General features: G+C 39.5%; 2 pseudogenes; one reads left to right on the forward strand and one right to left on the reverse strand.

Annotated features, from left to right (window-relative positions):
• Positions 1-30,124: 30,124 nt before the first annotated feature.
• LOC102920135 (small ribosomal subunit protein uS3 pseudogene) lies at positions 30,125-30,611 on the reverse strand (annotated as a pseudogene).
• Positions 30,612-46,221: 15,610 nt separating this feature from the next.
• LOC102925818 (small ribosomal subunit protein uS2 pseudogene) lies at positions 46,222-85,813 on the forward strand (annotated as a pseudogene).
• Positions 85,814-144,179: the final 58,366 nt, after the last annotated feature.

A 144,179-nucleotide genomic window follows, 5' to 3' on the forward strand; every position in this document is an offset into this window, starting at 1 on the left:
GAGTGTGCAGCTTCCATTTCTGTTGGTTTCTCACATTATCAGGAAAAAAAAGAAAACTTACTCTCTGAAATCTTGACTCTGAAATCAGCCATAATTGCTCACACAGACAGACACCTGATAGAAAGAACACGCTCATCACCTGTAAAACATTGAATCCTTGAGCCAGTCAATGGTAAAACACATGTTTTTCCAAATTTACTTTTCAATATCATTTCTGTGCATAGTAAACTTTTATGTCCATTTCAATCATGGTTTCGTATTTACTGACTTTAAAATTTTTGGAATTTTCTTTAATTGCAAAGGGTGATGTATAAGATTGCACAAAATCTCTAACTTCCAGATTGTTCCCAACTCCAGGTAAATTTTAATCATTTTCTCTATAATTGAAACAGTTAATGACCTTGGGGCCTGGAAAATGATATATAGTTTAGAATCAATGAGACACAAAAATTCTAGTAGTAAAATAATAAAATATTAACAATATTTATTATTGATACATAAATATCATTGCTTAAATTATTATTAGTTAATTGAAAATATTTAAGTTGCTTCAATATGAAAAACTTGTATTACATTTTAAATCTATTGATGACTGGAGTATGGTATAAAACAATTGAACAACTAATAAATGACATAAATAATCCATCCAACTCTGCTAATTGACCATTGAGGAAGCACAGATAATTGAAATAACATTTTAACAGGAAGTTGGAAGACATTTAATGGATTTACAAAGGAAGTTGACATTCATTCTCTGCAGAGCATGACACATGTTCATGGCATACAATATGATTGGCTGTGTGATCATGGCAGTGTCTTCAGGAAGATAGATAAGCCTGATGGACTGGAACTAACTATACTTGATCAGGATTGGGTGATCAGCCAATAGCAGGAGGGATTGGTGGATGCAGAAATAAAAAAGCACAGTGGTCCGTACTAGAGAAAGGTGTGAGGTCAAGAATGAAGAGCAGAGACTGGGGTCATAAGGTTGGTAGACAAGACATAGCAGCCATTGGAAACTTGAGGTTTCTTTAAATAAACTAATTAAGAATTTGATCATCACTTTAAAAGTAAAGTCACATGTGTAGTTGAAAGGATGTATTCTATTAATTATATACTACAATTTCATAATCTGAAAATAAAAGAGACAATGGTCAAACAGAGTTATTTCTGGAGACAAGGGTGTCAAAGTTGACCACTGGTGACAACATCATAGTTTTGACTCTTGTCTGCTGAATATAAAATTCAAATCAATCACTTTACTAATCTATCATTTGTTTTCTATATATGAGTAAAACATCTTAAAATAAAATCAAATATATTTCTGTTCTTAGAGTGACTACCATCTGGTGAATTCCTGTAGCGTGTATTTTGGTGTAAAGATCTCACAATTCTGTTTTGTTATCAAATATTTTAAGGATTTTTTTCCCAATCAAATCCAAAGCCAAGTCCCATTTTCTGATTCTATATGAAGGAACTCAGGGCAAGTGCCCACTTCCTACTCACAGTAACAGAAGGCTGAACAAACTGAAAATCAACTCTTCTTCAATCTGGTACACACACACACACACACACACACACACACACACACACACACAGACCAAAGGGAAAGGGGATTCCCTCAAATTAAAGAGACACAAATTACCAGCACAGGAACACACAAGAGGAATCACTGATGGACACCAGCATTGAGCCAGGGAACTTAACTGTGCTGAATGACCAGTGGGGACAAATTTGGGGTTCACATACCTGTGTGTGTGGTTCCCACTTGGCCACACCCCAGATATCTGAGAATATGAATCTTCTAATTCTAGCTGAGGGGGAAATTAGCATATTTTTTAAAAATGTCAAAGAATTGTATTATTTTAAAAGTCACTTCTTCGGATGATATGTTATTTTTTTTTAGTCTAACACATTGCAGTTAGACTGTTGGGGAAACAGGAAGAAGGAGAGGAAGACACTGCAGCCACCGCCAGGACAAGCAGCATGTAAAGATGCCGGTAAGCCACCAGCCACGTGGCAAGGTATAGATTTATAGAAATGGGTTAATCTAAGATATAAGAACAGTTAACAAGAAGCCTGCCATGGCCATACAGTTTATAAGTAATATAAGCATTTGAGTGATTATTTTATACATGGATTGTGGAACTGCGGGGCTTGGTGGAACCTGGAGAGAAGCCCTCCAGCAACAGTCACTCCTTCGAATGGTATGTTATTTTTCTTAGTCTAACACATTGCAGTTTCACCAAAGCTTAACAAAGTTATGAAAAACTATCCATCCAGTTGCACCTTTCTCTGATTTTCACCTGGGGAAAAGAAATAACAGATGTATAGTTGAAGTCAACAGCATTGCTCACTGAGAAACCTTGCTGTGATTAAAATGCTACGCAAGGTTTCTCTGCCCCACCCCTAGGTAAGGCTTCCCTGCCCCGCCCCTAGGCAAGGCTTCCCTGCCCCGCCCCTAGGCAAGGCTTCCCTGCCCCGCCCCTAGGCAAGGCTTCCCTGCCCCGCCCCTAGGCAAGGCTTCCCTGCCCCGCCCCTAGGCAAGGCTTCCCTGCCCTGCCTGGCCTTTCCTCTCTGTCACTCATGGGATAGTTCATTTTTCCTAGAATATCATGACTGGATTTCAACAAAGAACACAAGCAAATCTAAAGGTAGAAACACGCAGTGGGGAAAAGCAGCAACAGTAAGTGTGTCAATGATGTTGGGATTCAATCGGCATGTAAAAACTTTAACACAGGATTAACATATTTATTAGGGTCCTAAAGAAAAGGGGAGAGAATATGACAATCCCAATCATTTCAGTTATGAGAAAATATCAGTCAGGAAAAATGGTAGACATCAAAAATAGCACAAAAACAGGACAGATTTGATGGTTCCTTTGGCTTGAGGCCTCGGTTAATCAAAGAACTGCTGAGGGGAGGGGTCACAGAGCACTAAAGAGATTAATTCTCTAAGTAGATTAGGAATACTTAGTGTGTCTACACCTAGCAAAAGAACCCGAGACTGGATGAGGCAATAGAGATCTAAAAGATATAGTAGCCCATTCTGCCTACAGATGTGGAAGGTCATCTGGTTCTGTATAGAAGGGGCTCAGGGCAAGTACCCTTTTCCTTTGTAGTACGGTTGTACAGTTGTTGAGTCTGCTTCATTTCAGTGTGTGATTTTATTTTATTAGCATCTTTTTTAAAAATGATACAGTATAAAATAAATTGTATAAAATTGAAATAATAAGTTAATTTTCTCCACTACACATGGAAATTGTCTCTCTCTCTCTCCCTCTCTCTCTCTCTCTCTCTCTCTCTCTCTCTCTCTCTCTCTCTCTCTCTCTCTCTCTCTCTCTCTCTCTCGAAGGTGAGTAGCATGCAGGAAAGCCATAAGGAAAGAGTTCAGATCTATGGCACCATCCTAGCCACCTGCATCCTTATCACCTCTACAGCACTGTCCTAGGCCACCTGTAACCTGCACCTTATCAACTCTACAGCACTGTCCTAGGCCACCTGTAGCTGGAGTCCTTATTGGCCTCACTCCATTTCTGTGACCAAGTCCCTGGCAAGAAGTAATTTGGCAAGGAAGGATTTTCTTTGGTTCAGTTTTCTGAGGGGCATGGATCCATAACCCAGAATGAACCCCATGTGGACTGTGGATTTGGGGTGACATAGGTATGTCATCAACATGACACTGAGGACCACAGTGCAGGCTACCATGTTAGGCAGTCTGGACCACATAGGATCTTATTGTCATTTCTGCTCAATTCTGTTATGAACTTACAATTTCCCTTAAAACAAACTCTACTTCTAAATGAGATTATGCAATAACAAACACAAATATGTAGCTATTTAAAACACATGATATATAGCTAACCCACTGACAAATTTCTTGTTTAATCAGACATTTCCATATGTTTGATGGTACTAGCCATTTATTAAAAACCTATTTTCATATATAGAATTTCTTACAGTGTGATTCCCAGACAACATCTGTGCTAAAGGAAGCACCTAGGGATCCACAGTTATTTCAAGGAGCTGAGAGCCTGGGCTCCTTTTAACCCAACACACACACACACACACACACACACACACACACACACACACACACACACACACACACTGTAATTACCACCCTCCTGCTGTGCAGCAAACAGCTGGTTGATCTCTGTCTCTGGCCATATTCTGATTTCCACAGTGCTGCCTCTGGACATGCTGGCCTTATGCAACTCCAAGACCTCCATGTGACTGCAAGCTGACATCTACTTATTTTGATTTGACTTCCTGGCTCCTGCTTGCAAACTCCCTGGCACCTAAACTGCTTTTCATTTGGCCTCTGCTTCCCGTCCATTCATCCTTTTGGGATTTTCCTGATGACTTCGGCTGTGCACTTGGATTTAATTTTCTTGTCGCCACAGACCCATCAGACATGGAGCATCGTCCTCATCTCCCTCTGCACCTGTGATATTTGCACTTCTTTCCTCCTGAGCTTGGGTCTATGCCTGCCAGACATTCCCAACTTTGAGGACCTTCCAGGTGGGCTCCTGGTCTTGGTTCTCATGGGTCTGCCCCAGATGGCTTTTTGGAAGTTTTCCATGTGTACCAGATATGAAGGAAGGCCTGCCCTTCCTGTCATGGGGTATTGTGAGTTGGAGGTAATTCCTTCAGACCCACAGCACCTGCCTTGGGTGCAGGGAAGCTGTATTTTCAATTGGCTCTCTTTCAGTGAGGCTGCTAACCAACTGCCTATGAATCCCTTCCTGTATCCTATTCATGTGCTGCCCCTCTACCAAGTGGGCAGACCTTCCATCTTACTGAAGACTTTGTACAGCCACCTCTTCTCCTTGGGACACTAATTCATGCAGTCAGAATGCTGACAGCATCTCAGCCACCTGGAAGAGTGTTTGGCTGTCCCAGAGCAGGCACTCAACAGCATAGGATGTACAAAAGGAGAGAAAGGATGAACAGATGCTGGCGGCTGAGGCCTGGCTGAGCTGCATCAGGGTGGCTGTGGTACTCATGGCAGTGTCTAGGGTGGAAAGTCATCAGCGTGTCCCATTCTGATCTGAAATCGTGCCTTGGGAATTGTTGCTCTGGGAAGTACAGTCACTCTCCTTCCTACTAGTTCCTGATAAGATCATGACACTTGCTCATTCTCAACTCCATTTCATCTGAAAAAAAAAAAATCCATTCATTCCCACCTATATTTAAGTTCTGCATCTATTACTGCAAATGAGCTTTTGTTGTTGTTTCTTTTTTCGAGACAGGGTTTCTCTGTGTAGCTTTACACCTTTCCTGGAACTCACACTGTAGCCCAGGCTGGCCTCAAACTCAGAGAGATCCGGCTGGCTCTGCCTCCTTTGTGCTGGCATTAAAGGCTTGTGCCACCATCGCCTGCAAAAGAGTTTTATCCTCAGTGAAATGTAGAAGTTTGGACTCCGAGGTGTGAGGAGAGCTAATCCTCCACACCTCCTTCAATGTCTCTTGCAGAGGATAGCACCCACATTAGGAAACATTGATCTGTGGAACGCACAGGGGTAGGTCAGTAGACTTCCACGTTCTTTCTGTGCAAAAGCTAAGGCATACAGCTCTTGAGGGGACAAATACGTGCTTTAGGACATTTTCTTCTGGCACATAGTTAAGAAATAAGAAAATCAAACATTTCAATTGCAGTTGAATTTTTTTCTACTAGAAGTTTAAGAAATTGTACTTTCTTCATATTTTAGTTCTCAATATATTTGCTTGATTTAATTTACAAGAAGCCTCAAGCTGTCATGTGTACACACACATACACACATGCTTATATTCACACACATATGTACTCAGTTAACAGAAACAGCTGTATAGACCTAAATGTCAGCTTTCTGGAGCATAAATTGGACCAAACATTATGAAGAGCAAGAGAAACACACACACACACACACACACACACACACACACACACACACACACACACTACTTATATATTATGTAATATATATATTAAATTGAAAACATTTTGGCATCTGCTATCTTTTCATGATTTAAAAATCCAACTCCCATAAAAATAGATGTTTGATATCTCATTTATTTGGAAGCATATTTTATTTATTTATTTAAGATATAATTTAAATACAGGGAGAAAAACTGTTGCCTGACTGAAACCATCATATACCAAAGTGTGTGTGTGTGTGAGTGTGTGTGTGTGTGTGTGTGTGTGTGTGTGTGTGTGTGTGTAGGGGGAGTCTCAGCACATAAAATGGCTGTTTGTTTTTCTCACTGTCTTTCACGTTTTATACTGAAACTGTATTTTCCCTTTGAAACCAGGAACATATAATGTTCAACAGAGCCGTGAGACTGGGACCCTAGCTTCCCCCTTCTCGTGTTCTGTTTTGAGGTTGGGATCGCCATAAATATTAGAATCATCTGGATCCCATTAAATGTAATGGAGACACAGTTTGGGAAAATAACCTACTTTTTGCCTATTAGTAAATAATATACATTCTTCTTTACACAAATCACTAAAATACTGAAACACTCAATTTAAAAAAAAAAAAAGAAAGAAAGACAAAGCGTTTAAAAACATGCCCAGTCTGGTATGTAAAGTTTTACTTTCATATTTTAATATGCTGCTTATTTTCATTGTTTTGTTGTAACAGCTATGAGTACCTTCGGACATGAAATACTTTAAACATCCATAATTAAAACCTAGTGGGAAAAAGACAATAAAACTTCAAACTAGTTTAGAGCTTCGCTGTGACGCTTCACTGCCAAAGCAAGCAGAGAAGGCTTTCACACCATGGCGAGCTCTGCAGGTGACTAATTCCCAAGGCCCAGGGCTGAAGCAAAGAACATTCCAGGCTTTTGGGCACCAGTGAACAGGGATTTTCAGTTGTGAGGGCTGATGAGGCCTGGGAAGCACAGATTAGGAAACGAGACAATTCTGAAAGCCAGCTTCAAGCAAGTCATGGTAGAAAGGATGGAGGTTGGTTCTGCAGATTCCACAGGGCTGTTCCTTGGCCCCGCTCCCTTCAAAGCAACTGTAGAGCTGGAGGCTCACAGTGTCCCTGGCTCTGTGTCTCTCATGCTGCTGTTTGATGTGGAACACTTCTAACTTTCTCCTTCAGCTTCTGCCTCTGCTTTCAGGGGGTAATAAAGAGCTCAGCACCAATTCAGGGGAAAATGTGTGACTCAGGAATCTGGGAAACTGAGAAAGGAAGTCCAGGGAGGTGTTGAGCCTGCGGGAGACAGAGGTCTACACTCCACTAGGGAAGAAAATGTGGAATTTCCCTGGGTGTTGCCAACACTGCCATTTCAAGTGCTAAAGTATCAAAAGCGACTTGAAGTAGAGGACACCGTGGGAGCCAGGGCAGACAGAACCCAAGATGCACAAGGTGTTTACTGTAGTCTGCCTTCCCTCAAATTCTCAAAATAAGCCTTGAAGTGGGCAATGTTGCAATATCATGTACTACTCTGTGTAGAACAACTAAAATATAGAACTTAAAATATAATATCGTCCAAGTATAGCTTGATCAAGGTGTTGTTTCATTTATGAAAACAAAGTGGATAAAAAGGCACTATCATGGGTCCTTCTTAAGGACAAAATCCACAGAATAATTTAAGGCTTCAAAGCCAATGCTGCTTAGAATGACAACCTAGAAGTAGACAAAGATGAGTTCTCATAAAGAGGCCAACTTTCCCTAGACATCTTATGGTTTTAAGACGTCAGAAATGTAGGTGCCATTGACAAATAATGGTGTTACAGCTGCAGGCAGCCTGCACATGTTGGAATTTCTACAGTTGTCCTCATGCTCGCAGATTCCACAGTCACGTGGACATTTGGAAAGTGAAAGTGTCCGAGTGTGGTGCATGTCATTCTCCAGGTAAATGATACAGACCAAACTTCAGGATTCTAGCAAAGCAGAGATCCAGTCACACTGGTGACTGGACCATGCCAGACAACAAGTAAGCATTACTCAGAGTCCCCCAGATGTCCTTCAGTCAAAACAGGAGTACTAGCTTGTCTCTGCTCTGCATTCTGGAACCTTCTCTAGCCACAGCCCCTATGGTCCCACAAAGGCTACAAATGTTCACACATAAAAAGAAAAATAAAACGTATATGTTCTCGTTCTTCTGCTAAACTACTGAAGTGCAATAAGGACGCACTGTTGTAGTATCATTAGGTATTTTTAAGACAGCACCAGGTAAAAGCAGTATGGCTAATGCTACCTTTCCCCCTGAATCCTCTACTTGTAAAATCATCTTTATTGCACTGTGCAGTAACTTCATAGGAATACAGAAGTCTTGTCTTAATCACCAGAAAGAGATTCATTATGTTACACCATTAGAAGACTCTGTTTCTGTTTTAGCTGTTGTTTTAATCTGTGTTGACAACCATAGCATGTACCACATGTCACATAATCATGCAATAACACATGTGACATTTTCACAGCTTAGACAATCAGAGCATGGACATGTTCTCCTCCCTGGAAATCTGTGGGCACATCCTGTCTTATAGACGTTATAGAGAAATTAGTTGCTACCATTTACATTTCTAGGTGCACGTTATAGGAAGATTATACCCTTTTTGTTTGTTTGTGGTTAGTTTTTTGGGGGGTTTGTTTGTTTGTTTGTTTGTTTGTTTGTTTAGACAGGGTCTCTCTACATAGTTCTGGCTGTCCTGGAACTCACTGTGTAGACCTGGCTGGCCTTGAACTCACAGAGATCTACCTGCCTCTGCCTCCTGAGGATTACACCATGTTATATACAGCCATGTTGGGTCCCAATTTTCACATAAAATACACAGTGGGGAGAAACTGATTAGTCCTGGTGCCATACTTAGGACAGTAAAACTCAAACACATCCCAAAGAATCTCTCATTACATTTGCAATCAGGTTTAGTTGTGTTATCCTAAGAAATGCCGTGAGAGTCATGGGGTATCTGCCCAACTTTCTCTACCCTTTATACAAAGAAAACAATAATGTACATGTCTTTGATCACTGTGATGTCTGTGCCCCATTCGGCTTGAAATACTGTTGGGTGGTGAAGTGGCCTCTCCCTTGTGAGCCGTTAACAGGATGCATCCTCATAGTTGTCATGGTAGTGTGGCGCAACAGTGCAGTCTCCCTCTTTGGAGAGCTTCAAGAGCGACACACTGGCCTGGCCTCCAGACCTGATAGGCTGCAGATCTATGAGGCAGGTGACATAACATGAACAAATAGGAGAAATGTTGAATTTAGAAGTTCTGAATTTCATTAAAAAGTCTTATGTTAATTCATGATTACAAGAGAAAATATTTGAGTTATTCACTTTCAGCTGACTGAATTTCTGGCAAACTTAAAAAAAAGGAATGGCTACATTGTTCTTTTTTCAAGTTTAGTTTTGATTACTACACTCGGTTATTCATGTGTGCACATGTGTTCCCATATGTGTGCATGGGTGCTGGTCAAGGCTGATGTGTGCAGGTCAAAGGACAACTTGCAGTGACTCCTTCAATCGTGCTGGTAGGGGATGGGGTTCAGGTTGTCAGGCTTGGCCGTGCATCCTAACCTACTGAGCCATCTCCCAGCTCTGGGACACCATTGTTCCAGGGCCACTCATATTGGTGAGGACATCAACAACGGCCCTGAGTGTGAGGTCCAACCCCAAATCCTCATCAAGTGGTAAAATTCTGAAAATTCCCAAAGAAGCACCAATTTGACTCTAACAAGATTTTCTTTAAGGGTAATAGAAAATGTCTATCTAAACTGATGTTTTCTTGCCTCTAACACACACACACACACACACACACACACACACACGCACACGCATGCACAATCTACTTGCCTTCCCCTCATTACTCCCTTCTCTACACCTCTTATTTAATTCAGATCACTCCACATTGCTGCCATGTCACTAATCCATAGCATACCCAGCCTTGCTTTCTAAAAGTATTTGAAAACTTTGGATTCAATTTTGGCTTGAGATTAATTTGGGATAATTACATAAGTTGTTGACAAATAAACATTCAAGACATTTTTATGACGGATAATCTTGGCAAACCACAGTGGCTTTTAAACTTTGCTTTAAATTAAAATTCTCACAGTTTATTATGTGACTTCGTGCCAGGATAAGGCTATAAAGCAGTCTCTTGTTCAGAAGAATGTTTCCATTTAAAATTTACATTTACAAGGCCAATACAGGGATAGAGCTTATTTTGTACACAGACAATGTACCGAACAGCAGAGCTTAGCTTTATTAGAAAACGAACTTAGAATAGTTAGAATTTGTTTCTGCTGGTTAAAGCAATTTTTTTGCAATGGAATTTTGGAGGTAAAATCAGAAATACTGATGGCGTCTTATAGTGACTAGGTACAAAGTTTAAAATCAATAAATTATGAAGTAGCATGTTCTTTATCTACTTTGTATTTTTATTACCTATGATTAATTTAAATACTATTTCTGGAATATTCTCTTATGCTCTGTTTGGTTTTAGAATATAATTTGTTGAAGATATTTAAAATGTCTGATACTGAAATCATGTAGAATGTGATTCCATTGAAGAGATGCTTGCTCACTATAGGAAAGACTACAACCAATAACATGGTACACCTTCTTTGTAGGGGTTCTAAATCACATGCCAGTTCCCTGAGGACATAAATTATAATTCTCTCCTTGCAGAGTTTCAAAACTTTAAATTATGTGGCAATTATTGATAATTTTGAAATGTTTAAATTTTTCCTAATGAGTACTATCTATTGAATATGCATGTTATTTATCTTTGGTCTGAATGTCTGAACTCTTCGGTATCACGTATGACCCATAAGTCTCTCAGAAGATGTATCTGTGCTAGTCATAAAAGAATCAAAAGGAAAAAAATAATAACTGCACTGGCCAAGATGAGAACATTTAAATTGATTTCTAAAAACATTTTTGTTACATGTATTTATCTATTGTGTGTGTGGTGTCTGGGCGTGCACATGTCATGGTGAGCTCTTACCATGTGGCCCTGCAATTAATCTCCAAGTGCCAGGCCTGGTTTCAAGTGCCTTTACCACTGAGCCATCTCACCAGCCCAAATGGTGTCTATGAAACAAATAGAACTCTGATTTTCAATCATTGAGCCACGAGTGTAAAGGACACATTCTAGGGAGAGGATCGCTGAGGAGGTTGGCCATGGCCACTGTACTGTGGTGCCGTCACTTACTGGAGACAGCTTGATGGCTGTGTCATGTCCACAGCTACTCAACCCTTTCAGTTGTATCTTTATTTTGTTGTTTGTTTAGGCAGTGCCTTGTTTTATTTCCCTGGCCTGCCTGAACTCACTATGTGTAACACGCTAGTCTTGACCATCTGGCAACTTCCTGCTTCCACCCCTTGAATACTAGGATTACAGGTCCGTGCCATCATGCCAGACTTATACCTTTCTTTAAAATATATCCACATCTACTAGTGCAGAAAAGTCTATATAGACACAAGACCTTTTCCCTTCTCTCCCTTCCAACCCCACAGAGCGATCTCAACTCTAGCTCTCTGTAGTAAGCTTGTAGGTGAGGTCTTACTCTCCCACACATGTGCTAACATCCCAATGATGAGCATTAGTCTTTTCTTTAAAGGTCTCATCTCTTCAATATCTCTACTTTCATGCTACCATTTCTGTGAATTCAAACTTGCCCATGCTCCTTTCCTGGAAAAATGGCACATTTTTTTTTAGCAATTGACCACTTACTGCTACTATGAGCCTAGGCTAGAGCCCTGGGTCATAACTGTTCTCCTTCCAAGCTGCCTCCAGCAAACAATTTCATTGCTTTGGAAGTAATTCAGCTTTACTTAGATCTTCCAGATATGGGCAGAATGTATCTAGATTGTTGGTTAAAATATAATATTGCTGACCTCTAGGTCAGTTCCTGACAGCTTCTTTAATACTGTGTCAAACTTTACAAACACAGCCATCACTGATTTCTCGAGATATGCCTGTCTCCCAGGCACACCGGAATAGCCCAGTGTATTCTGCTTCTTTACTTCTAAGTTCCAAACTCTTGACATTAAAGCTGACTAAGCCTACCTAGTGATGACTGTTTGTGAGAATGACAAAGGAAATAGTTGTCATAACATTTAAATATATCTTTTCAGTAGAAGAATATTTAACTTTTTAAATAATAGAGTTTGCTATAAGGACAACTTAAAAGGGATAATATCTAGTCTATGATGAACCAGTCTATGAGAGGAAAAGGAGGAAGAGGGGCAGAGGAGGTTCAAATGAAAGAGATCATCACAAAAGAAGAGCTAGTGAGGCTCTTCAGGACGCAACTGGGTGTGGCTGAAGGCTGAATCTAAGGGGGGTTTACTCAGACTGATGTTAACTTCTTCCTAGACATCCTGGCATCATGTGTGAAATTTTAAGAGTATGAAAATCTTGTCTTAATATGTCCTTAACATATTCTGTACAGGAGGCACAAGTGTTAGAGAGGCTGATGTGCAAATCTCGAGATCCATTTGAAACAGAGTGGCACCACAGTGGCCACACCAGCTTTGAGCTGGGAAAGGAGTGCCCCGAAAGGATATGTCTGTTGGGTACCACAGTCTTACAGCTACATCTAATTGGAAATATTGGGGTATTATGATCACAGTACATTACAGTAGACAACCAGAAGTACAACATGGATAAAAGAATGACTTGAGACACACACAACCCAGTGTGAATGGTGTCAGGAAGCTCAGGTGTGTGTGTGGAACATGAGTGTGTTAAGAGGTTTCTTGATATTGAATGAGTCAGCCAGAGAAATAATCTAAATCTGTGAAACCCAATCCCACTGAAACTCTGTTCTTCCATGGGTTACAAAAGGCCATTGCCAACAGCTTCTCCTAATTAACCATATTTAATAGAATATAAAATAAAACATTTTTTTGGTCACAGAAATAGAAGGCATTTGGGGTTTTTATTCCCATTGAATTTCCTCACACTAACACAGTTTACTCACATGTATATCATGCGTCAAAATACATGCTGTGAAACATGTGATGGTGATGATAATGCAGATTAGAAATTGATCCAAAGTCTCTTCATATATAAATGACATACCGCCTCTTTCATAAATCAGAGACTACACGGGAATTCTAAAAACACTTCTACCTCCTTACACAGTCTCTTTGTTCTCACTCATCATCACCAACAGTACCAGGATTGAAGGTTCAAGTTTAGATTTGTTTTTCAGAATTTTTGGCTTTAGTTGATTTTTCAGAAAAATCTTGATCTTCAGGGGTAGAAAATATTGGTAGAGTACTTCTTACCATCACAGGTCAACATGTACCCTGCCCAAGAACAACACACACACACACACACACACACACACACACACACACACACACACACACACACTGACACTGCTATCCACATACCCTGGGTCTATTGTAGAGTGTGTTCCATATTCTTTTTTTTGTGTTTGGCACAGGCCATGGAAGTTTCAGACTACAGAAGAGCCAAAGACATGCCGGTAACACCTTTGCCTTCTGACTCTTTGGAAATTGCATTTTCCTTGTGGCAATGCATAAAATCTAAGAGACTGTGACATTTTTAAAAGTAGGCTTAATGCATGCTTCCATGAAAGCAGCATTTAATAGTGAGCTTTGTATTAATTCCTTGGTTTAACTTGTGAAGATGAATTTTCGTGCTATGTGACCATGAAATGCAACCATGGAAACTTCTTCAGTCTTGGTGCCTGTGACTTGAAATGTCTTGAGATAATTGTGCCAACCTCTCAAAAATCCTTGGGAGGATTCAATGAAGTCATGTCTAGAATGAGATTAACAGGGTGCCTGGCTCAAATAAGTGCTCAATAAATTATGCATAGTATTAGTATTATAAATGAATAGAGAAATAAAATTTAATTTCAAAATAAAGATACATACGCACCATCAAAAGGCAGTAATTTGGGTAGAGATGATGTTTCCTCAATATTGCATCAGGAGGAACACCGAGTCTAGGCTACCCTTCTCTGCTGCCTTTTCCTCTTTTCAGTCTATCTTTTAGGGGTTCAGATGTATCTTTAGCTTTCTCATGATTCACTCAGTTACTCAATTATTTCTTCTTCTGAGTGAGCAAACCAAATCCTCTTAAAGTTGCTCCTTTCCACGTAAGTGTATCTCAACTATATTTAGCTTCCTGGAATCAGTCTAGTTCAGTATAGATTTTATAATGTTTGTTTCTCCGTGATTTTTTTTTTGCCTTTTTAAGTGATGGATAGTGAATACAAACATGGCCGATATTTATAGTATTAAAGCTTAAATTGATAAATAGTTTAATAATTTGCACATACCTCTAATTCAAGATCATCGTTTGTTTTCAGATTAATCCAGTTATTGTTATTTAATAGCCCTATGAACTTTGGAAATGAAAGCTGTTATATTTGCTGATCCTCCTGATGGATCACCCAGTATATTTCATGAAGAATTACCTTCAAACTTACACAGCCTTTGTCTCCTCCGAAGAGTGTTGTCTGAATGATGTAGTTGAGTAATTTCACTTGGCTTAATCCTGATAAATATAAAACATTCTAATACCAAACAGTTTTGACCAGCTTTGGTAAATTGATAAAAATTCAATCTGGGACAATAGGTTTTAAGCTTAATAAAATATTGATGTGAATTCCTGAAGAAGTCAGTTCAGTTGACAGCTCAACCATGTTCTACTTCCTCTCTCTGTTCCCACTTCTGTTTGTGTTTGGACTTCCATTGTGTATTATTTTTTGTTTCCTCTCTTTTATACCACTGTCTCTTTCTATCTCTCTCAGTATCTTACTTTTTCTTTTGATGTTCTCACTTCCTCCCTCCCTGTACCTACTTCCTATTTCACTGTTCCTACTTCCTTTTTCTATGTTCTCACTTTCTTTTTGTGTTCCTACTTTCTTCCTTCAGGTTTACATTTTCTCTTTATATACATGGAGATTTATTAGAATGGTTTACAGCCTGTGGTCCAGTTAGTCCAACAATGGCTATCGATCAACATAATATTCCTTCTTCAGTACACACCATAATCTTGAATAAGTAGGCTCTAATGCCAATGAAGGAATGGACTTTATAGCGAGCAGACAAAAAGCAAAAGCTTCCCTTTTCCACACCTTTATATAGGCTGCCATTAGAAGGTGTGGCCCAGATTACACATGAATTTTTCTCACCTCAAAAGATCCAGATTAAAAGTTTGTCTTCCCACTTAAAATGATTTAATTATGAAAAAGTCCCTCAGGGGACCTAGCCTCTTGGGTTTTAGTTAATTTCAGATGTAGTCAAGTTGACAAGCAAGAATAGCCATCACATATCTTTTTAACAATTATGTTAGGGAGTCCTAGAGAAGAATATATAATAAAAGAAAATGAGCTACTGGTATAACAGTGTAGGAAGCAGTCACAATCATGATGGAGGAGGAAAGGAGTCCTGGTTTTAAATGACCTTAGAGATGTATGGAGATTGAGATCAAAACGCAAAAGCAATTTCATTTGTGAGAACATGCATGCCAGATGATAAAGCTCAAAGCACGTTAGTAACAGTTCAAACCCATATACATGTATAATAAAATTGAGCAAGCTATGTAAATAAATGTCCAGAATGGGAGAAAGTTTTATGTCTTTGTACTAGGACACATGTTCAACCAAAGGGAGGACGCTAAAATGATCTGCTGCCTTCCAGGAGACATGAGAATGCACACTCACTTAAATATAAATATGTATGACTACATATACATACATATATATATATATATATGCTATCATTTGGTATTCCCACATACACTTCCTTATTTTGTCAACAAAACATCCAAAGACTCAAAGCAGCAAAGTGCCACACACCCAGATCTTGACTTTAATATCACTAATGAATGAAAAGATACCAGAATCTCTTGATAAAGGCATCCTCAGCTACAGGGTAAGTTCAAGACCAACCTGGGTCATATAAGACCTTGCCTCAAAAACCATGAAAGAGCCGGGCGGTGCTCTATTTTAGGAATCCACCCCAGGCTCTTGCGAATCTCTTTTTTCTAAGTTACTGTCCTTCTACTGACTTCCTGCTTACGTTTGTATTAAACTTTCTTCCTAGTAAATGCCAACCTTCTAACACTGACATTATAAATTAAATAAAAAAATGAACAAATGTATACTGAAATCCTGTTGAGTTGACAAGAGGTAACAAATAAATCTCCACATGAACTGAGACAGTTTGAAAGTCATGATTCCCCCCCCCCTCCCAGGAAATACTCTAATTTGGGGAGAAATATTCCTGTAATAGTACTTAGAGGTTGCATCAGATATGTTGTAATATATATTTACAAGTTCTCATATGTTTTATAGAAGGAATGCTATTTCCAACTCAAATAAAAACAAAAACTAACTTCAATTTCTAAAGAGTTTATTGAGTCATCTCAGAATCAATCTCTCAATCTTTGTTTGGCTCAGCCTGGGAGGAGGGGACTGGACCTGCCTGGACTGAATCTACCAAGCTGAACTCATCCTCAGGGGAGGCTTTTCCATGGAGGAGATAGGAATGGGGGGTGGGCTGGAGGGAAGGAGAGGCAGGCATGGGGGAGCAGGAGGGGCTGGAGGGGGGAGAACAAAGGAATCCATGGTTGATATGTAAAATTAAATTAAATTATAAAATAAAATTTAATAAATAAATAAATAAATGTGAAAAAATACTTTGTTATCCATCACTTGACAAAGACTGGACTGAACTATGTTATGCTAGATGAAGTATTGGGGGCCACAAGAGCACACATGGGAGAGATGGACACAAATATGATCTTTTCCAGTTGAAAAAAAATGCATTTTTGAATTTTGACCTATGGGAATAAAAAGTATGCAATGAGAATGGAAAGTCTTCTAAAGGAAATGAGGGTTCAAATGCCCAAGTATATGATGTATGAATGTATGTAAGGAGTCTGGGGTTAAAGGATGCTCAATTACAGGCATGCATGAGGTTGACTTGCACTCTCTTCTTTTCCCAAAGCAGAAGGAAATTTTGATCTTTTCTGAGAGAGGAAAGACCTTTCCATATTCAACAGACTGAGGTGTAAGTGCAGACGTCCAGTGCATGGGCAGAGCTATCTCTAAGCACCAGTGTCTCCTTGACTTACATTGCCTCTGGTATTAATGTAGTGACCACAGGTAGTTTGCTATCTGATAGCAGGAAGTAATTGCCTTCCCTTAATGCAAAAGTTAAAATTACTTTGGAAATGATGATACACTGCTCCAATTTTTCTATATGTTTGCCAATTATTTTCCTCATTGTTTTCTTTGCAAAAAATAATTCTTGCACCTTCACCTTATGGATCTTAGATGAGTAAGTAAAATTCCAGAGTTTGGGCCATAAATTTCCACCAGCTGGTTGATGTGTGCAGCTTTCCCAGGGTCAATGGAGACAAGAGATTGATCTGATAGCATTCAAACCTGTGATATGTAGGAAAATAGCAGAAATGTCTCTTCATGCTACATTTGTTTTTCATGTTTGATTGAGGGATAATAGACCATAGAAGGTATCACTTAAAAAGTAAATCCAATGTTATCTAAAAAGATAACTCAATGTGATCTAGTAAATATATAAATTATACAATCCTTACTCAAAATTCAGTGCTTGGATATTTCCAGTCCCCTGAAATTGTCATTTATCTTCCCACAGTTATTCCTAATTACAGAGCTAGAAAGCCTTTATCCAGCTGTCTGCATAGAAAGTTTCTGTTTCTCATCATTTTTATATAATTGAAGCAAAGCTGCATGTGATTCTTCAGACACACATTCTCTCACAGGGAAACACGGGAGGGTTTGTTCTCTTTTCTGAGATTCATCCCTCTGGTAGCATGCCCCAGTCATTTTTTTATATTTGACACACAACCTGTGTTGCTTGAATATGGCACACTAGTTGGTTGATTTGTGCAGTGGTTGACAGACACATTGATGATTTCTAACCTCCACTTAATGCCTGCACACATGTTTACCCACAAATTTGAGAAGTGTTTTTCCATTTCCACTGTTAGGATTCTAGAAGTGGAATGACTGGGTCATATGAAAAGTTTACATTTAACTTTGTGAAAAGCTACCCAGATATTTCACATCGCCATCATGGATGTGCAGAGGTTTCTGTTTTTCCTTGCTCTGGCCAGCATTCAACATTGTTCATGGCTTGTATTATATTATTTTGTCTCTGTGACAGGTCCCTGTGACAGACACCACAGGCTCCTCTCTGGTGTTCCATGACATAGCTCTAAGTCAGGATCTGAGAAGACATTCTCTTTACTAACATCTTTAAGTAGCTGATCTATTTGAAATCCCACAAAAATTCAAAAAGATACCCCCACAATAGACTGCTGGCAATGGTCGAGAGACAGCCAGAACTGACCTACTCTGGTGATGGGATGGCCAAACACCCTAATAGTCGTGCCAGAAACCCCATCCAACGACTGAGGGATCTGGATGCAGAGATCCATGGCTAGGCCCCTGGTGGAGCTCCGAGAGTCTAATTAGCAAGAAAGATGAGGGTTTATGTGAGCGAGAATTGTTGAAACCAAGGTTGGATAAAGCACAGGGACAAATAGCCAAACGAACGGAAACACATGAACTATGAACCAAAGGTTGAGGGGCCCCCAACTGGATCAGGCCCTCTGAATAGGTGAGACAGTTGATTGGCTTGATGTTTGGGAGGCATCTAGGCAGTGGTACAGGGTCCTGTGCTCATTGCATGAGTTGGCTGTTTGAAACCTGGGGCTTATGCAGGGATGCTTGGCTCAGTCTGGGAGGAGGGGACTGGACCTGCCTAGACTGAGTCTACCAGGTTGATCTCAGTCCTCCGGGGGAGGCTTTGCCCTGGAGGAGGTGGGAAAGGGGGGTGGGCTGGGAGGAACTGGAAGGGGACAGGAGGAGGGAGAACAAGGGAATCCGTGGCTGATATGTAGAACTGAATGTTATTGTAAAATAAAATAAAAGGATAAAAAAGAAAAGAAAAGCTGTGTATTAGGGTTCTCTAGAGTCACAGAACCTACAGAATGAATCTCTTCCTCCCCCTCTCTCCCCTCCTCTCTCTCTACACACACACACACACACACACACACACACACACACACACACACACACACACACACACACACATTGGGAATTTATTGGAATGATTTAGAGGCTACAGGCCAACAATGGCTAGTTATGAATGAAGAGTCCAAGAATCTAGTGGCTGCTCAGCCCCAAGAGGCTGGGTGTCTCAGCTGGTCTGCTGAGATCTCTAAGGAATGGATAAGCTGACTGAGTTGAGGACAAGCAGCCGAAGGACACCCTTCCTTCTTCTATTCTCATTATGTATTACTCCAGCAGAAGGTGTGGCCCAGATTAAAAGTGTGCCTTCCAGCCTCAAGGTCTGGATTACAGGACTGTGTCATCAAGATCCAGATCAAAGGCCTGTTGTCTTCCAGCCTCAAGATCCAGATCACAAATGTCCTCTATTTCTGGATTATAGTTCATTCCAGATAGAGTCAAGTGGACAACCAGAAATAGCCATCACAAGCTGTTTCATTGTATATTAAAAAAATTTAACATTGTCTCTATACAAATTCTCTTTCAGATGTATGTTTTGCAAAGATTTCTCAATTTATAATTCCTACAAGAATGTTGGTGCTCAATGTTCTATTGTGAGCTACACAAGCATCTGAACTACAGTGAAACCAATCTCATCATGTTCTCCTTTTATGGATCTTGCTTTTAGAATCACACAAAAGAACACTTGACTGGACTAAGTTCCTAAATTAATCTCATATTTTTTCTCCTGGGGGATGGTTTTCTCACTAATATTTGGCTGTGACTATTTCTTAGGTGCTCTGTATATATGTAAGGATGGTGGTATTTTCTTTGGTGGATTTCCAGTGTCTCACCACCATGTGTTGAAATGACTCTTTTTCCCCATTGACTCAACTTATAACTTTGTAGACAGTCCTTTAATGTGAGTGTGCATGAGAGTTGTTTCTGAATGCTCAGCTGTGCTTCATTATCTTCAGTGCCCATATTATGCCAGTGTCAGAGCAAGTGTGGGTAGTTCCAGCTTGCTAACCTGGTTCTTCTTTTTAATATACCTTTGGCTATTCAAAACCCTTTGAGTTTCCATGTAAACTCCAAGTGCAGATTGTTGATTTCTGCAAAATAACCCTCCTAGAATTTTGATGAGGCTCACAATGAATTTATAAACTCGTTTGAAAAGAAATGCCACTCTGAAGCTGAATACATTTCTTCAGATGCATGAAAATAGATTGTCTCCCATTTGTTCACATCTTCTTCATGTCTCTACGATATTTTTATATTCTACTATACACGTCTTACAATTCATTTCTTCAATGTACTCAGAAGTATTTTGTTGCTTTTATGCTATAATGAACAGAATTCTTTTGCCCCTTTTGTTGTCATATTATTCCTTGACAGAATCTAGAATCACAAATCATTTTCATGTGGCTCCTTAATTTCCAAACCCCATAAACTGACTTATTAGATTAGGAAGTGTGTGTGTGTGTGTGTGTGTGTGTGTGTGTGTGTGTGTGTGTGTGTGCGCGCGCGCGCGCGCGCACTCATCAGATGATTTAATCAAGGGATCACGCACTGCACTCTAAACACGACTTCCTCTCCTCCCTCTGACCTGAAGTCCTTTAATCTGTCTCCCCAACTCCTTCCTGCTCTCCTCATTCCTCAAACCCGCATATGTTCACCCCAAACTAATGGTTAAATTAAACTCACATCACTTTGCCTTCATTTTGTTTAAGAAAAACAGACTGGTTTCTTGTTCAACATTGGGTGTGGTTTTAGTTTCAGGCTGTTCGCTTAGAAGTTAGCACGAGTTAACCAGTGTCATTTTTGTCAAGTGCTGTGCCTGCTAAGAAAGAATGCATTTTCCCTCCTTGTTCTGTTAGTCTGCTGAGCGCACTGACTCTATACTATATTAAAATTGTAACTGGGCCATTGTGTATAAACTCTTAAATTATTTCCATATTTAAATATTTAATCTTGATTATCATATTTGCATTTATGGAAGAAACTAGGCTGTCACTCATTCTCTCGTGGTAGATTTGTCTAGCTTGGAATTGTGGATAACAGTAACTTCACAGAAGTACTTCCACCTTCTCTAACTTCTGAATATGCTTTGAATTATTAAAGAGAGTTTATCCATGACTATTTAAAAAACAATTCACCAGTAAATACATCTGTGTCTAGACAGATTAAAGTAATTCCTTGTCAATTTATTTTAACTGGCAGATCAGTTCTATCATTGATAGCTGTTTCAATTCCTATTAATCTCAAATCTCTCTCTCTCTTTCTCCCTCCCTCTGTGTGTGTGTGTGTGTGTGTGTGTGTGTGTGTGTGTGTGTGTCCGTTCACCTGTGAGTGTAGAATTGTGCATGGAAGTCAGAGAATAAACTCCTGAGGTGTTGGTCTTCCTTTAACAAGATTGAGACAGATTCTTTGCCATATGTATCAGGCTATCAGGCCTGTGAGTGCTCAGAGTTCTCCTGCATTCACCATCTACCTATAGAAGCACTGCACTTATAGATGAGCACAGCTGCATCCAGCTGTGCACAGTCCTGTGGATACAAACTCAGGTCTTCACACTCATGTGTCAAGTACTTTACACATGCCACCATCTCCCTACCTTATATTCTGTTATTACAATGCAGGGTTTTCCTTATAACTTACTGAAATAAACTTGAGTGAAAGCCACATAAACATTGTAATATGAGTCTCCTTATGAAGAAGGAGGAGGCAGAATGCTGTGCTACATGTTCCATGGCAAATTGCAACAGAGGGCATGCAGACTATTGTTTTCAGCTCATTATATGTTCATAACCCACTACTTTATTGCTCAATTCCTCTTGATTTTTAAATATAAAAAGAAGTATAAATATCTGTAAACTGTAAGAATTGTGCTAGAGTATTACAAGTCAAGATCATATCACAACAAAATTACCTTATGGTATTTTGGGACTATCAATAGATAACAATAATATACTGAAATTTAGAACATTAAGTTATAAAATATATTCATTGAAACTGGCCAGTGAAATGGCTCATGGGGTAGGTAACTGTCACCAACCTTGATAAACCAAGTTCAATCCCTGGAACTCACACTCTGGTAGGAGAATATCAAATGATTCCTGCAAGCTGTCCACTGAATTCACATGGTATCATGGCATACCTATCCAAAAATAAATAAATAAAATACAATATTTGGTAAAATATATTTATATATATATATAAAAACATCTGTCATTCAGAGGTAAGATTGACTGCACTATATTATAGTATTAAGCTATTTTATATCTGTATCTATAAAGTTATTGAATTATTTCCATAGCATTTTCTACTTCCGTGATTAAGCTCACAATTTCCAGTGTTTCCAATTAACAGTCATTCCTGCTTGTGTGTTCACTGACTTACTCTGCCTTTTTCTATGAAAATACATGGGAATAGTTCCTCTTCGCTAAATTGACTAATGTGATCAAATATTCTGGCCCAAAGCAAACTCTATAACAGAGGGAAGTCAGGGCAGGAACATGAAGCAGAAACCATGGAGGAATGCTGGGTTGCTTACTTAATTACAGGTCATGCTCAGGTGGCTTTCTTACATAGCCTTAGACCTACCTTGGGATAGAGCCACCCATTCTTGGATGAGCCCTCCCACACCAATTCACAATCAAGGCAATCACTGTAGACAGGCCCACAGACCATATTCTGCTCTGGGCTGTTGCTCAAGTGAGACTCTCTTCTCATATGATTCTAGGCTGTGTCAAGCAGACAATTAAGTATAACTACAACAATGAGTCTAGGTTATTGTGGCGTGAATTTTTAAGTCTTATTAATAGAAAACTCGGGGCCAGGTATTGGAGTGAACACTGAAAGATCAGAGAAACAGAACAAGCCACATTCAACCTCACCTTGCCAACTTCTCAACCGATCCTGTTTCCTCAGACTGAAAGCCTGAGTCCTCATTTGAATGGATTTCAGCTAAACTGCGGCTAAAAGCTTAAAAAGGCTCTATTTCCTGGTCCTCATGCCTTATACCTTTCTGCTTCCTGCCTTCACTTCTTGGGATTAAAGGTGTGTGCCACCATGCCTGGCTCAGTTTCCAGTGTGGCCTTGTCATCATGGAGATCCAGATGGGTCTCTGCTTCCAGAATGCTAAGATTAAAGGTGTGTGTGTCACCATTTTCTGGCCTCTATGACTATCTAGTGGCTGCTCTGTTTTCTGACCTCAGATAAGTTTATTAGGGTGCACAATATATTGAGGGACACAGTACCACCACAGGTTATGATTTTTTGTGTGATTTGAAATAAAATGAGATATCTTTGAAATGTGATAAGGTACTGTTATTTATCCTAACTTTGAATATTGCCTTGCCTTTTGAATCCTGAAATAAAAATATTTTCTCATACAGATGCTCATTTATAAAGCAAACACGGGATGAACAATGTGTTCTGTGTGCTGAAGTAGTTGCCAGAAGTAAGTGGGCAATAAATCAGGTTTTTCCCTTACTGACCAGTTGTGTACAGTCCCAAGAGAACTACAGATTTTAGATTCGTAGACTAGGAGTGTGGTACTAGAGTAATGCAGTGGTCTAGAGGTGGGTAAATTTATAACAGTATAAAAATCTGTGGGAACTTTTACAACAAAATAATAGTAAAGTTGTGAGGGAGAATCAGGACTGGCCTATGAGACAAGAGGAAAGGGGCCCAAACAACAGGAACATTGAGAATATGACATGAGGATGGCATGCCAGAGACACAGATGGATAAGTCTGTGTCTTTCCACAATACCAGAAATTACTGAGTAACCCTAAAGCCATAGTGAGTTGGTCTGTTGGCCTCACTTTGTCAAATAGACCTCATTTCCCTTCAGAGCTGACCGTTGTTGCCAACCATGATTCTTTTATTTTAATCTTGACTCCCCAATCACACATTATACATCATAGCATAATTATAAGTTATATCTATGTGTCATCTGCTTATCTCTCTATTTTTATGTCATCTATCATCTGTCATCTTCATGTTGCTCACAGGACGATTACAATGCATTAAAGATGCCACAGCAGAGTTCAAAGAGTTCAGAGGCTGTATTGGAGGCTGAAAAAAGTATCTCTGTAGGAGGATGGGCAATATTATAAATGAACCCTTCTTGATAGTTCCTCCAGGTGCAGACTGAGCCTTAAGGTAACAGGCTTTGAGCTGAGTTCTGAGGTCAGTTCAAGCTGCAAAAGTGAGGTGGGTTGGTGGAGCAGTTTGAGCAGGAAGCCTCAGCCGTGAAGACAGCTGAGCTGAGACCTTAAGATGGTTTGAGTTTTGCAAATGTAGCCTCCTTGATGGGAACACAGAGCTATGAAAATGCAGCCTGATGAAGACCGTCTCCATCCTCCTCTTCAAGGGTGAGGGAGTCACAATTTTCTGCAGTCTGGTACTTTCTATGAGTTCTACAGCCTATATTGTTTACACAGTTGAATTATGCCCTTGTGGTCATGTGATCCTGACACGCTTTAATAAGTTTGTAGAGCTTACTAAAGAAGGACCCAGAGGTGGAAGAAAAATGATGAGATTGTACCTGTTCATTTGAGTCAGGATCTGACAGAATCCACACAATGTCCTGAATTAATTAATGGTCTCCCAGCAGAGAAAACAGTTGATTCCCCCAGAAAAGGGCTGTCCTGGAAGCCCTTGGTCTGATGTAATTTAGATGACATAGGAAAAAGTGGAAAATTTCTTGAATAGAATCATAAAGGAATCCAGACTTGAAGACAGAATTTCCAAACCAGCTTCTTCAGGAGCCAACCAGTTGGCAGAAAGTATTGCCAAAGTTGAAAACTAAGTGATGCACAGACTGATGGCATGTGTCCACTGAGTTGACCAGCCAGGAACCAAAGTAGAAGGTAGGCAGGTCCCAGAAAAAGAAAATGCCTTTGCTTTCAATTCACTGCAACCAGTTTTTCCAATTATAAGATTTACTAGGAGAATTCAAAGTCTTGATATTAATATTCTAAAATATTGACAATTATTTTTAAGATTTAATTTTTTCAAATGTATGTATACATGTGTGAGCATATATGTATGGGTTTGTGCACGTGAGTGCAGGTGTCTGCAAAGTTCTAAAGAGGGTATCAGGTCCCCTGGAGAAGGGAATACTAGAGGTTTAGAACCATTTGACGTGGGTGCTGGGAACTGAACTCTGGTTCTCTGCAAGAGCAGCACACACTCTTGACCACTGAGCCATCTCTCCTAACAATTATTGTTATGAAAAGGATTTGAATCCCAAACAAAACACTGCCCAGACTCATCATGTTTAGAAATGAGAGTAGAGAAAAGAACCAGCCAGGGATCCAGATGTCTGTAGACATGAACAAATACAGCAGCCCTCCAGAGGAAACAGAGTTCTTCATCCACAAGCAAGAAGTGATAAGTTGTGGGATGAGACCCTTCTAATTGGAAAGGCCTGAAATATTAAACCGCCTGTGCTGACACTGTACACACTGACTTAACGTCTCCCATCTCCAACTGCCCATCTTTATCAAGTCAGATTTATTCTGTTCCCACGTGCACAAACCCTGCTGATAATCCTACCAGTAAATGGTGGAGATAGTTAGCCTTTCTCAAAAATACGTATCATTTGTGGTTTAACATTTTTATCTTTCCAAAATATTATTTAAGGAATACATTCATCCGACTCTTTTTACTTTAAGATATTTTCATCCATAAATAGAACTGCCATATATTCTTATTGGAGAGTTTTCTTGATAAGACTTTGCAAATGTGCCAACGAGAACAGAACGCAGTTGCCAGGATCTGTGTAACTGGAATGACAGAAGCACATTTATTTTTGAGTGGTTTATTGGATAGAAGTCAAACACTATATTGACTTGGCTCTAGGAGAGATTCGCTTACGCGCCCTGTAGGATATTATGCTCTCTTGGCAAACACCAAGTGCTAACTCCTCTCCCTTGGGATGGAAGTCTATCCTGCCTGAGCTGAAGGGTGGACACGATAACCCAACAGGTATTTTTCCAACCATGCCTACTGTGATTTATGATGAATAGACAGCTAGTGTTTTTTTTTAACGTATTTCATTTAAAAATGATTTCCTATAAATTGTCTTAAATATATCCAATAAATATACATCTTTGCTTTAACATATGCAGTGTTGAATTTCTGCAGTGTTCTGAAAAATGTCTCCCAGTTATGTTTGGCTTTGTTTTAAAGTGTTCAGAGAGAAGAGCCAGTCTCCTGTGCATTTCATAGAGAATGTCAGCTTTACTTCAGTATGTGGAGGAGAATATTTTCTCAGTGACTGTATCTATGCATTTGCCCCCTGGTATGTATCCCTATATTTTTCTCATAATTTATTAATTCTGTAATTTACAAACATTGTCATAACCTATAACTTCACTTACAAAATTTAATAAGCAATGAAGAAATACAAATGAGAATACTTTGCATTTTAATTTCTCCTGCATACTTTTTCTTGATAAAATATATTTGTTATTAAAACCAGCCTTGAATTTTCTAAATTAAAATCCAATTTCTTGCAAATTTCAGCATATATATGTGTGTGTGTGTGTGTGTGTGTGTGTGTGTGTGTGTGTGTGTATGTGTGTGTGTTACAATTAAACATCCACAAATATGACAATCTGCTGTTTTTGTCTATTTCTTTTTTCTATGGTTTTAGGCATGTAGAATTAGTATTTTTGTTAGGAAAGGTTTTTGTTTTGTTTTGTTTGAATTTTTGAGACAGGCTTTCTCTGTGTAACAGTCATGGCTGTCCTGGAACACACTCTGTAGACCAGGCTGGCCTCAAACTCACAGAGATCCACCAGCTTCTGTCTCCCAAATTAAAGGAGTGTTCCACAACCACATGAAGGTCACTTTTTAGGTGGAGGTCATGGCATAGAATCTGTCACCTCCAAAAGGCAGCAAAGTAGAGGCTTTATTCTTTTTGTCACTGAAAGATCCCACTGTCACAGAGAGTGGGCAGAGCTCAGCCCGACTCTGTGAGAACCACTCACATTTCTAGAGAAATCCCTCCTGAGTGAAAACTGGAGTTGATGACATGAGGAGCATCACTCAGGAATCTTGACACTTTCTTTCTGGAACAGCAGAGGATCACAGCCCAGGTCTTTCCTGAGTGGCAACTGGCAGTCTTTGTGGAAAGTCTAGATACTTACCATCGAAGTGTTAAAAAACAGCTCTCCACCTAAACCAAACAGTGCAGCTTCTTATAGGGGGTTAGGCTCCTTTCAGAAAACCCTGAATTGGAGGATGACTCTTCAGACCCATTGCACTGTATCGAACAGTCACCCACATCCACTAATATACAACACAGTCTACTCTTCTGCATAGTTTTAGCCCTGAGTTAGTTCAGGGGAGCAGTTTCCCAAGTGTCTTCATATTAAACAACCCTTCATCTGATCCACCAGAAACTTACTTCTAAGGACCCAGCCACGCTTTCTGGGGGTTCCTCTATGACTTCTCAAACTTTGTTTAGTATGTGATCTTATTCTAATATGTACAGTCTTTTCTTTGTAGTGGCAACCAAAAGTAAAGCAGAAATTTAAAAGGTGGCTTCCCAAACCTAAAACACAGCTATGGAGTGGAAATCTCCTTCAAAGTGGAAAGCAAATCCAGTAATAAGAAGAGTGTTGAGATGAACTGTGGCATACAGGCCCCAAGACTGCTCTAACCTGTTTTTGTAATCTTCATAGAAAACTGTGTTTTTTTTTCTCATTGTGATCTTTGACTCTTATTTCACCCAGTCTGTGGACATCTCCTCATTAACCTCCTCATTACAATTTGAAAACACCTCATGTGTATTCTGTCTGAAGCAGTCACATGGAAATAATTTGAGAATATTGCTTATTTTCTATCTTGTTATGACAAGATCAAGTTGGAAATGTCATTCCTGGCTAGCATGGGATGCTTTATAGAGGCAAAGGAAGGGTAGTGGAATCCTTCAAAATCAGCTGCTCCTATTTTAAGCCATTGTTGAGTTGAAGACATCCATTCAACATTTTCTGTGTCATCTCAAATGCCTTCTAACTCTTCCTTCCTTGCCTCTAGTTTCATTGTCAATTTTTAGTCAAGAAGAGTTACCCAGGTATGAAAATATAAGCAGATTCTACTACTGATTAAATATTGGAAAATGTTTATCACAACCAGAATAGCATAATATTATTCAAACAACTTTTTGTATCAAAGAATCACTATTCATATTACTTCAAGGACATGATAAATTTTTCATCTTGGTAGCTAATAATCATTGCATTTTTGTAATTCTGGAAATCAGTAGTTGGCACCATCTAGACCATTTTTGGAACCTGAACTATGAGATGCAAAGGAAGAACTGCTTAATGGCTACAAAGACATCAGACATAAAGCTTAAACAGTAAGTAAACTTCCCACATGTGTCCAAGCTCTTTAAATATCTTTTACTCAAATGTGTGGTTGTTAAACTTCCTTAGTCACTAGACATTCAATAACAGGTAAGACACACTTGTGGACATGATCGTGGGGTATTTTCAAAGATATGCTGAGGAAAGAATGTCTCTTGGAAGTGAGTGGCAGCTCTATATGTGCTGGGCTCCTGGACTGAATAAAAGGAGACAGCCAGCTGAGCTCTGCCTCTTCACTACAATGCACTGTGATCCAATGCCACACAGCAGAACTCTTGCCACTATGCCTTCCCCACACGGATCGACCTTACCCTCAAAACATGAGTCAAAAGAAACACAGTCTTCTACTTACTGTTAGGCATTTCATTACTACAGAGGGAAAGTAACTAGTAACTGAGCCAGCTACACTGTACCCTCTGCAGCCATGTGCACTGTGAAAGTATGCATTTAGATGTTGGCTGCTGTGGGATGGTCTGCATGTCAAGTCTGTTGCTCTGATTGGTCAATAAATAAAACACTGATTGGCCAATGGCCAGGCAGGAAGTATAGGTGAGAATAACAGAGAGGAGAATTGAGAGAACAGGGAGGTAGAGAGAGACACTGCCAGCCACCGCCATGACAAGCAGCATGTGAAGATGCCAGTAAGCCACGAGCCACGTGGCAAGGTATAGATTTATAGAAATTGATTAATTTAAAATGTAAGAACTAGATAGCTAGAAGCCTGAGCCATTAGGCCAAACAGTTTAAGCAATATAAGTCTCTGTGTTTACTTAGTTGGGTCTGAGCAGCTGTGGAACTGGAGGTGACAGAGATTTGTCCTGACTGTGAGCCAGGCAGGAAAACTCTAGCTACAGTTGGCCCAAATTATGAAAGTGATATTCATTTGACATTGGAGAATGGATTCCAACCGTGGTCACCACCTAGTGTGGTAAGCATAGAGAAATACATTTGATATCTGTTATTTTATTTCATGGTTGTTATAGAATTTCCAAGCCAACTTTAATTATCCACAAAATGCACATCAATAGCAAATGCTTTCAAGGCATTATGGCAAATAAGCTTTAGATAACTTCTGAAAATTTCCCATTTCCCAAAACATAATCCTAAGCAGAGGACTTGGAGGTGTGAACTCTAATGACAGCGTTACAATCCATAAACTTCTGAAGTTTAAATCAGTGGCATCAGAAATTCCCTTTTTACTTTAGGGATGTGGAGACTAAAACTTAACACAGCATGGCAAAACAGAGTGGCCAATTTATTATTTTTTTATAGACAGGGCTGATTACATACCATGATGCACAAGTTTTCTTTAAAAAGTATCTTTACTCACTGAGCCATCATGCTGGCCTGCAAATATTTCCTACAAGCAAGGAAAATTTACACATGTAACCTTACAGACTGGGGACATAGTTCAACAATACAAGGCATGCTGCATGCTTACTATGTGCAAGTACTTGGGCTCTATCATGAGCATCAAAAACGAACTGCTCTTCTAACCCTGTACAGTTGAACTACAGGGTCAGGTGCTGTTCTATAGCCACCAGCCTTCACTGACCCAAGTCTTCTCTGGTCAGCTCTGCTCAAGCCCTCCAGCTTAAATAAACATGATAATAACCCTCTAAAAGCCAACATAGTCCAGTCAGATGAACACTGGACACAATCCAGCCAGGCTTATGTCTTTATGAAATATTTTATTAAATATCTTTACAGGGCAACATCCAGCCTCCAGATGCAGCTGCCAAAACCCTGTTAAGATGTAGGCACTGGCTGGTGCATGGCAGCTGGCTCTGGCTTCCCACCATTCTGTTCTGAGATGGGAGTGTCGAGTAGAATTTCACCTTAAGGTTCCATGATGCTCATGTGGGCAGGCAGAGGCTTCCTAGGGCTGATCTTACCACTTGGGTCCCAGAGCAACATGATCTTTGCTTTGACACTCAGCACACCATGTCTGAGAAGCATATGGCACACAGCAGTGTCAACACAGTCGTTAATGGGATCTCCACTGTCATCCTCAGAACATCCACAAACTTTATGGTCTTGGCACTCTTGCCTTGGAGCTTCCCAGACACCACAACCTCAAAGTCCTTGGCCCCACTCTCCAGAATGAACTTCAGCATAGCATAGCAGGCCTTCACACAGCAAGCCCTCCTAGGAGTTGGTAAAGTAGAGACTCTGCATGGGCAATGGCACACAGACCTCTTGAGGCCACCTTTTCTACATAAAGCACTACACTCATAATATTGTTATAACTTAATATACAATTATTTCCTTAACTTAATCTATGGTCAGGATAATTCACTTTGCATAATTAAGGTTAAAGGTGGTACGAGACCATCATGAGCATTTTAAAAATTCAGATAAGGAAGAAAAACCAGAGAATTAGACTCCTGTCTGTCACAGGTAGGCTCTATCCCTGCCTCTGAGTGTGTGTATGCAGCATTCGCAGGCATGATCCCAACTCACACTCAAGGTAACTGACTGACTTAAAAAAGCACCTGGGATCACTTCCTGTAGTAATCGATATCTTTAATGACAATACTGTGAATGGAAAATTGCTATCACTTATTAAGCTCTTTTAAACATGTATTTCCATTTTTCTCATTGAAAAGCATCACAATATTAATGCATGGATACATGATGAGTGGAGGTGGTGGAGCATGGGGTTGCACATCCAAAACCAAAATGATTACTTGAAATTTTATAATTTAGAACTAAGGAATGTGCAGAAAAACCAATACTATACACTGGCCAGATTGTCCACAAGAAAGTGGCTCTATGGTCTAAAACCTAAACCTTTATAATTCTTCATGTGATATCTTTCAAACACACTACTAGAAGTACATTGGAGAAGAGAATGGCATTACTCAAATTATTATCTATTTGTATTCAACTATCCCTCTACATTAAATACAAAGTTATTTCCTGGAGTTCATTTTACAGAAGACCACTTACTCTTTCTTATAGTTACATTATTAATATTAAATAAAGTCTATTTTATTACCACAGCTATGCTCTTAAGCACTTAAACCATATATTAAAATGACAGTAAGTTTCACTTATTTTCAAATTACTTTCAGTGTGTGGGTTTTTTAGAGTGGGTTTGATCATCCAGTCTTCACTGTCCATTCAGTGCCCATCTTCATTGTTCATTATCTTTGTTGGAAAAGATATGCATGCAATTAGGTGAGAAAGCTGCAGCTTTTATGTGCATTTTGGTGCAATGCCTGAACTTCCCGTCAAGGTCAGCTCTGATCTTGTACTTTGTGTGTTTCACACAATAGTTCGTTTCTCAGAGCAACATAGGTAGGATGGTCTGGATGGATGTTTAAGTTCATGCTTGACATTCTAGTGAGCTGTGAGCCAAATATTGTACCTGTCCAGAATCACAAGTTTGGGGAGTCATTAAAGTATGTGATTTTAAGGCCACCATAACTGAGAGGTTGAAAGCTGAGCCACCTGGAGGATGTTAGCACCTAGGGTCATGTGTAATGTGTGGCAATGTGTAGCCATGATGTGTGTTCGTCCCTCTATTCTCACCTACTGTCTAGGTGCTGGTTGATCATCCTGATACCCACACTGCCCCTTTGAGGCCAATAGTGGAGCTGCAGGAGTTACCAGAGTGTTCTTTGGTACTGTTATCTACTCCCCCAACCCTGCTGGATCAGTGAGTTATACACGATGTTCTCTTACAGACATCAGAATGTTTTCAGCATTATATATTTTTTATGTGAAGACAATTAAGGTCTATTTTACTCAGTTGTGTTTATGTTCAAAAAGACCTATTCACTAAATCCCAATAGATATCTTCATTTTCTGTCTCTCAGAATATACTTTTAAATTCCCTTATTAAAAGCATGACAGAAGAGAAACTTGCCCATTTGGTTACTCTAAAACCTAAAGAATGGATGACTATCTCCCTCCTATTAAATAATCATGCTCATTATTAGTGACCTCAATGCTTTTAGAAGTGGCAGGTGAAAAGTGCTTGTCCTTGGGAAAAAGGAGCCACCAAGCATAGTGATCCATGTCACATTGGTGTCCTGGACAGTTGCATGAGGGTTCTGCATCTCTTTGTAGGGTGTGGAGAAAGCCGGGGATCTTGCACTGGATGTGGAGACCCCCAGGATCCAGAGCCCAGACCAACTAAAGGAGATGTGAAAACTAGCTCCCTGGATAATGTAGCAGATAATACCTCTGGCACTAAGGTTCAGCTGGGGCCACAGGCTCATAAATCAGTGACATCATTGGGTCACGCTTACTGAAAATAGTATCAATCATGCAAAAGCCACGGTATTTTATTAAACATTCCATAGAAGGCTTACATTTTTAGAAATCCACATACACAGAGTGATGGGTCACAGAAAACCTCACTCTTGGCACAATTCTAAACTTGTCTTTCTACAGGCTCAGAGCTAGTGTGTGTGTGTGTGTGTGTGTGTGTGTGTGTGTGTGTGTGTGTGTGTGTGTGTGATCAGACACAAATATCTTTTTTTTAGTAATTATACAAGATCGTCCTTATGCAACACTCAAGTGTTTTTTCTTGTAAAGAAAGTTAATAAACGTTAGTTAAATATACTGTGTTTTGACATCTGCAGGATGTCCCTCCTCAGCTAGACCTCTCTGGGAAAAGCCTCACAGACACTAAGTTATGTCCCACTTATGTTCCAGCAGTTCCTTAGTCCAATCAGACTGGTAATCATAATGAACTGCTACAGTACATATTAGTTATAAAGCACAATGGGTCTCATTATGACATCCTTGTGCATGAATGTACCCTCTTTGGTCACATTCACCCCTGCATTCTCTCTCGACCACCCTTTCCCATTGCTCTCCCAGCTTCTGCCTTAAGCCCATTTCCATTAAAAGATGACCTAAGTTTCACATTTTCAAGCAAACATGGCACCTGTCTCCCTGCATCTCACTTATTTTACAGAAATGAGTCTCAGCTTCCATGCATTTCCCTGTAAATGACATCTTTCATCTTTATTATTGAATACTGATTCATATGTATTTGCATGACACATTCTTTATCCATTCTCTGATGCTGGTAGACACTCATGCTCATCCCATGACCTAACTACTGTGAAGATGGCCGCAAATAAACATGGTTGCACAGGCATCTCTACTACATGCTGACTTTTATTCCCAAGGATATATACAAAGGGTGATATAGTTGTGTTGTATGATAATCCTCTGCTAGTGGAATCACCACACCGATTGCAAAAAGAATTGCTCTAGTTTCTACTTCATCAGCATTGTGGGGCTCCTTCCCCCCACAACCCTCTCAGCATTTGTGGCTTTTGATGGAACCTGCTCCTACAGGGGTAAGGGAGGGTTTCAGAACACTTTGTTTTACATTTCTGTGCTGGCTAGAGATGTCAGATACATTTTCTCTATTTATGGACTGTACGTTCCATGAGATTTCATTGGCTTACATACTGATTGTATCATATGCCTTTTGAATGTTTATTTCTGTTACTTGGTTTAAGAGTTCTGCACTCCACTAATAAGAGTGGACACCTATGTTTTGCTTTGATTTGGGGGACTCATTTTTGCAGATTTCCCCTCCCCCATTTATCATAATGCTGGCTACTGGTTTTCCATATATAGTTTTATTGTGTTGAGATACTGTTCTTCTGCTGATGGCTTTTTCAGGGCTTTTACAACTTTTACAATTTTAAAAGTTGTTTCCACATCTGTCCAGATGATCATGTATTCTTTATACTCAATCCAATTTGTGTGCTGTGTTAGGTGCATTGACCTGTGTGTGTTAGACCACTCAGTAATCACTAGAAAAAGACGCTTAAAATACTTGAATTGTAGACAAGTGATCCTTTTATTAGATGTAGGAAACAAGGAATTAAATTAATATTCATTCATATTAAAAGAGGTTTCTGATGTGCATTAATGTAGGGAGCCGCCATTCTAAGATGAGGCTGACTTCCTGGTAGCCCAGCTGTAAATAATTGGCTATGCTCCTAGGACTACGCGTCTTAAGGTCCACGCATGCGCGAGTATGGTAATTGACTCCATGTCCTCAGCCTATCCCGTGGCTCCCCGTGCTAGCATTCTGGCAGGACCCAATCACAGTACGGCACGTTTGCCTGATTCCCTATATAAGCAGCTGCATTTCAGTCCTGGGGCCCCTCACCTCCCGCTCTCCCTTAATCAAGAGGCGCTCCAATAAAGTGTGATCTGAGAAGAATCCTCAAGTGGTGGTCGTTCTTCCTCGCTGGCTGAGGAGCTCGCCGCACATTAAAACTTAAGTAAAATGTGTCTTATTTTTTTTTTTTTAATTTTTTCAACCAAACTAATGAATTCAAGATTAAATTATCATTTTTTATTTTTGCCAAGGAAAGGAAGCTGGAATTTAAAGTTCTCATACTCCATGGATGTCTGTGTTTCATTCTGTCTCACACCCATATCCCCAAGCCAAAGACTGCCCTCATATTTTTATCCTAAGCCGATGTCCACAGGTCTCATGGACACAACAGCTGTCATTTTTTAGGAGCATGCAAACAACCTCCACAAAGATTTTGCCTTGACCAGTTCTTATTCTAGAAGTGTGGACATGTCAACATCTTTTTCACTGGAATAGACAGATTAAAAGGAAAGTAATATGGCCCAGTGACATTTGAGCAAGGGCTTCTATGGTCCTGGACACCTGGTAGGTAGATGGTACTGAAGGGAAAGCTGTAGTGTCTGGACATCCAGACACACACACATACACACACACACACACACACACACACACACACACACACACACACACACACACACTTTTTTTCCCAGAATATTCTTTCTCTGAATCTTTAGCTTGCATACTTTTAGGAACTTTTCCATTGTTTTTTGAACCTTCATCTTAAGATGAAGATGGCTCTCTTCTCTCTAGGTCTTAGAATGTGCGTTTTCACCCTGCCACATGAGTGTTCACACTAAATCTGGGGAAGGTTGAGCCACACTATGATAGCATGTTATTACAAACAGGGAAAAGCCATTATTTCTAACCATATTGACAAAATCCAATAAAACAATCCCATTGTTGAGAGAGGCTGCAGCAGAGGCAATGCATCCCCATAGCCCTGCTGTGCTTAGTATTAATCCAGGCCAAACAGTGAATTTTTGTTCAAGGAACAGGAATCTTAAACATATGATCTCCATGAGTTGCTGACTTCCTTATATTACAGGCATGATCAGAAAAGAGCAAAACCGGCAGAATCCACCACGAGTTCACTTCATGTGAGGGGATCATTTATTTGCCACTAGTTGGAGAGTGGCCTAATGCTGTGACAGATTTTCATCTCTAACCTGTGGGTTCTGGGGACCCCTGGAAGCAGTGGGGACCAGATGGTGCTTTTCTGTAGTCATATGGGAAACCAGCTGGGCTGCCTAAAGATTTATGATCAATTATCTATGCTCAAAGGCCATGTACCTATTGAACAATGGCACTGTCTGCGTTGTGCTGAAATTGAATAACCAGCAATTGTAGCATCCCTTTGTCAATCGGAAGAGCTATTAGCTCAAATTACAAAAAGTTCATGCCTAGAACAGATCCTAGTTTAAGCTAAGATTAATACATTTTTTAAAGAAGTTTTATTCCTTTAACACAAAGCTCACTCGCAGACACAAATATACACACAGCACCCATAGAAACAGGACATACACAAACATGCTCATAATTTGTATCATTTAGATAAATTTCTTCAGCTCTTACCAATGAAAGTACTTTTCAAATTGTTTCCCTCTGTTTTCATGATCATTTCTTCTGTGTGGGATACACTAAGAAAGTATTTCACTAATACATTTTTTTTCAAAAGTAAAGCATTTTATTTTTCAAATGGTAAAATCAAATTGGAAAATCTTATTAGTCCCATCTGCACATATCCCTGCTAAATAACTCATTTTTTGTTTGTTTGTTCTTTGGTTTTTGTTTTGTTTTGCATTTTTCATTTCTTACTCTGCAATTCTCCATTAGTGACTGGATGACTTATATCTTTGGGAAAAATATATTCTCTTAAATTTTCTATGATAGAAGGATGAGTTTGTTTACAGGTAATTATTTTTATATTTTCTGCCTACGAGCATTTCTTCACATTCTTTATTCTGCTTCCTCCAGGAAGAGTTAAGAATCTCTATGAACTGCTTTTGTTACTTTAAGTAACATTCTTACTCATTAGTATGTCATTTGAATAGTGTCAATCTAGAAAATATTTGTTGCTTTGCAAGAAGAAAATACAGTAGAAATTTCCAACTCTGTTGCTGAGAAAGGGACACATATAAAATGATGGAAAGATTGTGAATAAATCAGAAATGGCTAATTAACTTGACTTCATTTCCTTAGAAAACAGAATTAAAACATTTAATTGTTACATAATATCAACAATCATTTTAGGATTATTTGCTTCTTCAAATTTAGTGTATTAGAAAGAAGCGTATATTAGCAATTACATTTCAATTTCTAAAAGAATTCTTACAAGTAGGCAGATGCAGCCAGAAACTCATGGACACACATAAATTACATTAAGCCAACCTGATTGTTTTTGTATTGTAAATACAAATTTTCTTGTTTTATTTTATTAATGACACTATAGGAATTGTACTTAGTTAAAATTCACTGGAAAGGCTCTGGATAGAATTGGTTTATCCAGAATCTAAAGCAATCATAGTTATCTATGTTCTGCCTATTTCAGTCAAAGAGGAAAAAGATAAATTCTCAGCCTTAATTGGCTCTACTTTTAAGTTTCTCAATTGTTATTGCCAGGCTAGAAATATTTTATTAAAAAACAACAACTAAAAAACTGTTTACACATCAAGATCAAGCTTTACATTTGGATAATTTCTTATAGTAGGCTTATTTTAATAACATAATTTCGAGATTCCCATTCTCAAATGCAACATATAGTATAATTATATATATGTGTGTGTGTGTGTGTGTGTGTGTGTGTGTGTGTGTGTGTGTGTGTATTCAGTCCATTATAAATTGTTTTAGATTTTTATTCAGATACATATATTGTTTGCTTTCTGATATCTCACTAGGAAGCCAAAAATATACTCCAGCTGCATTTAAGTCAGTACTGTTTTTCACATATAAATGGATGAAGTCAGTAAGGCAGCATCCACTTGTTTTCCAGAGGAAGGAAAAGAGTGCGAGGAGAGAGTGTTGGAAAATATGTGCACAGATGGTGAATGTCACTAATGCTACTGTCATCAAATGTATAAAAGCAACAAAAACCCAATGCTTTCCTTCTAATGTTTTTAAGATTTTAGTTTTCTAATGACTTCAATTTTTATATAAGAACTTTTATCCCCAATTTTAATAACATTTTTATTTATTCTTTGAGAAATGCATTCAGTGTATTTTGATCATATCCTCATCCTGCCCCCGCCCCCAGATTTCCCAAATCCTCCCCCACCTCCCTACACACTCAACTTAGTGTTCTTGCTCTCTTAAGGAAGCAAAACATGGAATGCAGTTTGAAATTTACATAAAGCAGAATTTTATCACAAGAAAACAAACTGACAAATACAGCAGTTTCCTCTGTCCTTGATTTACTTGTTCTCTTCTTGTTTGTAGATTGTTAATGGGGTAGATTGTTATATTGGGGAAAGACACAAGATGGTTAACCTTAGATTATTATTGATGAGACTGCTAATCTGCTGTGACTGTTGTGCCCTTTGCCAAATCCCAGAGCCCTCCTGCATTTGTTATTATCAAAAGAGCACTATCGATTCAGAAAGCCTATACTGTATATTGGAAGGCAGGATTTTTCCATCGGAAAATAAAGAATTTGAGCATATTTATTCGGTGGGTAAATAACACAGTTGCCTTCATACAAAACTCACCAGTCTCCCTACTCCTATGCAGAGAACGCAGGTCAAACACAGCCTTAAGATCCGTAAAGTATTTTGAAATTGTCATGCAGTTAAGTTACTCATTAAATATCCATGCCTTATTTAATAACAAAACATAGTCTGTGTTTGCCTTTAGAATTTCAGAATAGAACAATTATATTTTGTGGATTCTTGTAAATTTTAATGTGGAAAGGCTTTAGTTTTGAATTGCCACTTTGTCCTTGATCCTTAATGCCACAGTCAGACCAATGTAATAAGCAAATCCAGTAATTCAGACCTTGTGTTACAGCATTTTAAAATCACGGTTAAAAGCACAGCGTCTAAGCATAGACATTGTTCAAACTCATATGAAAGATGAAGTTGGAATGTGAGGCTCGTATCTATTTACACGCTTTCAGTAAAATCAGATATAATGAGTTCCCCACAGTCATTAAAATATATGAGAAGTGATTTAATTGTTCTGGGGGCTCCCAGCCCGATGGTTATCTTGGAACTGCAGCTCAGACAAAGCATATTTATCATGCACCATAACAAGTGAGCCCATAAATCTACACAGAAGAGCCATCTAAGTCACCAGGCAGTAAATAATTCTGGGCCTCTGGAATTTCAGAATCCCCTCTTCTTCAATGAACAAAAATGGACTCCATAAGAGTGGTAGCCGAGCAGAATTTAATGATCTAGAACAGAAAAGGTGGACTGATGGATTATGGGAGTAAATTTTCACTGGGCTCGAGAGTTTCAAAGTTTGCATTTTGAGTAAAATGAATATTTTATATGTTTGAAAAATATAGAAAAAAGTGACCTATGACAGAAATGGGACTCCATTGGTCAAACAGAGTCTGTGAATGTCTTATGTTTGCCCCAAATTGAGTGAGTAGATAAGATGTTTCAGAATTCACTACACTGTCAACATTTAGAAATTTGAATGTGTCTATAAGAATTCATTTCCTAACTTAAACTAAAAGTGAGTTGATTTGATAGTATGGGTTCCTCACCAGCACAGGGGGATGGGCTGCTGCAGCTAGAAGATAATTCCATCTCAGCTTTGCCACCATTCAGATGCCCCCGAGTGACAGAGTCCTGCTGGGTGCTGTCCTGACCATAAACTCCCCGGCCTTAACCCCTTCATGCTTCTCCCCTCAACACTCATGGCACTGATCTCCATTTTGCTTGGTACTGGTTCACTGTTATTCAAATTTTCCTGCAACAGCCTAGTATGTGATAAGGGTAGGTAGATTTCTGTAAGTGGACAGAGGTGACTGAGTGTAACTCTTATTTTTGGACATTTCTCTTGCTTTGTTTAGAGTGCATATCACATACAAAATCCTTTTAATCTGACATGGTGGTTGCACCTATAATCTAAGCCTTCAGGGTATTGATCCAGGAGTCAAACTTGTGAAAATAACAAGTTTGAGGCTAGACCAGAGTACAGAGTGAACAAGGCCAGGCTTGGCTGCACATGAGAACCTTGTCTCAATAAATCCAGAAGTAAATAAATTCCATCAAAACAAGAAAATATACAACTGACCTTTGTCACCATATATTTTTTCTAATGGGCTCACTTCACATTTCATTATCTGGAGTATTAGATTTTTTATAACTATTTCCTCTTAGGGAAACACTCTGCCATGAGTCAGGCAGTCTTTTTACTTTGTGTTGACTGGTCATGGTCTGCTTATGGAAGACACACCTTTTAAAGAGATTAGCTAGTCAAGGAAGATTAAATTCTTTCTTGACATTTGTTTTATTATTGTTGTAGAGAATTTCACACATGAATATTGTATTTATTTCATTTCCACCCACACTTTTCTCTCCTCAACACTTCCAGTGTCTCCTTGACTGTCTCTTAATCTATTATTATTATATTACCTCTTCAGTTAGTTCTTGAATGGGAGTTTCATGTACTTAACCCTTCACAATTAAAAACCTATAGATTTATTGTATACTAGCTCATTTAATGAATTTAATTAATTTAATAGAATTTAATTAAAATTCATTTAATATTTAGCAGTTTCATGTACACTTCTATCACACATGTGCCCTCTTGCATTATTTCCCTCCCTCTCCCTCTGAACACCATAGTCTTCTGAACTGGCCCCCATCCTATTTTCATGAGATCATATGAGTATTTGTTTTTAATCTATCAAGTTTAGTCAAAGTTGTATTCATTAGCACAGGTGGGACATGAGCAACTCACCAGTGCTACCCCACTTAAGGAAATATCACCCCCTTCACCAAGAGTTCTTTAGGGAGAAATGGGGTCTCATTGGCACCCTTGCCCATAATGAATGCTGAGGGGTCCAATATTGTGATGGTCTACACAGCAACTCTGGGTTTATGACTGTTGTAAAGAAGTTTTCATGTTCTATCCAGTAGGCAGCCTTTCATACTACTCTTCCCCACTTCCAGATCTTCCATTTCTTCCAAATTCTCTTGTATAATGAATGCATCTCTACCAGGACTGCTTCAGAACATCCTTAGTTATCCACCAGAGTTGATGGTAAGACACTGATGCTTAAGACACCACACACCTTGGCTATAAGAGTTGAAGAAATGAAGCTGACACCTACCAGGAAGCTTTCTATCTACTGGTTAGCTTTCATAATACTGGAAGGTGCTGTGTAGGCTGCTGGGGCAGAAAATTCATCAGTTGTATTCCTAGCCTTGAACTTTGCAAACTACACTAATGGTTGGCATACTGAGATATGGCCAATCATGACATTTTTGTCAAGCAGTCCAGGCAAGAACAGTTTCTTGCCCAAATGGCTGTTTTTGCCAAATACAAATAGACTAGATATTATAACTGTAATTCTTGCTTGATAATTGTTTTGTTATATGTAATTTTAGTATGTTAAAGTTAAAACCTTCCTTTTTGAAAAAAAAAAAGGGAAAGTGCTGTGGATATTGCTCTGTATGCTGTGAATGTGTTGCTCTGACTAGTTAATAAATAAAATTCTGATTGACCAGTAGCCAGGCAGGAAGTATAGTATAGGTGGGATAAGCAGAGAGGAGAATTCTGGGAAGAGGAAGACTGAGTCAGGAGTCATCAGCCAGACACAGAGAAAGAAAGATATGAAGGCAGAATTGAGAAAAGGTAGTAAGCCATGTGGCTAAACATAAATAAGAATTATGGGTTAGTTTGAATGTATGAGCTAGTCAGTGGTAGGCCTGAGCTAATGGCCAATCAGTATTTTATTTATCAACCAATCAGAGCAACACATTCACAGCATATGAAAAGACACCCCCAGCATAGTACAAGGAACATATTATTTCTAATGCAGAGTATGAGAAAGTAGTGGGCTGCCCATCAGCTAACACTGCCAGTATCTCCCCACTGGACATATCTTGTCTGATAGGCTGGTTTTGTAGCAGGGCCCACAGCTGGGTGAGACTCATGGTGAGTTTTCTCAGGCAGCAGCCTGCTAAGCTCCTTCAAGACTGATTCTCTGTGCCACATAACTGCAGATGAATTATTTGGCAGTCCCTAGAACATCACTGATCAACAACTCAAAAGGAAGTTCCCACACCTGACACTGGGATTTTCATTTAAAAGTTCATTCACAGCTCTGGGAATCCTATTATATACCCATGTAGGACAACTGCATTCCAAGCTCCTTTAAAACCATAATTTTAACTTAGCTTATAAAGTATTTGTAGGTTTCTTAATGCCTTCCTCGTGCACCTTTCTTCTCATTAACACCCTCAACACATTAATTATTTTTATCATCTATAATATTTTGATTGAAATACACCAAACTGAAATAACCTTCAATGACAAAATGAATACAAATACAAAGCCACAAAACAAGCAAGAATAAAACAGAAAAGCTGTAAATACCCAGGATGAAATCTAAAATTAGGAAAAGAAAAAACATTACTGAAAGAGCAACAACAACAACAGAAATTTTATCTGTAATAAAGTAGCAAAACTCTAAAACAATAAAAATAAAGCAAGCTACTGAAATTCATCCAAGAACAAATTAAAACCACAAATCTCAGAGTATTGACTCAGTCTAAGCGAGTGCTTTGTCTGAATAAATCATGGATGGCCTCTGTTTCAATTCCCACTGGCAACCTCACTCTCTTGTATAACTTCAGGTGCATGAATGGTCTCTACTGTCCTCAGGCCTCTGTAGTCTCCTCCCTTCAGAATCATCAAGCTCAATGCACAGAGCCCCAAACTTCTTCCAACCTAATCATCTCCCAAAAGCCAGTCCAAATGCTTCTGAACCATGAAGTCAAACACCACCACTAAATACCAGTTCTCCGTGGGATACTTTTATTCACTGTTCCAGAATATCTTGGAGAAACCACTTAAAGAAGGATGTATGTATTATAGCTTATGATTTTGGAGATTTCATTCCATGGTAACTGGTCTATAATGTTCCTAGACCATGGTGAGGTGGTTGTCATGGTGAAGTGTGTTACACAGAAGAGCAGGGATGCTCACTTCATGGTGGCCAGGAAGCAGAGAGTAAGGAAGGAGGCTTGGAGGAAAAGAAAAAGAGATGTGAGGCAGGAGATAAAAATGGAGAGAGGAAAAAGGACTGGACTTACAGTACATCCTTTGAACCATGTCTTAACTTGCCTAGTCCTCAAATAACCTTACTTCTTGGACTCCACCAACTTCAAATGATGCAATCAAATTAAGAATTATATCAACCAATCAGTCCATTGTTTAGCTCAGAGTCCTCATGATCCAGTCATTTCTCCAAATCCCGGCTTCTGAATATTTCACAGTAAACTTAAGCCTTCAACACATGAGTCTTTTGGGAGACACTTTATAACCAAACCATAACACTTCCTGAACTCTAGACAAAGCACAGATGCCTGCTTTCATGTGGTCATTTATATTTACAATAAATCATTAAGAAATAAATGATGAATTAGAAAGGAAGAAATAGCACTATTTATATTATTGTCTAATTAGGAAATCCCAAGAAAGCATCAATAAGTAGCCAACAAATTCTTACTGTTATGAAGCATGTGTAGAAAGGTCTCCAGATACAAAGTCAATTCACAGAATTGTTCAACAAGGAGATATAATCTGGAGGACTCAACATAGTAAAAATGTCAGTTCATGTCAGTCTGAATGCAGAACCAATGCAATGTCTAGACAAGAAGCTGATTCTAGATTGTTTCATGGCATTCCCACTATCCACGGAGAGTGTTATTGAGATTTGCCCTTACCATGATATACTGCCCATGCCATCATGTGCTGCCCATTGCATAATTTGCTGCAGAGGAAGAGAGGACTACCTTGAATTTCCTTCCTGTACAAACTTAATCATATGGCATCAACAATGATTTCCAGATAACAATAGGGCCACAAAGGAAAAGTAGCATCATCTACATCATAGATTGAAAGGGACCTGGGAGCTGGGGCTCCTGGCTGCCCATGCCCCATGGAGCTCCTACTGAGGTCAGCATCTGTCTTCCAGGATTCTAGATCATGGACTGTTTTAGCATCATCCTTGTGACTGGCATTTCCCTCTAGATCCTCCATTGACTATATCTTGGTCACATCTTGGAACTGTAGTTTTCACTTGATGATGTTGATGGGGTGGCAGCTAATCTTTCCCTAAGGCATTACTAGCCTATCATTGCTCTGTGTGACACAGATTTTCCTCTGTGTTATATAGGTATTGATACCATGAGAGAGAATGGCTCATTTAGCAGGCCCAACATGGCAGGTGTTTGCCTTGTGAACATGGCACATGTTCTGCAGACATACATATGAAATCATACCTGGCTTATTTGCATGGAGATGCCCAAGAGCTAGGGAAGCAAGAGTGGCCACTGTTGAAACAGCTGTGACCAAGGAATTTAAGGCAAATTAGCAGCCCCAGCTGCTGGATTCACTGCTGCTTCGTCTCTGATCTTGGGTTGCTCTGCAGGGTGGCCGTGCCCTCTGTGCCTGCTCAGCAGCCCCAGACCAAAGGATGAAGCACCCAGCTGACCATAGATGGCTTGCCAATAGAACACACTGCTCAGCTGCTGAATGCATAAGATTAGCTACTGAGGACTTTGCGCTTATAACACCAGCAAAATGAAAAGAAAATAGATGGGAAATAACACTTTCAAAAATTACTATAAAATTTATATGGAAAACCATAGACCCTAAGACACCTGAAATTTTCATGAAGAAAGTCTCAAGGGAAGGATCGCTCAGTCAAATGGTAATACCTAGTCTGTAGACAGCATTCAACAGAACACGGCACACCCACAGTCCAACAGGATATTCTAGAGAACCCCAAAGACCACACTAATAATGTTCCTGGCTGATTAAGGACAACTGTAGCGACCACTTATTAGAGAAGTACAGGTTTTTTTCAATTAATTCCAGTACTCAGGAAGCAGAGGCAGACAGATCTCTGATTATGTAGACAGCCTGGTCTACATAATGAGTTCCAGGAGCCAGAGCTACATAGTGAGACACTGTCTCAAGAAAAAAAAAAGGGGGGGGAGGGTTGTGGCCTGAAACTGTAAGGCAAATAAATTCTTTCTTCCCCAAGTTGTTGTATCAACAGAAGGTGAACTAGAACACAGTGTATCTAACACATGGAGTCTACCTGCAACATATGGAGAACTCCCAAGGTAAACTACAATCCATATAAAATGAAGAAAGCCACAGAAGACAGGGCGTGTATAGGAGTACACACAACGCACAGCACCTTTAGCTGTTAGGGTTTAAAATGCTATTTAAACCACCACAAGATGACTAAAGCAAAATGTGAAACAAATGCAAAAATACTGGTGAGGATGAGAAGAAATTACTCCTCCTGCATTGTGGGTGGGATGTAAGAAAGCATAAAGTAACCTGCCCCTACACACAGCCCAGCAATTCCACTCTCACTATGTGTCCCTCCAAAAAATAAAAGTTTGTGTTCACACAAACCTCTCTACAGAGGAGCTTCCAGTCCAGAATTCCTTCAGTTAGACACTCTGTGATATGCATTAGCTGTGAGAGCTAGAGGTGGAATAGTACTTACCAATGAAAAGAAATGAACTATTCAGCCACAAAACACTGTGGATGGATCTAGATAAATTGTACTGACTGAAAAAAGACTACCTTAATAGGATTCATTCTGTTGGGTTCTTTCAATAAACTCCATACAGCAACAAGAGTATAGCCATGATAGCAGTTAATAGCTCCCACATGATGTGGGAGGTGGCTGTGACTGAAATAAGGAGGCATCTCTGAGGTCACAGCATTTTGTGTATTGTATCGTGACAGTCACACAAACCTACAGGTGACAACACTGTTTAGATAGAACCTAACCAAGGGTGAGGTATGGGTAGCATGTGGAATGTTCACTTGCTACTCACAAGCCACACACAGCCATGCACAGCCACACACAACCATGCATAACCACACACAACCATGCACAGCCACACCCAACCATGCACAGCCACACACAACCATGCACAGCCACACACAACCATGCACAGCCACACACAACCATGCACAGCCACACACAACCATGCACAGCCATACACAACCATGCACAGCCACACACAACTTTTAGGAGTTGGTGCTCTCCTTTCATCACGTGGGTCCTATTAAACTCAGGCCATCAAGCACCTTCATCCTCTGAGCCATCTTTTGTTTTATAATGATTTTTCATTTTTTTAAATTATAATATGATTACACAGTTCCTCCTTACCCTTTCCTCTCTTTTTTATTTTTATTTTTTTATTATGTATACAGCATATATGACAGCAGGCCAGAAGAGGGCACCAGATCTCATTACAGATGGTTGTGATCCACCATGTGGTTGCTGGGAATTGAACTCAGGACCACTGGAAGAGCTGTCAATGCTCTTAACCTCTGAGCCATTTCTCCAGGCCCACCCTTTCCTCTCTTAAAACCCTTGCATGCAGCCATTTTGCTCACTCTTAAATTAATGGCTTCCTTTTCTTTATTTGATGTTATATATATGTATACATTTATTCTTAAATGCAGTCTGTTTAGTCCATATAATGTTACCTATATGCATGTGACCTCGGGGTTTACCATTTGTAAGAAAGAAAACAGCCAACGGTCTCCCAACTACACCATTGAAGAACAACAACCAGCGTGGAACAGTAACCCCAAGGGTGCCACAGTGGCATGGATGCCTCGGTGGTAACCAATTGTTCACTAATTGAACTGAAGACCTGCTCAGTGAGAGGGAATGCATGCCTGGTGCTAGAAACCTTGCTAACTACTTACCCATGAGTAATGAAGTCATGGATATTGGGGGAAAATACACAACCACCACTTTATTAAACCAGCCTAATTCTTAAATACATTCTAAAATGTCTGCTTATATCCACAGAGGAGTGTAGTCCTCACCCCTCACCAATGAATCTTTTTTCTTTGCAACAGATGGAGACTATTACAGAAAACTCCAACCAATCAAATGAAGAGCACAGGAGATCCTGTAGTGCCCAGTTCCAACTGATACATCTGCAAAACATGCCCCATTGCTAAAACTCCAGGATAACTTTGGAAGAGGGAGACAGAAAGATCATAAGAGCCAGAGAAACAAGTTTACTGTGAGACTGTGTGTCCTAGATTTATCAGAAGCTACACCCATAAAGCCTCATCAACATGGCTGCCTAAACATGGCCTGAACACAGATGGTACCAATGGGAATGCCAACATGAAAAGAGAAATCTAACAAGGCCTTGGCCCTAAAGAAAGGTCTACAGGAACCTGGGGGATGCTGAAAGCAGGATAAATGGTCTTCCTCAGGGAAGAGGACCAACCGAATACCCACCCACTGAACCATCTTGATGCGTTAACATCAGTATTTTCTGGCCATGTGCTTTAAATAAATGTCCCTCCTCCCGCGTCTGTAATTCTCTCTGCCAGAGCATGATAAGAGCTTTAGTGGCTCCTGGTGTTCTGATCCATTCTTCTTCCCTCCCACATTCCACATGCCCCTTTTCACCTATCCAGTAAATCAAAATCCCTGAGAAAATGTTTGCAAGGAGAATCGACAAGCCATTTTCCTCCTAATTAAGCAAAGGTGATTTCATTAGGACTTTCAGGACTGGTCACTACTACTTTTGTAAGACAAAGAAGCAACCTGTGTCTCTCATCTTCACAACCACATCCTCCTCTCTGAACTCATAAATACTTGGGAACTCATTGCTGCCTGTCAGTAAACAGACTCATAATGTAACCTACCTCCGAGAATTGTATTTTGTCCATTGTTGTACTAATGATATTGGTACACATTTTCCTCAGATTAGGATTCATCTATGGAAGATATTTCTTGTATATTCTGTGTGTGTGCATGTGGTGTGTGTGTGTGTGTGTGTGTGTGTGTGTGTGTGTGTGTGTGTTAGCACATGTGCATGTGTACCTGTGCACATTCTATATATGAGAAGAATGAAGCATTTTTCTCAAACCGTTATCATAAGCCCCCCAGTTTACTGTGCCTCATACAGACTGACTACAGTTTCCCCTTGCATATCTGTACTCCTTGTTTCATAGAAGACCCAGCTCTCTGCAGTATGAAGGGAGCCCACATGTCTATACCTAAGCAGATTTTTTCCTTTATTACCATTGAACACTTCTAAATAACCTGTGGTCACTGAAATTCAGTGAAGGCAACAGAGTCAGAACTGCATCTGATTCCATTTCTGCCTGGCAGACTGCATCAAAATCTTCTCTTTGTTAGTCTTCTGTGGATGTCTATCACTGCCTAGAGACAAAGGATTAAAATTTGATTTTTACCTGTGAACTTTACAAAAAATATCGAAATGGAAATATTGGCCCATACATCAGCATCCATTTCATGTGTTTTATGGAATCTAGGAAAATGTGAATTATAATTGAATTCTATTGTTGGAAAAATTGAAATGTTTCAATAACTGTTGGCAGTGGACAGTACACAGAGGGTGTTTTATTTCATTATTTTGTTTATAAAGCCACCATTGGAAAGCATTGTAAAAGAGCCATAAAACATAGCTAGCATACCTAATTCCACATTATAGGGTGCATTTTCCTCCCAGCCATCTGGAAAGCAGTTAATACCCTGAAGCACAAGATTGATAGTCCCTTTAATTTTTCTCCTTGCTTGCTGAAGGTCTTTGAAAACATTGTACGGCATCTCAGTTGCGTATGTCAGCGTTGACATCAGAAAGAGAGAAGAGGGAAGGCAGCTGGAGTCTAAACTCCAGGGCCTCATTTTCAACAGACTTTCTCAAGCTTCATGGTGAATACAGTCGTGTGCTGTAATTTATATCTAGGTAGAGCTACGCAAGAAAAATGGAATACAGTTTGTATATTTTATACAGTATTTGTCTCCCCTCCATGATTAGCATATGAGACATAGGAAATGGTTGCTGGGGGCTCAAAACTCAACTGTATAATATACCTTAAAAGTGTATAATCTGAAACAACATCCTTTTGTGTCCTGAAATTCAGACATAGTTAACATTTGTAAGATATTTATGTGAACATCTCAAAAAATTCTTGGATTTTAAAAGTTTTCAAGATGTAATCTTATAAATATGTGAGTCTTTGTGTGAATTGTGAAACCACTGTGAAAGACATGGGACTCTCCCTAAGTAACTCCCAGCACACTCTTACTTTTTAGAAAGCTGCTTCAAATGCTAAGAAGAAAATATATTCTTCAAGGGTATCAATGCTACTTGCTGTTATGAAAAAAAGAAAGAAAGAAAACATCAATACTTTCTGGTTCATAAAACTTGGGCACAAGAATGTAAAAGTAGTTTAGAAAAAGAGTGCTGTAATTCAGAATATTGCAGTAGCAAGCAGTGAGGGTTATCTGGTTTCATGGTGTGAGGTGTATGTGTAAATGTGAGGGAGTGTGCAAGCATGAATGTGTGAGTGTGCGTGTGTGCAATGCGTGTGTGCGTGTATGCGTGCGTGTGTGTGTGTGTGTGTGTGTGTGTGTGTGTGTGTGTGTTTGCAAGTGGAGACCAGATGATAACTTATGACTGTGTATTCTCTCCTTTGCCTTTGTGGATTCCAGGATTGTACTCGGGTCCCCAGTCCCTCTTTGTCTACTGAAATTTCTTGCTGGCTCCATGTTACTAAGACTCAAAAGATAATCTTCCATTTTCGTCTTCATAATCCTAAGTGCTCTGACTTTGGAGAAACAAATGAGAGAGGGAAATGGAAGGAGAAGAGAAAGAGAGGGGAGAGAAAAAGAGAGAGGGGATGCTGAGAGAGAAATGATGGGGAGGAGAAGAATGGGGGCAGGAAGAAACAGAGGGAGAGAGAAAAGGGAGAGTCAGGAAGGAGGAAGAAAGGAAGCTGACTAGATCTGTAATTCCAAGGATGGGAGTCTCAGAAACAAAGGACTGTCCAATCCTGAGAATGTAGTCTCTGCTTCTGAAGGTTTAAACTTAGGCCAGAGAAGTCCAAAAAGAGATGGTAAGGTCTTGCTTGGCCTCAAGCTCCACTGCCTGCTACAGTGTCCACCTGAGACACCGTTGCCTTCAATCCTTCAGACTTGTGGGTTCATTTTGACATAGCCCATGACAGACAGGCTCCATGGACATGCAAGCAGACATCACTAGCAGAAGACAGAGGGCCTGGATCTCACCCTCTCTCCCATGCTCAGCCTCTTCCCAGAGGACGAATCCCTGCTTGTAAATCAAATAGGTTTAGTATTTGTCACAGACAATTTCTTTAAATTCCATAGAAAAAAATATGGTTATCTTTCAGCACACATAAGAATTTTGCTGTGAATTTTATGGCAAAGCACAAGAATTTAATGAATATTTGCTTTATATTGGGGGTGGGGAACATTTTGTTTACCAGAAAACTCATTACGGAAAATCTGAAGCTCTCTCATCAGAGACATCTGGTGGGAAGGTTCACAGATTGCACGCTTTGAACAGAGAGCAAAGGAGTCAAGCTGCCTTGGGGTGACCAGGGCTCCTGGTATAGACAGCAGTAGATTTTGTTTAGTATTTCTTTTCTTTGCCCGCCACTTTCAGAGATGCAAGTAATTTGTACCTAACACAGCACACATGGTGAGGTACACAATTTTCAATCCCAGAATTCCCAGAAGACTACCTCTATCTCTCCTGACTGAACTGTGGATTCCCACTCTACCACAAATGCTAGTGAATCCCTGGGCACCTGCCCATTTATTCCAGCCACAGTGGGTTCAGACTCCAAAGCATACAAAATCTCTGTTAGGAGATGTCCCAGATTTTAAAATTATTTTCATCTCAGTATTTCACTAAAAATGTTTCCCCCATAAATGTGTAGCCACATTTAAAATCTTTTCTCTCCGCGGCAAGCCTTCCCTTTCACTAACAGTTATTCAGATACCTTTCAGGAGTGCCCTGTCTCAAGCTTGTCTACTGAAACCTGACTCCTCAGCAGAGGGAACTGAGGGAGGGCTGCTGGCCTTGCCTTCCTCATTTGTGCGAGGCTCAGCATGGCAGTGTCCTTTACAAAGTGAGATTCTGAGCTGACTGGAGGAGCAGCCTTGTTGTTAGACCAACACAGTATATGCAAAGCCTCTCTACACTTTAATAGAGGAGCTTATTAATTTCATCTGTAGCTCGGGTGCCCAGCTTCCATTAAACGACTTAGTATTTGATGGCTTACCCACCCCCAGCTCCAAAAATAAAATTAATTATCCAATCCACATATATTGAACTGCTCATTATTTTTGGACTCTGCACACTATGTTCCATATACATGGCATTTTAAGTTAATTATCTGTTTATTTGGCTGTCTTCCTTAGGGGACCTTGGTTCTTTGAATACAGGGAAACCACATTCATCATTGTATCTCTGGTGCCTAAAAAGCAAACAGACCAGCAGATAACTGCATGGGAATTCAAATTTCAAAAATCTCAAGACCTGGAATTTCACTTCCAAATCCATGTGATTTGCAGTAAAATTTCCAGTCATAAAACTGTCCTAACAATTCATTGCAATGAGGAGCCCTGAAAGCACCCACAATGCACTGCTGCAACGTAAATTCAACACAAGGAAAAAGGAGCACTTTATTATTTTAATGCAAAACACAAGCCCATTTTAAAGATCACTAATACAATGTCATGTGTGTGAAGAGAACAGATTTCCTATGCATTCTCAGAAATAAATATCATATATATATATATATACTGCCACATTAAAAAACATCAAGAGGTTTCTCCCAAATTATTTTCTTTCACAAATTATCTTTTCAGAAATATCTATTTATCTCAATTTTTATGTATGTTTTTTGAGAACTGCTGACATGTATGTGACATATCTCTGCCATATCCATTATTCTATCCCTCCCTGCTTTTTCCCCACTCTGGCCTTGCCCCCAACACATTAATTACTAATGCAAAAATCATTTAACAAATGTCTCTAAAGAAATGACTGTGGCAACCAGCAGGAGGTGTGACAGTATTTTTGGCAGAAGTATGGCACTTACAGAAGGGAGAAGGTTCCCATGTTAAAGGAAAACCTCAGCCTCCTGCTGTGTCTCCATGCAGGTTTCAGGTCATGTACTTCAGTGTGAATCCATTGTTAACAAAGGGATGGAGGGAAACTCTGCCCCTGTTGGGCATTGTTCACAGGGCTTACTTAGCAAGAATGCTAATATTGTGATATTGAAATTAAGAAGACCCTCGTGCTTTTTAAATTGATTTTGTACTTTTTGTTACTTTTTGTTTTTCTCCTTGATTTGTTTACTATCTATTTTAAAAAGATGATTGATTAATTACCTGATTCTTGGAATATCCTGCTGTTTCTCAAACACCATGTGTGCTCTGTAAATATTAGGCTACTATTATTTTAGGGCTTCCCTGTGCACCCCAGGTGGTTCTCAAAGTTGCAGCAATCCTCCTGTTTCAGTTCCTTGGGGCTATGATAACAAGTTCTTGTCAACACACTGAATGATTTTTGTTACTTTTGCAAATTGTTTTCTAACTATTTCCACTCTGAAGACTTGAGCACATAATACCAAACTAACTATCTAATACAATGAGTTCCATGAACTCAGAAAATTTAAATGATTTTGTAAGATTGTCAACAACTAGCTTTATAGTAAAACAAATAACAAAAAGAACTAGATGTTACTATCCATAGGGGAAAAATATAATAAGCACACACACTTATTTCTCCTTGGTTTAAGAGTACTTATTTTACTAGGTAAATTTCATGAAACCAAAAATTCTTTGGTGACTTTACAAAACCGGATCAAAATAAAAATGATTTTCCACATTTAAAAAGGATTCACAATGTTTCCCTTTATTTCCATTGTCCTGAATTTGCTGTGTTTTCTGACAAAAAAAAAAATGAAAATTTGAATAAAACTGGGATGAACATTTTTGGAATCATGTAGAGTTTTAAAATGATTATTTCTCTTATTTTTATTTACATACATGTACGTGTGCTTGTGTGCCCATAAGTGTGTGTGCGTGCACTTGTGTGTGCATGCGTGTGTGCGCGTGTGCACGCGCCACATGTGTGGGCGACTTTAGAGACCAGAAGAGCATTGGGTTTCCAAAGCTAGAATTACAGGCACTTGTGGGCCGCCTGACCTGGGTGCTGGGAACTACACTCAGCTCCTCTGTAAGAGCAGCCAGTGCTCTTAATCACTGAGCTCCAGTACAGCAAGTACAGTTCTTGAGTGTGGGTTACAGCAACCAAACCCTTGAACAATCATTACTTACATACGAACTTCCTAACTTAGAGTAACAGTGTGTCTCTTTGGCATAGCAAATCCTCTGTTCTTTAGATTCTGAAGCTCATAATTCAAGAAAAAGAAGATGTTTAGAGACAGTAAGGGCTTTGTATCCTCAGAACCCCAGGACCTAAAGCACTTGAAATGAAACTTTCATGAGCCCCAGCTTTAAATATTCACCACGTAAACAGGAACTGTTTGTTGGGGTTTTTTTATGGCAATGAAAAATCTGTTTGCCTATTAAAAGAAACAATTTTGTAAAATTTTAAACAGTTACTAAATTATTAAATAACTGTATAGTAAGTCAAGTCATTACAAGTAATAAAATCCTTTCCTCACTATGATAGTTTGTTCATAACAGTGAATTATTTCTTAATTTATGAAAGCCAATCTTCTGGTTGGAGAGATAACTGCAACCATGAGCAGAGGACATGGGTCCAGTTCCCATCACTCAACCACTTGTAATCCAGCTCCATGGGATCCAGTGCCCTTCTCTAACCTCTAAGGACATTGCATCATAGGTACGCTGCTCCTCCCCACCCCCCCACCCCGCACACATACACATAATTAAAAATAATAGACCAGAAAAGAAAGACACTTTACAAGACACTACCATAGACACCCTTTGTGCCACTCTAGTGCATCCAAGCTTTGGAACTGGCAAGGGTTCATCTGAGGAGTTCAGCTACACACATCCCTTGAACTTCTTTATTGTGATGTTCTGTGTGTTTTTACACACACCTGATATTGTACCATAATTAGGTGAATGTTTTTACAAGATTCCCCATTGCCTGTCTCTCTCTCCCATGACAGAGCTGGGGATCTGCAGAGCCAGTGACTGAATGCTAAAATTCTTCCTATTGTTTTAAACATTCCATCACCCCTACTCTTCTTTCATCCATGATGTAGCTGCAGGCTCCTCAGGGTCATAGGCTGTGTATTAAAATTCATCATATTTTGTCATAACATCAGCACCAAACAATTCACAAAACAGTCTTTCCACAAAGTCTTTCTAAATCACCTCACAGTCCTAATGGGTGTTTATTGAAACTAATTTCACATCAGTAGGTCAAGCATGAAGGGCACACCCAGGGGTTCTAAGAGGAGCTGGCACTCGTGGCTATAATGTTGGCAAATGTCACTTGGCCAGTCTAAGAGAAAACAGCTGGCAAGCAGCTCTCAGCTTCAAATTCTCAGTGATTTTTTCCAAGGGTAAATGTAGAATGAATTAAGGCTCTGAAGTCCACTAAAGCAAGAATAACTAAAACATGTAAATTATGCTTTCCCCCCTCCCTGTCAACTAAATAGGCATGGTTTTATAAGCACAGTTTAATCCCAAAAGCAGATGTAGTTCTTCTTAAGGATACAAAATGGAGCCAACTGGCTCACAGGGCACCTTCCTTCTCCAGCCTTATTGGAAGTGGCAGCTTGAAAGACCTTGGGATCATGGTGGCAAGACAGGGATAGAGTCGGAGAATGAAGCTCTAATCCTCTGTATGAAATAGAACGAAAAATTTGGGAAGGGGAAGGATGAGGGGTGCATTTAAGGGAAGAGTAAAATGATGTCTCTGGAATGGAAACAGCGATGCTGAGAAAGGATCTCATACTCCCCAAACAGGCCCAAGCACACAGGTGAGGGAGGCAGTGGACCAAACAGATCACCTTCCACTAAACACATTCGTCAGCTGTTTCTGTGTTCCCATCCCTCTTGCACACAGCCAAATCTCCTCACACACAGAGGTCATGTTCTTTCCTGGTGATGGGCGGGCAGGCTGCTTGTTAAGTCTGTGGACTTTTCTGGTTGATGATGAGGCGTTAATGTCCGTGTAGGAGAGGGTGTCCTTTGTTTCTCTACAGTTACCACACAGCACCCTGCCTCCTGATCCCTCAACTATTTGTGGCTTAAGCACAGGATTGTGATTTTCTGATGGTTGAGCGCAGCATGTATTCAGAGCAGCCTTCAGTTATCCTGTGTTAACTGTGGGATACAGTAAGAAGGCATCAAGGGGCTGGAGAGATGGCTCAAAGGTTAAGAGCTTGTCCTGATTGCATGCCCAGTACCCATGCTAGGCAGCTCACAGTGCTTAATTAATTAATTTATTTATTTTGGTTTTCAGAGACAGTGTTTCTCTGTGTAGCCCTGGCTGTCCTAGAACTAATGCTATACTCAGGCTGGCTTTGAACTCACAGAGACCTGTCTGCCTCTGCTACAATGTACACTTTTTCAATAAATAAATAAATAACAAAAGAAAGGAAAGTGGCACCAAGTTTATGCTCATTAGGCTTTCTATTTCTTTTTTTTTTTAGATATTAAGATTAAATTATATCTGCCTAAAGACTACATCCGTACTTGGTACATATTACATATTCAATGAATGAAAGGCATAAATATGAGTCTGAGAAAGCAAGGGCTGTAGCAAGTGTCATGTTGTGGTAAAGAAACACGCTTAGTGGTGCTGGTTTCCCTCTGGGCCATGGCTGATCTGTGTAGTCCTCTGTAGCTGGAGAACTTCTCTCCACTCCTGCCAAGTCCTGCCAGTCCCGGAGCACACTTATAAAATAAACACACAGACTCTTACATTATTTAAACTGCTTGGCCATTAGCTCAGGCCTATCATTGTCTAGCTCTTACTCTTATATTTAGCCCATTTCTATTAATCTATACTTTGCCACGTGGCTCGTGGCTTATCAGTACCTTACATCTTCCTTGTCCTAGTGACAGCTCCAGGCAATCTCTCCCTTCCCTTCCTGTTTCCTCAATTCTCCTCTCTGTTAGTCAGGCCTATACTTCCTGTCTGGCTATTGTCCAATCAGTTTTTATTTATGCAGAGCGATATCCACAGCAGTCCTCATTAATAGAAAATGCCTCTGCTCCCGCACACATCAGCTATCATTATACACAAGGATCATGTTCTCACTAGATTTGTGTTTTTATTATTTTTTCTTTGTCTTATAGTTCTAGAAACTAACTTAGAAACTTTTAGATATTTTGCAAGCTCCCTATCATTGAATTACATTCCCACACATCATTATAGTTTTAAAATTATACTATTACTTCTAGGTTATTGTCTTCATGTTAGATTTTTGAGCCCAGCATGGTAACCTATATTTGTAATTTTAGCTCTTGGGATGGTTGGTGTAGGCAGACTATCATGAATTGAAGAAAGTCCGGGCTACATGGTAAGTTCCATATGAGCCTTGCCCATCGGGCGAGTCCCTGACTCAAAAACAAAGAAAGATATGTTTTGGTTACATTTGTGTTTCATGCTATGTCATATAAAACTGTAACTACAAATTATTTTTATCTTCTAATGATCTAAGTTTTGCAAAGGAGATTGACAGCTTCCTACAACCTTTCATTTAATTGGAAAATAAATATTTCTGGAGATAGATTGTTACACCATAAGACTCCCAGTGTCTGTTTCTCTCATAATTTAGACAGTTGTTGACAGAACCCAGTGAGTGGAACTTTGGCCCTCTCTTTACAGAATTCATATTTTCCGTTTCATGAGCAATTAATTCCTTTAATGGTTGACATTAAGAAAGTGCGCCCTCTTGAGTGAACCCAAACTTCTACCCATTTTGAATATGGTATGCTCTATGTCTCAACAAAAGAATTGTGTAAATACCACACAGGAGTGTCTCAGAATAAAGTTTTGAATTTAATAGAATAAAATCCATGGGATTATAAATCAATGATAAAGAAATAGATGGGCTTTTAAATCCATGTTTTCAATGACTACAGTGCCTAAGTAAACTATAATGTCAAACACAGACTGGGTAATATTTCAGTATTTCTATAAGATTTTTACTGTTATAAGGAACAAAGAAATGTCCATAGTGACAGAATTATTATTGTTCAAACTCTAATAGTTTTGAAAAACTGGGTATAAAAGAATTATTGTTCTGTGAAACATCAACAGACCTACAAGTGTTCTTTTGATGTGGGTATCAGTTCTAGTCTAGATGTAAAGAGAAGGATCTAGAAGCCTGAAGTAAGAGGGACTCTAGTGATATATATATATATATATAGATAGATAGATAGATATAGATATATATAGATATATATAGATATATAGATATAGATATATAGATACAGATATAGATATATAGATGGAGATGGAGATGGAGATGGATATAGATATAGATATAGATATAGATATATATCACATTTTTCAGAATGAAAGAAATCTTTTTCCAACAATTTGAGCAAGGTTAATGAGTTGAGCACACAGAATTCTAAGCTATAAGAAAGACAATTAAAACATAAACTTAAAATTGAAGCTGCTTCACTCCTTTGAGATAAAGAGGTCAGATCCAGGAGATGATTTAGTCAAATGTTTTGGAGAATAAGAATTTGGTTGAAGCTAACAGGTTACATTCAAACGTATGTAAAGGGTATGGACCCAAAAGAGAGAGCTAATGTTAGTGACATTTGTGTGACATAAACAATGTGGAGACAAACATCTTTGTGTAAACTTTTGTGTGGCATTCTGTTACTTGTTTTTAAACTAGGGTTTCTTGTTCTGGAAACATACACTATGAGGTATGGGTAGCATCATGGTTCGAGGTTTCCCTGTGAAAGAACCAACTAAATCTGCCCTGTCAGTGACTGGCTCCAGGATGATGGTGATTCTGCTTTAGTTGGCAGTGGGGGTGATGCTTCCCTCCCCAAAGCACACGGTTGCTTATGTGCCTACTGCATCTGTCTCAGCTAAAGTGACAGATACCAGCTGTGACTGAGGTAGCTGGTGACTGTGCAGCTCCTTAGTATGAGGAGAGGAACTCACCTCCCAGTGTCTGGATTGTTTCCGAACTACAACTCTTTCTAGTGATGCTCAGATCTGTCACTGGAGAGACCCCATACTAATCTTCTCTTACCTGTGGCAGCACCTGAGCCCTGCCTACTCTTTCTTCTCCCAGCCCCAGCCAAGGTATATCAGCCACTCTGTTTCTCCCTCAGAACATCACACTAGTGAATTCAAACCTCTCTCCATTATCTTAATGACCTTGGCATCTCATAGTGCCCATGAAGTGGCTTCATTCCTTGCAACATTAATACATCTGGCTTTTGTCTTTCAAAATTCTGCCAAACAATTTTGTGCTGGAAGCCTAGAAATTAAGATTTGTTATCATAGGGCTAAAGAGATGGTACTGTGGTTAAGAGTACTGGATGCTCTTCTAGAGAACCCATATTTTATTTCTAGTAAATACATAGCGGCTCACAGACATCTATATCTATAGTTCCAGGGGATCAAAATTCAGGCCCTTGTTTTCAGACAGTTATTAAAAGAAGTTTGTTAAGTCAAGGTCCTCCCACCAGAGTTGGCTCTCCACCCCATGGCTGCTTCCTTCCATCCAGTCTCCAGTCATGACCACTCTTTCCCACCACCATAACTGCAATGGATCATTGAAAGACAACTAGACCAAGTCATTATGCCTAGTCTCTGATATTCAGGGGCCTCTGGCTTTCTTCTACTATCAACTATTTTTGACTCTTTGATACCTGAATTTGAAATGTCACATACATAAAGTTAAGCTGTATGGGACTGTGGAGACAGGTAAGAGCATTTACTGCCTGAACATGAGGATCTGAGTTTGGATCCCCAGCACCCATGTGGAAAGTGTGGTATGGCCATACCAATGCCTGTAATTCCTACACAGCGAGAGTCAGAGACAGGGACATCCCTGAGAGTTGCTGGGTACCCATCTGATGGATGCAGAACTGCATACAGTTCAATGAGAGATGCTGCTTCAAGGGTGTAAGTTGGAAAAAAATAGAGAACACTATCACCTCCTCTTCCTTCCACTCAGGTGCATGGGCACACAGATCTACATCCACATACGTCCATAGACCACACATACACCAAGAATTATTCTTCTATTCTTGTCTTAATTATTACTTAACCTTTCTGTTCTTTCTACACAAAATTTATTATTTTATTATCATACAAAGAGATGGATAAAGATGAAACTTGTTTAAGAATTAAAAATCTGAAATCAAAGCTTCATGTTTATTTTATTGTAATTTCCAACAGCATTTACTCTGAGTTTTTTTTTAAATCTTAATGTTCCTGTATCCCTAAAGAATTTAAAAGTAAATATTTTTAATGTAAAAAATTGTTCAATCATAAACTTATGGATAAAAATATGAATATTTCTTATAACTCCCAGATCCTGAATAGGGATAAAAAGGTCTCTAATTCTGGAAAGATTTCAGGCTAAATGGTCTATAAGAATATAAATTCAGAGAAAAGCAATAATACGTTCAAACATAAAGTTTTAGACATAAGAATAATCTCTGTGGATTTTTGTGTTGCATTTCCTACCTCCCCTCTTAATAACATTCTCTCCCATGATGTTAATTTTGTCTTTGAAGAAATAATAAACATAATTTAATTTCCAATCGTTGCCATGGTGAGAATGCTCCCCCTACACTTGTGAATGCAGAAAAATGGCAGTGCTATGCAGGCTTCTGATGACTCCTCAGACTGTTTTAAAGACTGCAGCTGGGAATATAGTCTTCCTAAAGGAAGTATGATAGATGACCCCGTCAGGAGTCAGAAGATTCTGAGCTGGGGAAGGAAGCCATCCATCTGGACAGCGTCTGAGACTGAGGTCTGACAGAGAGTACCAGGAACAGAGCATTAGAGGCAGCTAACCCTCCATTCCTGCTCACTGACCTCCCTTCTGACTCAACTTCCACAGGCACATCTAGTTTCATTCATGAGCTACAGCTAGTGTTTGGCAGAGCTAATCCATCATCGCATGCTTTTGGCATCTGGGATGTGGCAAGGCTGGCTCACCTTTGGAATTAATGGGGGTGAGCCTGTGAGAGCAGATTACTGAATGAACTGCTTAGGTCAGCAACATCTCAAGAGAGATAGTCCCTTCAGTCAGTAAGTCCTGTACCTCACTGAGCCCCAGTGCTTAATGGTAATCAGTCTTCGTTTCTCTTTTTGTTTATTTTTTTTTTTGCCTTAAAATGCCATTATTTGGCACTAAATATGGGGTTGGGTGGGAATTATTCTGTTAGGCTTCATAGTAAAATCTTATAGATAGTTTTCTAAGTCTTCTAACTTTTTTTTTTTTTTTTTTTGGTTTTTCGAGACAGGGTTTCTCTGTGTAGCTTTGTGCCTTTCCTGGAACTCACTTTGGAGACCAGGCTGGCCTCGAACTCACAGAGATCCGGCTGCCTCTGAGTGCTGGGATTAAAGGCGTGTGCCACCACCGCCCGGCTTTTTTTTTTTTTTTTTTTTGGTACGTCTTCTAACTTTTATATCTGTATTTATGTCTATGATTTATGATGTATTCTGTATATCATTTACATTTAAATGAAATAAATAAGGAATGAACATGTATAACTTTTCCATAAAGATGTTAACATTTCATGGTGTCTATGATTTTTAATATTTAATATATTTATTATTTTGAGTATGCACACCTGTGTATACATGTGTGCATCATGTACCATGGGGCCCATATGGAAGTCAGAGGACAGCCCATAGTACTCTGTTCCATTCTATCACATCCCCAACCCAAAGGCCAAACTCAGGTTGTCAGACTTGGAAATAAGTGCCTTTAACCACTGAGCCATTTTGAGGACCATCTTTGTCATCATTTTAATTGTCACTTTCATTGAATGGAGAAGAGCCCAAGATAGATGCTACTAGAAAGATCCATAAGTGATCAAAATGCACAGGATAAGCAACCATTGTGTGTCCAACACCAACTGATACACCTACCAACAACTCCAACCCCAAAGTCTCAGGGACCGTCAAATCAAGGGAGAGGGGACACAAAGATTGTAAGAGCTAGAAGACCAGGGCATTTGCTGCTATACAGTGTCCTCTAGACATGACTAGGAGGCTACACCCATGAACTCTCAACAGCATGGCTGCTTGAATCAGACCAGCATAGTTATAACACCAGCTGACATGCTAATATGAATAGAAAATTTTACAAGGTCTTGCTACTAGATGAAAAGTTACAGGAGGTCAATGTCTGCTGAAAGAGGCGGAATCAGGCTTCTGCAATAACTGGCTCCTACAAAGATTGTGCAGTTCCAAATGGTCAGTCCTGGACACAGGCCCATACAAGCAGTGCTAAGTGGACTCTGTATGCTGTCTGTGTGTCTATGTGTGTAATAGGTGTGTGTGTGTGTGTGTGTGTGTGTGTGTGTGTGTGTGTGTGTGTGTGTGTGTGTGTATCATTAGTAAGTAAAGAAGAGGCTATGAATTTGGGAGGGAGGGAGGAAGACATAGGAGAAGTTAGAAGTTGGTGATGGAGATGTAAGTGTAATGTAAAGTGTAATTCTTTAAAGAATAATGAAATAAATTTTATCAGCAGCATATCATTAAAATATTTTCTCTGAAAAAAATAAAAAAAATTTTTCTCTGTCTTCTCACCAGAACTTAGAGTTGCTACCATTTTTAAACTTAACTATTCTGTTTTTATTTTTTATTCCTGTTTCATTGTGGTTGCAATTTACTTAAACTAATTTATTTACTGGGCAATCTCTCCAACACTGAATTACTTTACTAGAGTTATCAAAATCATGTGGATATTGATACATATGGCTGGACTGCTATGGGATGATCTTTCTGTAGGCTGTGTGTAAATATGTGTTGCTACTATTGGTTAATAAAGAAGCTTGTTTTATCCTGTGATAAGGCAGGATAAGAGCCAGGTAGGAAATCTAAGAGAGATACAGGAAGAAGAGGGAGGAGTGAGGGCAGATGCCAGCCCGCTGCCCAAGAAGCAACATGCCAGCAGACCAGTAATGCCAAGGCCACATGGCAATACATACATCAAATGAAATGGGTTAATTTAAGATGAAAGAGCTAGCTAGCAAGAAGCCTGAGCCATAGACCAAATAGTTTGTAATTGATATAAGCCTGTGTGTGTTTATTTGGGACCAAGCAGCTGCAGGACACAGGAAAACTTCTGGCTACACTGGACTTCAGCAATACTGCTTATTTTTGCTCTTTTTTTTTTAAAAAAGAGCTTTTATTTTTAATTGAGAGAGGGTGTTATAGCAGATGAATTCAGGTGCCTGTGGAGGCCAGAAGAGGCCATCTGATTCCCTGATCCCCCTGGAACTGGAGTTATATACAGTTATGTTTCCCCTGACATGGGGTACTTGGAGCTAAATTTGGGACCATTTTTAACCACTGAGTCATTTTCCACACCTGCTCTCAATTATTGAAGGTACATAATGAGTCTTTAAATTGAACAAACTTATTCTTCCGATTATTTTTCTTTGTTCCTTTATCAATTTTAACAAGTCTCTTTGTTTTTTATAAATTCAGAATGTTCTTTTCTTACTACATAAAAACAATGTTAGAAATTCAATTTGTCACATACTATATCTAACCCTAAGTGTTAAAACATCATGTAACCTTCCAAACAAAATGGTACTTCTCTTTTTTGAGTTTGATATTTGAATTCTTTCTTCAGTATTTACAGTTTCAATTTACAGCCTACCGATATTTTATTAAATGTTCACCCTAGATTTCTGAGCCATTTTAAACAGTTTCAGTTTCATGTCCTCGTTTGGTTACTAATATATGGAAACATAATTTACTTATTCCATATGTCCTGACCCTCATTACACTTTTCAGTACAAGATGTTTTCTATGAAGGTTCAGTGGAATTTTCTGTGAAAGTATCATATATTCTACAAAGGCAGACCTATGTGTTTTCTTTCCAAGCTTTCTTTTATTTCCCTTTCTTACTATACAGGCTCCATCTACCCATTCATGATGGTTAATTAAATGAGCCAAGTAAGAGTGCAGGGGAGCAGTGTCCAGAAGGTTGGGGTTGGGAAAGCCTTATTTCTGGGCATGTCTTTGAGGTTGTTTCTGGAAGAGGTTAACCCTTTGAAGGTCTGAAGAGGACACAGATGGAAGAGGAGACAGTCTGGAGTATGACATGCCTATTTAGTGCTGTGACTTTCGTATAGGAACACTTTAGATGGTCACCACAACCATTGAGGTTTATGTTTTAATTATTATTCAATGCAATACCACTTATTTCTGCTGAGACTCTCTTATACACAGAGAAATGTGAATATGTGAAGATTCCTGGCCAAGTGTTTATTTTCTTTCTCTTTGTCATTTTGATGCTGATTTATAGTTCAGTTTTATTTATAAATGAAAACAAAACCTTTGTATGTCTAATCCTTTTAAATGAATTGAGGTTTGTTTTAAAACCTGGATATGGTCTTAGAATGTGCAACATGCACTCAAATTAGAATCTGTCTGTGATGGTGTTGTGTTCTTATACATGCTTCTTGGTTTTATGCCTCATTTATTTCATCGTTTTTTTTAATAATTTTACATTCTCCAATTATAGTGCCTCCTTTCTGGTCTGTTGATTTTTATTTCACATTTTTTTACAGCCCTATTGTTTGGTACATTTACACTTAAGATCTGCACATTTTGTTGAGTAGTCTTTCGTCACATTCCATAGCTACTCTCTTTATCCCTAAGACAGTCTTCATCTAATGTTAGCACAAGGCATTATGCTTTCTTTAGATTACCTGCAAGACGAATGTTTTCTATTCTTGAACCTTCAGTAAGTCTGTACACTTATATTTAAACATGTATTTGTTGACAACATATCACTGAGGTATTTTGAGGCATTTTTACTACAATAAAATTAATTATCTTGTCCTTTGGAACACTTGTATTTAATGTAGTTATGAAGATGCTGAGGGGTTAACCACCATTGTTTATGTCTTTTTCCTGTTTGCTGTCACTCTGTCTGGGGTTCTATGACAGAAGACAAGGTATGTGTGACTGAAATAGGGGCCTTACTAAGTGGCTTACAGAATCTGGGGCTGAGTAGTCCAACAGTGGCCATCTGGGGGTTAGACAGCCTGGGAAACCAGGAGCTGCTTAGAAAAGAGCCTAAAGGGCTGTGAATAAGAAGAATGTGTGCTGGAGTTCCGCTGAAGAGCCACAAGTTCCAGTCCAGGTTCAACGGCTGAAGACACTGGCATCTGATTACAACAAGAATAAAATGTGCCTACTGCAGAGAATTGAATCCCCCTGCCACGAAGGTCCTAGTGAACCCTGTTTGCACATTCAGGGAAGATCATCCCTTCCCCGTTGCAGGGTAAAGGGGCCAGCAAAAGAAACCTATCCTGACCTTGAAACCAGAGCCAGTGGAAGAAACACACTTTAGTCCTGAAGCCAGAGCCAAAGAAACACACTTTACCCCTGGAACCAGAGCCAGTGAAATAAACGTACCTTGTCCCTGAAACTAGAGCCAAAAGGTTAAAAAGGGCCAATGAAAGAAACACACTTTGGCCCTGAAACCAGAGCCAAAGAAACAGACGATTCCCCTGATCAAATGAGCATGAAACCAGCTGACCCCTGAGCAGGAAAACCACCCAGTCCCTGAGCCAGTCCAAACTCTAGCCAGCCTGAGCTTGTCCAAGCTCAGAGGATGGAAATCTGACCAATCCCCACCCTGAAAGTCTTCTCCCTGGAAAAACTCCACCCTAAGAAGCCCTGGGCCTGTTCAGTTGGCAGCTGCCCTTCTCCACCCTGGCAGGGGCAGCCACTTTCCTGGATTCCCCCCTCCCGGTAAATCTGTTGAAAGAGTTTTGGGTAAAGTCCTTTCACTGGAGTGGAGCAGAATCTCTGCTGGGAACCTCTCTTTGCAGAGTGGAGCAGAGAAGCAATGGCCATCTCTGATGGAAAGAAATTCCCTAGTGGAGCAGAGAAGCAACAGATACCTCTGCTGGGAAACTCCCTTAGGGAAGCAGAGCAGAACTGGGCTGTAAAGACTCTCTCTGGGAGAGGAGCAGGATTGCCACACCCTGCAGGGAGACCATCTCCCACCCAAACCCAGCATCAAGGATAGCCTGACTTCTCAACAAGTCAGGATACTTTTGTGCTCAGAGCTGTAGGTGTCCAGGATACCTTCCCTTGACAGCTGTAGGTATAGCCTTACTTCTGACAGTCAGGGTACCTTTGTCCTCAGAGTTGTAGGTGTCCAGGATACCTTCCCTTCACAGCTGTAGGTATAGCTTTACTTCTGACATTCAGGGTATCTTTGTCTTCAGAGCTGTAGGTATCCAGGATACCTTCCCTTCACATCTGTAGTTATTGCCTGACTTTCACCAGTCATGGTACCTTTCCCTCCAGAGCATCACATTGACTATTCCTGAACACAGCCTCACATTTCAGCCAAAAATGTTTATTATTGATTTTCTAAGCATCTTTTAACCTAGCCAAGGACCAAAACTAACCATCTTTTGATTCATTTATCTTTACCAACCTCATGTTCATAGCTGAACACTTTAAATAATTTCATTCCCATATGTTTGACTTGTTTTCATTGCATATCTTCGCATAGTTTCTAGTATCATGTGTTTCTAAACACACAATACCATTATCTGCCTGTGTCATAGGATGCTTATCTCTGTCACATCCCTTTACTCTTCCCCATTTTTACTTTAATTTTCTTAAGTATATTATGTTCATTAGAATATACGTAGGCAGCGTTGGAATTTTGTCAGAAACAGGACCCTGAAAGTGCCACAGGCAAAGGAACTTTGGCTTTGGTCACCTCTATTTCTGCTTTCTATGCTTTGCCTTCCCTACTAATGTCCCCTAATTCCATCAAGCTTTTACCTTTCAATTCACAAAATTCCTTCACTCATTCCTCCTCTGTATAATGCCCCTCCACTTCAGTATTCTGATGGCGTTTATTCACACCGCCTGTCTCCATGCCCCCTTGAAACTGGGGGACATTTTCACGCCATATGGCTTCCCAGTTGACAGCTCTCTTACAGCACTCAAAAACCGCCATTTGTGTCTGGCTTTCACGGTTTCCGGTAACAGCTGTTGTCATGTAATTTTCTCCTGATAGAAACATTTTTTTTTCTATTTCTGCTTTCACAGTAATTTATTTGTCTTGAGCCATCCAAGTCAGATTGTGGTGTTCATTGGCATGGAACACCTGGGTGTGTCCGGTTTGCTCTTCATTCAGAATGAATATTCAGCCTAGATCTCTTGTGTGCTTAGAGAACATATAAGCCATTTCTTCTTCAAGGACTTTTTGTCCTGTCTTCTTTCTTCTCTTCTTCCAACACTCTGATAAAATAGTTGTGATATCATTCTTATAGCTCTATGGATCCTTAAGTCTTTGACTGTTTCCATGTGTAGTTTTCTTTATGATTGCTATGCTCAAGATTTATGTGCATAGACAAGCTTGTAGAGGCCAGAGGTCCTGTCAGCATGGGTTCTCTCCCTCCACCCTGTGGTCTCTGGGACTCTAACTTGGGTTGTCGGGTACGGTGGAAAGCACTTTTAACCTGTCTGCTGTCTCACAACCCCTCTTCTTAGTTGAACGCGAGCAAGTGACATGACTGTGCCTCTGGCAGACTTCTGTGTTCCTCCCAGACCCTAGAATCAGCAGCCAGCGCTGCCCTGCTTTGTTTCTTTTGATGCTTTATCGATTGCCAACATCTCTCTTGTTTCTTCACATCTGTAATTTCTTTACAAAAAAAAATTCTCATTCTTATATGTCTTAGGGGCATATGTAAATATTTTCTGGGGGCAATTTCCTAATGGCTGCTTTAAAATGTTTATACAATAATTCTAATATGTTTTTAACTCATTGTTCACATCTGTTGATTGCCTTTTTTCTGTCCATTCTCTACAAATGCTTCTTGGAGGTTGTTGAGTGGATATGTAAATAATTAAAATAAACAGTAACATCTTTGCTTTGTTTTAAAATTTGAATTTGTTAGTCATAAAACACAACAAAATTCCAGTAAAAGTGAAATAAAAAAGATGAAATATATAAAAAATATGACTTTATCACTGCCATTTTGATAGAAAAATTAACTGCTCTACAGACTTCCTGGTCCAGGACACGATAGCTCATTGACTAGATTACATTAACAGCTCCTCACAGGGCCTCCTTGCTTCTAGCCTCGTCACATTCAGTATTTCCTCAAAACCACCTGGGTAATGCTCTAGGATGTTCATATGGTTATGCAATTAGGACCAAAATGTCACTAGTAGTCAAATACAAGAAGCCCTTGTTGAATTAAAGCAAAAGAACATTGAACGCTTTATAGTTCCTGCGGGATGCGCCTGTGCTTCCCTTATGGTCAACCTTGCTTGCTTCTGTCAAGTTTTCCTCTGGGGCAAATGCCTCAGGTGCCCCCCTCTCCTCAAGCACAGGGCAGCTCCTGCCTCTCAATCTTCAGAGTATTCTCTCATCTGTCTGAAATGCTCACTGTTTCTCTTATACTCTTGTTTTACCTGTAAGTCCTGCAATTATTTGCTCAAATTCTCACCTTCCATTGTGGACATCCTTGTCTTGTTTTACTTCTATTTAAGTTAAAATTACACCCATATGTCTCCTCAATTCCCAAGTTGAGCTTTCCATTTATATTTTACATCTCATCACTAACACTATAAAATAATAGCCTATGGCCTCATTTGAGGTGTCCTGTGTTATATGGAGCTCCTTTTCACTAACAGATTCTCAGCATCTGGTCTGGTGTCCTCATGTCACATGTCACTCATAATAAATATCTACTGAGCAAATCAATCAGTAAAGGACTTTCTATAAGTCCTAAAAGGAGCAGTTGTGCTGATGCAAGTGAAAGTGTTTTGCGAATCTAAATCATAAATCGCTCTGTATAAATAGAAATTAAATTACATCATTCAAACAAACACTGAAGTGTGTGTGTGTGTGTGTGTGTGTGTGTGTGTGTGTGTGTGTGTGTGTGTGTGTAAAATGTATTTGAGTGCCAAATCTGAACACTTACGTCACACATACATGTACCAGTCCCCAGGTCCATGACTAATCTCTGCACAAACATGCTGCAAAGATTCCTGGAAGCATTCACAGCCCAAAGACATCTTCTTGCAGATGCTTCTCTGTGGAGCGTCACTGAACCCTCACCAGACACTGAAGCCTTCAGCACTTCAGTCATGCACTGTGACACTCCAGAATTGTGAGAAAGAAATTCCTCTTCATTGCAAATAACCCAGACCATGATATTTTGTTGTAGCAGCCCAGATGAGGGGAGGCATTTAGAAACAAACAAACAGTATGTTCTGGAACTGTATCTCATCTTCTTTCTAGAAAATTGGTACCAAATGGAAAGCTCATCTATAACATCTACAATGTTAAAGACCCCTTCTTCTTTATTTACATGAAACAGTGTCTCTGGGTATAGCAGGGATCATGTTTTAATCACAACCTCTCATTGGTCAGGGAACAAGCAGACAGAGTAGGAGAGAGGAAGTGAGGGAGAGATGTACAATGGAAGGGCATGGTCAGTGTATAATCAGCAATGCTGCTTGTGGTGCTATACAAACAGAATTAGTAAGTTCTCATCTAATTCTAGGGACCATAACCAACAGGGGCCAAGAGGTGGCTCAGTGGGTAAAGTGTCACTGTGAAAGCCTACAGACTTGAGTTCGGATCCTGAGCACTCACCAAAAGCTGAGTGTGGTGGTGTCACCTATAATTACAGTGTTGGGGTACAGGAAGAACAAGCCAGGTGAGCAAAAGAGCAATCACCAGGCTCAGAAAGAGAGACCCCCTTTTCAGAAAACTACGGCAAAAGAACACCAAGGGAGACTTCACAAACCCACCAGAATCCTCAGCTCACTAAGCAGGAACAGTCAGACACTGAAGGTTCTGGGAGGCGTGGCTTCATGTAATGACATTTTAGAAAACACAAAACTGTAGGACAGAAGCCAGGGCAGTGGCTTTTCCAGGTTGGGACTAAGAGAAGACAGTGTGAGGTGCCATGGGACGTGGTGGGACCTCAGGGTAGACACTGATCAGAAATACTGAAATTGTACAATTAAAGTGGAGCCTCGGTAAATCTTCCCTTAATAAAGGTGATTTGAAAGAAAAAAGTAAAGCAAATTGATTTCCAAATTTCACATAAAAAGGAATGATGATCTCTCTCTCTCTCTCTCTCTCTCTCTCTCTCTCTCTCTCTCTCTCTCTCTCTCTCTCTCTCCCTCCTTCCTTCCATCCCTCTCCTTCTGTGTATGTGTGTGTGTGCATGCATGTGTGTGTGTGTGTGTGTGTGTGTGTGTGTGTGTGTGTGTGTTTGTGTGTGCTTGTGGAGGCCAGAAATGGGCATTGGAGCCTCTGGAGCTGGACTTACAGGTCCACCCAAAGAGGATCCTGGGGCCTGAACTCAGACTTTCTCTAAGAGCAGCAGGAATTCTGACTGTCTTGGTCTCAGACTCCATCTTCGTACAACTTTAATTATTAGAGGTTTTTAATGATATTCTTCATAAACTTCAGTAGCAGATTCACCTAAAAAAAGCTACATTTGTGCATAGTTATATGTTTAAAATAATTTTTAAAGATATTACTTAAAGGTGAAAACATATCTTTTTGAGCAAATGACCAAGATAAATTCCAAAGTATAAAATGAACCTGGTGCCCAGTTAAAGCAGGTAACTGAGCCTAATATGTGCCATTGTCCTATAAAAGCCATGTTCTGCAAGGTAGGCAGTCTGGGGAAGCCAGGTTCAGTGGGAGAGTATTTTGTCTGTACTTAAGGAATATGTAGATAGCCTCTACCAAGACAGTATCCATAAACCTGCCCAGCACGATTTACAAGAGATGTCAGCCATTTTCTTTTTAAAAGGTTATAAAGTGCCTCTTTCAGAAACTGCCCAATAGATGCTTTATTTTTGTATTTTGCTCAAGTACAATATTTCATTGATTCTTAATTAGATGTTTATAAGACTCAAATTGAAGTGAACTTGAAATTACATGTTTTATTTGAATTCTGAGAGAAGTCACTGAGCCACGGCACAATGTAAAACACAAATTATTTCAAAATGGTTTCTACTATAAGAAATGCTCTATGCCAAGTGTTTATTAGCATTTCAGCTAATTAAAACTCCTCAGCATAGTTAGCATTACACAACAATGTAGTAATTAGTCCAAACTCCTCTTCAAAATATCATCATTTTTATGCCTTGCTTTGTCCACAACAATGAACCTTCTAGAACAACATGGTAAATTCTCAAAACACAAGGCACAGGTTCTATAAGAACTTCAAAATCTTAACATGTTGAGGAAATGCTATGGATATTTCTAATGAAGAGTTTCACAACTATGGGATGATACTGTGTTCTTCTAAGTATTCAGTCTTGACAGTTTCAGAGACAGAAAAGAAAAACAGAAACAAATAATGAAAACAGAGACTATCATTCCTGGTAAGGATATTGGTTTCTCAAGTGGACCAGGATGTTGGACCTGTGGAGAATGCAAGAATTTCATCTTAGTATCTTTGCTGTTGACCTTCCTCAAACCTCACTGTGTGTGTGTGTGATGATGGTACAAGTGGACAGAAGAAAATAGAGACCATTTTAATCACTTTTCCTTGGAACTGGAAATAATTTTGATTGCTGTGGCAGATAAAACAATTTTCCCTAAAACAAAGTATCCAAATGGCAAGACTGAGTGGCCTGGATAGTCACTTGTGCCATGTGCTGCTCTGTTCTCTATGCTGTCCTTGGGCTGACACTCACGTGCCAAGAAACGGGCTGTCTTTCATCACTAACATCACCGTGGTGTTCTTTATATAGTAATTTTTCTTTCTTTTTAAAAAGTTCCTTTTCCTACTTATTTGGAGAGACATGTAGTTGAGCATGGCCTCAGTCTCCTTAGACAGCACAGAATGACCCTGAACTTTGAATCCTTCCACACTTAATTCTACAGTGTTGAAAGTACAGGTGTGCACCACAACATCTGATATAAACAGTGCCGAGCATCTAAACCAGGGCTGTGTGCAGGCTTAGCAAGCACTCCACCGACTGAGACACCTTGTCAGCCTTTATATACGTTTGTGTGTGTGTGTGTGTGTGTGTGTGTGTGTGTGTGTGTGTGTGTGTGTGTGTGTTTGTGTGTGTGTGTGTGTGTGTGTGTGTGTGTGTGTGTGTGTGTGTGTGAGAGAGAGAGAGAGAGAGAGAGAGAGAGAGAGAGAGAGAGAGAGAGAGAGAAACTGTATCTGTCATATCTGTCATTTCAGCCTCTGTTTCAGATAGAGGCATATTATATGTGCCACAGTCCTGACAGATAGATGGAAGAAATAGCTACAATTAATTTGATGTAGAAAAGATCACCTCTCTTTTGTATTCTACCTCTCTCTGTCTAGATAAACAGAGAAAAAGACAGACAGACATGCTGTTAATCCTCTTTCCACCACCACAGCTAAAGACTCATTAACTTACACAGAAGAACATTTCATTTAGCTCATAATTTTGTAAGTTCTGGACCAAAAAAGACAGGCCCATTCTTTAAACCTGTGGTGGGCTTTCAGGATGCTAAGCCTGGAGAGCACCAAACAGACAAACTGCTTTAATTACCTCCAAGGATCACAGGAGGTGAGTGAGGGCTGAGGACCACTGAGTTTCATAGGAATGAGCATCAGTTTGGGGCATTTACAACCCTAAACTGGTCCACATGCTCACAAATACCACAACCATCAAAGTGGCTCCCTCCTCGAGGGACCTGTTACCTAGAATTTGGAAAATTAGACAACCAAGAAAAGTTTACAAATATATTGGAAAAGTTTGCTGTGGGTTTAGGTGTTTAAGTGTGCTATTAGGTTTTCCATTCTTACTTTAACACAACAATGACAGGTGAGGAAAGCTTGGTTTAAATTCTAATCAATGTGGTAAAACTATTTTAAAGTAATCTGTACATAATTATAAATAGAACTGCTATTTGATTTCATGTGTGGCCCATTTACCATCTGCCCCTGCCTCAGTCAAAGCCTAATGTTAAAGGAATCTAAATCCTGCATATACATCTACAGGCAGAGTGCACATATTTCACATAAATCACTTGAAAACACTTTCCCGTGTGGAGCCCAGGGCTTTTTAAGGTCAACCTGGCCACACAGTCTTAAATACATACAACTAGGTGGCCAATAAATTATCTCTGAGTGACTTTAAAACATCCACCTTGAAACACCAGATGGCTCAGCAGGTTGGTGATTCATGCTTTAGTTTCAATTTTTCACTGGACAGTATCACTAAGAGTAAGTGTCACGTACCATCTGTCAGAAGATAAGGAGCAGGGGTTAGTGTGCTCAGTCTTGTTCACAAAGACAGATGTCTACACAGAAGGGATGAGCCTCATTCCACCTTCCAAGAATTTATTTATGTCTTCTTTAATAAAAAGTTCTCTTAATTTTACCTCCTGTTACTGTGATAACGAGGCTTGGCAGAAGCAAGTTACAGTCAAGGAAGTAGGCTGCAGCAGCTGGTCACAGCCAGACAGGATCAGAGAGGATGAAGATATGTATGCCTATGCTCAGCCCAAGTGCTCCACTCCTACACAGTGCGGGATCTCCTTCCTAAGGAATGGTGATGCCCAAAGTAGACAGGTCTACCCACCCTAACATAACCAGGAAAACCTCCCAGAGTCATACCTGCAGGCAGCCTGATCTGGACAGTTCCTCACAGACCATTTCTCCAGTGATTCTAGATTGTGCCAAGTTCACAATGAACACAAACAAGCACAGCCCACAAGTGCAAATTTCTGAGAGGATTTAAGGTTAAAGTCAATGGAGTATGAGCAACTAGTGAAATGACTTCTACACTTTCTATTTCAGAAGAGCTTATCTGTTTTCTAACACACCTCTCCAGGATACAGAGTCACTCTATCCTGAAAATGAGGAGTGAGCACTTGCCATTCAAACAACTTTAAAAACAAGGAAATTCAAAGAAATACTTACACACTGTTGCCCAATTTATATTCAGAAAACATAAAATATCTTAATAATATATTTTGCATATTAATAATAACTTTTAAAAGTTTGAAATTTTGTTGAAAGGATAATTGAGATTTTTTTTAAGATGTGACGAATAAGAAGAAAGGGTAAGAGAACTGAAAAAAGGCTATGACCACAAACTTGTTCCCCCACCTTGAAGATAACAAGCACTTAACCTTGTTTGCTGACATAAGTTCCCATACTCTCAGCAATGACAGAAAACTATCAGTTATTGAAAAGGATTTGGCTAATGTTTGAGAAAGTGCTCAGAAGACAATGCACAGTCACAGTTCTTCACCACACACTTCCCTGGGCTCAGTACCCTGACTATGTGACCATCCATGAGACCACAGGGGCTCCAGAATCATGTTCATCTAAATAGGTTTGATGCACACAGATATGTCATCATTTGTCATCTGAATTACAAACAGTAAAACTTCTGCACTTCTCTCCAAGTCCATGTTAATCTCCATTTTGCCTTATGCAGCTGGAGTTTTCTCCAGTCCTGCCCGGGCCCACAGCCACTCAGACCCAAATAAACACACGAATACTTATAGTAATTAAAACTGTTTGGCCTAATGGCTCAGGCTTTTTGCTAGCCAGATCTTACATTTTAAATTAACCCATTTCTATAAATCTATACCTTAACATGTGGCTTGTGGCTGACCATTATCTTTACATCTTCTTCTCATGGCAGTGGTGGCTGGCAGCATCTCCTGACTCAGCCTTCCACTTTCCAGAATCCTCCTCTCTGCTTATCATGCCTATACTATACTTCTTGCCTGGCTACATCTAATAAGCATTTTATTTATCAATCAATCAGAACAACACATTCACAGCATACAGAAAGACATCCCCAGAAGCCTTAGATTTTAATGATTTAATTAAAATCTAATTGCACCATTCTCCTCTGTTCTCCTTCCTCCAAACCCTCCCATGGCCTCTTCCTCCAACCCTTCCCATGTCCCCTAACCCTTTCTCCCTCTCAAATTCATATTATATATATATTCAAATATATCACATATATGTCATATATCGTTTTAACAGAGCAAAAATATTTGTGCATTTCCATGGACACTTTAAAAAAATAACTTACAAATACAATATTTTAAATTAATTTCAATAGTAAAATAGTATAAAACAGTCTAGTGTTACTTAGATATGAAAAATCCTAAGAAAGCAGAATGATAGTCTAAGATCTTACAGTGAATCTAGTTGATTTTAATATATCTAATGAACTCATCAAATGTACTCATATGATTTAAAACAATCAAACCACCTTATCGAATAATGCCCAATGAAACATCTATGGTGTATAAATTATTACTTATTTTTAATGGGCATACTTATTTCAATCTCTGCCATTTTTTGAACCACTAGTCTCTGTCTCTTGTTAGCTCTATCTCAGCCTACGTTACAGGCAGGTCTAACCCCAGGAAATGTCATAGACCTTCGTATCTGCAGCACAGTCCGTTTCACAGACTACCAGCAAAGTGCAGGGGTGCAAGCCAGAGAAACGTCCTGCTTCTTTTTTGTTGTTGTTCATTTGATGCACTTTGATGAATTAAAGTTTAATTTATTATTCAACATTAATTCTTGCCTTTTTCCTTGGGGCTAGAAATAAATAATTTTCTTATTTAATTTGTGGTAATTGAGTTGATGCCTGGATTCTCTGACTCCTGGATGGCTCTAGTAGCCCTGCCACTCCTGTGTTTCTCTGTGGTTCCCAAGATGTTTCTCTGACTCTTCATCTGCTTCATGGATGCTGGATCTCCACACTGGTATTGTAACATCCTTGCCACCATGACTTAAAATCCTCATGGTCATTTCTTCCTTGAGTATCATATTTGACCTAAAGGGTGGGCAGAAAGTTGAGGAACCTGGGAAGAAAGCAGGTTCTCAAAGAGGCAACTTGAAACTTTTAAACACTAACTTTGTAACAAGCGTTGCCTGACCCTAACCTGACCATATGCTAAGGGGTAAATAGGATCTGAATTCAATTAGCAGACCCTATTTGGTCCCAAACTGGTCATCAGTTTGATTAGCTACCTCCTTCCTCAAACACCCGTGCTGATTTGGGGACCACAGAGAACAACCTTTAACTACCTATCCCATTAAATCAACTATAATTCAATACATTTAATCAGTTTCCTTTTAGTTGGTCCTAGGATGTGTCCAAGGCCCATGCCATCCTGGAGAGAACACTGTTTTCAAACTTGCCTCAGTGAAAGACCCGGTGAAACAAAGGTTCTCTGAGACTCTCCCCTTTCCTAGCCCCACCTCACCTCTTCTTAAAAGGTCCACTGTCCTCCTAGGTTCTGACTTCACAAAAGCTCCTTTCAGCTTCCTTCTGTGTCCTTTTGGTTCCTTGGGAAGGCACAGTAAGGGGGCATCCCAGCCTTTGCTCAAGCTGTCAAACTCCAAGCTGGTCTTGCAGTATTACCAACAACCTCTTGTTTTTGCAGTGAGTAGTCCCCTGTATCTCCTTCAGGTGACTGAGGCTCTTGGCTCCATTTTATCATTGACTTTATTAACATATTCACATCAAATTAAACTGCAAAAAGTAAGTGCAGGGACCTCATCAGAGTATCAGGTAGTTGGGGTAATATGATGAAACAGAAAGGAAGTGGGTCCAAGCTGTTTCAGCTAAGGTGGTCTTAGAAGGGATGCTTACACAGACAACACGTTTCAGGTGATGAGAAACTTGACAGGAAATAGGCTTTATATACATTTGAAACATTAATAAGTTTCTAATGAAGGTAAATTTTTGAAAATCAGAAAAAATAAAATAAAGTGAGAATTCTGTTTACCAAATATTTATAATCTGTTAATTATCAAGACACATAAATATAAAAGTGTTGATATCTTATGGTAATGTATAATTACACATGGGAATATAGCTATGTTGGTAGAACATTTGTGAAATGTGCAGAAAGCCCTGTGTTTCCTTCCTGGCCCTGCATGAACTGGGTGTGGTAGCACATACACTGGTAATCCCAGCACTTTAAACACAGAAGAGGGAGGATCAGAAGGTCAGGGTCATCCTTGGCTATGCAGCAAGTGTTTGAGGCCAGCTTGTGCAACATATGTTTCAAAACATACTGCCTAAGGACAGTATCTAAATGATGCTGTTAACACATAGACACTCATCCTCACATATACACAACCTGAGGTCAGTATCTAAATGATGCTGTTAACACATAGACACTCATCCTCACATATACACAACCTGAGGTCAGTATCTAAATGATGCTATTGACACATAGACACTCATCCTCATATATACACAACCTGAGGTCAGTATCTAAATGATGTTCTTAACACATAGACACTCATCCTCACATATACACAACCTGAGTTCAGTATCTAAATGATGTTCTTAACACATAGACACTCATCCTCACATATACACAACCTGAGGCCAGTACCTAAATGATGCTATTGACACATAGACACTCATCCTCACTTACACACAACCTGAGGTCAGTACCTAAATGATGCTATTGACACATAGACACTCATCCTCACATACACACAACCTGAGGTTAGTACCTAAATGTTGCTATTGACACAAAGACACTCATCCTCACATACACACAACCTGAGGTCAGTACCTAAATGATGCTATTGACACATAGACACTCATCCTCACATATATACAACCTGAGGTCATGATAATAATGATGATGTCAAGAGATGGGTGGTGCAACTACAAAGGTCTTCCAGCAGAGGAGACTGGATCATATTAGAGAATAAGCAAGTCTTCCTGGAAGATCAGTTGTAAGAGGCAGTGACACAGAACAAAAATAAGGCAAGGGTAAGGGTGTCGAAGTAACTGTCTTATTAACTAAGAAACACAGAGCCAATGTAAAGATAAAAGCCCAAGAGGTCAGAGCTAAGAGCCTTACCCTTCCTGCTTCAGTGATCCTCTTCAGCCAAGAGAGACCTACTTCCTGTGTGTTTGTCTTTATATAGACTTTCTGTTCTGCCTTCTCATTGGTTATAAACCCAACCACATGACCGCCTCATCACTGCCTGTCTGTACAGACCTCTAGGTCTTCTATGGTTGGTATTGAGATTAAAGGCATGTGTCTCCAATGCTGGCTGTATCCTTGACCACACAGAGATCTACCTAGCTCTGCCTACTAAGTGCTGGGATTAAAGGCATGCACCACAAACACTCAGCTCTGCAATGGCTTACTATTAGCTCTGACCCCCAGGCAACTTTATTTATTAACATAGAAATAAAATCACATTTCAGTACAAATAAAATATCACCATATAAGGGTGTGGAGATGAAGCCGCCAGCAGGGAAGAGACACAAAAGCAGCTATTCTCCCCCAAACTTGAATGCTTGCTTACTTGTGTGATTGGCTGATTGATTGATAGATTGATTGATTAATTGATTGATTGATTGATTGATTGGTAGACTGTGGGCACCACAAAATAGGCTTGATGGGTCAATGCTTTGACTATTATGAAGCCAGGGGAAGATGCATTTCACAACAAACACAACACTGGTAGCTCGCAGTGATCCAAGGACTCAGTTCTTAGAGAGAGCTTCTCAAAGTGGCAAGTCCATAAACAAGTATTTTTTTTTTTTAGTTTTTTTTCCTTTTTTTTCTTTTTTTTCATAAACAAGTATTTATTTATGGAATGCCTGAGTTTAGAAACTATAACCATTCCACTTGTTACATAAAGACATGGAAGGATGATGCTGAAGAAGCTGTGTTCTGCACATCAGTCTCTTGTCCACTACAATGGTCATATACAGGGCTGCTGGCTGTGTCTTGAAAAATTATGACCAGAGTAGAGGACAGTCAAAGTGAAAACATACATTTCTTTTTATCCTACTCCTCAAATATGGGCAATTGTCACTCATAACTGACTCATCCCAGGCACACATGGGTGTTGTTAATTGGATTTAGTGGGCTATCAGAAATAACAGATCAAGGATTAAGTTAGGAGTTGGAAGGGGCCCTGCTAGGGAAATGAGAGGGTAGATACGAAGCTTCATTATCTGCATATGCAAAATTCTCAAAATAAACAAATGAATATTTAAAAAATAAATGATAGAAAATTGGTGACTTTTTACTGTTTACCAAAGTATATAAGGGACCACTGAAAAATAGAAAGTAGAGGGAGAGAGAGAAAAAAAGCTGAATTAAGGAATCTAGCAAGTTAATTGACAATAGGAGTTTTTAAGGAAAGAAACAATAATTTCAAGAATATAATAAGAAACTATCTGTCAGGCAAAGAGTTTAAAGAGAAATGTTTGCGTCTACTGGGAATTGAATGGAGAAGAAACCTAAATCTATGATTTAATCATGATAATGTAATTGAATAGGAATAGAAATTAGGCCATTCTCATCCTTTGTGGTTTATCTGAACAGGAGTTTTAACTCTCTGATTCACCTACTGTTAATAAACACAAAAGTATAAAGCTAGTATAGACGTCTCCAGGGCTGTTTAGCTCAGATTTCTCAAAGGACATAAATTGTAGTAGTGTTTAATCCCTAGAAAATTATATTGTTTTCGGGAATAATTTGTGCAATTGTTTGGATGAATTTATATAAAAACAGCCTTTGGATGGACAGTGAGAAATTGGACAGCTACAATCCTCTGTCATGAAATCTATGCCCAACATCCAGACATGAACATTTGCACTTGCAGATATTTTACAAGGGAAAAAAGCATTAATGTCTTCATCCATCTTTCAATATGCAGCTAGTGGGTGGACCAAGCCTTGCAGGGTTTGGGTCTTGAGGATGAAACAACAAAGAACACAGTGCTGTCATGGGGATGTTGAAAAAACATGGATAGGATAGTAAAACAGGAAAATAAATGAACTTTAGAGAGTAACACATGTACTGGGATGACAATGTGATCTATTAAAGACCAATGGGGCCTGGAGAGAGGCTCCCAAGTACAATGCTTGCTGCACAAGCATGGAGACCCCAGTTCAATCCCAGCACATACATAAAAACCCAGGTATGGTGGTGTACCTGCAATCCCAGCATTGGAAAGGAAGAGACAGAAGGATCCCTAAAGTTTCTAGCCAGCCAGGCTGAGAGACCATATCTCAGAAAAGAAGGTAGGGACTGATTGAAGGAGACACCTGGAGTCAACCTTTGCCCTCAACATACGCACCCCCCCCCCAGCCCCCACCATACACACACCCGTATAGCTTGCAGTAAGCTGTTTGCAGATGGCAGTGTACACATGTTGACATGAGATGCAATTCTGAAGCCATATGTATACAGGACTTTCCTACCACAGGTCTAGGCATTGTAAGCTAAAGTTCTATAGATTGCTTAGGGAAATAGGTTCCTAATATTTAAGACAAACAAGCCATCAGAGTGCCAAGAGATTGTTGACTCTTTGCACTATTGAGAAGTTCTGAAGAAAGTTCTGAGTAGAAAAAGTTCAGGTGTCAGAATACGAGTTTGTAAGAAAACACACAGAAGACAGACAGACAGCTGATTCGGCTGACAGAGGACAGGGGAGGCTCCTGTGGGGTTTGCAAAACAAAACAAAACAAAACAAACAAAACCTGGATGTTCTGTAAGCCTCACAAAGTAATCTAGATTCATTGACTGTCCACAGAGGCTCATGGAGCCCAAATTTTCTCTTATTCATACACTTTCCACTTTGATGATGTAAGAAGACAATGAAGACAATCACAGGAGAGTGAGAGAGAAATGTATTCCTGTTTTTCTTCACCGTGGAATTATAGCTATGTTGATAGACTATAAAAAGATAGGTTAGTTGGTAGCTCAGGAAACCTCCCTTAGAGAAGACTATGCATATGTTTTGCTGCATGTGTTATTAATTTCTTTATCCTTCCTGCTGCTTGCCGAACTGCCATGCTCTTTTGATACAGCAGCCCTCTTGTGCCCATGAAGTGGCACTGGTCTTAGAACTCACTAGAGTCTTGAAGAGTTTGTGTGAACAAAGTCATAACAACAGCTTCAATCTTCTTATCTTCACACTGCTGTCTGAGATGAAAGAAAAATTATTCTTGATGTTTTGAGCATCTCTAACTTATAAAAACCTACGTCTAATAGACATCCCTAGACAGAATTTTATGCACAGAAGTTCACAGTGTTTCTTCTTAACAAGATAAGATGATACCACATATGTCTAAAACCACTGAATGCTACGTGTCTCCTTCTTACAAAGATAAGTGCTTTAGCACCTCCCCCCCCAATTAATATGCTTTATATGTTTTTAGTCACTGTAACATAAAGAGCGTGCCCTTACCCTGGAACGGTGTGCCTATGCCTGCTTAGGACATCACTGTGGACACACGCTAATTCCAAAGCCATATATATATATATATATGTATATATATAAATGTATACAATGTGCCCAGTCCCTCCTGTCTCTCCCTCTCCTTCCTGGATGCTCAGAGGGAAGTGGCCTCTGCCACAGACCCCTATCACCATGATGCTTTGCCGCACCTGAGGCCAAAAGCATTGGGTCCTGCTGACCTAAGACTAAATTCTCTGAAATCATGACCTAAAGCAAATCTCTCCTCCTTTTAAATTGTGTCTATTGGGTATTTTTTCACAGTAGTGAAAAATGCAGCTAACACAATGGCCAATATGAAAATGCATAGACTTATAAATAAAAAAGTAACAATTTTTAGAATTTTTCGTGACAAATGTTAAATAGAATAAAGAATTTTTTGAGCAAATGTTTGTTCAGAATTTATATTTTTAACATTACTTTATTATTTAACATTACTTTATAATATTTACTTTCTGTGTGTATGTGTGTTTGCTTATGGAACAACATGAGTGCATAGAGGTTGGAGGAAAACCTGAAAAAGCCAGTTTAATCCTTCTGCAAGGTGGTTCTGGATATTAAACTCAGGGTGCCGGTTTTGACTGCAACTTACCTACCTGTATGCCAAGTATCTCACAGGTCATGCATCTTTTCTTTAAAAACAATTAGAATACAATAAGTAGTATTCTAGCTCCATGAAGAAAACTTGGGCTTTTCAAAAGCTGAGAAGTATTCTTTCCAGTTCTCATCTGAAAATAACAAAATGGTGAAATCACTTTAAAAAATAATAACTTAATAACTGCAGGATCAGTAGGCTGTACGTGTGTGTGTGTGTGTGTGTGTGTGTGTGTGTGTGTGATAATTAAGGAAGAGGTCATGAATGGGAGGGCACATGAATGGGAGTAAGTCAGACACAGTACTCAACAGTTTCTTATGTCAGATCTACTCAAGCCAACTGTAGTGTACGATGTATCTTGTGGGGATTTTGAGACCAAAAGGGCTAAGGTTCATAATATTTTGATGTTTTGTATTTTTATTGGACTTATCTACAATTTGCCTCAATACCAGCACAAGAAGGGAATAGAGAATTCTATTCTCATTTTCAGATATTTAAAACCATGAGTGGCCTTTGCTTTCATATTTCTGGACTGAATGTCCTTCTTTCTCATGGAATGAATATGCTGTGTCTATGGCATTCATAGCTTGGGTTTGTTTGAAGAGCACCGTGCACCTGGAAAGGCATGAAGTCCATACTCTGACAATGCCAAGAAGCTGACAAGCCATTCTTTGGTCTAGACACTCTCTTCCTCTCAAGCTTCAGAGTAAACAAAGTCAAGCTTCCAGCTGCACTGACATGGCACATAGACAAGAGGGTAAACAAATGTGAGCATCTTCCTGTCAGGGTCGGCACCGACACCCGTAGGCACAATTCCCACACCTTGTTGAATGAGTTTCATTTGGCAAGAAAGAGGCCTAAGAAGTCTTTGCCCATGTGTTACATGGACACAGGCCACACAGCTCTTCAAGATCTGTTTTATACATTCACTGACTGTACAGTCACAGATATGTAGCTTTAATGCAGCAATATTTAAATCAGGATCTGGCTAGAATCAGCACTTGTTGAAGTATTCCTGACATTGTTCCATTTGAGAGAAAAGAATAAAATTCCTCTGAGCCTTTGTGGACTGTTTGGAAGATAAGAGCCACAGAGCTTGCTTCATTCTTTCCATTAAATTATCAGCATAAAGTATTTGCATATATACCACAACAAATTGATTTTTAAAAGCCAGTAGTTTGTTATAAGGCCACCAGCATGAGAAATACCTAGTTATTTCAAGTAGAGTTTCTCGTTTAGACTTCATATTTAACAAATGGATAAGTCAAAATACATGCAAATGTACTTACTTATCCCAGAGGTAATTCTGATGCGTCTATATTTTGATGTCTCACTTAGCTATGAGTTAACAGTAAGATAGATATATTTGTCTGTGCCCATGTCTCACACTCCAACCTGGAGGGGGCAGTGCTCAGTGTGTCATCAGATGGTCCCAGCAGCAGCCTGTGCCTCAGATCTGCAGCCCCTTGACTTTCTCTAAGGATAAAGCTCCTGCCTTGCACCAGCAGCTGCAATTCAAAAAGGCAGTATGGAGGGGGAATTCACACTAGTAATCATGGCTATGGGTTCAAGAGCAATAATAATAAGTATTCCCGTCTTAGGATGAGGGATGCAGAAACACTTTTTATTCTTCTTGGAAGTTTCTGCTGGGTCAAATCTGTTGTGAGTTGTTTTGTCTATAAAAGTGAGTCTTCTCTTCCATCGGGCACCATTGCAGGAGGACAGGGAGGACCTGGACAAAATAATGTCCTCTGAACATGACAAGACAGAACTCACAGCAGCTAGCTGTTGCTGTCTGCACAAGACCTCCACAAGATCAAGCCAGGTTGTACTCAAGCATTGACTGGGGTGGGACATGAGCTTCCATTTCTAGATGGGGAGCTGCTGATAGCTGCTTGCTTCTGAGTGAGGGAGAGAGTCAATTTTCTTTAAGGGTGTGACCCCTGAGAGGTCAACCAGGTTCCAGTGGATGATGATCCCTTCACCACCAGGCATCAAAAATTGGACTCATATATATTTAATATATACATACATGTGTGTACATATATGATGTTCTCTAAGAGTTACTACAAATACTATATATAATAGAGCATTTTAAAATGGCTATAATAACAGACTGTTCATAGGCTTTTCAGTCTCTGCCTCACTGCCTGGATTCTTTCACCTATTTCCTCTAATCATGTTTCTAAGAAACACACTATCATCCTAGTGACCTTTCTAGATTCTGCATTTGTGACTCCCAAACAGGGATAGTTGGCAGTACAGTAACACACAACACATAACAAGGTAAGAATATAGAGCCCATGATTGCCCAGTTAGTTCGGGTCAGTATTTATAACACATATTAATGCACAATAATGTCTTGGAGAACGTGAGTGACATTTGTGACTCTAGTACATGATACAGTCCCTCTAAGGAGGACAATTAGGGATCCCATTTTTAAAGGCATTTCATATTCAGTTTGTCTTGTTGGATTCACAGTGAGAAGTTCTGCTTTCGTTCACTATCTTGTAATTTCATTAAAAGACATTTTAGATGTTTATTCTTTTCTGCTTCATTTTATACTTGACACATTCTGTCATAAAATATTGAACCAAGCTGTAGTGGAATTGGGTCAAATGACTGCAGTTTGTCTTCTGTGAGAAATCAACAAGACTAGTGCTTTCTTTCCCCTCTGCCCACCATAATGTCCCACAACTGACAAATAGAACACTTCATTACAATCCATGAGTGTAACTTGTGTGTTCCAGGAGTCAGAGCATTTGCTATTACATAGAAAAGAGTTAATAAGAAATGGTGAGCTTTTTCCACGCCGCCCTGGGATGGGTCCATACCGCACTGTTCTTCATTCCCATTGTAACTTAAAGGGAAACTTACACAAGGTCCAGAGCCCTTGATGTCCTGCAGACAAAGGAGGAGGATATCCTCAAATTCTTTGCCTCAGGAACCTGCTAAGGTGGCGCCAACCTTGACTTTCAGATGGAGCCGTACCTACAAAAGGAAAAGTGATGGTATGATGGTATCTGCACCATAAACCTGAAGAGGACCTGGGAGAAGCTGTTGCTTGCAGCTCGGGCTATCGGGCTATCATTGCCATTGAGAACCCTGCTGATGTCAGTGTCATCTCCTCCAGGAACACCGGGCAGCGAGCCGTGCTGAAGTTTGCTGCCGCCACTGGAGCCACTCCAATTGCTGGCCGCTTCACCCCTGGGCCCCTCACTAACCAAATCCAAGCAGCCTTCAGGAATCCACAGCTTCTAGTGGTGGCTGAACCCAGGGTTGACCACCTGCCCCTCAGAGGCATCTTATGCCAACCTGCCCACCATTGCTCTGTGTAATGCACTCTCCCCTGCGCTGTGGACATTGCCGTCCCCTGCAACAAGGGAGCTCACTTGGTAGGTCTAATGTGGTGGATGCTGGCCCGAGAAGTATTCCAAATGTGTGGCACTATCTCCCGTAAGCGCCCATGGGAGATTCTGCCTATTCTTTATGTCAATAGAGATCCAGAGGAGATTGAGAAGGAGGAGCAGGCTGTGACCAAGGAGGAATTTCAAGGCGAATGGACCGTACCAGCTCCTGAGTTCACTACTGCTCAGCCAGAGGTGGGTAGACTGGCCTGAGAGTGTGCAGGTACCCTCTGTTACCCACCCAGCAGTTCCCTACTGAAGACTGGTGTGCCCAGCCAGCCACTGAGGGCTGATCAGCAGCTCCCACAGCACAGACCACCAAATGTTGTAGAGTCACCACTGAGTGGTGCCGAGCTCCTCTGCAGACACCAGAGCAAAAGGAAAAGAAGGTGGAAGGAAAACAGAGTTCCTACAAGCTGTCAAACCAAATCAAAACAAAACCAAAGGCAAGAAAGAGAAAAAAGAAATGGCAATTGTGTATTTTTTTTTATTTTTAATTTTGTGACTGTGTATATGGGGGAAAAGTATGTACACAAAAGTATGGGCGCCCATGGAGTCCAGAAGAGGGAGTCACAGTCCCTGCAGCTGGAAGTACAGGTGGTTGTAAGCTTCCTGACATGGATGCTGGGGACGAAATCTGGGGCCTCTGCATGAGCTGTACTTGCTATTAATCACTGAGCCATCTCTCTAGCCCCTCAGTCAAATCCTTTTCATTTCATGAGAAATTTGAGGAAAAGAACAGTGACTTTTATATGAAGATAAGTTTCTACTTTGAAATGTGCTGGATGGGCTCATGTCAACTACACAAGCTAAAGTCATCTGAGAGGAGAGAGCCTCAATCAAGAAAATGTCTATATAAGAGCAAGTCACAGGAAGGCATATAAGGCATTTTCTTAATTAGTGATCAATGGGGGAGGGCCCAGCCCATTGTGGGTGGTGCCATTCTTGGGCTGGTGGTCCTGGGTTCTGTAAGAAAGCAGGCTGAGCAAGTCGTGGGGAGCAAGACAATAAGCAGCACCCCTCCAAGGTCTCTGCATTAGCTTCTGCCTCCAGGGTCCTGCCCTGCTTGAGTTCTTGTCCTGACTTCCTTCCATGATGACCAGTGTTAGGGAAGTGTAAGCCAAATAAACCTTTTCTTCATCAACTTGCTTTTTGGTCATGGTGTTTCATGGCAGCAATAGAAACCCTAACTAAGTCAAGTTGGTACCAGGATAATGGAGTATTGCTGTGACAGACCTGACCACTGTTTTGGGGAGGATTAAGGACTTTGGTACTTTGTGCAAGAAAAACTCTGTTCCACGCTTGATGAGCTGTTCTGTAGGAGTTTGGAAGGTAAGAAAGTTGAGGGCAATGCAGACGCTGGAGGCCTGGCTTGTAAAGTTTCAGAGGGAGGTTTAAAGACTCTAGCAGCACCATTTGTTACTTTGAATTAAGATTTTGTGGTTCTGGTTAGCTGAAGCTGAAGAATCACCTGTGATTAACAAGAGACCAAAACTACCATTATGAAACCTTTGCTTTGCTGGGATACTCAATGCTGGGTCAGCTGGAGCTCAGAAATTAGCTGTGATTAAGAAGAGATCAGCATCTTTACTGGGGTGAAATCTGGGAAGTTTTTCCTGACAGCAAATAGATTCTGTGTTCCAGAGGCGGCCAAGGCTGTACCTCTTCCTGGCAGCCAAACTTTGGTAGTCACCAAGGTGATATTGGTCCTGAAGTCATGAAGGGGTCAGGAAAGCTCCTGAGGTTTGGCACTGTGCAAGGCCAGGAGAGGACATTGGAGAAAGTGAAGCCTCAGTGGCAGTTGAAGGCCTAGAGTTGAAGGGATCATGCTGAGAAGTTGAGGATTAGCACCATAAAGACAGTCTATGGTGACAGTGCAGCCCAGTTTCAAAAGAAGCCCCCCCCCCACCTGCATTTTGGTGATGCCATTACAATGGGATGACCACCAAGAACAGCAGCAGCAGTGGAGTGGAGCCAGCTGGAACATAGAAGATGAGCTGTGTGTGCTGCCCCTTGAAGAAGCCCAAAGGACAGATATTGGACATTCAGTTATTTATACTTTCAGAGTTTGGTTTGACTTTGATTTGATTTTGACTGTGTCCTGGTTCTCCTGAAGTCAGAAGAAAGTATTTAATTTATTTTTGATTTTACAGGAGCCCACAGATGAGTGACTGAATCTTAAAAGACCTTGGACTTTAAAAAAAGATTGGCTGTTTTAAAGATACTGAACTTTTAATGTGTGTGAATTTGTAAAGACTGGGATTTTTAGTGATTTGTATTCTTACTGTAAAATCTTGGGAATGAATGAGAAAGAAAAGGTTGTGGCTTAATGGTAATGGTTATGTGTTTTGTGTCAAGTTCACTAGGGGTCAATTGTGCTGGATGATTTTATGTCAACTTGATGCAAACTAAAGTCATCTGAGAGGAGGGAACCTCAATTAAGAAAATGTCTACATAAGATTGGGCTGTAGGCAGGCATATAAGGCATTTTCTTAATTAGTGATTGATGGGGGAGGCCTATTAATTAGTGATTGATGGGGAGGCCCATCCCATTGTGGATTGTGCCATCCCTGGGTTGATGGCCCTGGGTTCTATAAGGAAGCAGGCTGAGAAAACTATAGGGAACAAGCCAGTAAACTCCTCCAATGCCTCTGCATTTGCTCCCGCCTCCAGGTTCCTGCCCTGTTTTGAGTTCCTGTCTTGATTTCCTTCTAGGATGACTAGTGATATGGGAGTGTAAGCCAAATGAACCCTTTCCTTTCCGACTTGCTTTTTGGCCATGGTGTTTCATTGCAACAATAGAAACCCTAAGACAGAAGATGACACTGTAAGTAGAAATTTAATTTCAAATTTAATTTAAAAAGTAGGGTATGATGTCTTAAAGACTTCAACACCCTGTAACTCCATCTTCAGGGGGTCTGATGTCCCCTTCTGACCTCCTTGGTTACCTGCACTCACATGCATATACCTCCACACAGAGCACAGACACGCATATAAAATATGAGAGCGGCACAGCCTGTAGGTCTGTGTATTTAAGAGATTACCGAGAAAAGCTTCTATGTCTCACTGTAACTCAGCAGCAGATGAATGTTGGGTTCTGAGAACAGGAGATCTCATGAAGTATTAACTAAAGGAATTTCCATCTTAGTGTTAATAACTTTCAAATTTGTCATGTGATGTAAAGTCAACCATTAAGTAAACTAAAACAATAAAATACTTCTTTTAATTAAAAAGTAGATTTTTAAAACATTGTCACGTGGCACACTCCTATAAACGCTATAAACATGCACACACACACACACACACGCTCGCGCGCGCACAGGCACACAGATGCATCCCTCTGCAAAATTAGCACAACTTACATAACAGAATCATCACATTTCATCCTCCACATTTGCCTATAGGGGTGAAGATGAGTCAGCATCAACCCTCAACCTAAAATGTAGATGAAGATTTGCTCAAATGGGAAATGCTAACGGTTCTTTCGAAGCCTCATCTCCCCGTTGTACCACCGTATCTCTGAACTTTGACTCCACAAATTAGCTCTCCGACTACTTGAAACTCTTCCACAAGAGCTTCAGTTTGAGACAGAACAGGACAGGGGCAGGGGCACTGAGGAGAATGAAGATCTAAGTCAAATGTCTCCCAAGCCCCCAGGTCAGATGAGAAATGATTAGAACTGGTGTGGAGTAGGGAGCAGCTCATATCTGAAGTCTGTCAGCAATAGGATTTTATCAAGCTAAGTATGGTTGGCTCTAAGGGATTTTATAAAAACGTGATGATGGGTGGATACATGGAATATGGCATTGTGAAGAGCAACCAATGCCATTTTCTATATGATGGCAGTGTGAGAATTTTTAAAACTCGGAAGTTTTAGAGAAAGGTTTAATGCATGGCTCTTTTGATTCATGCCTGGAGAGTGCATTGATCTACACATGTTAGAAAGTGTCTCTGATGGCTTGGTGTAGTTTCATATCATGAGATTTCTAAAAGGTAAAATCAATTAATAATGATGTCTGTATTAAAATACCCATCACAAGAAATGTCTTCAGAGAATCCCAAGTGGATACTTCTTTAGTATATATTGATTTTAAAAAAGATAATGATATGCTGGATTTCCCACAGCCATTTCAAGCTCTGCATCCCACACATACATTTTTAGAGGATTCAAATTACTTTAACTTCTAGAAATACTGGTTGTTCATAAAGCAAGCAAGCATGATAAACTGCTATTTGCAACTTCATTATTTCACAGTTCCTTTTTTCTTTCATCCAGGGGAACCCAGGCCAAAAATCTCAGAAGCACTTTTGGCAGAAATGTAAACACTTTGGAGAGCAAAGAGCCAATGAGTTCATTTTGGTGTGTAGCCTTTGGGTCTGTATGAGAGAGAGCATTGTAATACCTGGGGCAGTCCATCACTGCTGACTAAGCTCTGCCCATGACTGACCTGCACTCCAGGTTTGATTGGGAAAACTCTGACCCAGGGACCTGTTTCAAAAGCCTCAGTATTCAGATAGCATGCAGGTGGTTTTCTTTCACTCAGTCAGTCTGCTGCTTTCTAAAAATAAACCTAATGAACTTCTGTTCATTAACCTTGTTCTCTATGAGTAATGTCATTTTAATTGCATCTTTCAGTAAGAGATGAAAAATGTGTTCCAACTGTAGTGATCTCACAGGAGAGGCTGCCGAGGACATGAGCCTGGCCATCTGTTCTCAGGGCACATTTCCCTCCATGGACCTTTGCTTTGGAATCTTTCATCTTCTGTACTCTACCGGGAGCCTTACCCAGATCTACTCAGAACAAATACACAACATCCATGAGCTGAAACCAGAGAAGTCGGTTCAATCGACTCTTCCTTAAAGGAAGGGAAAGGACTCACAATAGTTTCTGGAATGGAATGAAAATATGATTTGACATTTCCAATGAAAAGCTAAAAATTAAAGATTAGTTGACAAGGCAAGCTCCTCTCATGAGAACAGTTTAAAGTCCCAGCTTGAATGCCCAGACTCCGAACAACCCTTCCACATGTTTGCTCTGTAAAATGTATCTGGAGGTCTCCAAGTTTGCCTCTTGCTCTCTTTCTGCTGTGTGAACAGCGTCCGATGTCATCTACGATGCTGTTTCTCATTATTATAAGAAATAATTGCTCTGTGTTCCTGGCTGCCTTCCTGTGACATGGAGCAGTGGGGCTTAGCTGAAGGCATGTGTGCTGGGTCTGCAGCAGACCATCAAATTTGAGCAGCCTTTTGGTCATTTCACTGTTCCAGGCTACAGACACGCCTCTTCAGTAAGCTGCATCCACCACCACAGTCACTGGGCTTAAGGATGGTGGATGGGGAAAGGTCTTTCCCCAGAATCCACTGCTGTAAGAGAAGTTTCACTCTCTAATTTATGACTGTGTGTAAAACACCATGTGATCACATTTGTTGTTTCTTACACTGTAAGTCATTTCCTGAGGTAGTGGGAGTAAGTCTATCACACTGTATGTATAATACTCACACACAGTCACAATCACAGGTAGAGAGACAATCACAATAGTGTGTCTTTTCATGTTAAAAATAGCTTCAAGTTTGCTCTCTGTTGCTATGATAAAACTCTGGCTAAATATAATCTGGGGAAATAAAGAGATTATTACATCTTCCTTGGTACAGTCCATCACGAGTGAAGTCAGGGCAGAAACTCAAATGAGCTGAAATAGAAACCACAGAGGACCAATGCTTTCTGGCTGACACCGAGGCTCATGGTCTGCTGCCTTTCTTGTACAGCCCAGGCCAATCTGCCTAGAGATGGCACTGGCCACAGGGGCCTAGACTTTCCTGTTTCAATTAGCAATCAAGACAAGGCCTCACTGGCATGTCCACAGGCCAGTCTGGTGGAAGCAATTCTCCAGTTGAGGTTCCCTTTGCCCAGGTGTGTCAGCCTGACAACTAAGAGCAGCCATTACAGAATTATTTTACAGACTTCACGTAAATATACAAATATACACACATTAACATGCTTCTTTCTTGTGATGTATTAACTATTATCAACTAGCAGACTTAGATATAGATTGATTCATTAGACATTTATCAGAGCCCTTTATGTCTAGCTGGGTTTTAGCAACCCTCTGGTATGGCAGATCTACGTTGCTGAGATTTCCCCATTGTAAGTGAGGCATTCTACTTCCTCTTTTGAATTTACTGAATTGTGCAGAAATCCACCACAGTTCTGTCCTCAGACACTCCTAATCCTAACAGTGTTTCCTATCCATCTACAGTGGCTTCCCCTTTACACTCTGAGCTCTAAGCCACCTCCAATCAACTCTGTCTGGATGGCATCTTTCTGTCCCAGGCTTTTCAGCTCAGCAGGCATCTTCTTCAAATGCCTCTTTCCCCGCTGGTTCTAATGTCACTCTGAATGTGGCTGATTTCCATTTGCACGCCAACCAGTCCAAAGACCTGGTCTTCATGGAAACAGTTGTTTTGAGAAACTCCAGTTTTCCTGAAATTATTGAACCATTGCTGGTGAGCAGCAGCCCAACCTGGAGCCAGCACTCTGGTCTACATTGTCCTTCATCCCAAGGCTCTCCAGATGGGTGTCATTTACTGGAAAGAATGCACTGATCTCTGCTGTTTGTTTACAGCCTCACTGTCTCAAAAAAAAAAAAAAATGGATCTGGTTGGAGTTAGCTGTCCAGATTCAACCATTGCTCAAGCCCTGAAACGCTGGAGTTACCACCACAAGGATCATCTAAACTGAATGCTGTGTGGGAGGCAATGGAACCTTCCCGAGGTGGGATGTTGCTGGAGAAAGGATGTCACGGGGGGGGGGGGGGGGGGGGGGGGGGGGAGTTGCTTTGAGGACTTTTAGCCCTGCTCATTTGCTGTTCATTCTCTGCTTCCTGTGAATGTCTGCGATGTGAGCTCTCAGCTTCCTTCTCTGGCAGCCAGCTGCCATGCCTTCCCCTTCCATATGGACGTCCCCTCTGGAACTGTAAGCCAACATAAATTCTCCCTTCTTCAAGTAGCTTTAGGTCATAGGATTTTACCACAGCAGTGACAAGTGACTGATACTGAGAACATAAAAGACAATGCTTATGAAATCAACAACTTTAGAAAGAGAAAAGGTGGGGAGAGAGTGTACCCAAGACCACAGGCCCCTCCCCGGTGAAGCTCAGGAAGGTGCCCTTCCAGCACACAACCTACTGGGTTTTTCATCTTTGCCTTCAGTTCTGCTCATGAATATTTTAAGATGTGTATAAAACAGGGGTATAAAATGTCTGTTTTTCCCCATCACAAGAAAGGCCCAATTGAACTTGGAGATGCCGTAAAGACAGGTTATAAGGTTTCTAGACACTTTGTGGTTGTGGAAAAGTTCAGAAAATTAAAGAGCATCCCACATTTTCAGAAATGGATCTGTGTGAAGCATGAGGCTTTCTCATGATGACGCTGTGATGTCTGTCTCGCAAACAACAATGAAGCTGCAGTGAGTGATGGCGTTCTCCAATCACCTGCTGACTGAAATGACGAAGGCAGGCTCTCGAGAGTGGAAACCTCTTAGGATGCTCTTTCCCATGGGCTTTCCAGCAGGCTGTGGTTCGTGCCTGGCTGGAATGCTGGGACGCTGGTCCAAAACACTTTCTTGTGGTAGTTCAACTTTGTCCTTTTTGGATGAAGCCAAGGCCAGGAAGCAGACCAAGATGAAGAAACAGGGTTTGTTTTGTTTTGTTTTGTTGGTTTTCTTTGTTTCCCCGCTGAAGACTTCACTGGAAAGTAAAAATTGCTGCCTCAGAGAAGCTTTCGGAGGTTAAATGAGTTCACCCACGCAACATGTTTTTGTGATACTGAATATTTAGATGTTTACAAAAAAAATCTATTTGCAAAATAGCAAACTCATGAACTCATCAGAATTTGTGGTTATCAAATTCTGAAACTTTGCCTAAGTTGCATCTTTGTGAGATTTGTATCTTTAAAGCTTGGCATGTTCATACTTTGTTGAAATACAGGTGATAGGCTCGTGGACACAGTGGATCTTGATGACTAGTGTAGACAGAGAGGAAAATCAGGGAGACAATGCTGCCCACTCAAGAATTTCCACGTCTTCTTTCTACTAAGGAGCTCTGCTTAATCAAAGAAAGAGGAAATGAGTTGACATCTGTGGCGGGGAGCACTCCCACTTTGTTCTTGGACCCCGTCAAGCAGGAAACTCATGGCCCAAATGGGTTTGTGGTGATTTTTGGACACCAGCAGCAAATAAATCGACAGAGAAAAGTGATATTAGAATTTCAATTGCAAAGCCATTTGTTAAACAATTTCCGAGTTTGCGTCTGCTGGCAACCTTGGAAGTCCATGGTGTTGTCTTAGGTGTGGGGCTTTGGTAAGGCATATAATTTGAGGTCCCTCTTGCTTTGGCTTTTAAGAAAAATAAAACCCACTGCTGGTTTTCAAGCCACAACTACTTGCATGGTAAATTCTTTCTTGACCTTTCGGCTTCAAACAGAGAAATACTAAAATGTTCTGAGTCATGTTCTAGGTTAGATAAATATTGCATTTAGAACTGAAAAATCTTCTCTATGACTCCAATTACATTCACCCAGGGTTATTCCTCCCTGAAGGGAAGTACTTAACAGCACATAAAAAATAGGATGATTTTGTTTGTGGTTTGTATTTTTTAACGTGTTTTTTTCTCAAGATCAAAGAAGTTTTGTATTTTATCTATACAGTAGTATGCTGTACTACTTTTTATAACTATGATTGCCTCCACAAGAAAGAACATCAGTGGAGTGCAGAGAAATGTTTATGCTAATGCTCATTGAAGATAACTAAGAGGGTGGCAAAATAGATGTGGTATGTCCACATAAAATGGAACATTCTTCAGTATTAAATAGGAGGAAAATCTCAACAGTTCTGATAATGGGGTTGACCCTGGACCTCATTATGGTTCTAAAAATAAGTCAAGCACAGTAATACAAATACCAAATGATCTGACTGACATGGAATCTAAAATAGATGAGTAGAGTAGAGTACAATAGAAATTGTTAGAGAAAGGAAACCGATTAGCCATTGTGTGCAAAGGAAAGTTTCCAGGATAAATAGCCTGAAGACCTACTGTGAGGGGGGATAAATAGCCTGAAGACCTACTGTGTGGGGAGGACAAATAGCCTAAAGACCTACTGTGAGGGAGGATAAATAGCCTAAAGACCCACTGTGAGGGAGGATAAATAGCCTGAAGACCTACTGTGAGGGAGGATAAATAGCCTAAAGACCTACTGTGAGGGAGGATAAATAGCCTGAAGACCTACTGTGAGGGAGGATAAATAGCTTGAAGACCTACTAGGAGGTGCTACTATGAAGACTGTAGTTATTTCTCCCTGGTATGCTCAAAGCTGCTTCATAAACATTTTCATTCTTGACACACATACATATATCACAACTGATGTGCCGGGTCCATGAATTAGCTCAGTTACGCTAATCATTCAGATGTGCATCCATCTAATAACATCATTTTATAAACAAATAGCTTCCATTTGTACTGGCACATTACACATAAATAAACACACAGATGAGTTACATAAACTTAATCCACATAAACAAGGAAAGGTACAAGATATATAAATGTATCATAATCCAGACAGACCATTTCCTTCAGCATAAAAACTCCTGTGATGATTTGTCTCCATAAAGAACAGGATCAAAAATGAAGACATCTGGAGTTCAGTTGGCTGATGTTATGAGTGTACAAACACAGAAGTGCTCTCTCTGAGAACTCCAGAGGTGAAGGAAGGTAGATCCAGCTCTGCTTCAGTGAAATGAGGTGACACACAAAATGAACTCAATGGTATTTTCGTAGGCATTTTGTCTCAGATTGCTTTGTTTAAGCATTTGTTTTATTTTGTTTTGTTTTTGTTTTTGTTTTTGTTTTGTTTTTGCTTTGTCTTACTGGTCTTGTGCTTGTACACTGTGGTTTCTAGTTTTTGTGTTTTTATGGGTTTTGTTTTTGTGTGTGTTGATTTGGTGTGTTTCATTTATTCTGTTTGGTTTTTTTGTTTGTTTGTTGTTTGCCCGTTTGTTTTTTTAAGAGAGAAAAAAGTGGGGGAGGAGCTGGAAGATTCTGGGAGAGGGTAAAATGTGAACAGAATATATTGTATGAAGAAAATATTTTTTCAGTAAAATAAAGGAATGGAAGCAAATTTGCCAACTGGCTTTTGATATGAATTTGTGGGCTGATAGGAATGTCAACATTTCGTGTCAAGATTGACTTCTGCAATATATTTAAAAATACTTTCCTGAAGTTTAACCTTTACAATGATGGCAGAAAGGGGATGCCATGTATTTTGGTTTGACTTTTAAAGTGAGTGGCCATTGAATATCTTCCTGTATTTGCTCAGCTAAGTTCAAAATCACATAAATTAAACTCACACACCTTTTCTGAGTTTCTTGAGAGCTACTTCCTCCCCTCATCTTGCTATTCAGCATGCTCAGCTTGGTAGACCTTGTGGATAATCTTTATACTAATAAGTCAGTCAGGCCTATGGGTGGAGAGTTTTCCTCATGTCCCCAGCTAACTAAAGAACCATCATAGCTTCGACAGATGTACCTATGAAAAGCAGAATGTGATGGCTCCTCTTGGTTATGTCAAGTTGACTACATCCAAAGTGAACCAAAACCCAAGTAGTGGGGCATGCCTAAGAGGATTTTCTGGATTGGATTATTTGAGGTGGGAAGACCTGTCCTAACCCTGAGTCCCAGCCTCCTGTGGGACCTACATAGAAGGACATGGAAGGAGAAAGCTGTTGCTCTTTGTCTGCTCGCCTCACTCTCACAGGCAAGTTCATCTGTCCTGCTGCTGAGGCATTCCTTCATTGGTGTTAGAACCTACTTTTCCAGGATTCCAATATACACTGAAGACCATCAGCTCTTCAGCAATTCCCCAGGCCTTGGCCTTTCTATTGGAAAACAGCCATTGCTGGGCTGTCTGGACCACAGTCACTCCCATTCAATCCATGCTGTTGATTTCGAGGAACCCTAAAGACTGATATTTTTTCAATATTCTACTTATCATCAATATATTATCAGTCAAATGTAAGCCCAAACAATCTGTATGCAAATGTAAGAACTTGCCAAGCATGTGATGAATCTTTGGAAACAGCATGTTTTAATGTTGCTTAACTCATTTCTTCCTCAGAATCCCAGAACCAGTGCTAATGTGGCAGACACTCACTCTACAGTCTAAACACCAGAGAACAGTGAACTCTCAGGCACTAGGGAAACTTTACTTTGGTGAGGGTTCTGAATCAGCAGGCATGCCAGTTCAAGTTAAATGAAACATGAGTCCAACTTCTACAGCATTTCAAACTACCATCAGTAAAGTCACAATAATGTTAAACTTTAAAGAAATGGGTTTAATTTACACAATATACTTTATTTTACTGTTTTGTTTTGTGTTGTGTTTTTGTTTTTGTTTTTGGTAAGGCAAATCTTGTTCCATGGATACAGTAGTATTTTGTTTTGTTAAAAATTAAATTCAATTAATTCAGAGAATTGTTATTCATTCAAATAAATCTTAATTTTATTTTAAAATTATTTCAAAAATCCTTAATATATATTTCTCTAACTCTAGTTTCAAGGATGAAAATGTTTCAGAAATACCATAATATTGAAACAGACAAACATTTTAGTTTTTAAACATAAGTAAAATGATTTGTTGAATGAATCCACACCAAAGCACTACAGAGACTCAGTATACAGCCTTCAGATTATGGCTTCCATAAAGTCAAATGACTTTTCCCAGGGAGGAAGACTATACATCAAATTTATACAGCCTGCTGTCATTCTCAATGATCGTGTGCCAGATGTTCACCATTTATCATCGCTACAGCTGCAGAGATATATGTGAAATCATCTTGAATAAAGAATTGTCTAAGATAGTTTGTATTTAAAGTCCCGATTTTTAAATTCTCAAACATGTAAACTTTCAGATACATGGTGTGCTTCAGTTTCTCACTGACTTGTCACAAGGATGTATTTGGAAGCACTTTAACATCAAAATGTTGTCCTTATAGATAATAATTGGATGACATTTACAGTGTGCTTATTTACTGTAACTTTCATAAGACTTCACACATGCCCTTCTGTCAGTGTGGTAATATCTACAGAAGAGAAGCAGATCTCAGTGCAGGATGAGACCAGTGAATGCGCTTACCTTCCATCAAACTCGTTATTTCATAATAGCTAACAAGTTCAACAAATAATGCTAATTATTCTCCTACATTTTTGCTAAAACCATTGCTCTGTCTTTGTGCGTCTGTGTGTATGTATGCTGTGTGCATGTTTGTGGTGTGTGGTGGAGGGGGAGGTGCTGAGGAGCATATGACGGACATAAAATCACTTAAGAGAAAACATGACCAAGAAGCCAAAACTAAATCAAAATAACAGCCTTTTCTCAAGCTCTTCTGTTGTTTTGTCATAGAGACTAGAATTCTGAAGCTCAGTGATGGCCATGCCCTCCAGGAAAACTTGAAGCAGGGTCGGCTTCATCAGACTCACTTCTGAAGGGCTCCCTGTGATTCTAGTTTGGGCTGGGATAGATTTTACACAGATGAAGAAAAGTTATCAGTTCCTGGGTTTTCACTTTTGGCAATCAGTCCCCAAATCACAGTGTGATGCCTTTGGCTTCAGCATGTCACTGTCATCGAGTCTCCTTCGTGTGTGTGTGTGTGTGTGTGTGTGTTATAGGCCCTGCCTTGGTGACATCACCTTCACAGGAGCAAAGGACAAAACAGCACAGAGTCCCCACCACAGGAGTGCCAGGACAATGTGGAAAATCAGATAGATATCTCACAATATAGTTACCTAATTTTATAAACACTAAACACATACAGTCTGGCAAAAACATTAAAATAAAAGGTAAAACTGTACTTTCCCCTAAAATGTTACAATGTAATTACGGTTGAATTATGTAACTTGTAATATATAATAAATGTGTGTCTGAAAAATTATAGGGTTTAAAAAAAACCTAAGGTTTTTCTAAGATTATGTCTTTTTTTCTGAATTATTTACATCCTCATTATATTCATTCTTTTTATATTTCATTTTCCCATTTCTCCCAGAATAGTATTACAAATTTCTATTGGAAATACAAATAAGCTAAACTCTTTGCACTATGCCATTGTTTGCAGTTCTAGTGTGTAATTCACTAGATGTAGGTTTCTAAAGAAGTCTAACTGGTGAAGAAGATTCCTAAACCCCTAAGAATTCACTTTGATTTAATCACTGTGGCTAAGAAGCCAAAGTCTCTAATTCTCTAGGAGTGGAGGCCATGATCCCCATCATCAAGGAGTGGAGGCCATTGTCTTTAATCCTCTAGGGGTGAAGGCCATCCTCTCTAATATTATCAGGAAGGGAGGCCATAGCCTCTAATACTCTAGGAGACCATCATTTCTAATCCTGTGGGAATGGAGGCCATAGTCTCTAATCCAATAGGAAAGGAGACCATCATCTCTAATCCAATAGAAATGGAGGCCAAAGTCTCTAATCCAATAGGAATGGAGGCCATGCTCTCTAATACTGTAAGAAGGGAGATCATAGTCTCTAATCCTATAGGAGTGAGGGCCACAGTCACTCATCCTCTGGGAGAGAGGGCCATAGCCTCTCATTGGTTGTTGATCTTTTTAGGCATGTTTTAATGAAGGACACTGACTATTTCATGAACTCTGCTCTCCTGTCATCCAAATGTTTGTTTCAGTATCTGTTCCTGTGAGAACTGTCTTCATAGAATGCAATACTGACGTATTCCTTTTCAACACTGGCAATCAAGGGTTAGCTGTACAAACCAGCTATGCAGTTTGCCACAACCAAAGAGCTTTGGGATGCATCAAAGCCATGGATACATCAGATAAAGCATTAGTGTTCAGTGTATCATAGTGCCTTTGTAATTTAGAAAATTAACTAATATTTAGAACTTGAATTATGAAGAAATATGTGAATTAGCTATATACTAGCTGCCCTGTAAGAAAACTGATATCCAGAGCAACATCTTTCTGATGAAATTCTATTAGCTATAAAAAGTCTGAATTAATTTATATTTGTACTCATATAACACATATTTGCTTAAGAGTACTTTTATTTTGCATTTCTTTAGCAAAGGCTTATTTGAATTTAAACATTTCCAAAATTATTAATTTTATTCTTCAAGTATAGAAACATCATGTCCAAATTCTAAACTATGCTGTTTTTATCTTAAATATAAACTAATATACATCAATTTCTTGGTGCTTAAAAAATAAAGTGCAAAATATTTAATCACTGTCTCTGTGTTAATTCAATGCCCCAGGGAATCTGACTCTGTTTTAGCTTACTTCAATACTGTTCCACATGCATTCATTCACAAAAGGACTAAGAGTTAACAAAGGATATCTGATATAGTGGAAGGTGAGAGTCCCCCTCAATGCTCTGCATGTACAATCCCAGTTCAGAACATGGTCTCACTTGAGTATTCCTTCATGGTGGCAATGTCCTTTCCCCGTCACTTTCTGGTTTACAGTACTGTATCTCTTGTGTATTAAGCCACAGAAAGAACACATTCGGATATTGAAATGCGATGCCCAGGCTATATGGTTTCCATAAAAACATTGATATATTAAATATGTTCTTAGAGAAAAAAAGGTTCATGCAAGGCTGAGCTTTCTTAGTAGGATTAAGCAGAAACACACCTAGTATGCTATGCTAAACCTGGAACATGTGGAGTTTTTATTTCTTGCATTATTCCATGAGCCCACATAGGTATCCAGCCATAAAGCAGGCGGACTGTTTTCACAGCTGCTCTGGTAACTTACCCTTGCGTTCCAAGGACCACACAGGGGTTCCAGGACTGCACTCCACAAGAGTCTCCAAGGAGTGACTCCCTCCAACCTACTTAATTGTACTGTTTGCTATGTCCACAGACTCACCCACTAGACTGACAACCAGTAAGGATGGGTATTTTCTACAGCTGCAATTCAAACAATCTGAATAAAATCTAAAATCCCATGATCTGGAAGTGAAATAAGGGTTAATTGTACAAACTGTACCCAAAGGCACACCTAGACTACCTTTAACACATTTGAGGAAAGGAAGATATCAACACAACTCTCTGAAGTGATGATATCCCAAAGGATGGTGCTATACTTGCTAAAGTGGTCTCAAAACTTTCCAGTAAATGCACCACATCCTATGTGCTGCTCAGCTTAGAGTATCATAACATATGCATACATGCAAGTGTGTATGCAAATCAACAATTTCACCTGCATCTGTACATTATCAGTAAATAGAACAAAGAGAAAGAGAAGAAAAAAATCACCACGATTATTAAACCAAACCATTAAATTTTCCTTTGCAAGCATTTCAAGTCAAGGCCCACTTCTGTGATCAACTAGTCTCTAAATTCTAAGTAGCCACAAAATGAATCAGTGCCCTCCCACCTTTAAATCCAATTACTTTACTGTGAAGTGTAACTTATTTTCTTCATTTGTTATTTTTTTTAGGAAAGCAGCATTGAAAAGTTTCTGTCACCTGCCAATCAGCTGACTTCTGCCTTAATTGGCATATTTAAAATGTCACCTTTAAAAGGGTCAATTGTTTAAAATCTTTGGAGTAGAAAAACAAACTAACGTTCTTCTTTCTAATTATTTTATCAATAATTATTCAATATTCAAATAGAGTAACAGTTTTTATTTCATGTAAAAGTAAGCCCAATTACTAAAAGGAAAAAATACTATTTTATCCCTGGGTTCAGATCACACAAGCTTGTCAACAAGGTTCTGGGGATCTAAGAGCCATTCTAGTGACATTTAATTAAATGATGCACTCGAATTCCCGGATTCCTCTCTCTCTCTCTCTCTCTCTCTCTCTCTCTCTCTCTCTCTCTCTCTCTCTCTCTCCTATTAAGGTGACTGACTTTTTAAAACGTTAGTGTGTGTGTGTGTGTGTGTGTGTGTGTGTGTGTGTGTGTGTGTGTGTGTGTGTACACATATGCCATGGTTCACATATGGCAGTCAGGGTGTTGTTTGGATCCTAAAGGGGAGGGGGTGAGAAGGCATGGCATCAATGACACAGACAGTGTGAGTCCATTGAAAGCAAATAATGAACTCATTTATTTATTCAATAACAGGGAAGGCTTTATATACCCTCCTCCCAGCACCCAGTCTGTGTGGTTGTTCCTCATTGGCTGGGCACAATCAGGAACTCTGACAGTGACTATTGCTAGGCCCTCAGGCAGACTCCATGTTGGCTCTTAAGGAGTATATTATGTGCATGCCTTAGCAACTGGTCTGAGCCAATTCCTCAACCCTATAGGTCTGTCCTACTACAGATTGTAAGAGTGGGCTCTCTCCTTCTACCAGGTGAATTCCAGGGACTAACCTGAAATCATCAGGTTTGACTACAATTGCCTTTACACAAGGAGGCATCTCACCAACCCCACACTGATTGATTTTCCTCTTTAATGAAAACAGTAAACTGTTGTCTGTTGTATTTTATCTTTCTTTAAGGATTTTAAATACATTAGTGCTTGATTTGGAGGCTTAACCTATAAAATAGATAATAGTAAAGATATGATTATAAACATGAAAGAATGCATTGACAGAAAGCTTAGGTTCTTAGGGTCCTTGAAGCAAGTGAAATGGATGGCTAAGAATTTGGCCCAAAGCCACTAGCCCCCAAGCCCATAAACATAGCATTTTAATAAGCCTTTCTGCTCAGTGTCCACTCTTCCTTTCAAATGTTACCCAAAGATAACGGTAACAGTGGTCTACAAAATTAAAGCTTTGGATCCTTCTCTATTTACTGTACATCAAAAGGATTCTCAATATACATAGAGTTAAAAAAATAATGTAGTGTTCTGGTTTATGTCTCAGAGATTAGAATAATCAGAAAAGCAAGATGTTAAGACTTTGTCTGAATCAGGATGATTTACACAAAGCAACTTATTTACCATTTAAAACCTAAGATGGGAGATAGGAAATGGAAAAAATACAATAGATAAGAATGCAAGTACTTCTTGAAGGCAAAATTATATAGTTAAAATCAGTTCTGGAAATAATGTGAATACATTGAGAGCAGGACATGTTATATTTCTCAGCTTTATCCACATTCTCAGTTGAGCTCACAAATTCCAAATCCAGGACCATACAATAAGATTCATAACACAGGTCAAAAATAAATGTGTGTGCCATTGTGCATGGCCTGATAGGCGCTTGATAAAGCATTTTATGTCTTACATCTTGAGTAGCATGTTAAATAGATGTATTGCTTTCAAACAGTATACATGTGTTTCAGAAAACATACCAATTATTTAGCAAAAACAAGAACCCATAAGTAATGGCTGCTGCCACAGACACGATTCATTTCCCTTCGAATCTGTGAAGAGGTTCTTGATTGTTCAGGCTTCAGGCTTGGAGACATGCTCCTGAAGTTGGCTTTGATCAATGTGTAATTGTATCTTTCTCACCTCCCTTCACCCCTCTCATCTGTGTCTAATGTGGTCACAGTCATCTCAACAAAACTCAACTTTATACAAAGGGGTCTATCTTTAGAGTTGAAAACGTAGGAATGTTTGTTTGTCTGAAAGAAAACATCTGCGTGTTTGAAGTCTTAGCTTTCTGTTTGGATGATTTCGTGTCGTATAGACATAGATGTTGTTATTTTTTTAATTTTAAATATTGTGCTGCAATTATTTAGTTCTGTTTTTTCAAATGGTCATCATTTTTAAGGTATATTTTATTTTTATTTATTGCTCCCACTTTCTACCTCTCAATTCCTCCACCCCTCCCTCTGCATGCATGTGTATGTCACATGTGCACAGGTTTCCATAGAGACCAAGGGAGGGTGTGTAATCCTTTGGAGCTGTAGTTACAGGTGTTTGTGGCCACTGACTGTGGGTGCTGGGATCAGAACTCTGGTCCTCATGACTGAACAGAAAGTGTTCCTCCTCCACTTACCCTCCTCGCCAGTCTTCCCCATTTTAAAATATGTTGGCTCTTCTTTCCTTTCTGACTAAATTCTATTCATGGCATGCACATTTCCACTAAGCCAAAAAAGACTTTAATTTCAAAATCTGTTCTTAATTTGTTTGAGGCAGGTTGGGATTTCCTTCTGGGTACCACAGAAGTGAGAACAGGCAGTTGGGACCATATTTTTCAATTGAGCTTCAGTGACATAAAATTATCTACAAAGCAAAGTTGATTTCTTAAATGCGAGACTTGTTAGGAAGACAGGGTTCATTGGGGGGGGATGTGGGAGAAAAATAGGGGAAAATGTCCGGTAATTTTTAACAGTTTATTCTTTGTAAAGAATTTAATACATAAGTACTACTATATTTACATCACTTCCTCTCCCCCTTCCAAATTTTCCCATGTCCCTCCTCTCTAAACCTCAGGGACTTCTCTCTCCCTTTGTCTCTTTGCTTTATTTTTTTATTTGTTTGGGTTTTTTTTTTTGTTTTTTTTGGTTTTTTTGTTTTTTTGAGATAAGGTTTCTCCCCATAACAGCCTAGCTATTCTGGAACTAGCTCTTGTAGACAAAGCTGGCCTCATATTCACAGAGATCCACTTGCCTCCTGAGTGCTGGGATTAAAGGCATGCACCACCACCCCGCCCAGGACCTCTCTTTTTTTATTATTATTTTATACACATATACACACACACATGCATACACAACATGCACACACAGATACACTCAAGCATATACATGTGCAAACATAACCCACTGAGTCCATTTAGTGTTTCTCATATGTACATGTGTTTAAGCCTGACCACTTAGGACTGAAGAACTATCAAGGTGATCATCCCTGGAGAAATCTGATTCTCCCTCTCTTAGAAGCTGTTAATTGCCTGTAGCTCTTCCTCTAGGGGTGGGGCCTTTTGAGCTTTCCTCCTTCCATATTAGGGTGTCAACTGGCATTGTCATTGTTCAAGCCTTATTAAGACAGCCAAGTTAAGATTTAATGGTGCACATCTATGCCATATACAGAAGACCCTACCTCACAGAAAAGGTCTAGGCCTTCTGGCTCTTAGAATCTTTCTTCCTCTGCTTCTATGAGCCTTAGATGTGAGGTTTCTTGCTGTAGACTTATCAAATGGAAATGGACCCCACAACCAGTTGTTCTTTGCATTTTAACAAGTTATGGATTTCTGATATGGTCTCAGTCTACTTCAAAAAGAAGATTCTTTTTTCAAGACAGGGTTTCTCTGTGTAGCTCTGTGCCTTGCCTGGAACTCACTTTGTAGCCCAGGCTGGCCTTGAACTCACAGAGATCCACCTGCCTCTTCCTCCAGAGTGCTGGGATTCAAGGTGTGTGCCACCACCGCCTGGCCTAGAAGATTATTTTTTGAAGGGTGAGAGATGTACTTACCTGTGGCTATGAGGATAGGTATTTAGCATGGTGTTGGGAATTATACCGGTTTAAGAAAGTGCGTGTGCTTGGCCTCACAAGCCACAGGTAAAGCGGGCTAGGTTTACAGGACCAGGCATGAGCGCTCTCCTATTGAGTGGCCTTAACTCCACTTTGAAAGTACATTCTGGTCATTTTGACAAGTGTATACACCTCCTTAACCACTAAGACACACAGCGTCTTGTTACATAAGGGTCTTTTTCCCAGTTGCCAATTAGCAATTACAATCCTCCAAAGAAACTCTATTCTGTCACCATCTTTCTAACATCATACATGGTTCCTGAATTTATAGTCATTTTGATTCAGAATTTGTATGTAGTAACATGAAGTATAAATAAAGTAATATGTTTCTAATTCATTCTTTCATATTTTCCAAGCATCATATGTCAAATAGTTTCTTTTTCTAACAAACTGATTTGATGCTAATCCCAAATCTGACCATGTGAGTATACATCTGTAAACACAACTGTATTAATACGTTCATAGATTCCATAAAAAGCATACTCTTCATGACCATAGTGTTAGGATAAGTCTTGTGCAGAGGTTTTGTTCATAGTTCTTAATGGTGCTTGACTACGTCATGTTTTTATGTACTTTAAAATTGATTTTAAAATTTTATGTGATTTGTTCTTTTTAAGAATATAAACACAAAATCATTGTTGTTTGCCTGATTTTTATCCCCTGATATTGATAAAACATACTTATTCATGTAGAGTGACCTAAAACACTTGTCTACATCTTTCATTAGTACTGTGCCTTGATTTGCAGATTCACTCTGATTTATTTTCCACTAAAATAGCAACCACAAATTCCTGGATGAGCTCAAGCTGGTCGTGAGAAAACCTGTAACTGTGGTAAGCATATCTGTCAGTACACTGAGACATGGATTAGACACTGTGTGACTCTGTCCTGGTGATCCCTTTGTCTCTGCCACATCTTCATATTGTGTTCGCAGACTTCAGGATTTGCTTCCCTTCAGTTCTGACTTTGGAGCTAGGACAGATTCATCTTCGGTAGTAATCAAAGTGTGACAAAATAACCAGTCTGCTTTGAGGCTTCCTCCTGCCTTATCAGGACTGTACGGTCAGAAATATAAGTGGGATCTGGACAATGGAAGAAGGGTTGAATTAACCTGTGGTTACTCAGAGATATATCTGAATTGCCACATTTGCTTCTCTGACAGGAATGGAAGGGCCATCTGTCTCAAGTAGCAACAGGTGCATGTCCTGGATCTGACACTATGGAAGAATCTGGAATTATGCTATAAGTTTGCCCCAGAGGTTTTTCTTTGGTTTTGATTTATATTTTTGTTTTTATTTCTTGAAATTTTTATGTGTTTTTACTTAGTGTATTTTCCAGTAAGAGAGCATGTACAAAAGTGAAATATATTTTGTACATTCTCAGGTATAGTAATCAAGAATTTGGGTCCTATCTTCAAACATACAAGGATTAAAAGATGTGGGACCATCAAAGCAAGTGTGATCTTTAATAAATATGCTGGAAGCATGCATTTGTATGACATTGTGTCTAAAAATTCAAGCAACTACAACAATCTTAAATTCTAAATGTCATTCTATTTATATGGTAAGTACCCAATGAAGAGTAAATGGAGTTGCATCCCAGTATGTACTTCATTACTGCTTCCTGCTTAGCCAGCCTAGACCCTTCAGGTGAAATTGGGCCATCTCAAACACTATCCAATAGGACACAGAAGATTTCTACTATATGCAACTACACAAATGCTGACCAAGTTGCTTTGCTCACATGAATCCATTTGAATGCATGGTTGCAGGCAATGCAGCAAGGTAGGCATTTGCAGGCAGAAATCTGAGGGTAGCTAAGGGGTGTTTGAAAGATCCAGGTTAAATTCCACATGCATGAAGCAGGAGAGACCTTTCCATTTTTATTTTTCTGTCAAGATTCTTCACTACATCCATGTTGTGAAACGTTCACTTTAAAAAGTAAGGCAAATCTGTCTTCCCTTATAAATACATATCTGTAATTATTTCCTATTTATCTTTCTGGAACACTTAGACACAGCGAGCCATCCTCTACTGCCCCTCAACCCCACATAAAGACTAAATCCTGACCTTCATTTGAACTGAGAAAACAGCAAGAATTTCATAGTCTCGAAGGACAGAGGTCTTATTAATTATCTTATATTTCATTCTGTCTTGGCTGTCACTATTGCACCTGCTACAATATTTTGCACACAAATTAGTGGATTTGACATTTTGAAGATAGCTGCTGTCAATAAAAAATACAGCTCTTATTTTAAGCAATGTGCCTGGAAATGAGCCAACAGTAGGTCCTGGAAGGAGAAGCAGCTCAGTCATCCCCCAAGCATACCTTCCCATCTAGGATCAGGGCCTAATAAATGGCATAGCATGGATTGAATTCTTATATAGATGAATTTGAATTTGTTCAGTAATTTACATTAATCTATACAAATGATATAAGTGACAAAAATAATTTTCAATTATATATTTAAATAATTTAAGTTTACTCTGTAGAAGTCAAATATAAATTTTGATATTGTCAAACATATTTTAAAATATTTAGCTTTTCAATTCATTTAATATCAAATTAAAACATGATGTTAATCCTAAAATTGCATTCTGTGTGGTAAAAGTTTATTATTTTTATTATTCTACATACACTCTATAAATCAGACCATCATAAAACACTATTGTTAAACTTATGTTTTATCATATTTACTCAACTACATTTTATTCCTTTCAATACTAATTCAAATGCATTTACCTTCTTTCTAAAGATATGTGATAAAACATATACAACACCTAGTTTATCATCTTAGGAATTTTATGGACTCTTTAATATTGGCAAGTATGTTTGTACTGGACAAACATCCCCCCCCCAATCACTTACTTTATGAAACTAAATTCCTGCTATTACATAACAAATCTTGTTCCACTCTCCTTGTAGACACCTAGTGACCACAGTTCTGCTTTCTGTTGCTATGAACTTGACTAGTTTAAACACTTTGTGGAAGTGGCATCTACTTGATCTGTTCTTTTGTCATTTGTCGCTGTGCTGAACAGAACATCTCCAAGGTTCATCTGTGTTGAGCTGCGAGTTAGGACTTCCTTTCATCTTGATGTTGAATATCAGTGTCTGTGTGTCTGTGTGTGTGTGTCCGTGTGTCCGTGTCCGTGTCCGTGTCCGTGTGTGTGTGTGTGTGTGTGCCACATTTTATTTTATTTTTACCTTTATCCATCAAAAAACAATTGGCTTGCTTTGACCTTCTGGCCATAACACTGTATCCCCATGAATGTGGCCCATCAATGTAGCTGTAAAATCTTGATATATTGCCAGGCAGTGGCAGTACATGCCTTTAATTCTAGCACTCAGGAGGCAGAATCAGGCAGATCTCTGAGTTTGAGGCCAGCCTGGTTTACAGAGCAAGTTCCAGGACAGCCAGAGCTATATAGAGAAACCCTGTCTTTAAAAAAAATGATTTATTATTATTTTTTTATTTCACTGAACAGGAAAAACCATCATGCAAGGAGAGCAACCTAGAGGATTACCCAGATGCCCTTCCTAAACCATGAAGTGAGGAAATGGGTTTCTTTGTCTCTGTCTGCGCTAACCCAGACCACAGCTAGTACTAGAGAAACATCTAAACAGCTTAGCTCAGCCGGGGACAGCACTGTGGAATCAGAAGCCACATATGACTCAGAAAATACAGGTGCATAACTCCCAAATTTCTCTACCATCCGACTAAGTTAATATTTTAAAATCTCAAAACTCAAGAAGGCCCAAAACAATGAATTTGGATAGAGTAAATCAGGGGATTAAAGTGATAAATACTTTAGGAGAAAATAGAGAAGAGTCTGCAGAGATGGGTCTTCCTGCGAGTGTGAGAATCTGAGTTCAATCCCCAGAACCATTGTGAAAAATGGTCACAGGAGCAGGTACTTATGTAGATGAATTTCTAAATGGTCTTATTAATAAAAAATACAGAGCCAGATATAGGGGTAAAAACCTGAGAGAACAGAGATATAGGGAAAACCACAGCTAACCTCATCTCACCAACTCCACAGCTTCCAAATGCGAGTTACTTCCTGTCTACCCACACTTACATGCCTTGCTGTTCTGCCATCTGATTTGCTCTCTGTCCAGCTACATGACTTCCTCTTCCTGCCCAGCTCTGTCACTTCCTGTCTATCTGTATAGACCTCCAGACCTCCATGGTTAACTAATGTTGGAATTTAAGGCATGTGCCACCACACCTGGCTCTGTGCCCAGTGTGGCCTTGAACTCACAGGGATCCAGACAGATCCCTGCCTGCCAAATGATAGGATTAAAGGTATATGCTATCATTGCCTGACTTCTATATAGTGGCTGGCTTTTTCCTTTGATCTCTAGGCAAGTTTTATTTTATTGGGAGACACAGCATACTGGGGGACACAATACATCATCCCAGTGTTGGAGAGACAGAGACAGGTAGATCTTGGGTTTCACAGACTTCCAGCCTAGTCTGACTGGTGAGCCTCAGGCCAATGAAGATCCTGTCTTAAAGAAGGTGAATGGCATTCTGGAGGATAGTACCTCAGGTTGTTCTTGGCTTCCATATGTTTGGACATTTGTGCCCATAGATCTATCTACACAGGAACATGCATACATCTACATGTGCACACACACAAACACACACACACACACACACACACACACACTTACACAGTGCATTACAAAATAAAAATAGACAAAATACACTTATGTCACAGAATAAAATAAAAATTAACAACATATAAAATAGCCTCTTTAACATTCTCGAAGACAAAGAAAAAAGCAAGCTTTGACTATCAAATTGAAAAATAGGAAATACTTAACAAATTCAGTGCTAGTCAAACTGTGAGATAACATAGTTTTAACTTACTATATTTGAAAGTCCCTTCTGCAATAAATATTTGCTACTCTAGTCCCAAAGGTGCACATTTTCCCCAGAGAGTTCCCATCATAAACGTAGGTACCACAGGAGAAGCACAAATCTGCATAGTTCAAGAGGCCAAGCTGTACTTAGCATGCTATTGATAAAGATACAGAAGCATCAGGTACTGAATGGTTAAAGAATGGTCCCCTACCTACATCTTAGAATGAAATGTATGTAGTGTGATGACAGCAAAGGTCTCCATTGGTTTATGTGAGCAACTTCAACTGAATGTGATGTTGGTAAAAAAATAAACAAAACATGATTTCAAAACATCAAGTCTAATAAAATATTATCACATGTATATATGTATATATATATATGTGTATATATGCATATCTGCAATAGAGACAGGTAGATTACTGCAAGTCTGAGGACAGTTTGCTCTATAATGCAAGTTCTAGGACAGTCATAGAGACACCTCGACTCTAGAAAGAGAAAGCAATAAAAGATATTTAAATACACAAAACAGGTAAATACAAATTCTAGCCACCTAATTTACTTCAATAAAATTTCTGTGTTGTTTGTATTTTCTACAATGTGCATATATTTGATAATTTTTATTGAAGGAGAAAGTGCCTTTTGCTATTGAATTGAATTCCTTTACAGGTTAGACACTTAGCCTTTATCAGTTTTGTCAATTATAAATATGTTTTCCAGTTCTGTGGACTCCCTCTGCACTTTATTAGCAGTTTTCTCTGTTGCAAAGATGTGTTTAACTTAAGGCCAACATTTTTGTATCAGTTTTTTCCCCCATTATACATGTGATTTTTAGATTATATCCCCAAAATCTGTTGCCCAGACTAATGAAAGGGAGGTTTTTTTTCTTATGTTTTATAAAGGATTCACTTATTTCTATTAATTTTTGATACTATAATATAATTATATCATTTCCCTCTTCCCTTTCTTCCCTCTAAGCTCATCCAGGTACAACCTCCCTTTCCCTGTTCATTCTTTTTCAAATTCATGGCCTTTTATCTTTAATTATGCTCTCTCTCTCTCTCTCTCTCTCTCTCTCTCTCTCTCTCTCTCTCTCTCTCTCTCTTTCTCTCTCTCTTTCCCTCTTTCTCTCTCTCCCCCCCCCCCTCTCTCTCTCTCACACACACACACACACACACACACACACACACACACAAAATACATAAATACAACTTGCTCAGTCAATATAATGTTAATTGTATATATGTTTCAGAGCTGACTGGTATTGGATAGCCAGTTGGTGTGATTTCCCTGGGAAGATTGTTTTTCCTGTTCTTGACATTACTTAGTTGCCTATAGTTCTTTGTCTAGAGATGAGGCCTCATGAGCTTTCCCTTGTCCATGTTAATATGTCTATTTTTATTTTACACATATTAGAGTTTGGGCAGAATTCACGTCTGTACACTATATGCATGCATTGCCTGGAGAGGCTAAAAGAGGGCATCAGACTCCATGTAGCAGGAGTTGCAGAAACTTGTAAACCACCGCGGTGGTGCTGGAAACCCAAACCCAGGTCCTCTTCAAGAACCACACGTACTATAAACTTTTGAGCCATTTCTCCAGCCCCTTGTCCTTTGGTTTTTGAAGAATCTCTGGAATATGAGATTATGATAACTCACTGATTCATTTTGATTTGATTTTTATATACACTGTCAGTAAAGGGCAGACCTCATTCTCCTGCATGTGGGTACTTGGTTTTCTGAAGAGAATTTGTCAAAGAGACTTTCCTTACACATTGCACATTCTTAGAACTTTTGTAGAAAATAGAAACAAGTGTTGTTGGAAGTCCAGCCAATCCAGGCTTCCCCTGAGACCCTGGTGTATGGAGAAGGAACCTATTTCTTTGAACAAAATCTTCAATATGCTTGGTACAGCTAGTCATATAGCCTTGGGCCAGGGCCTTGGGGAGCTGTCATTTCATCCTGAGAATTCAACTCTTCCACCTAAGGGGCTATGGTTATCAATCCCAAGGCTACTGTGTGCTCAGTCCTGGGCACACTTGAGATACCCTGTGTCTCCCTAGTGAAACATTCCTTGATTGACTTCCAGGTAATTTTTATTCCATTGTAGGATAGATGCTTACTAACACTGTCCCATTTATCCCTACAAGCTGTATATAGGAATACACACACACACACACACACACACACACACACACACACACACACACATGTTTGCATTGAGCTATCAAGTTTTGTAAGACCACTTGATCCCAACATTCCCTTATTTTTTACCTTCTCATCTCCTGGCCTCCCTGTTAGGACCCTGTCACTGAAAAGTGGCCCACTGGTCCAGTTCAGAAAGTCTAATTGGACTATAGGTTCTCTCCACTGGCTGCCACCCATGTTCAAGTTCCCAACATTCATTATGTTTTACAAAAGCTTTTAAAGTAAGATAGTGTAAAACCTCCAGCTTCAATCTCTTTTTTCCAAATCCCCATGTGAACTGAAGAACTTTTCTGAAGTCATACAAATTCTTTATTTAAAAAAAAATTCTGTGAAAGACACCGTGGGTTTGTGGGGAGGCTGGGCAGAGAGATGGCTCTGCAATTAAAATCACTGAGTCCACTCAGGACCCACTGCCAGAAACTCCAGTTCCAGGAGACCCCCATCTGTCACCTGGCCTCCACCAGTGATACATGCAGTTATTGTGCGCGCGCGCACACACACACACACACACACACACACACACACACACACAGGCCAACACTCATCAAAAGACAATAAAAACAATATTTTAAAGAATGACACCATGGGGTTTTCAATGAATACTACCCTCTGACTGAAGATTTCTTTGAGTGTGGGCTTATATGAACATGTTAAACTCCCCAGTGCATGAAAAGGCAATATATTCCACTTCTTTGTGGTTTATCATCTCCACATTTTTCATCAACATTAGATAATTTTCAGTATACCGGTTATAAAGTCCTTAGTTAAATTTCCACGTAAGTGTCCAGCTTTTCCTTTATTTGTTATTTTAATTATGATTTTCTTAACTGATTTTCAGAAGGTTTACTATTCACACATAGAAAACTGTTGATTTTTATTTTAACTGTCCAGAAAACTTTTGCAAGTGTCTCTACTCTGATAGACTTAAGAGGTATGTTCTCAGATCAATTCAACACTGAGAACACAATCAAATGTGGGGTAAAAGATCCAAACAGATAGATCCTCGGACAACACATGTAAGTGTCCAATACATGGAGCACACAGTCAACAACTACACATCAGAGAAATTCAGATACAAACTATATCACTTCATGCCTCTCAGAAAGACAAAAGAAAAAATTATTGCTGAGACTGGGGAGAAAGACGTTTCAAAAAACTGTCCCTTAATAGTGTTGATCAGATATTGAATCTATTTGTGATCATTCTAAGGGCAATGAAGAACTTTAAGTATTGAGAGAAAAGCCTTCTAAAGGCTTTTGCAAACTCTGAAATTACCAAACTGGATAGAAGCTAATCGACAAACTTTTATTTCTTTTACAAACTGTGCACACATTTTTAAAGCTAGTAAGATGGATTCATATGTTTTGGTTCTCAGCTCCTTAAGCTGTTTACAACTGTCAATAACTCCAGCTTTATGGGATCTGACGCCCTCTTCTGGCCTCCATGGGTACTGCACACATGTAGCATTCGCACAGAGACACATAAACCTAAGCGTAAGTAAAAATTTTTAAATGATAATTTATTGAAGTACCAGACAAAATATGTTATATTATGAAACAGTCTACTTAATTTTCTCACAGTAGTATTAGAGGTCAAAATTATCAAACAAGACAATTTCTACTATCATTAGAAGGAAGTTATTCATAGATAGGAACTTTGAGTATACCAAAGTAATGGATTTAGTATGAGTTCAGCAACACCCTACTTATAAGCGAAACATCACTCAGAATGCTGATTGCATTCTAACATTTTATTAAAATACAGGGGGTAGGAAACTACACCCATCTACAAGACTTAGCCCTCTGCAATATGCCAATCTTTTTGTGCATTTCAAGATGCTTATTAGTTGATTTAACATGTCTCTGCAACAACTGTATTTAATGTTCTGTTCTGGGAGAGGGATTTTCACACTGTTAACCACAAGAATCACCAACACCAACTTTGTAGGGTCATGACACTGGCTCAGCAAATAATAGTATTAAGAAACTAAAGAGGACCTGAGGACCTCATGGGGAACTGGAACCCCACAAGTGGCAGTGTTCACTCCTCTCTACACTCACAGACTTGTTTTCTATGCCCTCCACTGAGTAGTACTAACATTGTTCAAGGAGTCAGAAGGTAAACCATTATGATTTTCATGGAAAAGAACAAGCAGGACAGGATTCAGGGTTGACTCATTTCAGTAATGTCATGAGGACCATTCCTGGCTGACCCTAGTTGACCAGTACTTGCACTTTGGTGCTAGGAGTGAGGTTTCTTAAACATTTATCCCTTTTCGGGCCCTATCTACACAAGAAATTTTTACATAACTGGGTGTGTAGACATAAAATACGTATATACAAATCAAGCATTTGCAGTGAGTAAATCCAGAAGAAATTAGTTTCAGAACAATTCTGCAGTGTACATATAATTTTACCATCTACTAAAGACAATAACAAATCTGCCTACTACCGAGATGGGTGTGCTTATTTATCATTAACACAAACAATGAAATCTTGGATGAATATTTGACAGTACAGGCTGAAGGCATCTTTTACATTCCAAGAACTGACTGATGTTTTGATTTTAGCATCATTGGAGCTGAGAACACCACTTCACATAAATACATAGTACAAAATGGCAGATGTGTGTTTAAGGACATTTCAGAAATTGTTGGAAATTATGTCCCTATTATAAGCCCAAATTCATTTAACCATAATTTATAACACCCAAGTCGGCAATTCAAACAGTACATTTGGAAAATCAAGCATTCTTAAACAATATAATTCAAAAATACACTAATTTTTAACTCTCATGCTGAGATACAACAGTAAGAAATTATTTAAAATTTATGTTTTCAAAATTAAAGTGCTTTGTTTCTATAAGAGCAGAAAATATTTTGTGTACAGTACACTGTCATTCATAACATAGAATAGTCTCAAGTTAAATGCCAAGGTGTTTCTGTAGCATGTGTTGGTGTTGCTCAGATTGTCAACATGTGCAGTGTAAGGTGGTTGTACAGTCAGAACCAAGGCTGCAGTGAAGATGTTTGACCCTGAAAAATAGGCCTGAGTTGTATAAGAAAGCATACTGAGTAATCTATGGAGAGGAAGCTACTCACCAATGTTTCTCCATGGCCTCTGCTTCAGTTCCTGCCTCCAGGTTCCTGCCTTGGGCTCCTGTCTTGGATTCTGTGAATGGTGGACTGTAACCTGTACACAGGCATGAATGCTTTCCTACCCACATTCCTTCAGGTCATGGTGTGTCACAGCGATAGAGACTTAATGAGGACAAAAATCAAGATTAAAAGAATCTTTAGAAGTGTGAAAGCACAAATAAAAATTAAAATTACCAGTAGTGTATATTCAAGACTGCTTTGCCCTCCCACATAAAATTGACATGTACATGACATATATGTGCACACATGCGTGTACATACACGTACACATGCACATATACATCTGTACACACACAGGTTCACACACATATATGTTCATACATATGCAAACACATATATGTACCTACATGTACACACACACACACACACACACACACACACTCACTCACTCACACTGGTAAAAAGTTCATCCTTGACCAGCTACTCTTTTAATTATCACACACAAATCCTTTTTTTTTTTATCTTTCACTCATGAAATTTTGGTTAGCCAAATTTCCCAAATGTGAAAACCATGCAGCCTGGAGTTGGTTGTAGTTTTGATTCACATGCCTGTAAAGCATTACTTGGTAGCAATCAGAAGAAATTGCACAGCTGTGTCTAAAGCCTTCCTATTGTTATAAACATAAGAAATTGGTGTGCAAATTCCTGATTGCAGTAAGTGGGGGAATTTAGTAGCAGCAGCCAAAAGCTAGCAAGGTGAGCTGCCTGCTAGATTATGTGTTTTAAAAGAGCAAAATATGTGTGCACAAAGCATATATTCACGTATCTTCAGTGCGGAGTTTTTCATTATCTCTGCCACTGAGAAATCAGTGCTGTGGTGCTCCAGGAGTATGAAACATAGACACACAGTGGACGCTTTGCTCGAGTGCAGTCTAGTTTAATACAGCTTTCCAAATCACCCTACAACCCGTGGCCTTTGTTCATATGATTTACAAATATGGTGTTTGTTTAGGAACAACAGGAGAATGAGTGTTTGCTTGTGTATATGGGGTGGGAAATGAACTCAGGGGAGATGCTACCTTCTCACTCTTCTGCCTCTACTCTTCTTTCTGAGCCTTTGTGTTTGATTGGCATCTCTAATGAGTAGAAACAGTGTCTGTCTACATACCAATCAGCCAGCTGTACCTCTTGCAAGGAGAATGTCTGGTCAAGTCCATCATCTATTTTCAATCATGTTATTGGTTCTTGTTAGGTTCCTTTCCAACTGCAGGAAATTCACAGATTTTTGGAAGCCATCCCTCATCTTATACCTGGTTTGGACATACATTCTTGAAAATAAAGATTACATGATGAAGTGAACTGTGAATTTCCTAAAACACAAATGCTAACATAATAATATACATGATTTTATATAACATAATAATATATACTGTTATAACATAATAATAATAATAATATTTTGCTAGTAGCATCTTTCTCCTTTTCCTTGAAGGACAGTGATTGAAGCCTACAGGAACACCACCAGCAACACTGTGAATAATGGTGTGAGCGTGCATTGTTTTCCTTGCCTGTCTATCAATATTCAGTAGACACCCGTTTGAAATGCTTTCTCTGTGTATTTTGCAGCAGTGGGAAATTATACACATGGGCACTAGGAAGATTTAACTTGATCTGGAAGACCTGTAGTAGTCTTTGAGAATAAAACTGGGTTAAGCTTTCAAGGTCTGAGTTGTGTGATAAAGGCCCGGGGAACTCTTTCTTCCTCTCTGCTAATTCATATAGCCACTTCTCAGAGATAGGCAAACAGGGTTGGTGGTAATAGCCTGACTTCCTGCTCATAAGCCTGGAGCAGCTTTAGAGTTTAAAAAAGGGCTAGAATCCCAAGGATAAAAGGGCAGAAAAGCTCCTTAGCTCAATCCTGTTTATTCGTCATCTAAGCACACCCTTTGATGTAGACACAGACATTTCTTCCAGTGGGGAAGAAAAGAGAAGAAAGGCCACAGGCTTAATTTTGTAATGGTAATTACTGCATAAAGTAAAAAGAAAAGAAAACTTTTAGTCCATCACGGTAGATCATGTCGTCTGAAGCATGGGTTGATTCTATTTATAGACTGTGTGAGGGCTTCCATCTTCTGTGCCCTACATAGATAGCAGCTTGAGAACTTAAACAGGCTTCACACACTCTTTAATGTCTGCTTATTTTTTCATAAATAGGAAATAGCAGAGCAAATGCCTAGAAAGATTTTCTTAGTGGACAGGTGAGAATCATAAGCTGTCAGACCATTTCTACCATTCTTCACTCATGCAGGCCTGGCATCCATTGTGTCAGATGCTACTGAGAGAGGAGGAAACTGAGTGGGCTGTGTGAAAGCATTTATGGGATGGTGGATTGGTAAGAAATGGTGAGTGCAGAGAAGGTCCAAAGGCAAAGGTTGCAATGCTTAGCCAGCATCTGCCCTGTGTTTGTTCCCCAACCCGTAGACCAGGTGGAGCAGTAAAGGTCTGTGATCCCAGCACTCAGAAGACAGAGGCAGAAAATCAAGAGTGTCAGAAGTTCAAGGTTGTCCTCAGCTAGGTAGTTCAAGGGCAGCCTGGGCTTCTGTCTCCAAAAAAACAAACTGCAAAGTTTAACTTAGAAAACAAGTGTGTGAACTATAAAATTTAACTTGGAAAACAGGTGTGTGTGTGTGTGTGTGTGTGTGTGTGTGTGTGTGTGTACTGATGAGTTTCAAATTTTAGTTGGATGAATGTGAAGGTTTAGTGGAGAAACATAGGTTAAGAACCAAGTCCAGGGAGCTGTAGTCAAGGGAGCAAGGGAGAAAGGAGAGGGACAGTCTCACGTTAGTGCGGGGGGGGGGGGGGGGGGGGGGGGGGGGGGGGGGGGGGGGGGGGACACAGGCGGACAAGAAACTAGCCTCGCTCAGGTAAATAAACTGATTTTCAAAGAAGGAGGAGAGACCATGTGCATCTTCCTGCCTTTCAGGACCTCCCGATTTCAGGTGCACAGAGCCTTGGGCTCAGCAGGTTGTGACTCAGCTGGTCAGAGCGAAGTCTTCACTTTTAGCAAACTGCCCATGCTGCTGGCAGACACAGAGCAGCAAGGCGCTGAGAAATGGGAGCTCTCAGCTCTATTAATTAGAAAGGGACATCAGACAACCGGAAGGAGGAGAGGAAGAGTAGTTGAGGGCGCTGACATAACTTCTCAGCAATGGTGTGAGTTGATGGGACCTGAGAAATGTGGTAAAATGGCCAACAATGCGGAGGGCCTCAGAGTGGGGATGGATGTGTCACAGAGCCTGCCTCGCTCTGTGACAGAACTCTACACACAGGCTCTCCTGCAGGACCAGAGTTGGTAAAATAGCAACCTTAGACAATTTGCACTGTAATTTGTACTGTTACAGATTCTTATATGTTGATACAAATGTAAACTATTTTTATACTCCTGTTTAAGATAATTTGTATATTGATACAAATACAGAACTATATTTGTTATAATGTACATATATTTCTACTCTTATTTGAAACATTTTTATATTGATACAAATGTAAATTTATATCTGTCATACTTTATATATGTTCTACTTCTGTTAGGATATTTGGTATATTGATATATATTTAAGATTATTGTCATATTGCATATCGTACTATATATTCCTACCTCTGTTATAAATATCTTGTGTATTGTCACAATTTTGAAGTCATCGTTCTTCACTATACATTTGCTTATAGACTGTTTACCTTATTTATGTGAAGCCTTAGTCCTTAGGTTATTTCGGTAGATAAGATTTATAGATTTATAGTCGCCTATGCCTGTCATCTCTATAGTTACGTTAGTTAGGTTATCCAGATTTACAGATACATAGGTCAGATGGACAGGTAATCTTCAAACACTTCATAGACCTAGAGAATATGGCATTTAAATAACTTAGAATTCTGTTGACGTGAGGCACAATTGCTCCTGGCTGCACCAATTGATCCCGAGAGAATGTTGGGCTTCTAAGACATTTCCATTTGGAAGTTTGTCTTTTTGGCACAAAATGGCCTACGGGGCAAAGAACTGCCCTTGCCTTGATGGCTGACAGTACAAACGCAATGCTGTCCTTGCTGGACAAGCGGGACACAAGGAAAGCGACCACTGTACTCTGCCAAGACAGGGTAAGATGGTCTTTCAGAAATCCTGCTTCTGAAAATGGTCTGTCAGATACTCTAGGCCTGTAGCCAATTTGAATGCACCAACAATGCTGAGAAACATTAGGTGACTATCCAGGCTGCCAGCTGTCTTGGTCTACTCTTGCAAGATTCCCGAAGTTGCTTGCATCCGTCTACCATTTCTCAAGTACCATTATGTTCCTTCTCAGGTCTTTGATGGGATTGAAGACTAGCAGTTATAGTTACAACTTAGTATATATAATATCTTAGATAGAACATATTAAGTATTAGATTCAGGTTCTTTAGGATAGGACACCTTTGAATGATCTTTATAACATGCCGTTTACCTATGCTCTATACTTCTCTGGATTTTAGAATGTGTTTCTTGCTTGATATTGTTTGCATTGGTTGTAGTTACATCTTATCTAGGTCATTATCCCTCATTATTTCTGGACAATATTTGATAACCATTCCTTTGTATATAGTCTTGTATTAGTTTAGAACCTTCTTATTTAGACAAAAAGGGGGAGATGTAGTGGGTAGTCATTCCAGCTTGGATCTGGAAGCTCCAACCCCCATTGAGACTCTGGCAACTGTCACGCCTACGAGGCGGGGCGAGGGGAGGTGCTGGAAACCTGAGAGCTGGATGGGCAAGCGCTCGCTCGGGGCGCGCTCTCTGCGCCTGGACCCTGGATGGTGGAGATTGATTGTGCAGAGCTCCAGAGAACACCGCTGGATTGCTAGACGCCTTCCCCAGACCCCCGCGACCTATCCATTCTTTCATTTGTAAGTCATCCACTAAATAAATCTTTCTTTTAACTACGTGGAGTGGCCTTTATAATTTTCCCCAATATCTGGCGCCCAACGTGGGGCAAGAGTTTCCACCTAAAACCTGAGAAAAGATTCTAAAACGGAGCTAAAAACAGCTTCCTAATTGTCTCTCTCAAATGAGCAGCAGCTGCCGGTTTGAGTTACTGGCAGGTTCCTAGCGTGTGCGCTTAACCTGCAGTATGGCAGGAATGAGGCCTCTGCAAGTGGCACATTAAGCTGCATGGTGGATTTAGCCTTTGCTAGTACAAAAAAAAGAGGTTTCTTTGCTACACGCTGCTTGGATAAAAGCATAGACCCACGATGGCTCCCAGAGCTGGCGGAAAACGTACCACTGCCATGTTGGGAAGCTGAAGTGGGCGGAGCCAGCAGCCACAGCGCCGTTTCAGGCTTAAAGGCTGCAGTTTAAAGCAATAGGCTCAAGGTAATATAAAACATAAGCCACATAAAGATGGCTACCACACAGAGACTCTGGATTATGTTCTCTTTGATATTCATAACTGAAGAGAAACATTTGATTGCAAAAGCTGTTGAGTTATGCCAAAATGTGTGTTTTAAAGGTACCTTAACTTCAAAATTTGGATGTAAGGATATGTTGCTTTGGAAAGGAGGCTCTGCTTTTGTTTCCACAGAAAGCCAGAGGCTATGGATTTGTTCCAGATTAAGATATATCAGGTTTGACCAGCCAAGACCACCTGAAAGGTCTCTGATGACACCATGGCCCAGATGATCCAACATCCAGAATTGTTTCAAGGCAACTGGCTCAGACGATACAGCCTCACGGACTACTCCATGATCCTTAAATATTCTTTGTGTCCCCATAAGATACAGCGCCCCCCTCCAGCAGGAAGTAGTAAGAGAAGCTACGCCCAAATTCCCAAATATACCAAGCTGACTTTGGAAATGTGTAAAAGTTAAAACCTTCCTTTTAAAAAAAAAGAAAGGGGAAGTGCTGTGGGACGGTCTGTATGTCAAATTGCTCTGATTGGTCAATAAATAAAACACTGGTTGGCCAGTGGCCAGGCAGGAAGTAGGTGGGACAAGGAGAGAGGAGAATTCTGGGAAGCGGAAGGCTGAGGCGGAGAGACCCTGCCAGCTGCCGCCATGACCAACAGCATGTGAAGACGCCGGTAAGCCACCAGCCACGTGGCAAGGTATAGATTTATAGAAATGGATTAATTTAAGCTATAAGAACAGTTAGCAAGAAGCCTGCCACGGCCATACAGTTGTTTGCAATATAAGTCTCTGTGTTTACTTGGTTGGGTCTGAGCGGCTGTGGGACTGGCGGGTGACAAAGATTTGTCCTGACTGTGGGCAAGGCAGGAAACTCTAGCTACACAGTCCCATCCCAACAGTAAATATACTATTGAGTACTGTTCTCGTGGAGATCTCTGAAGGTGTTGAATATTTACTATTTACCATACTATGTTGCAAAAACTGATTTGTGTACAGTCAAAAGACTGGAGACATTCCTACCTGTCAGAATTCCTAAACTCTGTTCTAAGGTCTATGCCTGTAACTGAGCAGAACTCCTCCAGTTATCAGGATAATAGCAACATGTCCTTGCGTTTCCTCAGCTTCTCTGGTCCCCAGGTCCTTGTGATACTCATCCAGTGAATCCAGACAAGACACACACTGCAGCAGTCAGAGTATGTTATGGAAGTTGTGAGGCACTCCCAAGGGTAAGAGTGGGAAGTGACCAGAGGGACCACTGCATAGGTAGGGTACAGAGGGGCGAGCATGGGCAATGGCCAGAGGTGTGGCTTTGTAGAATTCTGTCCTCTTTACTATGGAAGGCTCCCTAGAAACATGTTCGCATTTCCCCGATGATGGACAGGCCCTTTGGGACTAACTCTAAATGGAGAGGACAACGTTATATTCTTGTTCTTTCCCAGAGAGCCTATAGCTTGGTAGTAATTCTATTAAATTTGAGATATGTGGTGCCCATTGGGAGTGACACTATTAGGAGGTATGGCCTTGTTGGAGCAGGTGTGACTTTGTTGGAGGAAGTTCATTCCTAGAGGGTGAGCTTTGAGGTCTCAAGTACTCACGCCTAACCAGTGTGTCACTGTCACTTCCTGCTGCCTGCAGATCCAGATGTAGAACCTCAGCTCCTTCTCTACCACCATGTCTGCCTGCATGTCACCATGCTTCCTGCCATGATGATAATGGACTAAACTTCTGAACTGTAAGCCAGCCTCAATTGGAAGTTTTCCTTTATAAGGTTGCCATGGTCATGGTGTCTCTTCACAGCAATAGAACCTGAAGTAGATAAGGCAGTTCAGAATGTCATATGTCCACCCAGTACCAGAGATACCACTGAGGTCCATTGTCCAATAATCAGAGTCCTGTAGTTCCCAGTCCTGATTTTACAAGCTGCTGATTTTGAGGGACAGGTCTAATCTCAATGCCTTTCCAGTCTTTAATATTCCAGGGTACTATGTAGAACCGTATCAGCGTTTGTGAAGTTCAGCTTGCCCACATGGCAGTCCTTCCTGTCTATGGAATCATCTTGGGCTCAAACATCACTCAGGCTCCTTGCTACCAGCTTGAATTACTAGCCATTCCTGTAAAAAGCCAAGGCACTGTTGTCTTGATGATTCTGGTTCCTGAGGGTTTGACAAGAGCTGAGTTCTGTGTAACAGTAGTAATGAAGAAGTAGCTTTGAAGATAACTAATTATAAGGATCCATTATTTGATGCTGCTGCAACAAGAAAGGGAAACGAGAGCTCCATCTGAACTTGATTCCACTGAAATAAAAGGCAGGAGAGGTTTAGGACTGAGACTGGCCAGTGTGTAAGGTACACTGTGTGAATCTTGGGTTTACATTTTTTTTCTGTGATTAGACTATTTTCATTTGCTACTTGACACTGGTTACCAGTCAGTTCTGTCCCTCTACAGACACTGGGTGTTAGGGGCCCTGATTTCCTCAGTGACCACATTCAGGAGAGCAACATGAATGAGGAAGATGTGGTGATAAAATTGGCAAGAAAATGTTCAATGTTTTACACCTGGAAGGTGTATATAAATTATGTATAAATATTAATTTTCTGCAGGAAATAGTCTGTCAAATGAGTAATCAGAGCCTAGATTCAGGATGATATGTAAAGTTACTCAAATTGAGTTGACATTAAAAACCATCCTGATCAATATCCGTTTTTGTTTCAATGACTACCTTTTTTGTCAACTTCACCATCTGATTGTTTACTAACTGGCCAGTGGATGCATACAGATATAGCCTTAGAAATTCCTTCTGCTATCAAAGGATGCTTTTTTTGTCAGAGTCTCTTTTGGCTTCAAAGAAGCATCTAGATTCTACTCCAGAGACCTGAGGTAGCAGATGAAACTCACCTAACATGAAAAGATCAGTGGTCTGAGGACAAAACAATCACATGCAGCAGGAATGTTAAACATGCTGAAAACAAGATTTATTCACTCTGTTCTTCCCACATATACAGCAAGAACATCCTCAGCAGTGACCCCCATGTGGACATCTCTGGATCCTTTCATCTGGGTTGCTCATGTTAGCAGTCACTGAAAGCTTTGGCCACACAACAGTCAGAGGACTTACTGTGCTTGGCTCTCAGCCTATGGCAAAACATATTTTTAGATAGTTTGTTGAGAATCTGGTCCCCCAAGAGCTATCACATAATTGAGAATAAAAATATACACATTGAATACAAAGTGTCTTGAATGTTTTAACTAACCATATGGATGCTTTAAATTGGGGGAAATGTAAATATACCTTTTCTCTGAATGCTCATACAGCTTCAGCCTCCTCCTTCTCTGCCCTAATTACAGAGACACACACAAGTCAGAAAACTGAATAAGGCCATCTTTCTTCTCCCTGTGAAGATACAGCAGAAGCTGTGCTCAGTAGCATATTTTGAGGCACTATATCCTCTTCCTGATATCTTTTCGTATTGTGACACCACCAGACATATTAGATGAGTGCTCCATGCCTAATCCTGTGAGCCTTTGTTTCCTTTCCATCTTCCTTTGATCTGCTGCAAACCACAAGCCAAGATAAAGTCAACCAGATCCTGTAGTCTATCATTGATGTCATGATATTGCCTAACAAATGATGTGTTTTTAATCCATCATTCTCTGAATCAAAGAAAGCATTTCTGGTGCTCTAAGTCTTGGTTAAGGCTGTTCATACATGCTCTTTAGCAACATTCTTTATGCCACTGGGCTAAAGAACTGGGCTTACAGTGTGATTCTCCTCAACAAGAGATCCGAGCTTTTGTTGCTCAGCTGTGTTCCCAGTTTAGTGCCCCGGGACTGTGAACAGTTTTCAATGAGTCAGAGGACCCTGCTCCGCCTGGGTTTCAATCCAGGGAGGAACAATATAAAGGTCTTTAACCTCAGCCAGAAACACAGCAGTGCTGGACTCATGACTGTGCTAATGCCATTGCTTCACTGGGAATGTCTGTCATAAACCTACTTTTATTTGAGAAGTAACATTGGGAGGGTGGGATATTTTGTGAATATTTAGCTGTGTTACTAGCAAAGAAGGTAACTCAAGCCTCGGATGTCTGTCAGAGATAAGGGTGCTCTTCTAGTGTGCCAGGAAAATGCACGGCTGTGCTTCAGAGGAGGGGGTTCCCATGGTAGTCCAAACTGGAGCTAGAATTCTAGACCCTAAGGCAGTAAGTGAAAGATGGGGGCCAAACCTGTGGGTCATGAAGTAGTGATGTCCCTCCATTAGTAACTTTTAGGGAAACTCAGTACGCAGTAACTTGGTCCATTATTACTTAAGAAGGTGAGTGCTGCCTTGTGGTTAACAGATAAGAGCCAGCCACACCTAATTATTTACAAATGCTAATAGCCATCTCAATGTGGGTTTCACACAGAAAACAAGGAACAGCTAATCCCAAGGAGAGGAGTTTCCCTTAAGGAAGTTGTCATTTGACGATAACCTCACTGATTGGGTTCATCTAACTCAGGAAGACAATCATCCTGCCTTTTCTTGCCTTTTGCTTACCAATAATTTTCACAAAGTATCATACAGAGCATTAAAGTACTTTTTGCAAGGCTTGAGTACCGTGCAAAAATAAAACAAATGTTCAGGGAGGTGCAGCTTCCATCCTCACCATCCTTCAAGGTGTAGCCCAGGACCTTCACAATTAACTTCCTGTGCCCAAGATTTGTTTAAGCAAAAAATAACTGCAATGTTTACAAAACAAGCAGAGAAACATGGGGAAAACACCACTGAACCTGCATAACTCAAATGGTGATTTGGTATAAATTATTTCTATAATTTCAATTGTTCAGACTTTATTTTATTTAAATAGCAGGTTGGAAAAGTTTGTCTAATACCATAACAACCAAACAAAACAGCATCACTGTTTTCTTCAGTTGCCAAGGATGAGCATCTGGTGGTAACATGCTGAATGCATGTGTGCACACACTATATGATAGCACTCACTGGAGTCTGCACAGAAAGCCATAGAGAACTGTGCCCATGATGTTGACTATGTCAGCAGAGACAGCTGGGCTTTGCAGGCTGGTGGCCTCCTTGCGGAGAGTGATAGAGATTAGTGATGACAAACAGATCCAGTCATTTTTGCCTCTTGGGTCTCTCAAGTGCAGGGGTGAATATTTAGGTAGTTTTGAGTGGAGCCCATGAGCACAATGTTTGAAACTAAGGGGGAGGCAAACTTTGCAAGGACAGTGGGAGCGTTTTCCCAGCTGTGGTTCAGGTCCTATGCCGTCCTGAGAAGGCATGTGTACTTGATTGCTGATGTTTTCTCTTTGACCTTAACACTAAACATATGTGGACATGTGTGTCCACTTAGTCCAGTGCCCTTGCATGTGTGCAGTGTCAAACTGCAGAATACCCATAGAGGCATCTTCCCTGTGAGACAACAGAACTTGAATTATTCCTGCTATAGAGCCACTGCTTCCCAAAGAGTTTGAGATGAGACTCTTTTAAGGACAGAGAGATCTAATATTCAGCACATGGGAAATAGGAGAGCTGACAAGAACCCTGTGACTCACCTCCCATCTGGTTCTTTGGTGTGGTCACTTATGCAAGGTTATTAGTGCTAACATGCATTATAGGCAAGGCTAGAGAGTAGCTATTGAGAATTTAGAAACATAGTGTTATCAGGCAACATTTAGAATGTTCACTCTTAACGCTCAAATTGTGCTTCCTCTTACGTGCTCAGCTCTGCCTTCTATTTCCCCATGGCCTAAGGATAATCAGGCATTTGTTATGAGGATGGTAGTGAACACTGAGCTGTGTATTTTAACTGTACTTCTTTCTTTCTTTTCCAGAAAGAATGTGAGATGCTTTGCCACAAGATTGGAAGTAAAAAAAGAAATTGCCAAGTTTTACTCCTCAGATAGATTGGATATTGAAATGGACTTTGGAAGGTGACAATATGTAAGATTTAGGTAGAGACACTACCTTCCTTTGTGCCAAATGCTTACTGAAAAATCAACCTCCATATTCCTGAGACAGAACAGTTTTGTCTCCTAGAAAAGAAAAATGGGGGAAATGGAATTTGTAGATTTCTTAAAGAATTTTAAACTTAGTCTGAACTGTAGATAATTTGGAGGTGCTGAAAGTGTCATTTTTATTGCATTTTTTCCAATTTATCACCAACTGTCATTGAATGTTTTTCTTCTTTGTTTTTTCCTTTTTACAATTGCACCTTATTTAATGTGTGTGTGTAGATTTTATATTATATATATACATATTATACATACAACAGAATATATAGTCATAAGAAAAAGATATGGAGCTGAGGAGGGCATTCGAGGAGCGTGAGTGGGGATGGAGAGGTAGAATGGACGTATGTTGTACATGTTCAGCAGAGAACTTTTTAAGAAGTGGAAGGTGTGCATTAAGACAGTGCGTCTCCACCCTGTGCACCCTGACCTGATGCACCTGACCCCAGGCTTCAGTTCCCAGTGTATTTCTCTGTGCCTCCCGTGTCCAGGAGCTAGATTCTCACTGATGACTTTAGTACAATGCATTTTTTTCTTTACCCCGCGCCCCCCCCGCCCCCCCCCCAAAACCATGCTGTACCATGTTCCAGATAGTTTGCAAATTTCTCGGAAGCAGTGATTTCAGGTTTATGGGAAAAGAAAAGGACCACACTGTATTCTTCATATGTCTGGTGGCTATGAAAAGTTTATCAGTAGAAGCTGTCCAAGCTATGTGATATGACTACAATGCAGGAATTTTATAAATTAATTGAGGGAGAAATCATGACTTATAGACAAGGGGTGACCTGGTAAATTACCCAACATTGAGAGGTCACTGATTCTGTGGAAAACTCAGTGCAGAATGATCTACTAGATTTTAAATTTTATTTCTGTCATGTGGGCTAGACTCACACCTAACCAACTTGAAGCAACAATTCTCCAGAAACAAAAGTCACACACAAGAAAAATGGGGACCAGTTTACTGATTATTTCAACAAACTGTTTAATCTAGGATTATATTCAAATAAATTAGGAAATTATATCTCTATCCAGTATCTAGAAATGAATGCCCAGAAAATTAAAAAGAATGAAATAGATATATCTATATCTACTTGTAAATATATCTTCGATAGATATAGATAGTGACAGACTATAGATAAGTGACTGACAGATAGATAATTGATAGCTTGATGATGGTAGGTAGATAGACAGACAGACAAAAAGATATATATGTGGATGGATGATAATCTTAATTCCATGCATGCAAAATTGAGTCGACAAGAGAATGTAAAAAAACAACTTCTTTGTTTTCTGCTATCAATATTACCTAGGTAAAATAAAATTCATTATATGAGCATTAAAATCCTTTATATAATGTAGAAAACCTAGAAAAGGTCTTTGAACTAATGTGAATATTCCATGACTGAATCAAGCACTCTTTTAAAGTTTTAAGAACATCGGTAACTTGGAGGCTGAGTGAGCCTGCAGCTTCTCAAATAGATGCTTCTATCTCTCCTCACTCCATATTCCATCAGTATGATACCCTTTTGATAAAAATAATTTCATATCTTTTAAATGTCTTAAAGTGAAACTTAGGACTAACATAAGCATACATTAATCCCATAACCACTCTGGAATATTTAAAGAAATGATCAAATATGTTCTATCAATTTATTCTGGATATACCACTGTAAGTGAAGAAGCCACCAAATTAATCTTGATGTGAAATTAAAGAAAATTAAAAACAATGGAAATATTCTTTAAAATTCAATATTTATTTGGATATATAAGATAAGCTTTAATTTTCTATTATAGAAAAATAAGCAGCTAGTCAAAATGACATTATTGACTTCTAAAATGGAAAAAAGTGAGATGCTTGCCTCATATAGTCAACAAAATACTAATCCATTAATATAGATATGATATCTATTAATCACATATATATTAACTTAATATGTATATATAGAAGTAAATATATAATAAATTATATACATGTTAAAATCCACCCATATGTACATAGAAATTAGTGACAATATCTCATCTTGTAGATTATCCACTATTAGTGTCCTGACATAAATTATATATATTTAATACCATCAGTAAAATACTTTCCTTCCAATTTATCTCACACCCACACACTGATTTATATGTTTGTTTATAGATGCTACTGCACTTGTATTTAAAGTAAGTTGGGTACATGCAAGATGCTTTAAAGTTATGGGGTCCTTGAGAAAATTATTTGCCTTGATGGATTTTTCTATGCCCTATGTCTTGGGCTTTTGACCAAATTGGAAGCTTCTTTGAAAAATTACTATCTAGCACATGTATATTTACACATCTATTTGCATATGTGTATAGGTATGAATCACCCCATCCCCCACAAAAAAAGTGCAAAAAATATGCAAAGATTTTGAAATCCCAGAAAGGGTCTAAATAGGAGTAGACTCTATTCTGCTCTTACAGCCTATCTCTCCAAGTCCAATGCTCTGATTTCAAACCAACTCTCCTTGCTTCGATTCTCCCCACAGAGCTTTCTCTTCTTGTCATTAACAGGGCTCGGTCTTTTCCCCAAGTTACAATACAAGTGTAATGTAATGTGTGTATTTGTCTCCTGTTTAACCAGGCACCATGGCATGCTCACTTGTTGATGCTGATTTTTTCATGGACAAGCCAATCTGCTTTGGCCATCTGACCTCCTGCATGTTCCTTTGCCCACATTAAGAGTCACACTTTAACCTAGGACTAATCAATATTTGTTGCAGTGTTGAGAGTAACATTATTTTGTTCCTATCTTGTTCAGAAAGATGATCTTGGTCCTAGAACAATTGTGCACCAAAGGTAAGAACAGCAATGGGGACCCAAATGAGCAAGCACATTGCTTTTATGCCTCCGTAGAACATACTCAACAAATGCCTTCACAACCTCTTCCAACGTGGACAGCACTGAGGCTTTAATCCACCATGCAGTCTGTTTGTAGACAACATAAAGAGCTTCCTCTCTGAAGATAAAGACTTGTCACAGTCTCCAAACTGATGTGGAACCATAATGCCAATGCTCATTCCAGCCCCACTTCCTTTGTCTTCCAAATGCTTGCCATATGTCTCTCTAAAGTTATACTGCTATTTTGAATTATGTTGATTTTTTTTAGAAACATCTATGTGACTGAAATCATTAAAATGGTCTCATTAAATATGGTTGGTTTTGTTAATCACATTTTTATTAAATGTTGCTTTTTTGCATGTTTTTTCTTTATTATGTATATATGTGTATGCCTGTGTAGCAGGATATGCAGGTGTCTGCAAGAGCCTCAGAGTGCAGAAAAGAATGCCAGAGTCCTGGAGCTAGAGTTCTAGGTGGTTGTAAGCCCTCTGTCTTGGGTGCTGGGAGTTGAACCCAGGTCCTTTGGAAAAGCAATGCATTATCACACTTAACACTAAACTGTCTATCCAGACCCCATACTGCTGGTTACTAATCTTGTTTTACTATTAAGTAATTTCCCCCAAATAAAATATAAATATGTCTATTCCTGTTAGTTGACTGATTTGATCAGACTCATTTTCCTTTCCAGATGCTATGGCTTTATGTAGTGTGAATGATGCTTTCCGAACAGATGGAAAAAAGAAAGAAACTGCTTCGGGGAGGTATAGCCTATACCGCCTGTACACTGAGTAGCTATAAAAAGCTAAGCTTTATAAACTGGCCAGGAAATCAGCTCAGCTCAGCAGCAAGGCTTGGGAAATGCAAACACTGGACTCCCCATCTGACCAGATGTGGACATTCCTAAGGAATGATAAGTTTGGTCAACCAGTGAAGTGTTTTCAATTTGAAGCATAAAGTCATGATGATACAGTTAATGTCCTTTGCCTGTAAAGTACAACTAAAATTGAGAGAGACAAAAGGAAAAACAGATTAGTTTTTAAGTCAAATATTTACCAGCTTAATTCTTCATCGGGCCTATTTTTAGAATTCCACAACTGACCCTATGTGGGCAGAAATAAATAAAATGAAAGCCTTGCATCCGTGGTAGTCAGTACTGCTGTGTGCGTCATCTCTGCAGAACACAGTGGAATCATCACTGCCACTGATGTGATCTACCTAAAATTGTGAACCTTGCATACTTGCGTGATCATTCAGCCAGAGGATGGCACTCTGGTAGTTCACTTCTTCTGAGTTAGGATGTACACATTTAATCATCCAGGGTTAACAACCAATTTAGCATGTGTGTAATTAACCACAACCTCTGCTTTCTGTGCCAGCTGCAACCTCTTTCTGATTCTCAAGTTCTCCCCATTTTCATGGAAGACCTGAAACCAAGAGAGATTGTCACTCTTATTCCTGTAAACCGCCTCTTGGTGATGTGTCATCAATGAGATCATACTTGTTCTTTGCTTTTCTTGATATTTCATGTGAATTCTTTCCTATCCCTAGTCTCTAGTTGAACTTTATCAATGTATCTGTGAAGTTCAGACTTTTCAAATTTTGAACTCAGAACAAGCTTTCTCGTAGCCTTAATCTGAAAGCCTTGTTATTCAGGTAGCAATATCCATCATTTTAATATGATGGATATACAAGCATAAATATTTGAAGCTCCCTTTCACATCAGTTCCTGAAACATTTTAATTCACAATTCAATCTACTGCTTTTTAGAAAATCCTACAGCAGTAAAATCCAACCCAAGGATTTTCTTGTATTGTCACAAATGACAGCATGGGATATTTGACAGAAAGAAAGATGTCAGTGAATCCAGAGTCTAAAATGACACACAAGTCACATCAACAAAACAGAAACTTAAATCTATAGTAACCAAACAATCTCATTTAGATTCTGAATTCATTATTGGAAAAAATAACATACATTTGGTTACCTTGGTTCAGAAATATCCTTTCCCAAGCAGTCTCCTCTGGTTTAGAATAAAATGAAATCCTTTGAGTCCTTATTTCAAGCCTTGTAGAGTCTGCTCATGTTTTTAAACATCGCATCTTTCATTCTGCATGGATTATTTATCTCACAGTCTGGATTATTTATCTCACAGTCTGTGACTCCTACCCCGAAGTTGTCCTTGAACTGCTTGATGTGAATGTACCGTGTTATAAAGTTTAAACATTTTGATTTTATCAAAAAGCTTTCAGTTTTCTTTCTCTCTGACTCCTGATCCCATAGATGATGACAGGAAAGTGAATCCCAACTCTGTCAGCAAAGCAAGGTCAGGTTTGTTGCCTGCTCTGACCCCGGCTAGCAAGGAGCAGTGGAATTCAGAGATAGATGAGAATACTGAAGCTGCATCCTGGTAATACAACCTCCAGTCTGAGCAGTAAAGCTCAGTGCCTGTTTGAAGGTCTCACTGTGGGGAACAGCATTGTTGTGCTTCTGGGCTCACCAAGACTTTCAATAAGTCCTTTATTTAGTATTATGTAATCACAATCTAAAAAGCAGTTACTTCTTTCTATTTCAAACAAAAACCAAAATTATTGCACAGTCAATCATAACTTGTCAAGTAATTCAAAATAAGAGTTTATTATTTTCTTTCTTTGTTTTTTATTTTATTTATTACACATAGAGTGTTCTGTCTGCAGGCCAGAAGAGGGTAACAGATCTCATTATAAATTGTTGTGAGCTACCATGTGGTTGCTGGGAATTGAACTCAGGACCTCTGGAAGAGCAGCCTGTGCTCTCAACCACTGAGCCATCTCTCCAGCCTCATATGGGTTTATTACTATGTCATACTCTAGAGATGACTTGTTGCATGTTATCCATACCAACATTGCAGATTGATTTATAACATGATTGTGTTTTTGAAATGTCACTGGACATTCTATAAAACAAGCAAATTTGTTCATTTATTTAAATAGTCCCTCTACTTCTAAAGAACTATGTCCCACTGAAGTAGAATTGTGTATAAACATCCTGTTCTTACTCCTGGAAGAAAAACATAAAGAGCTAGTTTAGCTTTCTTTCATAAAATTAAAATTATATTTACCAAGGAATAAGTTTATAGGCAAAGTGGTACTGTATAAGACTAATTTTGAGGAGATGTAAATAAATGTCTACTCACCCCAGACAGGGAATCTACAACAAAGTGAAATAAGGAAACCACCCAGATCCATCCTGGAGAACCAATGAAATCATTACTATTACTTACACAAGTATGGGTGAGAGGTTACTGGAGTACAGAAGTATGTCACCAGAAGCCTGCCACATGAAGATAGAGACTCAAAAAGGCTGGATCTACAGAGAGGCTCTCTCAGCAGTCCTCACTGCTCATATAACTTGGAGGAGGAAGAGTCTTATAAGGGCCCTGGTAAATTCTATGAACTTCCTGAGACTTGTGAGTTGTTTTTTCACTAAACTGAAAGTTTCCCTCTAAGCCTTCTGAGTCTCCAAGAGAATCTCTCTGGGGTAGAGCACTCAGCTCAGAGGAAACAGCTCTGCAGCAAATTCTCATTCTATTTGACTTAGAATTTTACTTCGTGTTTTATAAGGGGTATTTTTCTTTTTACACCAGTGATTTCTCATTCACATATTTTTAAAACCACTATTATTAACCTTTCAGTAAAAGGTTAATTGAGAGAATAATCTCAATCCACAGTAATATTCACTTGGGTCAGAAATGTGAGGGGGAAATGCCATCATGAACAATGAGTTTTGAAGCAGAGTGTTTTCACAGCCTTTGCTCCCATTTGGATTAACTGGGACTTAGCAGTGATTTTCTCATCTCAATCATAGCACAGAACTCTAAGAAGTCAGTTGCTTGACTAATCTTATATATAAAACATATACCTTATTCATTACTTTTCAAGAAGGAAGAAGAAAACAAGGAGGAAACAAATGCAGAGTCTCAATTTCCAGTGATGACACACAGAGTCTGTAGAGGCACAGAGAGCTTATTAGAATTTAAGATCATATTTTAAATGAATTTTGAAAATCAATCTGTTAGAAGTTTTATTTAAAGCATATTAAAGAACTTTTACCTGTTATATAACATTTTTATTATAACAAAATATATATACTTAGGAATATTTCAATTACTTTAAGTAATTTAAAAATATAATTTATATTAAAATTTAATTAAGTATAATTGGAAATTGTATTTCCAATATAATTTATATTGAAAAATAAATAGGTAGTTGGATATAGACAGATTAACAAGACAGTGTTTACACTGTCAAAATACAAGTCAAATGGGTCAGCTCAACTTTTGTAACACAAGAACACATAGTAAAGACAAAGAAATCTGGGAGTATGGGGTGTGTGTGTGTGTGTGTGTGTCTGTCTGTCTGTCTGTCTGTCTGTCTGTCTTTCTGTCTCTCTATGTGGCTGTGTGTGGCTCTCACTGTCTGAATATAGGTTTATATAAAGAACTATTACCCATTGTCCTATTTGCCCTGTCCATCTATGTCCTGGTAGTTGTACTATATCTTTGAAAATTCATGTATGGCAATTACTCTTTGCTGAGCCGATCACTATGTTAGAATTCGAGTATTCCACATTTACTTATTTTACTTCCCCAAAAGTTCGACTCATATAGCTTGATCACTCCATTTTTAAATTGAGTAACTGCACTTCACAACGAGTATAAATTTTCTTCACAAACATAGCTAGTTTTGAACATAGGATCGAACCAGACATGCAATTCCTATGAATCTGAAGACCTCCTTATTAGCTCATGCATTATTCCCACTGGTTTCTGGACTCAGGAGCTTTCACCTCACTCAATGTTTTACATTAACGAAGCTAACAATAACCACCTGGAAGTGAGAAATTCAAACAACTACATTTTTCAGGTGCACTTGTCTGTGTGAGTGATTTTAAGCACAGTTAGAATGATAAGGATGGTGGTGTGTAAAAGGCCTTTCACACATTACTGCAAAATTATCATTTGAAAACTTCAGGTAGGAAAGAATAAGCACTGGTGTTTCTTTCTGTGACTGATGTAAGAAAACAACAGAAATTCCAAAGAATAACACATAAGATTGTGTATTTGAATTGACATAAGGATGCTGAAAAGTTTATGGGTATATCACTAGGTCTTTTCTGAGGAGGCCTGCCATGCTCTCTTGCAGTAGGGGGCAGCTCAGAATCAAACATAGAACAATGTTTCTGAAACAGACAACAGGCAGAAGGAACAGGAAGAAATGAATGAATATATTGTTCAATTTTCGATCGGGTCTGTCAGAGTCCCTGGAAGCTGCTCATGTTTTTCTCTGATAGGATGTTCTACAAAACTGAGATCAATCCTTCAGAGAAATGAACATTAAGATAAAGTTTATGAAATATTCCTCTTTGTGCTGTTAGAACCAGAGTATCAAAAGAGACTGAGCAAAACTCAAGACATATTCTGAAATAGAATCTGGATTTACCATAACATCAAATTTTTAAAGTAAATGCTAATAAAATTGTTGAAAATCTAATACCATCTCTGGAGCCAATGAATAAACAACCAAGTAAATACAACTCAGGAAGGAAAGGGGAGACATTGGACTGGAGATCCTGCTGATAGAAAGGCATGATGCTTTTCTGTTCTAGACTTCTGTGTAAGCACAATCTGAGGTTTGAATGCCCTTCACAGTGGGACAGAATTCAGAAGCTCCACACACCCTGTAGGAGCAAGTGAGGGAGGAAAACTGACTGGAGTTCATGTCAAAATACCAGCTATATAGGGAGATTCATGGGAGTTCAGGATCTCGAGGGAATGATCTGGAAAACTACTTTATTCATGAACAAAAAACACTAAACTGTGTGATTTGAGGGAAGATGTCTCGCTCCTGTTCACACTTAGTTTTACAGTAAAGTAAGTTCAGCTGGGCTTGGAGAAATCCTCTGAGCTGCCACACATGATCATATGATCTGGAGAGGTACTTAGAATACTTCAAAATGCCAAGACTGGTTTTTTTTTTTTTTTTTTTTGAGTGCTTTAAACTTAAAAAGAAAGACCTAGAAAAGGCTGTTCATTTGGGAATTAATTTTCAGGCCTGAAATCTACCCAACTCTAATTTTTCTTCAAAGCAATTGCCCATCACCAGCTTCCCCAGAAACCTCATTAGCACCTGAGAAAATCCAGATTGACAAAGAACTGTGTAAAGACTTTGGAAATGTGTTTTAAGGAGACTTTGCTATTTGCTATGGGAAAGGACTTGATTTTAATGGAAGAAGAAACAAACAGATTTGTTTTACAGTTTTTAAAGGATGATTTTGAGAGGTTTTTTCATTTACAGAAAAAGAAACAAATCTTCAGACAAAATTGAAGTCTTAGTATTATGAAACCTACCAAGTAAGAGCACAAAAAAAACTATACTTTATTTTAAAATAAAAGTGTCCTCAAGCAGAGTTTTTCAGCTTAGATAGATAGAACATTAGGACCCCAGCTTATCAGATTGATGGGATTTGGTATAAAAATGGGAATGACTGAGCTGTTAAAAAATTTGAATAAAAAGGTTCACTTCAGGATGCCTCTTTGAACGAAGCTGGACCTAGGTTATGCAAACCTAAAAAAAATTAGTTTTTCTTACTTTGCTTCTAAATTTACCCTAAAGTGTCTCTCAGAAAGTGACATTTTCCAAAGATAAAGCTAATCTTTAGATAATTAGTTCAAAGTTTTAGACTAGCTTCTACCTTTTAGGAGCTAATTTATAGTTATCAAAATATTTTTCTCTGAAAGAAAGTGTGTGGGGGATCAGCTTCCAAACAATTGTTAGTGTCATTGATCATGAAGATGTGTCATGGGCAGAAAATGAACAGAATATGTCTTCAGTTACAAAGTGCCTCTATAACATAACATGCATTTTTACTCCTGTGTTTAAAAGAATTAATGACTAGCCCAAGAGGACTCATTATTATACAGGGCATTTTATTTTATTCCATTCTAATGAGAACTGTGACCATTCTGTCATTTTTAATCCAGGTATCTAGGCCAATTTTAGCACATTGTTTGGTAACACATCTAAGCTCCCCTCATGAATACACACACATATACATATATCCATGTGTACAGATATATACACATGTGTACATATAGACATATACATATGCACGTGTGTGTGAATGAATTCATTTAGCTATAGTCAGAGACTGTCAATAATGTTTACAGAATAGTAGCCCTGACATTGATAATGAAATGATTCATACTGAACACTGGAGCCTCAACCATTCAAGCATATGATTCATTCTCCCTCATGAAAGAGTTGCAGAACTAATGGGAAGATAGGCCAGTGCACAAATAATCATAACACTTTATTAAATGATTTATTTTTAACTCTGGAAGGTCACAGAAAATATGTATAAGCTATTCTAAGGGTATGAGGAATGTCTGAAAGATGACTTGACATATTAATCAAAACACTAGAAGGGTTTTCCAGGATTACCAACTCTGAAAGGCAGGAGAACTAAGCTCAGCATGGTAGGCTGCTGAGACAAGTCAGTTATTATGACTTTTAATTCAGTGCTTAGTAAGGCTTGGAGCAGATAAATTTTAAATGGTAGGGACAGTCTCACTGGAGCCTTTGGACTCATCTGGAAATGCAATGTTTGGACAGATGTGGCTGTTAGTTTGCTTTCACATCAAAGTTTAGATGTCAATTTCCTTTAGGCTAGTTCTAATTCATATCACACAATCTTGGCCTGTTAACATTGCATTCTTATAATATCCAATCAGCAATATTTTGACACTATCTAAAATACTTCCACTTACCTCTGTGATTCTTGGCCTTACTGAAAAAGTGAAAAGGTGAAAGTGTGTAGGGAGCCGCTATTCAAAGATGGCGCTGGCTTCCCGGTAGCCTAGCTGTAAACAACTCCATATTTGGCTATGATGCACGAGTATGGTAATTGGCCTTATGTCCTCAGCCTATCCCGTGGCTCCCCGTGCTAGCATTCTGGCGGGACCCAATCACAGTATGGCACGTTTGCCTGATTCCCTATATAAGCAGCTGCAGTTTAGTCCTCGGGGCCCCTCACCTCCCGCTCTCCCTTAATCAAGAGGCGCTCCAATAAAGTGTGATCTGAGAAGGATCCTCACATGGTGGTCGTTCTTCCTCGCTGGCCGAGGAGCTCGCCGCAACTGGTGCCGAAACCCGGGAGGGGAAGGAAACTTCGGACACCAGGTGAGGGGGTCGAAGAGGATTCAGAACTCAGCACACGGAGCGGTGACGTCGGAAAGTTCTCCAGGAACGGTGACATCGGTAAGTTCGCCAGGAACGGCGATGACGTCGGTAAGTTCTCCAGGTATGCTGATTGCTGGGATTAATCCGTTTGTGCTTGCTCTTTTGTTCATTCTTATGACAATTGTTGTTCTTCTTTGCTGTTTTGTACACGCATGTCTTAAGGAAGGATGCAATGAGGAAATCATTAGAGAGGGACGCAAGGCATTAATTAAGCACCAGGATAGTCTATCAGAATCAGACTTTAAAGGGGAGAACTTAAGTAGGCCTAAAAAGAAAGAAAAGAATGAAGAAAAGGAAGAAAATTCAGAAAAGAAAGGGGATCCTTTGTATCTAGTACTAGAGAGATTTGCAAAACTTGATTTATCTGATAATGAATTAGATTCAGATGAGGAGGAAAATTCAGAGAAAGCCACCGCTGAATATGAGGAAGAGAAATACGGGTGGCGGTGGCGGCCTCCTCCTTATAATGTTTCTGCTGGGGTGAATGTGGAACCAATGGGGCCTTCGGGACCACATCCACCCCCGGAAACACCTTCGTATCCACAAACAGGTGGAGGTTGTCATTTTATCAGGAGAGACACCTGGGCGCGGCTAGCGTCCGCGTTTCCAGTCTTTGAAGATCCGCAAACAAACAACAGATATCACAGATTACTTGTTATTCTAATCATTCTCAGAGAGGTTATGGGGAATCCTTGTGCTGGCTGGGGGCCAGGTGCTAGGCATCACCTTTGCAGTGGAGGTTCAAACTGCTGCAGCTGGTCCCTGTCTCCAGAGATGCAGGCTTGGCCATTTCAGCCTCTTCAGGTGGAAAGAGTTGATGGCTCCAAACTATCCTTCATACCTCTACTTCCCTAAATGCACAGTTGAAAGGCAGCTTTATGGTGCTTAACCAGTGCATTGACTTGGTACAAGAACAAGTTGACATCCTTTGGCAACTGGTCCAATTGGGCTGTGAGTGGAGAATGCCTGGTTTGTGTCACTAGTGTGCAATTCCAAAATGGTTCCCGAGCAGCGAATTTGTCTAAACAATTGTCCAGTTATCTTATAGGAAATTGGTCCGGAGAATTTGAAGAGACCTTGGAAAAACAGAGTGGCAGTGGTGACCATCAACTCCACGCAAGTGGACCTCAGCATGGCAGAGGGACTGTCCTCCTGGATTGCTTCTACCTTTTCCCTGTTTAGAATGGGTGGGGGTAGGGTATATTTTGGCATGCTGCCTTGGAGGATGCGTGTTTTGTCTGTGGTTGGTCTGCCGTTTGCGAGCACGTACAAAAAAGGAGAAGGTCATTATCACTCAAGCATTAGCCACTTTGGAGTGTGGCTCCTCCCCCCAGATCTGGCCTTAACAACTAATATCCACACAGCCTTTGCACCCCCAGGACTGGTTAGTCCATTGCACTCGGGAAGGTATGTGGACAGCTTTCACATACTTGTATTGAGCACAGGATGCCAGGCTCGTGCACTGCACTTGAAGTGTAGGACATTTTCCTTCCTTCAAGGAGAGCAAGTCTGACTGCATATGGAGTCACATAGCCTTTGCACCCCAGGGACTGGTTAGTCCAATGCACACGGGAAGGTATGTTGACCATTGTTACATGCATAGCCTTTGCACCCCAGGGACTGGTTGGTCCATTGCACTCGGGAAGGTATGCAGGCAATTATGCACAGTTAACTCATCCTCGATCGGTCAACACATCATGAGGTGGGGACCTGATCAGATGAAATACTTGTGTTGCAGAAATCAGACCTATACTCTCTCCTGCTGCTTAATTAATAAAGAGGGGGGAGATGTAGGGAGCCGCTATTCAAAGATGGCGCTGGCTTCCCGGTAGCCTAGCTGTAAACAACTCCATATTTGGCTATGATGCACGAGTATGGTAATTGGCCTTATGTCCTCAGCCTATCCCGTGGCTCCCCGTGCTAGCATTCTGGCGGGACCCAATCACAGTATGGCACGTTTGCCTGATTCCCTATATAAGCAGCTGCAGTTTAGTCCTCGGGGCCCCTCACCTCCCGCTCTCCCTTAATCAAGAGGCGCTCCAATAAAGTGTGTTCTCAGAAGGATCCTCGCATGGTGTTCGTTCTTCCTCGCTGGCCGAGGAGCGCGCCGCAAAAGTGTAGACTATGGTCAAGTATCTTACACAGAGGTACACCCATACATAAAGGTCTACCCATACATTTCTAACTGGGTCTCTTCTGACATCTTGCTCACACTCCATTTGCAATATATACATATATATATAATATTGTGATATAAGATAGTCTCTCTTACCATATTTTATTGAGTTAGTGAAGGGATAAAAATTAAGAAAATGATCTGGGTAATGTATACTTGCACATAGACAAATTTACATACAAGAAAAACATAACTACTAAACTGAGGTTTTTATAAGAACTCACATAGCCAAAGCTACTATTTAAAGCACTTTACCCTTCATAGTCTCTTGGTTGGTAGTTGTGTTTCATTCCTAGAGAGTCTGTGCTACTAATGATTGCTGTCACATTGTTTTATTTTTCTGTTTTCATTCATCATAAGCCTGAAAGCACTGTGAGGTCTCCCGAGAAGCCTCTACCTTCCACTTACATTGCTCTTGATTACCAGGAATGAAATCAGGGCATTAGCAAGCCAATTTCTCCTTGGAAGTCAGAATCAGCTTATCTAGGAAGTGACCTCTTCCTTGACTACTATTTCCATGGCATGATAAACACAAAGTAGCATGGTGGTGCTTAGCTCTTCTAACTCAATGGGACCAGTGTTCATTCTGTAATCAATGTAGTCTTTCTTGACCTGTATTCACACAGCTGAAGGTCCAAATGAGGGAAGTAAAACTTCCTATTGCAAATTCTTTAAGATTAGCTATTTAAGTATCACTCTGCCATGTGAGTTCAGAGATGGTGGTTCCAGACTTGGGCATCAAGACTCCATATACTAGCTACTCAATCTAAAGATACAGTGCATTTGAACAACATTATCCCAACAAAACAAGGCATTGCTATATACCTGAAAGCCACACATGTCCTCAAATGGTCATTCAACAAGGCCATTCACTTTCAATGATGAAGACACTAAATCTGTGAATTTTAAGAATTTGGAACCACTTTTTAAATAAGTTCACTCTAAAATAAATTTCTTGTTCTGAGGCAATCATTGCTCTTCAGGTTGCCATGATGATAGACAGACATTCTAGAAAGCTGTGATTAGTAATTTTGGCAGAGGCACTGTCAAAGTAATGGTATATTCATGCCCACAGCCTAATATATTTCAATGAGAAAAAAATACATTGTACTTTTCATCAAGAGAGAGTGCTGAAACATAATCAAATATAATCTGGGAATGTTTTGACCTTTCTTTCTGGCAAGTGGCTACAACGCTGCAGGTAGTTTATGTGTCTGTAATTATGCCAAAATCATCATTACCAAACCTATGTATAAGCTCTAGTCCTTATCTCATAGCTTCCGTATTCATAAATCTCTTAGAATCAGAAAGGGAGATAAAGCATGAGATGCATCTTTCCTGCCTCATTCTCTCCAGATATTTCCAGCTAGGTCTGCATTCTCGGTAGCACTTTGTTTATAGAGCACAAATATCTGTGTTCCTTACTCATTTTAAGAGGACCATCCACTGGCATTTTCCTTACCCATTTTCCAGTTTTGTTCTTTCTGAGTGAGTAATTATTAACTATGCTTAAACCACCAAAGGTGTATCTTTGGCCATCTCTCAGCCATTATAAATAAGCCATAGCTGCATATATATATATATATATATATATATATATCTCCAAGCTCAGGAATTGAATATTTGCATCAAGTTTTCTCAAATGTAGTTGGACTTACTTTCATGAGACCACCAACTCCCCAATAACAACATGGAGACAATATTATGAAATCTTGACTGTTATCTTAGACCTTTTTCCATCTAGCTCTTACAACTTAATTAATTTGGTTTTATTAATCTATGTGTTGCTGTGCAACTCCATTACCTCTCCTCTGTACTGTATGGAGAAAATATCCAATTACATTTGGGGCCCAATGTGGGGCAAGAGTTTCCACCTAAAACCTGAGAGAGCTTAAAAAGAGATTATAAATGTAGCTGAGTACCTTCCTAGATCATGTCACTCATGGCAGGCTGAGATACAGTAACATGTCCCCTGGCCATGTATGAGCAGGAGCTACAGCATGGAGGATTCCTGCCGAGTTACACAGAGGTTTCTCCAAACCATATCGTACACTGTGTGGTGGACTTAGCTTTTGCTAGTACAGACAAAAAAAAAAATGATTCCTGGACAACATGCTGCTTTGATGGAGGCACAGATCCACTGCTTCCAAGAGTTGGTGGTACACTTGGCTCCCAGAGCTGGTGGTAAATGTACCACCACCATATTGGGAAGCTGAAGTGGGTAGAGTCAGCAGCCAAGACTTATTCTTCAGTACTAGCCACTGCAGTTTAAAGCAATAGATACACAATAAGACATATTCAGATGGAATAAGATTTTAAATGGTTTACAGTGTGTGTAAAAATGTACATAGGCTTAGAAGAGAGAAGGAAATGAATATAGACAATTATATAAAGAAATAGTTTTAAAAAAATGATACAGCAAAGGTAATATAAAAAAATAAGACATGTAAAGATAGATATTACACAGAGAATCTGGATTGTGTTGTCTTCAGGATTTTTAACTACAGAAAGACATTTGATTATAAAGGCTGCTAAGTTAAAGCAATATATGTTTTTTTTCCATCACAGGCAATTTATTTTGTTCTATTCATTCACAGTTAATACAGAAAATACTTGGAAACATTTCCATATAATGTTTGACACAGAAATCATCAAATAGAAATATACAATGTTGACAGGAGGCAGTACATTTATAATTTATAACCCCAAATGTATTATAAATTAGAAATGGAAAGATCTACAAATGAAATTATGAAGGTTCACCAAAGAAGCAATATATGTTTTAAAAGTATCTTGACTTCAAAGTTTATGTGTAAGTATGTTGCTTTGGAAATAAGGTTCTGCTTTTGTTTCCACAGAAGAACATATGGATTGCTTCCAGGCTAATATAGTTTGATCATCCAAGACCTCCTGAAAGGTCTCCAATGACACCATGGCCCAGATGATCCAACATCCAAAATCAACTTCAAGGCAACTGGCTCAGAGAATACAGCCTTACAGACTACTCCAGTTAGGACTTGACCATAATCCTAAAATTTTCTTTGTATCCCCATAATACTACCAGCACCCACAATCAGCAGGAAGTAGCCTAAAAAACAAGGCCCACATTCCCAAAAAACTGGATTATGGATATTTGTCTTTGTTTAGAGATTGGTTAAAATTGTTATTGGTCATAGTCAATATCTTTCTAAAGAAAGAAGGGGGATAGAATGCAGATATGATTGGATAAAAGGGTAGATTCTTGAATTTACTTTAAAAGAGCAACAACTTGTGTAAAATGTCTTACATTGCCATAGATTTTAGTTTATTACAAATTTAAAGTTAATTTTGTTATACTGTATGTATATTTCTACTCTTGTTTAAGGTCTTATGTTTGTATAGCTTATTTGAAATTATAATGTATAAATAAGAAATATAGATTAATATCTATGATAATCACACTTATAGTCATGTTAGTTAAGTTTTCTAGATATACATAGATATATTTTGATTAGATAGGTGATCTTCAAACACTTCAAAGACCTATAGAATATGACATTTAAAATGTTTTAAAAGCTTAGACTTTTCTGGCCAATGAGATATGTCTGTCTCTGGTAGCACCAATTTACTTCAAAGAGAAAGATGAGCATTGAAGACACTCCATATGGAGTTTATCTTCTTTTCAGCAAACATAGGCATTTGGCAAGAAATTGTTCTTGCCTGGACTGCTTGGCAAAATGTTGTATTGGCTGGACATGCAGAATCTAAAGAAAGGTGACCACTGAAACTTGCAAGGCAAGATGGTCCTTTAGGTTCCTGCTTTGCAGAGGAGACTACCAGATATTCTACAGGACACAGAGAGAAGCCACTGAGAGACTCTACATCTATAAGCTGAAGATGGATGCCCCAATGTTGCAGAGGAACTTTGGATGACTGTCTAGGCAGGCAGCTGTCTCTGTCATTTCCAGAGTTTTGGAAGTTGTTTACAATGTAGTTCCTGTTTACTTAGGTAATATTATATCATTTGGGGTCTTTGATGTAACTGAAGACTAGAGAGCTATAATTTTCCTTGGTTATGATAAAAGATAAATTAGATATGAAACTTTATACTCACAAATATAGGATAGATAGAATATTTTCTTTAATTTTGCCAAATACAAATAGACTAGATATTATAACTAATTCTTGCTTGATAACTGTTTTGTTATATGTAATTTTACTATGTTAAAGTTAAAACCTCCCTTTTTGATTAGACAGAAAAGGGGAAATTCTGTGGGATAATGCTGTTGTGCACTGGTTTAATAAAACGTTGATTGGCCAGTAGCCAGGTAGGAAGTATAGGTGGAGTAAGCAGATGAGAAGAATTCTAAGAAAAGGGCTAAGTCAGGAGTCACCAGCCAGACACAGAAGAAGCAAGATGACAAGGCAGAACTGAGATAAGGTACCAAGCCACATGGCTAAACATAAATAAGAATTATAGGTTATTTTAAGTGTAAGAGCTAGTCATTAATGAGCCTGAGCTAATAGCTGAGCAGTTATAATTAATATAAGCTTCTGAATGATTATTTTGTAAGTGGGCCACAGGACTGCAGGGGCTTGGCGGGACCAGAGAAAACATCTGACTGCAGTATGTCTGACTTGCTCCACATCTCACTGGCATCCTTCCACCTCTCTTCTTCCCAGTTCTCTCTCTCTCTCTCTCTCTCTCTCTCTCTCTCTCTCTCTCTCTCTCTCTCTCTCTCCAGCCTATTCTCTCCTGCCTAGCTATTAGCCATTCAGCTCTTTATTAAACTAATCACAATGCACATCTTCACACAGTGTAAACAAATATTCCACAACAAATATTTATTTTTCTTTCTTATGCAAGTCATAGAGAACTCTAAAGAATGTATAGGTGAGAAGTAAAGAGGCAGAAAGAGAAAGGATGAAGCCATTGTGGGAACACACATGAACATGCAGATAATGTCTATCTTCAGGTCACAGGTACAGTCAGCTTTAGGTGTTGGTGGATGAAACCGAAAACCACAGGCCTTTAATGGGCAGTCTCAGATGTCTTCCTTACATGTTCAGTTTCCTCTCAGGTCCAGTGTTAGAGAGAAGCATTTTTCTCCCCATAAAATTAGACTACTATCTACACAATGGGTATGATACTGCTTAAAGTCTATGGATCTGAGTGGTGATTTGCATATGGAAACCAGCCAAAGTCCTCAAATGTTATTCATCTGTCATAAACAACCCATGCTCATCTGTGTCTGCTGAGAAGTGCAGGATGGAATCTCACAATCTTTAATATGGGGCACTAGGCTAGGGACAGGGAGGTGGCATGGAACTGAAACACAATTGTGTTTGAACACTAACAAGTTTTAACTTTTAAGAAGAGTCAACTTTGTAGATTCATTGTGCACAATGGCCACACAAGAGAAAAAAAAACTTTTTAAATTAAAAGAAAGCATACCAAAGAACTTAAAAGCAACTCAGAAAACAAAATCTCTGCAATTGTACATTCATACAGAGTTATAATAGCACAAATGGCTGAAGACTTGTATATGCTAATCTATTCCATAGAAGTCCCTTCGATTATGGTATTTGGGGCTCAAGGCCCAGTTACATTCTTTCCATAATCTCATAAGTTAAACTTGGGCATCTGGCAAGTGCTGTGTAAAGTCCCTGATCCTCCATTCAATGTTTTTCCATTACAGATGAATGAAAATACAAGATCACATGTATCAGGGTTAAGCTCATATCTTGTGTGCACTGTTCTAGGAATTGGGCCTGAAGCAGAGACTGTGTACAAGTGCTTTTAAGGAAACATGACTTAGGAAAGTATACTAATGAATGAGAAAAAGAGGAAAG

This window comes from Peromyscus maniculatus, chromosome 6 (genome assembly GCF_049852395.1).
Source record: "Peromyscus maniculatus bairdii isolate BWxNUB_F1_BW_parent chromosome 6, HU_Pman_BW_mat_3.1, whole genome shotgun sequence".
In the NCBI taxonomy this organism is placed as follows: Eukaryota; Metazoa; Chordata; class Mammalia; order Rodentia; family Cricetidae; genus Peromyscus; species Peromyscus maniculatus.